This window comes from Pimephales promelas, chromosome 13, assembly GCF_988280905.1.
Source record: "Pimephales promelas chromosome 13, fPimPro1.hap1.1, whole genome shotgun sequence".
NCBI classification, from domain to species: domain Eukaryota; kingdom Metazoa; phylum Chordata; class Actinopteri; order Cypriniformes; family Leuciscidae; genus Pimephales; species Pimephales promelas.
This window is the reverse complement of record NC_142781.1, coordinates 13,694,120-13,805,139: the sequence shown is the minus strand read 5'-3', so window position 1 is coordinate 13,805,139 and position 111,020 is coordinate 13,694,120. Positions and strand designations below refer to the sequence as shown.

Here is a 111,020-nt window from a genome sequence, read left to right as displayed (position 1 = left end):
AAATATGGAAACTAGAGAGTGTAAGCTTTCAAATGATATATAGTTTGTCAATATTATTTAAGGTATTTACTAATATATTATTGTTTTAAAAATGTAGTGGCAAACGTCCCACCTGTGGGACGGTGACAGTTAAGTCAATAAGCTCGCAGAATAGTTTTGTGTTGCGCAACAACTCGTCTAGACGCGCAGAGTTATTTTAGACGGTTGCGATACCACCAATGCATTGGTTTTACGTGAATGTGTGCACACAAATTACCATGGCCATTCATAATATCAGCGCTGTTTACCACATACCTCAATCGAGCGTTGGTCGGCTTGATGAATGATGTCCCTTTGTAAAGATGCTGATAATCCGGTGACCAAGCTCGCTCCGGTACAGCTCCTTTCAGCAGTCGGCAACTCCAAACATTTGCCCTCCTTACATCCGAGGATGTTTTTCCAAACGAACACAGTAAAATCCACTTTATGGCTGGTCCGGCCGCGTCCCGTTTACGAACGTTTATCCAAACTGAAGCAGTTTTCAACCAAAAGATTGTACTGACTATGTCCTAAACAAAGTCTAGTAAGTTACTGGTTGCTGATTTCGTGGATTTAAGTTTAGACATGTGCGTGTGATCTTACACGTAAAATAAAGACGTTCAGTATTGTTACTATTATCTAGCAATTTATAACTTAACAATTTATAACTATTAACTGCAATATCTTAACTCATAATGTAACAAAACCCAAACCGTATTATTTACCCCAAGCGCAAGACCCTGGGCACAGTCGAAAACTGTTTGCTTCCTAAATAAGCAACACCTGTGTCTCAGTTTCCTCCAAATTAAAAGACTTGTCTGAAGAAGTTCAAAGAAGGTACTGAAAATCTGGAATGCAAGATCTAATTTATTCTGTCATTCCAAATCTGTATGATTTTCTTTCTTCCGTGGAGTACAAAAGAAGATTATTGAAAAACAAAATATTGAAAAACGTTTGTGTTGTTTTTTTGTGTGGTTTTACGTTTTTTTTTTTTTTTTTTTTTTTTTGCTTTGTTATTTTTTGTTATGTGGCATCGTAGGTAGGGTATCATCAAAGTGTGAGTTGGTTCACAAATCGAGTCCAGGCAGAGATCAAGTCACTGGTTTCTTTTAATAGATCAACTCAAAACATTATTTTCCATAACCAAAAACTCTTCCAGCATCTCAAACAAAACAACAGCTTTTTTCTCCATCACTCACAACAGCGGTGTCCCCACCCCCGAGGAACCTGGTAACTGTAGTCCGTGACGAGGCAGCCATCTTGGTTTGTAGTCCCCATTTGCTGTAACCACCTAGATGCCATGCCTCTATGACATTCCCTCTCACGATGCCACAGTTATTTGTTTATTTATTTTTTGTGCAAAAGGATGTTTTGAGAAATGTATCCATGTTTTTTTTTTTTTTTTTTTTTTGCAAGAAGATATTTTGAGAAATGTCTCAATGTTTTTGTTTTGTTTTTTTTGCGAGATATTTTGAGAAATGTCTCAATGTTTTTTTTGTTTTTTTCAAGATATTTTGAGAAATGTCTTAATGTTTTTTTGTTTGTTTTTTGCGAGATATTTTGAGAAAGGTCTTAATGTTTTTTTGTCTGTTTTTTGCGAGATATTTTGAGAAATGTCTCGATGTTTTTGTTTTGTTTTTTGCAAAATATTTTGAGAAATGTCTTAATGTTTTTGTTTTGTTTTTTCCAAGATTTTTTGAGAAATATCTTGTTTTTGTTTAGTTTTTTTTACGAGATATTTTGAGAAATGTCTTAATGTTTTTGTTTTGTTGCAAGATATTTTGAGAAATTTCTCAATGTTTTTGTTTTGTTTTGTTTTGCAAGATATTTTGAGAAATGTCTTAATGTTTTTTTGTTTTTTTACGAGATATTTTGAGAAATGTCTTAATGTTTTTGTTTTGTTTTGTTTTTTGCAAGATATTTTGAGAAATGTCTCAATGTGTTTGTTTTGTTTTTGTTTTTTTGCAAGATATTTTGAGAAATGTCTCAATGTTTTTTGTTTTGTTATGGGTTTTTTTTCTTGTTGCAAGAAGTTATTTGATACAGGCGTTGGAGGAAAATTTTTGTACATCACTCAATCATCATTGTATTGCATTACAGTATAGGTTTTACTGCCACAATAAAATTACAGAGCTTTGATCATAAAACCCAAGAATGTACTGTAAATATTATCTTACTGAGACATTATTTAGCGGTAGGCTATAGAGTAGTCTACTACACTGTTATTCGATTTCATTGATTTACAAGATATCAGAATTGAATTAGAATTTTTGTCCATATAAATATCAGCATCTGCATAAAATTATACACATGTTGGGCCTCTAAATAAAATTGAGGTGTTTTTTCCCCTCCTTGAGTATATGCGCACCATACGAGCAATACAAACCTGATGTGTTTGGAAAAAAACATGCAATGCTTTTTTTTATAATTTGTCTTAAGGCACTTCTAATATATATATATATATATATATATATATATATATATATATATATATATATATATATATATTTGTTTTACAATTATTTCATATCTTAGCCCTATAGCAACCACCCACAACACCATAAAGGAATCCTTTGGGGTATTACATTATATTATCATAATTCAACTCATTTCATTATGGTAATATAAAAGAAACATCTACAATCTTTTATCCTGAAAACAACTCCCTTACAAAGATCCATGTTTTTCTATCCATCCAATCAATTGTTCCCCCAAATGCTCCAGGTTCTCATGTCTGTGTTTTAATGAAGAGGAAACAGATTGTGACTTGTGCGAATCGACTGCTTTCTTTTAATGAGAGATGCATCAGAATTCAGCTCCAGCGGGGCCTGATTTTTGCACACAGACCATCTGATGCAGATCATGTTCACTGCCATCTCTCTTGTGAACACATCCTCCTTTCATTTGGATTTACTGCTACAGGCTTTCTCACATTGAGTCTCAGTACAAATATTGGCAAGCAGTCTCTATTGTCGGTCCTATTTTCTGCTCCAACAGATATAGTCTATACAAGCTGTTCAGTTACTGTAATACTGCTCTAATCTATTGTGACGTATATGCTTGTGTCAGCAATGAAAAATAAAAAAAAGATAATGGGGACTTTTTATCTCAAAATTGTGATTTTTTTATCTTACAGAATTGGGTGATAGTTATAAAGTCATAATTGTGTGTTATAAAGTGCAGAATTGTATGATATAAAGTCACTACAAATAGGAAAAAGAGGCAACAATTTGCAAGAGCTCACCAAAAGTGGACAGTTGAAGACTGGAAAAATGTTGCTGGTCTGATTAGTCTTGATTTCTGTTGAGACATTCAAATGGTAGAGTCAGAATTTGGCGTAAACAGAATGAGAACATGAATCCATCATGCCTTGTTACCAATTGGGCATTGTAAAAAGTCACAATTATCTTTTAAAATGTTTTATTCTGGTGGAAACAAGCTTCCATATGTGAGTGAAACAGCTTCTTGAACAAGAAAAAAATATTGGGTTGGACTTGATTTTGTCCATTAGCAATTAATTAGATGGTTGTAGTTTGCTATTGGTTGATCTCATGTGCGTGACAGGTTGCCCGCCCTCACGCCAGTAAACACCTCATCAGAGAAAAGATGAGCTGCAGGAGAGAGGGGAAGTTGTTCTGATTAAAGATGTGCATGGATAAATAATAAAGAAAAAAACTGAAGTTTCGAATGAGAAAAATTGTCCATTTTTGTTCCTGTTGAAGCTATAAGTTAGTATGAAATCAACCTTGTTTTAAGAAAAAAACATGTTTTATTCGTGATCTTAAAAAAAAAAAAAACACTACCCACAATTCTAAGCGTAGCAGCAACGTCTGCTGATTGGTCCAACTCGCTGTTACCATAGAAACTCGCAGCTGTTGTTGTAGTGTACCGGGTTGCTCTCCATCAGGACGTAGACAGCCATACTTCAGCTTTCACGCTTTCCCACTTGAGAGTTTTCATTTACCATCCGAACCACTTCGTCATATGTGACTTCAGGCAGGTTACGGAGAGATTTGGTCCAGCGGTATCTATCGGATTCCGCCATTGTAAAAAGCCAACTGGAAGAGCAGTATCCCTGCTAAAAGATGTACTTTCGGTCTTCAATTTTTTCGTGACATAGGTCTATTGTGATGTGTGAAGTGCTGTTTGTGTCTTAACCTTAGAGGCTTAATGACAGAGTGTCCCGCTGAAAAACAGACCACAGCAAGAGAAGAAGAGCAGGGACTAATGGCCCTGTTCGGTCCTGTCCAGGCCTGTAATCACAGCACTCATTGATCTTCAGACAGAAGGAAGTCAAGTCAAGTCATTTTATTTGTATAGCACATTTAACCAAACAACAGTTGACCCAAAGTGCTTCACAGGTTAAAACAGGAAAGGCAGAAACAATATGCCTTAACAAATTCATAAAATGAGTACAGGGCTCCTTAAATACACTTAAATAAATAAATAAATAAAGCCAGAGGGGGGGGGGGGGGGGGGGATAAAAGAGAATTAAAAGCAAGAGAGTAAAAGTGTGTTTTCAAATTTGTCTTAAAACTGACAATTGTATTGCAGGACTTATTATGAAGTGGGAGGGAGTTCCAGAGTTTAGGAGCTATTACAGAAAAAGCTCTGTCCCCTCTGGTTTTAAGACATGTCTTGGGGATAGCAAGTAGCTGTTGGGTTGTAGACCTGAGTGGTCTGACAGCAGAGTAAGTAGACAGAAGCTCAGAGATATACAAGGGGGGTTGACCTTGTAGAGCTTTAAAAACAAAAAGTAAGATTTTAAAATCAATTCTGAATTCAGCCTTTCAGGAAGGTCAGACTTTCACTGTGGGAGAAATGGGAGAAAGATTTCTCTTGCCTGTAGGACCCTTTCTTAGAAGCTTTGCTATATATAAATGCACTACTGATGGTCAGTAAACAACCATGGCATAAAAAACGTAATATATTCTGTACTTATGAGTCATAATGTCTATTCAACACACAGTCACATATACTGTATATCAATCATTCAAACGTTTTGGGGTCAGTAAGATTTTTTTTTTTTAAAGAAACATACTTTTAATTTAGCAGGGATATATTACATTGATCAAAAGTGACAGTAATGACTAATACGTTAAAAAAAATCTTATTTGAAATAAATACTGTTCTTTTGCATTTCTATTCATCAAAGAATCCCTGAAGAAAAAAAAAAACTATTATTTTTTTCCACAAAAATATTAGGCTGTTTTAGCATTGATAGTAGCCTAATTAGAAAATGTTCTTGAGCACAAACCATCATAGAATGATTTCTGAAGAAATCATTATTTGGGACTTTATTTGATTAATAAATCAGCATACAATGGTTTTATGAATTAACAGACCTAATTTTAAGAATCTTTAGCCTCATGCAGTTTCACTTCATCCACCCATCCATTATTCATGATTTTATTGAACTGTTTACCCAAAGCATAGCTTTTATTTAAATTTATTTAAAAAAGTGACCTGATCAAAATCTGTCTCTCTGGGTTACAAGCTAAATAAGGCATCAAACTTTTTGGAAAGACTAATCAGGCAACACGGTCATCCACTTCAGCCTCGACCTACATGCATGTCAATTCATTTTGAATGTCCGAAATTAAGCCTATCAATCATATCATAGCATGCTATCTTAAGCATATCAACAGTAGAGTAAAAATACATGTGACAAGCAGAAATGTACTCTTTGTAAATGTTAGTTATGGCTTTAAAAAAAAAAACATTTACCATTTTCAAAAAAGGTTTCATTTAATAACATGTGAACCATCAAGTAAACACTAATATCATATTTTCCTTACAACTTGAATACATGTGAGTGACCATGTCTTAATCATTATTTTTTTAAATGTGTTTAAAAACAAATTTTCCAAGGTAAACCTCATTATATAGGCTATATATATATATATATATATATATATATATATATATATATATAAAAGTTGCTTGCCTCGTCATAAAAAGATTAAACCTGAATTTCGTCATTTAATAAAGCTTTTATCTTCATAGTGATATAAGGACATTTGCACCACCATGACATTTTTGACTTCATACACTCAGAAAATATCATAATATATTTTAGTTCATAAATTAATCATTGAAGATTGTATTCAAGTCATTTTGCATTTTTGAATAAAATGATATTGCTTACAAACAAACTGAATGTTTTCCCAATGTTCCTTAAGTTAAGTTAACGTTCAAAACGTCCAGTTTTACCTTCTTTTTTTGGCTACGTGAACATTAAGGACAAATTAGAGGAATGTTACTTTGAATGTGAATGTTCTAAAACAAGTAGCAACATTTAAACTTTAGACGAAGCATCCAACTTAAATGTTTCAGAAAAAAGTCTCATAAACGATGTATAAATATTGTTTTTGTGCTTCATTTTGAGAACATTATTAAAGACCAGATAACTTTGAAAGAACATTCTAATAATGTCACTGCTCATAATATTGAGAGGACCTTCACAGAACATTAGCCGAAGAACGTTCCCTGCTAGGTGACTAATTAGTGTTAAGTAGCTATTAAAAAACCATAGCAAAAGTCCGTTCATCATTCCAGTGAGGTGGTTTCCACTGTGGGCTGCATATCTTCCCTTCATTTTGATCTAAAATCTATTCACTCCCTCTCTGTTCCAGTGGAGTGGCTAAACTTCAAAGCTTTGAAGGGAACGGACTGATGTTCCTCTCTCTGTGGATAAAAGGTGCTTTGGTTTGTTCTGCACAGTGACATTGGCTACAGAGTTTCAACTGTGTGCATATGAAACTATTTAATCATTATTTTCACCTTCATTCAAGAGACGCTTGCCATTAACAGTTTCCTGGTTTGGGACTAATGATTAGGGAACAGGTGTGAACATTTGAGGAAGTCACATTACAGCAAAAGAGAAGTGACCTCATTTAAAATATCATTATCAATGTGGTTGCAACTTGCAATTCTAATGGTTTTTACTCAGTGTTGGTGTTTTTACACCCCTCCTCTTCCTCCATGCAGTTGTTTTGATGTCTGTCCCACCAATCGCCCTCCGGGGAGTTTTGAGGTCCCCCTGACATCAGATGGAATTGTACAGTGCTGCTGCCCAGAGGACAGAGCTGCACACAAATGTTGAATCTGAACTTGGAATTTCAAGTAAGAATGTGATGCGTCACATAGACCTTTATGAAAATGGTAATCCGGTGTCCGAAATCAAATATACTTCCCAACGATATAGTATTCAAAAACAGTCCGCCAAAAGAGTAGGTTGTCCGAACAGTATGTCGAAAGTCCCCAGATGACCTACTACTTCCGGCGGGAGTATGAATGAAGTGTGCAGTTGATGGACACTTTACTTTCCATTGAGGCCACAAGAGGGTATTTATGAATGGAAGTAAAGCGACGCAACAGACGCCTGTAGGTCACATGATATGGCAGATGTAGTATGTACGGATATGGGAATACCACCCATATTCATAGTTTAACAGTCGAGAAGTAAAATCAAATTCAAATGTAGTGCCCATTCTCAGGCAGTACGCGATTGCGGACAGTATTACAGCAGTCAATCCAAAAAAAAAACCTTTCCTGAAATTTTTCTAAAGATCTCTGCAACTCTATTGAAGCCAAAATAACATTTATTTTTCCTTTTTGGGCCATAAGCAGGTACATTAACAAAAGTAAAGATTATATATTGAGATTATACACTCACCTGAAGGATTATTAGGAACACCTGTTCAATTTCTGAGCAATGCAGTTATCTAATCAACCAATCACATGGCAGTTGCTTCAATGCATTTAGGGGTGTGGTTCTGGTCAAGACAATCTCCTGAACTCCAAACTGAATGTCAGAATGGGAAAGAAAGATGATTTAAGCAATTTTGAGCATGGCATGGTTGTTGGTGCCAGACGGGCCGGTCTGAGTATTTCACAATCTGCTCAGTAACTGGGATCTTCACGTACAACCATTTCTAGGGTTTACAAAGAATGGTGTGAAAAGGGAAAAACATCCAGTATGCGGCAGTCCTGTGGGCGAAAATGCCTTGTTGATGCTAGAGGTCAGAGAAGAATGGACCGACTGATTCAAGCTGATTGAAGAGTAACTTCTCAAATAACCACTCGTTACAACCGAGGTATGCAGCAAAGCATTTGTGAAGTCACAACATGCAGAACCTTGAGCGGATGGGCTACAAAAGCAGAAGACCCCACCGGGTACCACTCATCTCCACTACAAATAGGAAAAAGAGGCAACAATTTGCAAGAGCTCACCAAAATTGGGCAGTTGAAGACTGGAAAAATGTTGCCTGGTCTGATGAGTCTCGATTTCTGTTGAGACATTTAGGTGTAGAGTCAGAATTTGACGTAAACAGAATGAGAACATGGATCCATCATGCCTTGTTACCACTGTGCAGGCTGGTGGTGGTGGTGTTATGATGTGGGGGATGTTTTCTTGGCACACTTTAGGCCCCTTAGTGCCAATCGGGCATCGTTTAAATGCCACGGCCTACCTGAGCTTTGTTTCTGACCATGTCCATCCCTTTATGGCCACCATGTCCCCATCCTCTGATGGCTACTTCCAGCAGGATAATGCACCATGTCACACAGCTTGAATCATTTCAAATTGGTTTCTTGAACATGACAATGAGTTCACTGTACTAAAATGGCCCCCACAGTCACCAGATCTCAACCCAATAGAGCATCTTTGGGATGTGGTGGAACTGGAGCTTTGTGCCCTGGATGTGCATCCCACAAATCTCCATCAACTGTAAGATGCTATCCTATCAATATGGGCCAACATTTCTAAAGAATGCTTTCAGCACCTTGTTGAATCAATGCCACAAAGAATTAAGGCAGTTCTGAAGGTGAAAGGGGGTCAAACAGTCTTAGTATGGTGTTCCTAATAATCCTTTAGGTGAGTGAATCTGGAGCATTGCTGTCTAAGGCCCTGTTTTCACCTGCAATTAAGATGCATTTACTGTAGGTAGATCGGATAACAAGTGGATGAATGAACTAAATGCAGGTATAAACGGTGTCACAGACTGACTGTGACTCAAGACTTTTATTTTGAAAGGATTGAGACTGGGTATGCGCACTCAACAAACTGTTTCACCATTACACATACACGCAAACTAAATACAGGCTCTATAAATGCAGGCTCAAAAACGGTTTGAGCTTGTCAACTTTCGAACAGTTCCACAGAAGATCTAAAACATTTTTGACCGGATTGCTTTCATTGTGTAATGTGGTCTAAAAGCCACAAGAGACTGCCTACTCTCTGCCTACTGATCTAATGCATAAACATATGGGAAGCGCTAGTAAGACAGGATTTAAACTTGTTGGCTGAAGACTCTTTGGTTTGAAGATGAAAAACGTACCAAGCACGATGTTCTCTTGCCGTTCCTGATTTCTAACACACATTCACAGCATTCGGCGTGGTCTCGCGGCTATCAGAACAGAAACTAAAGCTGATGCTCTCCACATCCCAGACAGCAACAGTGCCGGCTCAAATCCGGCCCACATTTACTAAACATGGAATTCACATGTACCAGATGTGGCACGGATTTGGGCCGACACTGTTGCTGTCTGGTAAGTTTTTGGGTCATATCCGGGTGCATTCATATGTAAATTACGCTTATTTTGGCCATTAGATCGAAAGATCTGAAAAGGTTCTTACATTTATCCACCCGTAGACCCTCCCTTTGAAGAAATCAGGACAGAAGTGGTTGAAAGTGGAAAAAAGTGTAAACGGGAATGTGTCTCCATCCCATCATCATAGAGCTCGTAATTAAAACTTGTAAACTAGGAATTTTTTGAGAGCTCCTAGTTGTACCACCTGACCACTGTAGATTCGTTTAGGCGTTGATAATGTTGACATTGAAACTCAAAAGTAATGTGTTTTCATCTCGAAATTACGGTAATCACGACATGGCATGAAAGGGGAGGGGTGGGGGTAAAGGTCTTCACATTTCTAACAATTGGAAATACTCAACTCACTCTTCTCTATGCAATAACAATTCTTTTGAATACCATGCTATTACTCTTACAACTCATTGCGGTTATTTATTGCCCTCCATGTCAAATAGGGACCTTTGTTGAGGAACTGGATGTGCTGCTGTCTTCATTCCCTGAGGACTACACCCCATGATGAGCCATTTGATGAGCCATTTGAGATCGAATGAGGCTAGGAGAGAGATGAAGTCGGTTGCGTAAGGCTTTTCTAGATTAATGTTGAAATCGCCAAATACTAGTATTTCAACATTAATCTAATCGTAAGGCTTTTCTAGATTAATGTTGAAATACTAGTATTTGGCGATTTCAACATTAATCTAGAAAAGCCTTACCCAACCGACTTCATCTCTCTCCTAGCCTCATTCGATCTCAAATGGCTCATCACCACTCACATGGCTCATCAGGTACTCACAAATAAGGCAACCAACTTGACCTTATTTACATATGCAACTGCATTGCAGACAATATTTTGTTGAAACCTCTGCACATTTCTAATCATTCCTTCATTACTTTTAATCTTCAACTTGCTACTTGTGCACCACCAACCCTTCTACCAGTTACTTTCTGACGAAACCTGCGCTTACTGTCTCCCCATCTTTCATCTGCTGTGTCATCTTCTCTTACCTCACCCTCACACTTCTCCTCTCGGGATGTGAATACAGCAACGGATACTTTAAAATCCACTTTAACTTCTACTCTAGACAACATTTGCCCTCTCTTCTCCAGGCCAGCATGTGCTACTCCCTCTGACCCCTGGTTATCTGATGTTCTTTGTGAACATAAGATCAACAGCACTTCTAACAAACAAACACTTTTCAAAACATTCAACTCTCTCATCTGTCCCCGTCCACCACCACCACCTGCCTCCTCTTTAACTGCTGATGATTTTGCTAATTTCTTCACTGAAAAAACAGCAACCATCAGCAGTCAGTACACACACACAAACCCAGACCAACCACACCCTCAGCCAGAAATCTTCTCTCTTCCTTCGCTCCACTAACAGAGGCAGAAGCGTCTAAACTTCTCCTCTCTAGTCATCCTACCACCTACCATCCTGACCCCATTCCCTCACACCTTCTACAAGCCATCTCTCCCACTTACCAGCACTCACACACATTATCAACTCTTCTCTCCATTCTAGAATTTTCCCTACTGCATTCAAGCAGGCTCGGGGAACCCCACTGCTTAAAAAACACATTAAACACATCAATTGTACAGAGTTACAGACCTATATCTCTCCTATTCATAGCGAAAACACTTGAATGAGTTGCTTTCAACCAAGTATCATCTATCCTCTCTCAGAATAACCAGCTGGACACTGAAGCCCTGCGGATTGTAAAAGCTGCTTCCAAATTTTCAGTTCTCATACTCCTGGATCTGTCTGCTGCCTTCGACATCAGATCATTCTTTCCACCGTCTCATCACTGGGCATCACAGGAACTCCACTCCCTTGGTTTCACTCCCAGTCCTATCTCACAAGTATGTCTTTCAGGGTTGCCTGGAGAGTGGAGGCATCCAAAGTACATCAACTGATCACAGGCGTTCCCCAGGGTTCAGTGCTTGGACCCCTCCCCTACTTTTACTCACTCCTACGAGTCTGCATCCCAGAAGCCTATACAATCGGTCAATGAGTGACGGCTCGTGGTACCAACGCAGAGAGGCACAAAGTCACTCTCCAGAACATTCTCAGACATTCACGGTTCCTTGCTGGTGGAATGATCTGCGCTCATCCGGAATGCAGAATCCCTTACAACATTCAAAAGACTGCTGAAAACTCATCTTAGACTTATTAGACAACTCTGCACAAGCAATGTCTGAAATTTTGTATTTTAAGCACCTCTTCATGATGACTCGCTTGCTGTATTCCTCATTTGCAAGTCGCTTTGGATAAAGGCGTCTGCTAAATGACTAAATGTAAAGTAGTATTATATTTTTTTCTATCCTCAATCTATAGGCCAATTCACACTTCTGTGTGTTAACATGACTTTGACAGTTTGACATTAAAATCCTATTATTTGATAAAAAAAATAACTGTACGATGACAATAAAGGGTGGCTGTCAGGCTGAACTCCTTATTGGGTGAACCAGTCCCCCCCCTGTCGCCCCTGTGGAGCCAGGCCAGATTTGAACGTAATCCTAATCACCAAGGTCCTGAAAAATTTCTAAGGACAAGTGCATTTTTTGAGCTCTAAAAATAACGCAATGCATCAGACTTCAAAGCTCTTTGCAATGTCTAAACTAATCGATCGGACAGTTTAGGGCCGAATCTATAAATACATTGTGTCTGTCTGTCTTAAATGCATAATGGATTTTCGTTTCCCTGTCCGAGCTGTGACATTTACAGAAGTTGCCTCTGGACGTCCCAGAGTAAATGCTGAAAATTTCCCAACCAGATTCAAAAGGTCATACACTATTGATCACAGTGAAGTATTCCCACCGCACAGTCTAATCTCATAACGTGCATAATGTTACATGACTACAAGACTTTTGTGCATGTCAATGATGTGATGTTCATTCTTTTATCTGTGTTAAGTTATTCAAAAACACACGGAAAGTTTCAATATTACTTCCGTAATACACTACAGTTCTTCTTGTATGATATATCAGGTTGCCGTTACAAAATGACAAATTAATTTGGAAACTTTTCACAAGTTTTCAACATTGACAATAATAAGAAATGTTTCTTGAGCAGCAAATCATCATTTTAGAATACATTTCTGAAGGATTGTCATGATTTCTGCCTTGTGTTCCCCTGGTCTAATGTGCACTTTCCTGATTTGCACCATGTTTTGTAGTCCTTTGTAGTTTTGCTTGTTGATTTGTTCCTGATTGTTCTTGTTTTTTCTCATGTTCTTTTTCTGGTGTTGTCCTTCTTGTTGTCATTTTATTATGTTTGTTTGAATAATTGCTTTCTGCATCTGGATCCTACTTTTGTTCTTCTGAAACAGCCACCATTACAAGGATCATGTGACAATGAAGACTGGAGTAATGTAATACATAATGTATTATGTATTAATATCTGAAAAACTTTTGTCATCCATATCCATATCATGTGGTTTGGCTGACAAGCAGAAAGCAATTTTGTTATTATGTTACCATAAATCAAAAATAGACCTCATGACCTCATGTTTAAATTTCATTGAGTTAAAATTTCATATATATATATATATATATATATATATATATATATATATATATATATATATATACTGTATATCATGATACATTTTTAAGAAAAGGCACATTTGATTTGAGTCAAATGGAGTAGCCCTAAAAATGTGATATTAATAACCCTAAAAAGTCTCCCTGAAAGGTATGTCTGATTAATTAAGATTATGTGATTGATAAAAGTAAAAAAAAAAATTGGTTCTACCATTTTTTCATAGTCATTAAACAGGCTATTTGTATAGATTTTTTTTTATCAAAATGAAACCAACATGAATGATGTTTTCAATAACTTTTTTAAATGAGATGTTTAAAAAGATTTCTCATTTTGTCATATCGGGCACCTTAATAGTCATGAACCCAACCGTGTGTGTGTGTGTGTGTGACCTCGTCTGACGCAACTGAGCGGATCCACGCGCGCTCTTGGAGAGGTTGGGGTCACACAGTCCATCACTGCGCTGGAGACAGAGCGCATCATGCTGGCAGATCGGTTCCGTCAGAAACTGGACATCTCGAGCAGTAGAACGCTTGAAGATCCCTGAAACATTTGAACGCAGACCTCTGAACAGAGAAAAAAAAAATGCATGATCCACGAGACCTCTGAACAGAGAAAAAAAAATGCATGATCCACGATGAACTGGGATGTGGTGGTTCATCTGTTCCAATAATATTGCTATAAAATAATGGCTTGCCGGGCTGGATGCTGCTGCAACAGCATTGGTACCCTAAACGAAGACAATGCGAGATTTCTAATGCTGGCTTTGTTAATCATCATCTACCTGTTATGTGGGGCAGCGGTGTTTTCATCCCTGGAGCATCCGAAGGAGAAGCTCGCCAAGGAGAAATGGGCTCAGAGGATCGAGCAGTTCACACACAAGTACAACCTGAGTCAAGACGACCTGAAGAACTTCCTGAGGAACTATGAGGAGGCCAATGTTGCGGGAATCCGTGTGGACTCGACCAGACCGCGATGGGATTTTGCGGGAGCTTTTTATTTCGTCGGAACTGTGGTTTCAACTATCGGTGAGCTGTCAAGACAACCTTAAACTGCATGGCAGTTAGACAAAAATGTCAGACTACAAGATTACAAAGTATGTTTTAATCTATTTTTGTGGTTTTATCCAGCACAAGTAGCTACATTAAAGTAAGATGCAACAGGTAATTTTACCATTTGGTGCGCATTCAGACGGCGAAACGATATCATTTTTTCTTTCTTTTGGCACTAGGCTATAGGCTAAAATATTAATGTTTAAGACTAGATGGATTTTCTTAGTGGTTTAATTAACAATTTGAATCAGATTGAATGGTTTTTAAAACATCTCATTTTTGAGACATGCACTGTAAAGATTCATTTATTTATTTATTTTTCTTTTGTCAAATCCAATTTCGATGATTGTCGTGCTGCAGACAAAATATTTTGTACTTCATGGCAGTAATTTCAATGGACTTAAAATTCTTAGGCAACCACTTAATTTTTTAAGTTAAACCAACAATAATTGCCATTTGTTTTTACAAAAGCTATTTGCACTTTGGAAATAGAATATATATTTCACATGCAGCTATACTACTACATTCTTTCTTCGCCAGATTCGCCACCTTTAGATATTTGTAAAATTAATAGGCTATTCAATTCAGACTTCTTCCCAAAGATCCTCTTTATAGATGTATTTCATCTGTTAACAGTTAAACATCACACCCGTGAGTCTTATGTAGCCTATATAATCAGAATTATGAAAAAAAGTATAGATATAAAATATTTTTCATAATTCTGATGATCTCATGTTAACTAAATCACACAAATTAAACATTGTTTGCAATTTTTAGATAATTTTTTTCTCAGTTTCAGCAGGCGATATTACTAGCTAAAGCACAAGAAAAAGGAAACATGCATTTAATACATGTGTGCTATGCGAGAAAAAAAAAAAAAAAAAAAAAAAAAAAACATCTGTTATTCTTTCAAGACATTTGCCAAAGATTTTCTGTCTGACTCTTAACAATTCAATAGATGGAGCTGTTTGAATCCTTCATCTTGTTCATTCATTGAAGTGAATGCTATTGTCAACACGTCTAACACGTCTAACACACACTTGACTTGACACATCTGAAAAACACACATTTCTGTGAAGAAGCAAGACATTTAACCTATTTGAAAATCTTTGAACGTGATAAAAAGATTAACCACAAAAACAGATTTCCAGATTGGTACATAAACTTCCTTCAGTTTTGTATCCTGCTTTCCTATAAGTGCAACATCAATGAAAACTTTTCAGTTCAGGAGAACTTTAAATTAAGCATCTCCGTAAACCAAGTTCAAGTCATTCTCAGCATGTCAGAATTGTCTTTTCAAAAGGGCAACAGAGAATATTAAAGATCAGATCTTTTTTTATGCAGTCACATCTGACATTTCATATGCAAAAAATTAGACGGCAGAGCAGAGGAAGTTTATTTTAGCCTCATTAATACTGATGCTTGTATAGACAATTTATATCATGGATATGGAGAGTGGATAGTTATCCAGGGCATTTAGTCTTATTCATCATTAGTTAATTCATGCACCTAATTTCAGGTTATCAATAGACACACAGTAGGAATCGGTAAGATGACCAATGCAAGAAAAAGAAAAAAAGAAAAAAACTAGAGAGGTAAGACTGCCGTCACCAATGGCAACCTATTTCTAGTGAGAAGGCAAAGTGGGGTTGTCTAGATGCTGGAGTTGATTGGAGCTCAGGGTTCACGTGGGATTCGGAGCACATGCTGCTCATTAAAGGACAATTACAGCTCAGTTTCTAATTAGCCCACAGCAGTTGCATGTGCTAATCCATTGTAGTTCTGCAGTGGCTGGAGGGTTTTTATTATTACAGCTTCTCTGTATGTTTTGATGTCTTTAGACTTTGGCGAAACACAACATACTTTTTCACACTGTATGCAGAATCCTCGACCATGTGTCTAAATCACATTTGACGCAGACAAAGGCATAAAAACAACATGTTGCAACACCTGATACAGGGTTATTTTTAATTTAATTTACATTTATTTGTATAGCACTTTCCCCAATACATATCGTTTCAAAGCAGCTTTAAATTCATGTTTCTACACTCATTCAATCTATACAATTGACATTATCAGAGATGACTGAAATCATACAATTAGCCAACATGTATAATTTTAGATTTAGATTTTAGATTTTAAGTTGTAATCAAAATATACAAACACTTTTGTGTATGTTGATTGAGAGTTGGCATTATTTTATTTACTTTACATAAAATAAACATTAAATCAAATATATATATAAATATTTTTAAACTACTTTCTGCATTTTCATAGCTTAACCTGGTGTACTAAAACAACTAAAACTAAAATAAAAATGACAAAACACTCAACAAAATAGCCAAAAATCTAAAGCTTAACATGAATTCAAAATATTAGTAAAAACTATAATAGTACTTCAATCATAAAAAAAATTCTGACCTGATGAAACAACTTGTAACAATAAAAAAAAAATAATAATAATAATAATAATAGAATAGGTGGATTTCAAGATGTTGTTGTTGTTTTTTACTGTTAAAAAGACTTAAAAAGAAACTAAACTAAACAAATGGAAGGTAGGTTAAGGAACCAGAACAAAATGTAACAAGCACATTATATATATATATTACATAAAAAAAGATAGTATATTGAGTGGCACTATAAATAACTTTTTTCTTGTAGCCTGTATTATACATTGCGCATGCTGTGATTGGATTATAACGGGTATAAACCTATGATCCTGATTTTATTTCTGTGTGTGGCACAGGATTTGGGATGACGACACCCGTCACTATTGCCGGAAAGATCTTCCTGATCTTTTATGGTCTTATTGGCTGCGCTGCCACCATTTTGTTCTTCAACCTCTTCCTGGAACGTGTCATCACCGTGATCGCATTTGTTCTGAAGTTCTGCCACAAGCGCAGAGAACGCCGCAAAGCCGGTCCGGCCCAAAACTGCCACCGCCCCTCCGCCGGCAACAGAGAGCGGCACGCGGACAGCTTGGCCAGCTGGAAACCCTCGGTGTACTGCGTGATGCTCATCTTAGGAGTCGCCGCCATCTTGGTTTCCTGCTGCGCGTCCGCCATGTATTCTGCGGCCGAGGGTTGGGACTACCTGGACGCCCTCTATTTCTGTTTCGTGGCTTTCAGCACCATTGGTTTTGGGGATATGGTGAGCAACCAGCGTGAGATGTACAAGGCTCAGGCGGCCTACAGGGTGGGCAACTTCCTTTTCATTCTAACCGGAGTGTGTTGCATCTACTCGCTGTTCAACGTCATTTCCATCGTGATCAAGCAAGTTCTCAACTGGCTTCTGCGGAGGCTGGAGACTCCCTGCCGCTGCCCAGGCCGAGGGAACCACCACACACGGAGGAACGTGGTCGTCCCGGGCCACATGAGAACCCGGCGGGAAAACTCCATCGAGACTGACGCGGTCAATGACAGCGAGGCGGATGGGCGGCGGATGTCTGGAGAGATGATCTCCATGAAAGACTTTCTGGCCGCTAATAAAGTTAATCTGGCCATCATGCAGAAGCAGCTGTCAGAGATGGCTAACGGACATCCTCGCCAGTTAGGGAGCAGCTTGCGTCACAATGAGTTCTCCGGAGGGGTCGGAGCGCTGGGAATCATGAACAACCGCTTGGCAGAGACAAGTGTAGATAGATAAATCCACCATTTAGAAATGTGAAGCAACCGGACCACACAGCAAAGCGTGAACACTTTTTTTTTTCGCTCTGTCTTGAAAGAAGCCTAGCAAATAAGGTGCACATTACTGAAATGTTGTGGGCAATTGAACTCCATGGAATATTTACATTCCACACAAGGTTCTTCATAGTGAAAAAAGGTCAGATAGATTATTAAAAATGTTCTTCACACTAAGAAAAATGGTTCTTTTATAAACTGTTCACTCAAAGGTGGCATTGCTGCAGAAACCCCCTCTTGGAAATAGCATAGAGATGTATGAAGCGCAGCTCTCTGTGGGTCAACATGGTGAATTCACATGACCAACTGAACGTAATACGAAATCTGTGTGGTGAAAATCTTTTTTTGTGTGTGGATTCCTGTTAAAATGAGTAGATTTAGCCCATGAAAATTCACTGAACAACAGTTAATGTGAACACACCTCAACTCTTATCAATTGGGTCTCATTCACTAATAATAGGGTACAAATGTTCTTTGGTACAATGTTCTCATGTTAAATTTATGGTGGATTCACAAGACTAAATGTCTTCAAACAGTCTTAAAACAGTACACAGTCTTAAAAAGGCCATATTATGTCGTTTTACAAAGTCTTGGTTTTGTTTTTGGGGTCTACTAAAAAAGGTTCAGACATTATTTTAGTACCTCTCTTCCCAGTCCAGTAACACTTGAAAAGCCTAAGTAGATCGTAGAATCATTGCCATTGCCGCCAACTTATTTCACTGTGCTTTTGAGAAACCATAGACATATACACTAGGTGTCACCTTGGGGTTCTTCTAAGCATGTGTCAACACCGCCGCCATCTTGGAACAGGGGTCTTGTCATAGGAAGTAGCTAGGTAACACTGCTATCTCTGCCTTTACTTTGAATTAATGGATGGCGAAGGACTTTTGTGCTGCGTATGATGTTCACAAATGAAATCTGAACTAGGAAGCAATGATAAATACATTTTTCTGGAATCAATGATAAATACTTGTCTGACCGTTGGAACGAACCCAAAAAATTAGAAAATCGCATTCATGATGATTTATGGTGATTTTATTTCCGTTAGACCTTTGTCTACATTGGCGCTGATGCATTAAAGTGGAGGGGCTCCCCTGTTCCAAGATGGCGGCTCTATTGATGCATTCGTTCTAATGAACTGCCGCAGCCAAGGCGACATCTAGTCTAGTGTATTACCTATGTTGAGAAACAATGCCAGTCTCATTGAAGCCCCTCCTCCCAAAAAGTGCAATGTGCTTTGATTGGTCGGCTGGAAAAGTGTGTTATGAGTGGTCATCCACTTTGAGTGTTTCAGAAATGAGTTTGAACTCACTACTTTATAACTTTGCAGACTTTTTTCATGGTCAAACAGCGACATTACACAATAAAGAAAGTTGATAATGAAAAAAGGATAATAGGTCCTATTTATGTTGACGTATATGGATAAATCGAAATTAGGGAGCACGGGTAGGTACCAAGTTAGTGATTCGGTAATACACGCTCAAACATTTCCATATAAGGGCGCATGACATCATCTGTATAGCCATTCCTCACACCCAGCAATTGCCCTTAAATAATGTTTCTTTGAGTAAAGCAAAGATTAAAGAATCTCAAAACCAGTTGAAAACAATAAAAACCTTGGGTCTTTAGACAGCACAGGTATCTTTATGTAGAACCTTTCACAGTTTGTGCTACAATCATATTTTTACACTGCACTATTTTAAAAATGCATTTTTTTTTACATTTACTATTCACATTCTTATAATGATTCTGAGCTGAGGCAACCAGGAGGAAGTCTGTTTTTTGCATACGTGTGCTGAAATCCCAAACTTTTTGATCAATAATGACTTTTGAGTGAATATGATTGTTAGCGAATGAGACCCTTTGTGAACAAAATAATGTATTGCTGCTGATTTTGGACTTGAAGTAATTTGAGCCGCTGTGCTGTTCATCATCTTTCACACAAACTTCACTGATTGTAAACTTGTAGAGTGCATTCATTGGAAAACAAACCAGTGTACGATAGTTTTCCGGCATATTTCAGCACCGTCACAGTATGCTAATATATTCATTATGTCTATAACTTTAAAGGAGAATTGTGACATTTATGCATTGGTAGATCGATGGAGTGTGTGGGAAGTGAATCATTTGCTCTCATTGCATTAGTTGTACTTAGAGTCTGTTTCTATGGGAACTTTTCTACGAATAGAATAGAAAGTCTATGAAATCTGCATGAATAATGTCTTAATTCATTCTTGAACTTTGTGTCTTCCCCATCACACTATCGCAAGTAGAAGCAAAGTCATATCATACTTGCTGTCATATTCGCTTCACAGACTAATGCGAAAGACTAATAACTCCAATCAAAAACGGTTTGTCACGTTAACCAAATAAATAAATGAATATTGTCCTCGGTGATGCCTTTGTTATTGTTTGTGAGTGTGTATGTGTCCGAAATACTCATATAGCTCATGGTTTTTATCATTTAGAGTAGCAGCACTCAGACATAAAGATGGACCGAAATGTGTTTAGATCACATTGCTGAAGCTACAATATGTTATGATGTTAGGAGGTTGCCATGGAAACTCTAACCCTTTATGTGCAAGAAGGATACCTCATATCCACCAGACTTGGATGATAAACATAGCAGGGGTCCTGTTGTTCCATTGGGTGAGATGTTTTGCCCAGTGTTGCTCTGAACAGAGGAGCTTTACAGTAGCTCTGTGTGGAGGCTGTAAGTAGTCACGACTGCCTTTGTTTCTGGCTCTCCGTCGCTGGATCCAAGAGGACCCCCTGCAAACCTGCCAAAACATGACAGGGAAGCAATCAGAGGAAACAGTGTGGAATGGAAAATGATGGTGGTGAAAATAGACCATGACCTACATTTAGTAAATAAAACAGGGTTGCCAACTCTCACGCATCTGGCGTGACGCTCACGCATTCAGCCTCAATCTCACGGTTTCACGCTCAACAAAGAAATCTCACGCTAAATTAGAAATTCTTCTGTGCTGTATTTTTTTTAATTTTTTTTTTTTACTATAAGCAAGTTCGAGCTTTTAACTTCTGATTGGACCACTGCATTTTCTCACGCAGAGAAAAATCGCGGAATAGGATGATAGCAAACCTGTCAGAAGGGATGCTCACTCCTCCTCAACTGTGGCTGTGTGGTTGCCTGTAAGGGCAACTGTAAGTGCCACCGAGCTGGACTTTGCTGTACCTTATTGAGCAGGTGTGAGGGAGGCTGTACTAATAATGATGCAAAAAAAAAAAACTTTTTTTATTTTTATAAATACATGATGTTTAAGCATGTATTGTTTTTTGATGTTATTTGACTAAAATGCAGTATTGATCCTTAACAATATAACTTTTCACTGTGGCATAGTTCTGAAGTTGTGTTCATTTAAAGCAGGGGTTCTCAACTCCAGTCCTCGCGACCCACTGCTCTGCATATTGTGCATGTCTCCCTTATTTAACACACCTGATTCAGATGAGCTGAGGATCTGAATCAGGTGTGTTAAATAAGGGAGACATGCACAATATGCAGAGCAGTGGGTCACGAGGACTGGAGTTGAGAACCCTTGATTTAAAGCCTCAACAATGGTCCCTTTGGTCACAACATGTGATTTTTGACACTATAGTGATAGTGACCTGTCCTATCAACAAAGAAAAGCATACCTTGGAGGTAAAAATATGGGAGGGCCCTGAGTAATATTTCAGTGTGACTTTTTCAGAGAAATTGACAGTTTATTTGAGCTAAATATGACTATGATAACAGATTTAACATGTAAATTGACTTAAAATAAGAAGAATATATCAGAATTGGATTCCTTGTATCAAACAAAGTAGAAAAAATTACATTATACAACAATTTAAGACTAAAGGAAGCTGAGATATAACCTTCTCTCTTTTCGCCGGGGGCCAATTTGGATTTTATGGATAACTGCCACTAGGGGGACGACCCCAACTTGTATCCATGGATTTTTGAAAACCTTAGGCCTATACCCAACACCCTGCCAAAAATCAAAAACTTTTCCAGAAGTGCCCAATTTTCATGAATTGCATCCTAGCTATGACACAGACTAGACAGAGAAGTTTACTCTTGATATGGAACGTTTTGGCGCTTTTAAATGTGACCGATCGCAGTAGCGCGTCAGTTCAAACGTCGGCATGTGATACGGTTGCCTAGGCTACAACACCCACTGGGCACGAGCAAAATACTGTATCTGGTAATCTCCCGCTTTATATTAAACAAACTGTCAACACGGGCTTTTGCGATGCACAGAGAGACGCTGCGCTATGACTTAAACTGAGTTGAGAGCGTACTTTGCACTACGTGCCTGTCTTTTAGGCTAAAAAGATGCCCTTCACTGAATATCTACAGTGTGGTAGGGCGAGGGCTTTAGGTGCTTGAAAGAAGCTTTTGACGTGTTTGACTATAGACTGTAAAAAGGATTGACCCGAGTTCGAATTCCGCCTTTTGCCGAACTCTCTCTTCTCCCTTTTCCCAACACCGAAACTATGATATGACATTGTGCCTTTATAAAACAGCACAAGACTGTAATTAAGTAGCCTATATAGCCATTGTGTTTGTGCTGCGTGATTTAAAGAAAAGTGTGCACTTTGCACACGAAGTCAGCATGGTGATCTGGTGTTTTCTCCAAAATAAAAGCTCAAGGGTTTATTTCTTGCAAGTGAAGAAATTAGGACAAAACTATTTTAATCTTCCTAGTGTAAGTAAAATATACTTTTGAAATATTCATTTTCATTTATACAGTACATAGGCTAGGCTTATATGGTTTTTACGTAATAGGAATATATATATATATAAATCATTATTACATTATTATAATAATCGTTTGGCATCCTAAAACAGAAGATTATATCATAACTAAAAAGATGTTTGATTCCTCTTTAATGTCCAGGTACAAGTCGAGGCTTTTCCTTTGTTCAATGTCACAATTCATGGGTTGAAGCCGGTTAAAGCTCTTAAATTTGAGCTCTCAAAGTGCACCAGATTGATGCATTTAACCTTAAAATGTACAAAAAAATTTGCGGGGGAGCCCCCGAACCCACCTAGAGGGACAGAGGTCTCAACATAGTTTTACAAAATCATATGGGAAAGAACAATAATTTATGAACTCTACTCCCAAAACAAATTTTATTTAAATCAGTAAAACTGTTATGCCAAATTAAAATTGGACAAACTATACAAGACATTGTGCCCAACATTGAAACTCCAAACAGATGCGTGAGAGTTGGCAACCCTGACGTAGTTCCTTTGCACAGCTGCGCAGTGCATGCAATCCGAGAATCAAAAGTAAAGGAAATGGACACAGCGACCCCGTTGATTTCAACGGAGAGAGTTGAAGCTCAACATGGGCACTCACTTCCTGATAGCCAAGCGTTCCGCGCAGCCTCAAACTGAGTTTGACGATGTACATGTCACGTGAGCAAACTGACTGACTGACAGTTGTAAATCTTTTAGTAGCTGTGCCAAGACAAATCTTAATCGTGCACAGTGCCGGCGAAGCGTGACCTGGAGCAACTTTTGGTAAGTATTCTGATTAATTATTTTGTCATTTTGCTTCTATTTATGCCATGGGGTGACTTTAGACAGTAAAAGATTGCCTGCGAGGCTGTGCGAGCTTCTCCTCCTGTCTATACAGTAACTTCTCTACTGTGCGACGGAGAGTCGAATGGTTATGACGCAATTTTTAGCCTATTTTTACAAGAACTTATGGCTTCTACGGGGCCATAACGTAATGGAGCCTTTTATACATTTTCGTGTTTCTTTAGAAATAAATAATGAACAAATGGAGTCTTTGGACACCTCAGATGTAAAGTTATTTGCTGTCAAAGTGACGCCAAAATGAATGGGAGTCAATGGGATGCTAATAGCAGGTGATAGCCTATATATATACTGTATCTGACAATTAACTTCATATATATATATGAATTTCTTAGAATTTTTTTTAATTGGATTTCTGCTTCCTTTGATCCTCAATTACCCTTTTTTCCCTCAAATTGTAATTCTAGATCTTGTTTTTGACATCAATTCAAATTCAAGAATTGAATTGAAATTCAGGAATTGATTCTCAATTCAATTCTGAATTGTGCACACATTTATTGATAATCAATCCTGCTGCTCAAGTTTCATGAATTAGGACCATTATTTCCCTAAAAAAGCAACTGAAAATCACGTGATTAATCATGATTACTAATTTTTAACAGCACTGATATTTTAAGACTCTATTGCCTATTTACCACTTTTAAATCCAGTGTCTCTCTATGACCATGTGGAGGCAGTACAATCTTACAGTTGTTTATTCTGTCCCTGTGTCTCTGCATGTGGAGCATCTACTGTCGCACCACAGCTGGTGTCTCTTCAAAGTCCCTCATCCTCATTCACCTTCATTTCATCTGTGAAAACATTTAAAAAAAAAAAATTAATTTATTTTTTTGTTATCTGTGGCTGGTGAAATGTCCTTGTAATATTTCTCGACTGATGTTTAATCGCTTTTAAAGCCTGCACATTCTCTTCAGTCAGCAGGTGACTACTCATAATGAATTGTTTATAAGTCAAAAGAACCTGACACTCTTTCACGAAGGCCAGAGGACTAATGAGTTTGAGCAAAACACAAAGAACACATATGAAACGGTAGTTCTGAACTCATCCAACCACCTACTGATGTGGTCAAAAAATTAAATAATTAAAAACACTACAGCAGCATAGTGTCCATAGCCAAGAGCAAAACCAACTTCCTGCAAACACAACAAAAAATCATTAAAGCTGAAGTGTGCGTTTTCTGCTCCACTAGCATAACCAAACTGCTAACGGGTTTCCTAGATCACTCGACCGACCAGTGTTTTATTGGTCGGAAAAACAGGTAGCCACGCCCTCAAATGAACGCCATTGGTTGAGTGAATGTTTCCATACTGAGGCAAAGTGTTGCACAAACCTATGGTTTCAGTCTCTGTACATTAAGTAACTTCAAATAATAATAATAATGATGTAATTGAAATATCAACTCACTCAACTCAAGTTTAAACTCTGGGAGAAAAGGGTTCTAAAAAGATTAACAGCACTTGGAAGAAATGTGTCAGCATTACTGAACATTGCCTAATATAATAATTAGGCAGTGTTCCAAACCAATATGACAAAAACTTTGGCAGACACTTGAGGTTTGTTGTCAAGTTTCCCCACACAAATGAGGCAGGCATTTTCTCAGCGAGTTGACTGAGGTATGTAAAGCGACACCTGTCCTCGTACCTGATATTCATCAGACTCAAAGCAGGCCAGGGACGTGGAGGTGTCGCTGCTGTCATGCCGTTTAGAGAAATTGATATGGAAATTATATTGAAATCATCAACGGCCAACCTGTTGTAGAGCTCCTCAAAAGTGTAGGTTGCTCTAGGCACCTTTCTTTGGTTTTATCAGGAACGTGTTTGAAAGAGGAAATTATGTCACATAATACTAAAAGTCATTTGTTCCAATGCTGCAGGAAAAGATTCATTTGTTCAGACTTCTGGCTTGTCCACTCAAAAAATTTGCTGTCCTTAAAAACTTAAACTCTAAGTACAATCAACTTGGATGTTTAAATCATTTCAACAAATTACATTAGACAGACTTGAAATTAGTTGAATCTTGTATAACATTGCTTGTAAAAACATATGTTGTCATAACTTATTGATCATATCATTTTTTAGTGTACTTGACCCAGACTGACCATTTTTAATTTGTGTTCCAACCGTAAGAGAAAAAAGATGTATAACTAATGGGACCTCGGGTGGTTTGACTTTGAAAAGTGACTGAGCCACTGTTTTGTGAGATCAAGCACTTGCATGTCCCTGAAAATGTCATTGATTATTTGCCAATTTTCCGCCATTATTGTCCAGTGAATGCAGATATATATTTGTTCATTCATTCTAATTGCTAATACTGCCAGCCTGACCTCAGTGAGATCATTTGTGTCTGTTCCAGCTTCATTTAAACACATCACATCTTCAAGGGCAAATGCAAAGCAAGCAATCCAGGAGGGAAATGTACACCGGATGAGAATCTTTATGAGAAATTTTAACCAGACTTAAACTAAAGATGACAATCTGCACTGGAGTCACATCCTCATTGACAAATGTGAAAAAAATGCAGAGAGGGCGTGTGTGTGTGTGTTTTAAATGGACATACTATCTGAAAAGGTTCATTGTAAAGTCAGACTATTCAGCTTTCCTTCCTGAAGTTCCACTCTTACCTGAACCTGCTAGTCAAGGTCTTCAAGTCACAAGCAGTTACAGGAAAGTGTTTTGGAACCTAATGCCAAGAATGTAGATCTCAAAGATACGTTACATTCGACCATAAAGGCCCTGAAATACTGGACTTTTTAAAATTCCATCTTAAGTTAGATTCCAGAGAATGCAATCTGAAGGGAGCGAACATGTTGCAGATTGTTCCAACTGAACGCATTTTGTCTTCAACTTACATCACGTGCTCGGAGCGTAGGTAGGGACCCTGTCAGTCGTAACACAGCTCGAGATTGAACACCCCAAGTTTAGGAAATGGTACCTTATATTAAAAACAATGCATGTTAGGAGTTCCCACTAGGTTATGGATGTATTAAAGGGGGGGGGGGGGGGGGGGGGGGGTTGACAGCTTTTTTTCTTTGCTATGATTGTATTTATGGGGTGCAATATAACATGTATTCGTGTTTTTTCTTTTTTTAAAAGTCGTATTTTTCATAAACTTCAGCTTTATTGTCAGCCGCGCTCTCATCTGTCCTTGAACGAGCGGTTGACTTCCTTATTCTATGAAACCACTCCCTCAGAAACAGGCAGTGGGCTCAGATTGGTTAGTTTGGCCCGGTGTGTTGTGATTGGCTAAACTGTCGCTCACGTTGTCTGGAAGATTAACGCCCATTACCTTTACGGGCGAAACATTCATGTCATGAGCTTCGGTCCAGATGTAAATATGTGTCGAACTGCAGTATCAGTTTGAGGCAGAATCAGACCAAGTAAGCCGCAATGAAGAGAGTCAAACAGAACCTCACCACACACGGCTCTTAGTAAACGTTTCTGAATGATAATTTGCTACATTTTTTTTTTTAACGTTATACACGTTTGTTTTTACACAATAGCAACTGACTGGCTACTAATGTTATACTCAAACAGCTTTGGCAAGTTTACGTTCTTGATCAAATCGGAAATAACGTCATAAAGAATATATACATGAAAAATACATTTACAACATTAGTACTTATACAAAATTCAGGTCCATAATGTTTGTACGCATTTGTCGTAGACACAAAATAGCATAACTAGTAGCTTAGTGTCAATAAAGCCAGTGCTGGCATTTGAAAAAAATAAAACACAAGGCTACTTCTGGAATTATACATGCAAATACATTTAAAATGATGAAGTCTTAGCCTACTTAACGGTTGTGGCCCAACAACTGCTGCCTCTGGTTTTAAAGTTGGAACTGCTTCATGTTTTAGTAACAGTTTCTTGTTGAATCCGGTGTTGAATTCGTGGAGATTCTGGAAGCTGTCTTCCGTAAAATGCGCAGCACAGAGAGCTAAATTACGATCATCATTTTCAGGAACATAATCAAACATAAATTGTATCCATTGTTGACGAAGTACAGCGTCCGCGGGAAGCCCCAACACAGAAGACCTGACAGCTGGGTGAACACAACACACTCGACGTGCCGCAGAAATATGTGCAAGCCCTTTTTTGCATTTTCCGGAAGGAGGGGTTGATGCAAATGTGTGGGTTAGTGACGTCTAAAACCCAGCTGTAGTCCCAATCGAGTCATTTTTGTAGGCAATATACTTCCTGATTTTTAAAAGACGATATCTCTGCTTACACTGAACTTTCAGCGCTGAACTTTCAGTTGTGTATTCCCTTTAAATCCCTTTAATCAGTTGTGTAATCCCTTTAAATTGTGTATGTCTGAAAAAACCTGTCAGTCAAACGGTTAGCATTTTCCTATCCTGCTGGGTTCAATGGCAAAAAAAGACTGAAAGTTCAAGATGATTTCAGACATTCCCGCTTTGCCCTTCCTGAAACACAGCACATTGAATATTCATAAACTGCCTTGTCTGTTCCAAAAGGCTTGGGATACCAAAATAGAGAGTTGATTAACATTTAATCTCCAGTTCAACCCTGGGTCAAACAGACAGGCCGGATAAGCTGAGCCATGGCCCGTGAACAATATAAAACTTGTTGAAACCGTATCTTGCCGGAGGGAAGGCACAGTACACCCCACGGCGCTTGGACAGTCCCCCAGTCTGCTGATAAAGATATTCTGCTGACAAACATTTTGGAACGGAGAGCAAACCAGGGAAGTAAACACACACACACACACACACACACACACAAAATGTACCCAAAGTACTTACCATATTATCCGTAAAGCCAAACACACAGCCCTTCAAAGTATACTTTGTTTGATAGTGTGCGCAAACACAAGCAAGTGCACTTGAAAAATGTATCCTTTTTCAGTGTCTGCACTTCTTTCCAGAAATTGTGTGATATAATATGTTTTTGTACTGATTTAAGTTAGAGTTCCAAGTAAACTCTATCTAAGCTATACGTTAGTATCTCTCAAGGTGCGATCACATTCACGAAATATAGCCAAAATTGTATGGGCTAAAAGGTTCCTTTTCTATGGCTAATAATGCAGATGTATAAAGCAATGATCAAACAGAAGTCACTTCCATAACCAAGCAAACTTCTGTTGGTCGGCACAGCTAACTCTTCTTCGCCCTCACGCGAAATTCCCGATCACACAGTTTCCTATTGAAATGGCTGGAATTCGCACGCATGATGTAGTCGGCTGGATCCGGGACATATCCAGACCAGATGTGAAACAACTGGCCCTATGTTACAGTGTATGTACTTACTGAATTAATATATTATATAGTAAATTATGCATAATTACATGCAACTAACCGTGAACCAATCACTGACCCTATAGTAAGTACATGTTGTAATTTCTCAGTACTTAAATTTATATTCATACTGTACCAACTACACCTTAAAATAAAGTGTTATTAAGTAGATTTTCTCTACTTTAATACGTTTTATTAGCGACCTAGAATTAGTGCAGAATCTTAAATATTTATTATTCACTTTATGTCATTACATTTTTGGTTGATCCTAAAAGATTCTGTTTATATGTAGGTTAACTTTTGATTATATATCCCAAATATTCAGCATGACTTCTGGACCCCTCTGTATGTGTCCAACATTTTTTAAATATATTTTTTTCTCTGCCTTATCTTTACTGTTGATCTCTACAGAAAAGAAAAAAAACCTGGGGGTTTAACTGTTTCTACTGTTCCAGCACCCACCCCCATCCCATACAGCCCACTGAAGCCTCCGGCAGCATCAGCACATTCCTGCGTGTGTCTCAGACTCTTACGTAACCCTGACAGAAGAGAAGCAAGAAATAAAGAAAACTCATCCCTCGCTAACTCCTTCTTCACCTGGTTGTTTTAGTGTTGGCTGGCCTCCGGGGCAGGAGCAAGCCCATAGTCTGCCGCCGAGAAGCACACGCTCAAAGACAGGCTGGATCAGAGCTTTGTGTTTACTCAAACCCGCTGTTGAATAGAGGAAGAACTCCACATCCCTTTTTTGAATGGGAAATGCTTAGAGAGAGTGAAAGTGGTGTGAAAGCAGAAATGCGGACGGATGTCATTTTTAGGCCGTGTTAGGCTCACAGGAAAACACATATTGTCATGTAAAACCATAACGCCAGATTGAATGGAATAAAAGATCTCTATATACCAGGAACATGCCTTATAGTTTGTAAAGGCTATTTATGGGCTCTAATATGACTTAAGCATGCATTTTCTGTTATTTATTTTGAGCTGGTTTATATAGAAGTAGTTTAGGATTTTGACTATTACTACAAGAATTTGAGGTGTTCGGACCAAGACGAGGCCGAGTCAAGAACAAGACCAGTGTGAGTTGAGAGCAAGACTTTGAGGTGTTGAGAGACCATGATTACAGTTTGTTTTGAGACCAAGATTTTGAGCGTTGAGACCAAGACAAGAAGAAGACTTTGAGGTGTTGAGACCAAGCCAAGAAGAAGACTTTGAGGTGTTTAGAGACCATTATTACAGTGTGTGTTGAGACCAAAACTTTGAGGGTTGAGACCAAGACAAGAACAAGACTTTGAGATGTTGAGAGACCATGATTATAGTGTGTGTTGAGACCAAGACTTTGAGAGTTGAGACAAAGACAAGAACAAAACTTTGAGGTGTTGAGAGACCATGATTACAGTATGTTTTGAGACCAAGTCTTTGAGGGTTGAGACCAAGACAATAACAAGTCTTTGAGGTGTTGAGAGATCATGATTACAGTTTGTTTTGAGACCAAGACTTTGAGGGTTGAGACCAAGACAATAACAAGACTTTGAGGTGTTTAGAGGCCATTATTACAGTGTGTGTTGAGACCAAAACTTTGAGGGTTGAGACCAAGACAAGAACAAGAATTTGAGATGTTGAGAGACCATGATTATAGTGTGTGTTGAGACCAAGACTTTGAGAGTTGAGACAAAGACAAGAACAAAACTTTGAGGTGTTGAGAGACCATGATTACAGTTTGTTTTGAGACCAAGTCTTTGAGGGTTGAGACCAAGACAATAACAAGACTTTGAGGTGTTGAGAGATCATGATTACAGTTTGTTTTGAGACCAAGACTTTGAGGGTTGAGACCAAGACAAGAACAAGACTTTGAAGTGTTGAGAGACCATGATTACAGTTTGTTTTGAGACCAAGACTTTTGAGGGGTTAAGACCAAAACAAGATAAGAACTTTAAGGTTTTGAGACCAAGACAAGACCAAGGCAGAGCGAGACTGAGTCAAGACTGAAACCAGTGTTTATACAGACCAGGAGAAGGACCAGTGTACCAAGACCAAGACTTTGGGAGGTTGAAACAAGGGCAAGACCAAAGTTGGGCGAGACCAAGTAAAGACCAACACCAGACCAGCATCATTTAGCATGCATACTCCCTTTAAAAAATAAAAAAATAAAAAAAGCATTATTACAGTAACAGTAGCTATAATTTTTTTGTAAAATACAATTTAAAATGCTTATGTTTGAAAACACTTATCCTCAAAATCAATCAGAAACATGCCCAAAAAATCATGTGGTACAACCCCCCTAAACATCATGATATTTATGAATTAAGGATAGAAAATTCATTGCGAGAGAAAAAGCACCCTTACATGTATTCAAAGTGTAAGGAAAGTATGTAATTCTTTTTTGATGGTTACAGCACAAAACCATTTCTTGAAAATGCCATAAAAAAATGTTCAAAACTCTCAGGTACGTTATAAAAAGGCCCTTAAAACGGCCAGGGCTGAGCACCTCAGCAAACTAATAGAAAACAACTGTAATAATCCAATGTTTTTATTTAACACCGTGGCTAGACTAACAAATAAACAGACGACACCTGAACAAAATATCCCGTTACAGTTTAGTAGTAATGATTTCATGAACTTCTTCACCGAGAAAATTGAAAGCAACAGAATCACAATCATAAACTCTCAATCTTTGCCCGCGCCTTATAATTCAGCCACAATTATCACCCCGCAAGAACAATTACAATGCTTTAAAACCATAGAACAAAAAGAGTTAAATAAACTTATCACTTCATCTAAAACAACAACATGTTTATTAGATCCTATACCAACTAAACTATTGAAAGAAGTATTACCTATAGTGGAAGAGCCGCTTCTTAATATTATTAACTCGTCTTTATCTTTAGGTCATGTTCCAAGAACGTTCAAGTTGCCAGTTATAAAACCTCTTATTAAGAAACCACAATTAGATCCAAATAACCTAGCAAATTACAGACCCATCTCAAATCTTCCATTTATGTCAAAAATATTAGAAAAAGTTGTCCGCTCAACTCGGCTCTTTCTTGCAAGAAAACGACATCTATGAAAAGTCTGGATTCAGGCCACATCGTAGCACTGAAACTGCGCTTGTTAGAATCACAAATGATTTACTTCTAGCTTCGGACCGAGGCTGTATCTCAATACTAGTTTTACTTGATCTTAGCGCTACGTTCGATACTATAGATCACACAATACTATTAGATTTAGACTACACAATTACATTGGCGTTCAAGGACGAGCAATAAGCTGGTTCAGGTCATACTTATCTGACCGCTACCATTTCGTCTACTTAAATGGAGAAAAATCGATCATAACTTCGGCAAACTACGGAGTGCTGCAGGGATCTGTGTTAGGCCCTTTATTATTCTCAATATGCTGCCACTAGGTAATATTATAAGGAAACATGGAATTAGTTTCCATTGTTATGCTGATGACACTCAAATATATATTTCATCACGGCCAGATGAATACGCCAAATTATTCAAATTGACAGATTGTGTTAAAGATATAAAAGATTGGATGACACGTAACTTTCTTTTATTAAATCCAGACAAGACAGAGGTAATACTTATCGGTTCTAAAAACCGTCCACAAAACATTTCGCAGCACGACTTTAACATATCAGGATGCCCTGTTACTTTATCTGCTGCAGTAAAAGACCTGGGTGTTACATAAGACTGCAACCTGTCTTTTGAAAACCATATTTCATATGTTACAAAAAATGCCTTTTTCGACCATAGAAATATCGCTAAGCTACGTAACATGCTATCTATTTCTGATGCAGAAAAATTAGTTCACGCATTTATGACCTCGAGACTAGATTACTGTAACGCTTTGTTAGCCGGTTGTCCTGCATACTCAATAAACAAGCTACGGTTAGTCCAAAATGCAGCCGCTAGAGTTCTTACTAGATCAAGAAAATATGATCATATAACACCGATTCTATCATCACTTCATTGGTTACCTATAAAGTTCCGTATTAATTACAAGGTTTTGACTTATAAAGCTCTAAATGGTTTAGCTCCAGTCTATTTAACGGATCTTCTATCGCCCTACAACCCATCGGGATCTTTAAGATCACTAAATTCAAGGCTTCTGGTCATTCCTAGGATATATCCAGATCCACCAAAGGAGGGAGAGCATTTTCACATTTAGCTCCGAAGCTCTGGAATAGCCTTCCTGATATTGTTCGTTGCTCAGACTCGCTCTCCCAGTTTAAATCTAGACTAAAGACGCATTTATTTAGCCAGGCATTCATATAAACTTTTTATCTTACAGTTACTGTAAATTTGGCCTCTAGTTCATAACGCCCCCAACTGAGCCTGGGTTCTCCCAAGGTTTTTTTTTTTCCTCCATTGGGTCATCTGATTGAGTTTTAGGACGCCGTCGGGCCACTTGATGGAGTTTTTCGGTTCCTTGCCACTGTTACCTTTGGCTTGCTCAGTTGGGGATATTCAAATTAAATGCATCATTGATCAGCTCTACCAAACTTGATTGTCTTTTTTTCCATGGATAAACAAACACTGTTAAGTTGTCTTGATTGATATTGTGAAGCAGCTTTGATACAATCTGTATTGTGAAAAGCACTATATAAATATATTTGACTTGACTTGTTGATATGAAATATGACTTGCCAACACAGTCTCATGAAGATGCGTATCTATACCACGAGTGTCATTTCTCGTGGCATTTATACGCCAAAAGTGTTTTTTTCGTGTATATGGTACGCACTAAAAAACCCTGGGTTAGGTTTAGGGGGGAGGGGGGTGGGAGGTTCGTGCGTATTATACGCAAAAAAGTGCGTATCATATGTACGCGAAAATCGCGTGCCAAATACACGCAAAAACTGTTTTTGGCGTATAAATGCCACGAGAAATGACATTCGTGCCATAGACACGAACTTTCATGAGATCGGGCTGGACTTGCACATATTCATTATTCAGTTTGAGCACCAAATGCAGAGACTCACGTTGAAAACACAAGCTCGGCCACTGCTCTATAAATGACACATTGCTAGACGCAATTGAACCTATTCATTTTTAGCTTCTCCATTTCCATACTAAACATGCAGCCTCCAGATCAAGTGAATGTTACACGGAGAGTCAAAGAGCAGCAGATGAGTCACTCATTTCCATCTCAGTGGTCTCAGGTGGGATACAGCGTACACTCACTGTAAATATAGCTCTTCAAATTTACATGTCTGTAGCTTAAAGGTCCGAATTCTGCATTATTGAGTAGATTGCATCAACCGGCAACCCATTAACTTATCTTTTAGGATCCAATGACTCATTAGTTGATGAGGCCATTCAGTTATTAGCCCCAATTCTAGTACGGAACAGTGTCACTTATCTATTTGTTGCTCGTAAACTTTGAAAGACGAATGGCTAAAGGAAATCTGACTAGCGCACTATAGCAGAAATATTAGACTGTGGTGTACGTTACAGTCTGCTAGCTCGGGTTTTCCCTCAGTTGCTTGCCCCACCGCTACATCGGCTTCTTTTATTTATAAGCCGGAGACCATGTTCAGGTGCTTTCGAGAACAGAGGGGTTTCAAAAGCTACTGAAATGAGGAGCTGAGCACGAAAACAAAGGTCTAGAACAAAAAGGGTTGCTTTACATTTCCATTCCACTTTGTCTGGAAGTCAAATAGCTTTGCTACTACTTTGCAAGTTATCAGGGTGCTGGAGAGATTTAGTAGCAACACTTTGGCTTTGAATCACACCGTATTTGTGATGTTAGAGAATATAAATGCTGTAGAATGTAGTAATGGAAAGTCAAATTCTCGGAAAGAGAAATTAAAGCGTATCGCAATGGAGGGTTTTGTTTATCCAAGGCATGTTTGGTTCAAATTTCAGTCAATTTATAGTGAAGAAACAATCCATTTTAATGCTCGTTTAGATTTCGCTGCTCACTTATGTGGGTATTATAAAGAGTCTATTCATACTGAACTACACTTAATAGAGTTAATATATTAAAATTATATCAATAAATATAAACTTGAGACATACGTCATCCGTGATGCATGCAAGCACAGCACATGACCTTCTGTCACCCACGTCTAGAAAACACACACTCGACCTCTGTAATAAACACAGAGATGTTGGTCCTGTCCGAATCTGTACATGAAATCACAGACGTCGAGTGATAAACTTTAGAAAACCAGTCCCGTCCGAACAGGCCTTAAATTGTCTAATAACTTGCCAGTTTTCTGCAAGGCTTTCTTTAATATAATCCTCCAACTTAGTTTTAGTTTCCACTATTTTATGTGGAAATTAAGCCATTAAATCATTACATTTGCCTTAGCCATGCAGAAGAATTTGCCTTTCAAAGTTTGTGTGTCCTCATTGTTTCCACAATGGAATGTAATGTCAAAGGTATTTTCCATGAATAGGTCACAAAATAGGGCATTTAGAAGAGATTTAGAAAATTATATATTTTTTTTGCTTTTCTTTGTTACAACCCTGCCACTAAAATTTGGGGTGAGGCTAAATAGACTAAAAGGCTGATATATGGTTTATAAAATATATTATATAAACATCAAATTAAATAGAGAAAATTATGTCCACTTTGGCATTGTTGAAAAAAAATAATAATTAAACGAATATATGGGGGCATTAAGACCATTGAGAACTAATGTTTTAGGACACATGTTGTTACGGGTAGGTGGCTGTAATGAAGCAACCAACAAAGGAGATACTCAAACAAACTTTTAATCCAATACTAAACACATTACACTGGAGAAACTCCTAACTAAGGACAAGGAACTGTACGAGAAAATCCTCGTTTCCACCAAAAAAGAACTGGTTCGGAACTGGTGCTGATTCAAAGTTGGTTCAACTTGCGAACCCTCTCAGAACCTGTTTGTTTTTCCACTGACTGAACTGAGGACTCTAATTAATATGCAACCATGGAGACAAACAGGCAGGGAGAGAACAGAACCAATTAACAAACTAGAGGCAAAAGACAAAATAGAACAGACCAGGGAAACTGAACAAAACAGAACAAATTCGAGACATATGTGAATGCTGTTTACAGTTTTTTTTTATGTACACACAGGGTGCACAGGGTTAATAAATAAAATGACTTTACTGCAGTTAATCCAATTCTACAATGAATTAAAGGGGCGATGAACTGAGAAATCAAATTTTCCTAAAGCTTTTGACATCTTAGAGGTCATCATATTATAAGAATATCCTGTTTTTTTTTAAAAGTGGGAAACTATGACGACAAAGAGGATAAAACACCTGGTTGTGCCTGGTTGTGGAATAAGACAGTGGCTGCATAAGCTTCCTCTGGATTCCAATAGGACTGCATGGTTAAACTATTTTTAATGACGTTCCAGCTAATGAGGTTAAAACATCGTCCGTTTGTTCGCTTCATTTCACTGAGGATTGTTTAGTAAACAAGACACAGGTCAAAACTGGATTTGCAGACCGATTAAGATTAAAGAACGGTGCTGTGCCGTCTACATTGGATCTGACAGGAATGGTGCAACACACGGACTTTGGGTCGAACATGTATGGGCGAATCATTCCAGTTGCCATTTTACAACATTGGACATTTTTAGAACAATTTCCCCCAAGTGCACCGACGAGTGAGTTGAAACTCATTATAATATGCAAAACTGCTATCTACTCACAGCAGTGGTTGTTTACTTCCAGTCTTTAGTGCGAGACGCCCATAAAAACCCAGCGTTTTTCAGCTAGGCTCAAAACTAGGGTAGAAAATAGCTTATTACTTATTCATTTTGATGTTTTTGAATGTGACCTCAGACAACAATATAAAAGCCAGTTCATGACCCCGGTAAAAAAAAAAACGGTAAAAGTTACTTTAGATGCTAGGTTAAGTAATAGTTTATCTGACACATCTAAGGCTGCATTTACTCTGCAGGTCTTGATGCCCAAATCCGATTTTCTGACTATATCTGATTTTTTTGACGACCTGCTTACATCATCTTTTAAAAGTGACCCATACCCGATTTTTGCATTTACACTATACACTGCTGAAACTACCAAATGTAGACGTTCTGACCCGGGAAATTAAGTAAAACAGCACAAAATGCAATGGATACAGATGTGAATAAAATTATCCAGTGTTTTTCTTTGCACAATATTTTGAAAAGTCATCAAAACATTGGTCTCGTACGGCGGAGAAAAAAGAGGGGAGGAGAGGCACTGTAGCCACGAGCGCTTAAAGGGGTGATGAACTGAGAAATCAAATTTTCCTTGAGCTTTTGACATCTAAGAGGTCATCATATTATAAGAATATCCTGTAAGTTTCAGAACTGAAAACGTCATTGTTAGTCCAATAAAAGCTTTTATTGACACAGCCTCTAAAAACGACTCGTTTTTAAAAGTGGGGAACTATGACGACAAAGAGGATAAAACACCACCCCCACAGAAGAAGATCAACGCCTACTTCAACACGGCCGGTTTAGCCCCGCCCACCGATTTGCGCATTACACACAAGTATCATACATGTGCATGCTTACCTCGTGATGACAAACTGGATCGCTACCGAGCAATACAGAATATTGTGCAGTGCCTGGTTGTGCAAGACAGTCGCTGCATAAGCTTCCTGTGGATTCCAATAGGACTGCATGGATAACATTTATTTTTAATGACGTTCCTGCTGATGAGGTAAAACATCGTCGTCTGTTCGCTTCATTTCACTGAGGATTGTTTTGTCAACAAGACTGGATTTGCAGACCGATTAAGAGTAAAGAACGGTGCTGTGCCGTCTATATTGGATCTGACAGGAATATTGTGCAACACTCGGACTCTGGGTTGAACATGTATGGGCGAATCCGGTTGCCATTTGACAACATAGGACGTTTTCCCCCACGTACACCGACGGGTGAGTGAAACTCATTATAATATGCAAAACTGTATCCACTCACAGCAGTGGGCGTTTATTTCCAAGTCTTCAGTGCGAGACGCCCATAAAAACCGACTGTTTTTTAGGTAGGCTCACAACCAGGGTACAAAATAGCCTATCACTTGTTCATTTTGATGTTTTTGAATGCAAAAACCAAGCGAACGTTATAAGTTAACCTCAGACAACAATATAATAACATTTAAAAAGCCAGTTCATGACCCCTTTAAAACGATGCCTCATATCTCATGAAATGTCTTCAAATACAGATTTATTTCTGTAACAACCCTGCATTTTAGCCTGCACTCTTCGCCCCAAACACTCAAAAGACATGAAACCTCCGCATTGCTCCACTGTGTGTATCCTTTCTTCCATCGCGCCTGTAATCGCGCACTTTTTAATGACGGACGACTCGCATTTACTGGGGAATATCCGATTTTGTCTGCTTACATGGCACACATAATGCACGTATCCGATTTATATCCGATTTATTACCACATATGAATGAGGCCTGAATCCGATATGAGAAAATCAGAATCCATGCGTTTTTTTCCTGCTTACACGTTCACCGGTCATATCCGATCTGTGCCACATGAGAGGAAAAAATCGGATTTGGGTCACTTGAACCATGCAGTGTAAACGAGGCCTAATAGTTCCTACAACAACATTGGAATTTAAACCACAAATGCTTAAAAAGTCATGTGACACAATTGCAGGGTCTGAGCTTAAACAATTAACGTAATTTCTCAACAGTAAACATTAGAACATTCAGCATTGTTTACTCGTTGTCTAAACATCCCCTTCAGCCATGAAGACACGAGACCTTCTCCTCCCTTTCACACTGCAGAAAATGCGTCAGGTCGTCTCTCCATCAAAAGGCAGCGTCAGCTCCGTATGCCTCAGTGCTCCAGAGATCTGCAGACGCCATCAATACCAGAGAAACTGGCAGGAAAATGGGACAATCTCTTGTGAAGCCTATGAAAGAGCTCTTGGAAAGACTCACACAGTCCGCTCAGTTTAATTATACTGCAGGACGTGAACATAAATTGATATACTTCATTTCCCTCGGGTTTGATTGCGTTACCGAAGGTTTATAACCATGCATGTAGGAAATTGCATCTGGCCATCTCCCCCGTCATAAACAGCAATCTCTTGCTGCTCCATTTCACTCACAATGTCACGTGAGCGCTGCTCAACATTAGCATTTTATCGCCACCGCAAAGCATTCACCGCTCTGGCCGTCACTCCCACTAATAGCCGAATGCTCATTCTGCAGTCATACAGGCCGCAGCTTTGTGTTCCAGCATTCCCCGGCTCAGGTGGCATAAATCCAAGATTACAGTGCGGGACGGGGGGGATGTACATCAGAGTGAGGAAATCCCTGGCAGGAGGATCCCAGCTCAGCACTTTTTTACTTGAGCGTGCTGACACTGCTGCAATCCCTCATTCTCACCTCCACAGTGGTCACTGCACCATGACTTGCGAGTTAAACCTATGGTGTTCTCCGTCCACAGCGTCAGCAATGTCTCTTTTCTGTCCACTGTACTTTTTTTGCCTTGTCTCAACAGGAGGCGTAACTGTCATCTCACTCAGACTTCCTCTTTGAGCCGTGACAGCCATGTTACATTAGCAACCTCACACTGCATAAACCATAACAGTGAAATATCAAGTTCTGTCATGAAATGGGGCAGGCTGGTCAACATTAACTACATGGCACAAGCTAATTGGTTCTTGTTGTGTCTGCAGCCAATGAGCTTGCTGCTCAGCATTCAAACACATGGTCAGTGTTTGCTGTTTCAGCTTGTGGCGAGCTTTCAAAGTTCCTCCTTCCCCAGCTGCACCTATGTCTTACAATGGATGCCAACAATGGACAGAACAAGAGGAGTGGGAGGGAAAAGAAGAAGAAGAAGATGAAGAAGAATAGGAGGACGAGGGCCATCTCTGATGGGATTAGGTCAGCACTTGTTCATCATGTGATCAACCCCTGGACTGAGAGTCCAGCCCAACTTGAGTCGATTTACAGTGGGGTCCATACTTTGAATCTTCAGAAATGAGCAACTATCTGACTATTTTAGCATTACAGTAATGTACTGTAAAATACGCATGACTGCATAGTATTGCATAAACATTTGTAACTCTAAGCCATCATTCACTGCACTGCGTTGAATGAATGAGGTTGGTTATCATGCTGTACCTTTTTTTTTTGTACATCGTTTACAGTTCCTATGCTGAGCACATACTGTGTTTGAATTCTGTCCAGAGTGTAAAGGCAAAGACATCATGGAGGACGAGGACGCTTGTTTAAAGAGCTACAAGAGACTGCAATTATAAATATGGTTTTGGCCAACAATGCAATTAGGATTCGAGAGATAAGAGAGCATATCTTGAATAATGCCAGCATATCTAACAACATCAATGCTGTAAGCCTGTCGACCATACAGCACATCCTCCAACGGCACCAAGTGACGATGAAACAACTTTAGATGCAATTTGAGAGAAACTCGACAGAGTCAAGAGTATTGGAGATGGATGCTCAATGTCATTCGTCATGAATTTATTATTCATGTTATTATTTATAAACCAGGCACCGCAGAAGAAATGTAATAGGACAGAGTGCAATTACCAATGTCCCTGGACTATGTGTGCTGCCATCACTCAAAACGGTGGCTCAAATCACAATCCCACACTGGGTCAGTACCAAACCGGCCATATGCTCACTTTTCTGGATGCCTGTAATATTTGTGGTTATATGGGACAGTAGCTGCGTTTAAATGGACCCTTTTAATCGGATTGAAGGCTAAAAAACCTTCATGTAAACACCTTAATCGATCCGATTGAGCTCGATCCGACTAGAATTTCGATCGGATTGAAAGGGGTGGTTTACTCCTTTTGTAATCCGAGCGAGGGAACATGTAAACACTTGATCGGATTGAAATCCGAAACTAAAAGGACCGCGCATGTGCAATGACGTTGAAATAGCGTAATGACGTATGACGCACGGAACGAGCTGTTCTTCCTGTTGAATAAAGTGTCATATAAATGACTGTTAAGTTATTAAAAAAAATTCTCATTTCACTCCATGTCTGTGAAGTGAAGCAGGACAACGTCCCACCAGTGCTTGTTTTACATTCTCATGCACAAACGACTTTTATTTACTGCGTGATAAATACAATCAGCACGGCAAAACGGTTCATGCTCATCGTATCCAAATCATGACCAGAGATGGAATAAAATGAAAAAGACGGATAAAAACGTCTGTTGTTTAAAACAAATACAGAACCAATAGGGGAGAATAGTTATGCTTATGCGTGAACAGTGGCATATAAAAAAAAAATCAATTCCGATTTGAATCTTGTGACATATAAACGCACACATCCACCCGATCACTTTATTTATCATTCATGTAAACATCTTGATCGGATTCATCAATCGTATTGATTTCAATCCGATTGTGTCCATGTAAACGTAGCTAATGTTAGTTTTCGCCAGGCTTTTCGGATCCAACTGGTTTGCCACCCATCCACAATTTGTAGTTTTCACTGTAAAAAATTAACTTGTAAAAAAAGCGGTAAACTACTACTACAGCTGTGGTTATACGGTTTGTTACCGTTTTTGAAATGAACAGCTAAATACCGTATTGTCAGCTACAGTATAAAACTTTAATTTAACAGCTATATGCTCTAACACAAAACAGTATAGTTCATAGCTGTCAACCCTCCCGTTTTTTCCGGGTTTCTCACGTATTTTATCTCTGTTCCCGCTGTCTTCCCGTTTTATTATTTTCCCGTAAAATATCCCGTATTTTTACGCTCTGATTGTGTGAGACGTACCAGCTCGGACATATTTCGCTTGAAGTCGTTCATACTCGGATGCAGCGCCGCGCGCGCTGGCCGGAGACACACTGGCTGCGTGCATCTCAGCTGCGTGGCGTGACCGTTTTTATTTTACTGTCTATGGTTTTTATTTCGGCTCCCATGTTAACAGATTAGAGCTTGCAAACGCGTGCATGCTAGAAATAGAACCAGAGATGCCTATTTTTCACGCGACACGCAAGCGTGTTGGAAGCGTTTCCAGGCAAAAAACAAACAAAAAAAACCCCGATGTTTATATGTCAAAACATTTTTTTGCCTATATATATTTTCATGTCATTTTTATAAACAATCGAGTCCTGGTGTCCACTACAGAGGTCATAGCATAACATAGGAATAAAATATCTTTTTTTTTTTTTTTCATTTGTTTCTTATGCTCTTATAATGTAAAAAAAAATCCCTTATTTTGGCGATGGATTCCGGGAAATCTCCCTTATTTTCAATGTTCAATGTTGACAGCTATGGTATAGTTACGGTATGATGCTGGCAAGCACAGCTGCCAGTAGTTTACCGTTTTTTTTTTTACAGGATTATTTTTTACAGTGCCCCATTCACCTTTTCTAAAGCCTAAAGAGGAATTCTTCTCAGCCTGATGCTGGAAAGCATTTGATCGCCAACCCCATACCCGCATGGCACTTCTCCAGGCAATGGAGGACGCATGTGGGGACAAAGAGGTTGCCTCTGTCCAAGGTTGGAAACGCCATGCTGAGATACTTCCCTTGATTTTTGGCAAGAGAAAAACATATCTTGTGATGTGGACAAAGTATTGTGGCCAGACCCGGCCTGGAGAAGAGATGAAGCCTAACATAGAACTAGTGACTGTGCATTTTGAACGCAGTTTTTAGATTTTTGAAAAAAAGGAGACATGGGAAACATGTGTAAGCAGTTGGAAAAAACTGTAAGCATTAAATCACCATATGATTTCTGACGGAGAATGTGACACTAAAAACTGGAGTAGTGATGCTGAAAATTCAGCTTTGACATCACAGGAATAAATTTTTTTATTTTAAAAATATATTATAATCAAAAGCAAGTATTTTAAAATGCAGTCTTGATGAGCATAAAGGACTTACCAACCCCAACACTTGAACATTCTTCTTTCATTATTTGAGTTTTTTATGCCTTTAATATTTCTGAAATCTGTCAAAAAGGATCTCTTTGAAGACACTAGATTAGATTGCTCCGCGGTGTACATTTCTGTTTGAGAAAAAGGAAGAGAGACAGGGATACAGTAAAAGGAAGAAAGAATGAAAGATGAGCCTGAGGGTTTCCTCCTGATGTGGAAAAGCCCTGGGATCCCTCTGCAAACTGCTCTCGTCTTTTATTTTCTTCCCTCTTTGTTAGGCTGACAGTCACCCTCCCCACCTGCAGTTTTCCCGGGGAAGCTTTCCTGAACTTAGGCTCTGTGTCAGAAATGATAGGAAAGGATGTTCTTCCTTACTGAGCCTCACACACACACACACATTGAAGCACTGCAGAGGATTCATGCAGCAAAACACAAGCTGGGATACCCCAGTTCTTTTTATGTTCTGCTGTCTTCAGCTTCTTTTTTCATAAATGAATGAATTATTAATAGAATATCTGATCTAAAGCGCTTGAGGGACGTTTTAACGGCTTCTGTAATTTAAAGGTCTGTTTGTCACACCAATGAAATGTAGGTCAGAGAGCTGATGCTGCAGTCATCTTCACACTTTAACACATTCAGTGTTTCCTCAGACTTTTGCGTCAGGATGCTTAAATATGCTTGTTGACGGTGACAACAACCTGGGGTGGGGGGGGGGGGGTGTTCTTAAAACATATATAAATGCAATGTCTGAAATGTGAAGACATTAAGTGAAGTGTGTTAACATTTTCCTAACACCTATAAGGTTGTTACCAGATGAAGATGAGGATAAAGTACTTAAGACAGGATCAAAATAGTTTAAATAAAAACGAAAGGGTAAACAGTTGTAACAGTGTGTAGCTAAACACATGCTTACACAAACATCGAAAGACAACAGAGGAACTAAATACACAGAGAAAACTAACTAAATGATGAGCAGCTGCTGTTGTGGAGGATTAGTGTCCATGGTGACGGGTGAGTGGCGGGAATATAGAACAAAGGAAACATGTGACCGAGGACAAACAAACTAAAAGTCCATGAAGGTTACACTGACTGAACATGAACATGACAATGGTGATACATATCTAAATCATTATTTAAAAAAATAAATAATAATTGAATATATTTTCATATATTAACATGTTTAATTTATTATGGGCTGAGTCACACCATGACTGATTTTAAGAATAAAAGTTTTTCAAATATTAATGAGCAATTTTGGTTTAAGAAGTAGTTGTGTTATAGCATGTCCTATAAAAAAATAATAAACATTATATCTACATTATTATACACTCATAAAAAATAAAGGTTCCATAAGACCATATACTACATGCCTTAATCCTTGAATCCTAAACTTAAAAACTGCCTTAACTATTAATAAGCAGTAATTAGGAATTTATTGAGGCAAAAGTCATAGTTAATAGTGAGAATTGGACCACAGTCTAAAGTGTGACCATTATATATATATATATATATATATATATATATATATATATATGAAGAGTTCAGATGCAAAAGCCTCTAAGTGCCATTTGAAATTTTCTTCTAGAATGATCATTTTTATCAAGCTTGTATATTTAAGTTCAGTGATTTCACTTAAATGGCAATGATAATTACCTATTAATTGTTATTTAAGTGAAATTACTGAACTTAAATATACAAGTTTGATAAAAATCATCATTAAAGAAGAAAATTTCAAATGACATTTAGAGGCTTTTGCATCTGAACTCTTCATATATATATATATATATATATATAGAGAGAGAGAGAGAGAGAGAGAGAGAGAGAGAGAGAGAGAGAGAGAGAGAGAGAGAGAGAGAGAGAGAGAGAGAGAGAGAGAGAGAGAGAGAGAGAGAGAATCAATAATCACAGAACAGTGTTTTTCCGGCATAGCAGAGTGAAGCAGGGCTACAGTCTGAGTCCGACTCTATTTAACATCTACATCAATAATCTCTCTACTGTCTACGCTCTACTGTCCCCGGCCTCAATCTACACAGAGGTCAGATGTACGCGGATGTGTGTCCTGACATTCAATCTTTTGGACAAAACCAAAGTCATAGTGTTCCAATTCTTATTCTTTGGGGATCAGTATTAATTTTTTTTAAAAATGTGATAAAACATCAGTAGAAAAACAATTAGAAATTGTTTTAAAATCATTTTAGGGGTCCACAGAAGCAGAGGGGTCTAATGACACCTTGCAGGGCTGAATTAGGCCTCTACCCGCTGAACATTGAGGTCCAGAAGAGATGTGTTCAGTTCTGGCATCACCTCCATCAGTCTGATCCTGATTCAGACCAATATAAAGACCTCCTCGGCCTCGCCAATGAAACCTCAGCAGAATCTCATCCTCTAAACACACTCAATCTTCAACATAATACTCAAGTCCTGGCTGACACCAACTCCAAAACAATTATTGAAATATCTAAAAGACGCACAATGAATCACGAACAGATTTTGACCTCAAAAAAAAAAAAAAAAAAAAAAAAAACTCCAATGTTACTCCACCCTAGAACCACTAAATTGGCCAATTTTCTATTAATGAAACAATTTAAAGAAAAATAAATTGTTTTATAAAGTAACTCTGTGGTGAAAATCAAGCTTTTAATGTTGTTTATATGGTGTTATTAATATGCTTTAGGACAAACCATGTGCAAATTCATGTCAACACCATTGCTGAATGCTGTCAGAGTGGATCTCTGAGCTGGTGTGAGTGAGTGGAGGCGGGGCTAATTTGGTGGGAAGACGCATGAAGAAACGTTTTTATGAAGCAATTTATTACAAAATCTGTCTGAAAGGGGGTTTTATGCATTATGTGTTTCAGGCCTTTGTGTGTGACTTTTCATGGCGGGTTCACTGTGTTGCACTGCCATACTGTACTCCAATACACACAGAGACATGCACACACACACACACACACACACACACACACACACACACACACACACACACACACACAAAGAAACTGCTGTCAGCAGTGTTATGTAACAAACTGTCTTCAGGCTTCGTAATCCTGTATGTTGATGTTAGTCTCAGTGTGTCTGTGCGGTTTCTCTCTTCTTGACAGTTTCTGCAGTTTCCTGCTCAGAGCCACAGATTCAATAATACATGAATAAAAGATGAAGATACACTGTAAAAGATTTTATGATCAAAAAGTTATAACATATGTTTTACATTGCTTTAACTCATCAAAATAACTTAAGCAATTTTCACCTTTTATACTAGTTTTTTTTATTTATTAGTAATTCACTTAATAATTTAAGTTGAAGTGACTTAACTTCGAAGTAGATTTTACTTGGTTTACTCTTAGTTTGATGTTTGGATCAATTTGAATGAAATTCATAAGAGTGACTTTAAGTGTAAGTTTGCTGATTTTCAACCTGCATGCTTTGTATTGTTACACTGTAAATGAACAGTCCAGGTCTGAGAAATTCCAATTTAATTAACAGTTATTGCACATTAGGTTTCTCACTGGTAATTAGACTCTACTCTTTAAATAGCATTATGGTAATAGCAGCCTGCTTTATGGCCCTACTAAACGTTTACTCTTTGAATTCTTTCAGCCGGAAACAAAACAAGTCGATACCATTTAAAATAAAAGTTTGCTGGCAACATGCCCAGTGCATTATGGGTGTTGACGTTTTCCTATTTGGCAAAATGGAAGACAACAGCCCTTTTTCTCAAGTCAGGTAGCATCAACTAACTCTCATTATATATAGAGTTAGTTGATGCTACCTGTTATACTATATATATATATATATATATATATATATATATATATATATATATATATAGTACTCCACAGTTGACCTGTAGTTGCAAAGTTACTTATAGTTATGGAGGATTGGGATTACACATCTTTTTTGGACGCTAAGCTAGCAGGCTCTTGTTCTGTGGAGAAAGCTGAGTTGTAGGGGCAGTGTTGGGGAGTAGTTAACTACAAGTAGCGACACTACTAACTTAACTACATTTTTCAGTAGCTTGGCAGTAGCCCAGTTGCTTTATAAACAGTGTAACTTAGCCAGTAGCTAACTACTTTTTGCAGCAAGTAGTGGTGTAGCGCGAGCAAAAGCTACATTGCGTTTGTCGAGCCAACGATGCAAGGATAAGGACAAGGATATTCTTCTTGTTAGATTACAAACTCATTTTTTGGCATTACCACCACCTGTTGTTTAATCACGCATCTTGCGGCTAACGGTTCACTGACATACAGAAGAGGGTTGGCACACCCATATTATGATTATCCATGATGGAGCAAGACGTGACGGCAGAGTTGGAGGATGGAGAAACAACTAATGTTAATTACCCATTGCCTTATTTGTCCAAGTTCAAATGGTATTTTTGATAAAATGTTCTACATGCAATTTACGCTGGATGTATTTTGTTCTTGCAATGTTGTAGGCTATTTGTTCCAATTTTGCACTTTTGACAAACAGTCTTCGGAGATATGAGTGTTGTGTGTAATAAAACAATACTCTTTGAAATCATAATTGTATTGCATTGTTATAAAAACTTAATATTTTACTTAAAACATTCCTCAAACACTTATTCAGTTATTTATAATATACGTTGTTCAAAAAGCAAAAGTAGTTTCAATGTAGCTACTTTTTGATAGTAACTTGTAGTGTAGCTTACTTTTCCAAAAGGGTATTGTAGTTTAACTACTTTAACTTACGAGTAGCTTGTAGCACGTCCTCTTTTTCCTGGACATGCGGCCATCGATGTCCGGGATTCATCTTTTAATTTCTGCAGTCGCGATGAATTGTTTACATGTAAGTAACAGCTTTTGTGAATCTGAATAGCGTTTACATGGACGCCAAACAAGTGGTGATAAGCAATTTAACATTGCTAAGAAAATTCCTGCTCCTCCATGAGAGATACGAGACCGGTAACTTACGTCCCAGGTGCCGCTCATCGGTAATCACGCCACCGCCCTCGCGTCGTTCTCCACACAGCTCTCACGCCCGTTTCACACATACTCCGTGTGCAGTGCGTTTGCGGTGAGTGTTGCGGTGCGTATCCGGTAAAGGAGCAGCACGCGCTAAAGTGCTTTTATATACTGCGTTTGCAGTGCGTGAGCTGTACCACAAACACTCACTATTTTTATTTCAAAATCAGAAGTTATGCGGCAAAAGGGTGAGCAATGACCAACAGTCCTGTTATCCAAGGACATGTGCTGTTTTCACGCCCTGTCCTGGCCGTTTTTTTTATAAAGCTGTCCTGGTTTAACAAAAAAAAAAACGCTGTGAAAGATAGGTTACAGCAAAATAGGCCTATAAGATGGGCAAACAAGGAGGATGAGGAAGAAAAACAGGATAAAGGGGAAGAAAACGTACTAGTTTTTGTAAGTTTGAGAGGTATTTTTGTTCAATTTGAAGGTATTTCTTTTAGTTAATTAATAGGCTATTTATATATTTATATTTCTAATACAGATGAGACATTATTTTTTTAATCATTATTTCATTCATTATTTTTTAAACCTGTCATAAAACATGTTGAGTATCCTCTGTGAAGCCTATCTCAATTTGTGTCTACAATTTTCTATCCACAGAGGGGGCATAGCCTATTTTAATTGTATTGAAATTAATAAGGCATCTTTGAGGAGTATCATTTGTTTGCTGGGCCATGTGTCCTGGTTTTTGGTAATCAAAATGTTCACCATATGCAGCAACTTTTGTTAAAATAAAAGTTTTGCCAGGTTTGCGATTCTCTTTGTACACTTTTACAAATTTGAATGGACGCATAATGCACGTTTAAACACAATTTAAACAACGAATGCATACAATTCCACCATGCATTACTTTTATATAAATAATATAAAAGTAATGTCTTAAAGTAAAAATATAAAACAATTAAATACGTTTTATGGAGAGATTACAACATTTTATTGAATTAAATGCATTTATGGTGAAACTACTACATTTCGAGGTCAATCTGAGTTCATTTTGACCACGAACCGAGCGCTGTCACTTTATTTCTGCGTTTGCAGCACAGCAGAAATAGACTCGGTGCGGAAACGATCTCTGCACTGCTGTATACGCACCGCAACTGGAACGGACCGACGGACTGCATCCGCGTGCAGTGTGAAAGCTCTAATTACCTGTTAACATGGGTACGGAAAAAATACGGACCGCATATATACGCACTGGAAACGGAGTATGTGTGAAACGGTCGTCACTCGTCCCCGCTCGCCACAGTAAACATGACTCGCGTCATTCTCCACAAATCCCTCACTCGTCCCGCTCGCAACAGTAAACATGATGAATGGCGACTGTAGAACGCAAAAGCCGAATCCCGGACATTTTGGGCAATCTTGATACACATTTTCGGACAGACTTATCCGGACTTATCACGGAGAATCACTAGTAGACTTGTTGTTTACCTACTGCAAGGTTAGCGGTAGGCGTGGCCTCCTAGGGCAGCGAAGCAAATGCATTCTGGGTGTTGTTGTCTTTCATCCACATAAGCCAAAAATACATTTTCTGTCTTTTCTCAGTCTAGAAAGCTCCAAATTAAAAAAAAAAAAAAAAAAAAAAAAAAATCACATTTCTTCTACATAAATTACCAATTTTAAATACACAATCATCTTTCCAGAGGTGGAATGACACTTTAAACTTTGAATTAGTTAATTTCTTAACATAAACAATTTAATGTAACTGATTGCCTAAATGTTTAAAGAGTTTTGCCAACTTATTCAGGTTTACAGTTTATATGAGAACTCACATGTCAAATTGGTGTCATAATACAGGAAAAAAGGGGCCAGTTTTGCAATAGAAACCTTCAGAAATACAGGAGGAAGCCATAGCAAAAAACAGCTGATAAAGGTTACAGTGATATTTCATCAAGTGATGTTGCACATAGTTTGCACAAACAAGTGTTGCAAAGTGTTGTCTGATCTGGACACACCGCTGCAGGAAACAGGCTTGTGGTGTCTCATATAAGAACAAATGTTATGAATCAAAAAAGGACATTTATTTCAGTTAAATGGGAGCAGATAAAGCAGTGTGCGTTTTTTTTATTTTTTAAATTATAAATATTTTGACCCGCCCAATTTAGAACGTACACACTACTTCGAATTTAAAAATGTAGTTAAGCAAATAAAATACAATTCATTCGAAATGCTTTTTTTTTTTCATTTAACTTGACAGTTGTCCTGTAAAATTGTAATTAATTTTTTATTTGTAGCATGCAGGAGACGGTCTCTCCGTTGTGTTGTGTAATATGAGTCTGTGTTGTTGATGGTTGAGAGGAGGTGTGGAGGGGGGGGGGGGGGAGGGTGGTAAATCCTGCTCTCTTCTTACTGGTACGGCAACATCCTGCCTCATTTTCACGTGAAATATTGATACTCCTAATTTAACCCCAGGGCAGCTCAGATGTCAAAATGTGTGGGTTTGGCGAGTGAGACTGTCTCCTGCTTCTTGGGTGGGCGGCAGTAAAGCTTTGCATTAAGCAGGTCAATTCTCAAGAGAATTGTGTCTATATTTGCATACATATGTGAAGTTGAGAAAACTGAGGTGTAAAATGACACTTGAGGAAAGGAGAAAACTGGAAGGGAAGCTAGATGATCGGGTTATTAAATGTTTGATGGCTTCGTCTCAACAGGAAGCTGTAATTTAGCTGGAACACAGGTGGTATGGTGCGGTCACTGATCTACTTGAGCTCAAATGGGATGGATGTCAGAGAAAACCTGGAGCTTACTTCGCTCAACGGACACAGGACGCTTTCATAAGGAGCAGAGCGGGAGTCGTAAAGTACATGGTCACTTTATTCGAAGAAAATATTAAAACAGTAGCATGTACAACTTGGAATGAATGCAAACTGAAGAGTGGAGTGCGAACTCCCGCAGCAGAAGAGATGCAGGGGAGAATTCACCGTTCAGGAGTTAAGAAACAGGACAGAAAAGTGAAGGATCAGACAGTCCTCCATCCATGTCGAACATTCCTCCATCATCTCCATCATGGTGAGACACCACAGAGACGGCCGTCCAGTGAAAGAAAGTCATTGAAACAAAAACAAATGTGATTGAAAAAAAAAAAAAAAAAACTAAAAATAAAATCATGCCAAAACTTTTCGAAATGGTTTTTTTTTTTTCCTTTTTAGTTTTTTGATTTTAGCTGTTTATCCTCAGCAATACCTTAAAGCCCCATTCCACTCGGAACTTGAATTTACAAGCTTTCTCCCTACTTCTGGTTCCTCTTAAATTACAAAAGAAAAAAAAAAACACACAATACAACACTTCAGTGGACTCAGCACGCTCTGATTGGCTGGAGAACGAGCTCCGGGCTCAAGCTGCATGCATGAAGAACAGAAGAAAAAACAAAAAAAAACTAGAGAACAAAAGGAGGATGGCCAGCCCAAACATTATCAAGAGCAGATGGAACTTAAGGAGTTCACCAAATGCTGTTTCTCTTCAGTTTGAAGTTGGTTACAGGATATTTTTCTCTTGAATAACTGATGCTAGACTGATCTTTGGGGACATGATCACTAACCATTTCATGCAGATATTTGACTTTTTTCCATTATTTTCTGTGTGGACAGAAGGATACTTTATTTTAACATTCAATTATTATTATCTTTAAACAGAAACATTATGAATAAATAAACATTTTTTTTTTTCCCAAGAGGTAAGTAAAACATTTGACTGATTTTTTTTTCTCTTCTAAGAGGGCACGGCAGAAGGAGGCGGCTTCACTTTGCGGTCATCATCTGTACAAATTCTGAGAGGAGAAATGGAGAGAAAATGAGATTAGGCAGTTGCTTTTGGTCGAATGCCACGCTGCGCGCCCAGCTGCCAAATTGTTCGATGGCTTATTAATTTTTTAATCAAGAGGTGAAGGTAGAATTCACACGGTGATTAGCGTCCCATTTCCAAATAGCTTTCATACGAGTCTAATCAAGAGGCTAAGATTTCAGCAAGCCCTTTCACATGTGCTCTGTACGATTGTGGTGCATTCTGGGAAATATGAGCCATTTTCGACGCAGATAACTTAAAGATATTGTGATCATTCCAACATGGAGATGAATAAAGTAAACACCACAGATGAGATTTTAAATGAATTTCAAGTTCTCTGATTGAATCATTAAGAAATCATGAGGTAATGAGATCACAGTTGAGCGTAGACTAATTTACAACGGTTTCAAAAGTGGCTCAACCAATTGGAATCAAGGACTGGGACTATTTGTTTATTTACTCATTTTTAACAGTCAAACAAACATATGACTAAAAAAAAGGAATGTTGTAGGAAACAGTAAGCGTTGAGAGGCAAGCAACATACCTTCATAGTTCACCTGACCATCACCATCTATGTCGGCTTCTCTGATCATCTCATCCACCTCTTCATCTGTCAGCTTCTCGCCGAGGTTTGTCATGACATGACGCAACTCTGCAGCACTGATGTAGCCATTACCGTCCTGGAAAAAAATAAGACAATAGAAGTCACAAAAAGGGCGGGAAAACTCTGGCCTCACTGCCGTGACTCTGAAATTCAAGTTGATTTTGTCAGTAATAAACGAACTAAAGCCAAATAAAGTAGTTACAGCTCAAACATACCTTGTCAAATACCCGAAACGCCTCGCGAATCTCTTCCTCGCTGTCTGTGTCCTTCATTTTTCTGGCCATCATCGTCAAGAACTCTGGGAAATCTATGGTTCCATTTCCTAAGAAAAAGGGAAGTGAAATTCGAGTGAAAACAGAAGTATTGACAGGAACGTTAACCTCAAATACTCTGAGGCGGAAGTGATTTATTATTATATCTCTTAGAGTCAAGGCCCATTCACACCAAGAACAAGAACTAGAGATGTTCCGATACCCTTTTTCTCTTCCCGATACCTGGACTCAGGGTATCGGCCGATACCGAGTACCGATCCGATACCTGGGTGTGTACAGTATCTATTCAGCTTCAAACTTAAATTAAATAAAATTAAATTATCTATAAATTAAATTGGCGGAATACCATAGCAATAAGTTGGGAGCACTTCGACTCGGCGCATATATCACTCTAGAGAGGGAGAGGACTTTTCACGAGTGATGATATTACTGCGCCGAGTCGAAGCGCTCCCAAGCACTTGCTATGGTATTCCGCCATACAATCTAGTTATCCATTTTACACGTTTAGAAAAGCACAACGTTTTATTTTGTGTCGCCATTGGTCGAGTTACAATACTCAAGTAACTGTATTTAAATGGGGAAAACGTGGAGGTGTTTGGTCGCTTCTCTGCTTGGCCCATATTGAATGAACTGGGCTAGTTAAGTGCTATCAAAGTTTCTCGCGCCCCAGAGCGATTGAGCGCACGCACTTAGACGAGAGAGGTATGCATCAACTCGTCTTAGTTAAGGGAATAACAGTTTAATATTAAAAAACGGTGGATAAGGTCATTCTGACTTTACATCTCACAAATGCGACTTTAAAAACAACTCTGAATGAACTTGTTTCTCATAAACTTGACCATTTTTCTTTTACTCATAATTACAACAACAACTTTATTCCTTATTTTAAAATTCATCTCACAAATACCTCTCAGGCAAAAAAAGGCTTCCATATAGAAGTGTCACAACAGTTAAAGCCTAGTAAAATTGCAGTTAAAAGATCTTGATTTTGGGTGATGACGCCTCAACCCCATCTTAGGGTCATTCGCTTGGGAAGCTCTTGGAAGTGCAAACCGTAGCCGTGTCGCTTAGCGGTCACTCACAGTTTACAAGCAAGCCATCAAAGAGATGAGAGTACTGGGAGGTGGGGATTCGCTAAGAGAGATCAAAAACCATGTGACTCACTCTGGATTAGTGGGAGATGATAGTCCTCGAGGGGCTGTGGTGAATAATAAAAGCCGAGAGGGTTACTGTGATATAAGAGACGAGGCTAGATCCCTACAGCTGGCACGGACTAGCCCCAGCTTGACCGTAAAAGAGTTAAACCATGTCTAACGTTCATCGAGGTCTGAAATAGGTCAAGTGTGCGGTAATAAAGACCAGGCTGGATTACTGACTGGATGTGTGAAACCACTGGTCTAGTATTAGCCATCCTACAAGAGACATTGAACTTTGACTCTGGTTTGAAACCTATGGTCCTGTTGGTTGCAGCAGATGGCGATTTAATGGTGTGTGGCGTATTATAGCACGAGTGAAACTCGTGTTCAATGAAAACGTGTGCAACAAGCCACATTCTTAGCATGGCAGATAAAAATGGAAGACCTTTGATTGCCACAGGATGTTGAGTCATATTAGCACAGACTTTCAAAGGCACCGGAGGGGGACGCAATTCATTACTAGAAGAACCACTCAGCAACACACGATTGTGCTGAAATCAGCCGTTTCCAGGTCACTTTCATTGTCGATTCTCAAAATAAGTTCTTCCACGGTTTCCCGGCAACTGAGTTGCATGAGTGTGTGGGAACGAGATGACGAACGCAAAGAGTGGATTATGCAATTACTTTTATTTTCCACTACTCGCATTATTGCCGTCTGACCTAGATCATGTCACGGCAGGAGAAAGGCACGCTGCATCCCACAGGCCCATCGATTCGCTGATCGAAAAGGACTCGCGAATCTGACTGGCTTTAGAAGTCTTGCAGCCTCCTGATCCTCCCACACCATCTCGTCTGCCTGTCTGTCTGAGAGGTCTGTGACAGGAGGCTGATAGAAGAGTTTTCTGGTGTCACTCCTTGCTGAGTGAGTCACAACGACGAGTAGATGATTAAATGGCACTACTAACTCCAATAACAAAAAAAGTCCTTTAAACGGTGGCTTTACATTAAAGATGAAGGGTGTTGTAGGGTGCTATGCCAGTTTAATAATGCAAAGACAACTGGGTAAATGACGAATAAGAATGTCTATGATAAAGAAAAAAGTAAAAGGGATTGCAACCAACAGATTGAAGCTCAAAAATGTGCATCCATCCATCGTAAACTAACTCCAAATGGCTACGGGGGGTTAATAAAGGGCTTCAGAAGCAAAACCATGAGTTTGGATAAGAAATATATTCACATAGCTTCCGACCGAAGGGTCATACACAGTCTCTACTTGCCCTTAATGCGCAACTTATGATATTTATGATGTCAGAAGTCGTGTATTGCGTCATGGCGTAGCGTAAATATCAGCAGTATGTCGCATTACTCACATAAGTTGTGCTTTTTGCTTCAGAAGGCCTTTATTAACCCACAGGAGCCGTTTGGAGTTTGTTTACGATGCGCGTTCGTGACTCTCCTATTCGAACTCGTTCATCAAAATGGACGAATCTTTTCCAGAGTCAACTCGTGCGTTGAATGAACCAAATGACACGAAAAAAGATTAGTTCATTTTGATAATCAAGTTTGAAAAGGAGAGTCACGAACGCGCATCCCAAAACAGAGCAAGGCGAACATTTGAGCTTATAAAACTTAAACTTTGTTTGTTTTTTAAATGAGCGATCATTTCGCTTGATCAGACCCTTATTCATCGTTTAAAGCCCTTTGAACAGTTTGCAGTTTGCACTGAAACTCTCATTTGGACCTTGAACCGTTTGGTTACCAGTAAAGTCCATTTTATGGAGAAAAATCCTGGAATGTTTTCATCAAAAACCTTAATTTCTTTTCGACTGAAGAAAGAAAGACATGGACATCTTGGATTACATGGGGGTGAGTAAATTATCAGCAAAAGGTTTTTTTTTTTTTAAAGTGAACTACTCCTTTAATATAACTCTGATTGTATTCGTCTTAAAGAAGAAAGTCATATGGCTAGGATGGTTTGAGGGTGGGTAAATCATGGGCTACTTTTCATTTGAAAGTGAACTATTCCCTTAAAGGGGTCATCGGATGCAAAATTCTCTTTTAGATAGTGTTTACATATAAATGTGTTTGCAATGTGTGGACACAACCACCATATAATGAAAAAAAAAATCCATTAACTCCTTTTTTTAATTCTGAAAAAGTCTAAACACTCTTAATAATAAAGCCATTTGGATTTTCTGAGCAATATGATGTCATACTGCTCATGCTCTGCCCACGACCGAAGACGGACTGTCCCGTATTAGCATATTTCCACCCTCAGCCGTTATACTATACTGTCCGCCAAGGCATCACTTTACGTGTCTTGTGTCAACACGCCCCATTAAAGAGAGGGGTGGGGTCAGCAGTGGCTCATTATCATTTAAAGAGACATGCACCGAAACGGGTCGCTGTGAACAGAGCTGGTTTTGAGGAGGTAAATTGTGTTGTTTTACACAACCATTGAGGAGTTTTAACCAAAGTATGTTACAAACTTTACATGAAGACCCTAAAGAATCATACCAACTTGTGGAAAATGGGCATCCGATGATCCCTTTAAATACATGAATAGGTTTTGTAGAGCTTTTGTGACATTCCAATTGGTTTACAGAGAGCTTCATTATTCTGCAGGTTGGTAAAACCAAATGACTTATTGGGCAGATAATTTTGTTTTTTATAATAAGCTGTTTTATTGATACATTTCATTTCTAAGAAATAATAATACAATATCTCGCCTAACTATTTAATAAGGTTAAACTTTGACACTTTTTCTGTCATTATGATATTAGGACAGTCGCATCACATTTTGACTTGATGCAACTTTATAAATTGTATTTATAATGTAATCTCTTTAAATAAATTAAAAGAAAAGGATTAAAAAAAAAAGAGTGTTGAGTCACTGACCCAATTATAAGTGAACCATTTGAAATCTGAAGGATGACTTCCTGGACAATCATGCTCTGCTTGACTGAGCAGTCAGACACAACAACATTATGAGTTTGGGGGGAGTGTCCTTCAAAGGGTTAGTTCACCCAAAAATTCACCCTCGAGATGTCCCAAACCTGTATGGATTCCTTCTCCTGATGAACACAGAAGATATTTTGAAAAATGTGGGTAACCAAACAGTTGACTTGCACAGTATGGATAAAACACAATGGAAGTCAATGGCTATCGTCAAAGGTTTAGTTACCCACATTCTTCAAAATATCTTCTTCTGTGTTCATCAGAAGAAAGAACGTCATACAAGTTTGGAACATCTCGAGGGTGAGTAGATAATAACATAATTTGTGGGTGAGATATTAAGAAACAGTTGATCAATTGCATTCAATGTTGATTCATAGTTTACTTTTAAAATCCACTCACCGTCAGCGTCCACCTCATTGATCATGTCCTGCAGCTCTGCCTCCGTGGGGTTCTGGCCCAACGACCGCATGACTGTGCCCAGCTCTTTGGTCGTGATGGTGCCGTCACCATCCTTGTCGAATAAGGAGAAAGCCTCCTTGAACTCTGAGATAAGACAACAGTGGTTGTATTTAGTGTATGCTTCGAAACACGCATATCAAAGTGATCCGATTATGAGCATGAACTCTCACCTGCGATCTGCTCCTCTGTTAACTGGTCAGCCTACAAATTAAAGAGAAAAGAGATACTGGTTACCAAGTAGAAACAGAAAGAAAACACATTTCTGGTTTAAATGCATATTTAATACACCAAGAAGAGTCCTATTATTTTGCCATTATACAAAAACTGAACTGATAATGTGACACTTGCAGCATGAAAAGGTTGCAAATGCATTTTTAGATTTTAGATGTGACATCCACACAAAAACACTTTATAGAGTAGCATCAGATTACAGGACATTGACCAACAGTCCAGGCATGGTTAACAGTGAGAAGGGAAAAGCTTACTGTACGAGTCTCAAGAGCTTGCTAAAGTGGATGAGAGCTGCTAGGAAAACAAATAACCCACATTATGAAGGGGTGGAGTGGGGCTAATGGACCAAAGAAAGAGGAACACGCAGCCATCCCTTCAATCACACTAATTATTCCACTTCCTTGATGCATTAAGCAGCCATCCTCTCACATGATATGACATATAACTAACATGCACTGAGCCACACACGAGTCACTGGCAGATACATTGAGACGGAGTGCGGGAGTCTTTCTGCTGCCAGCTGTATGGCTCATTTCATTCCTCATGCCCCATGTGCCCAGTACACCTCCATCAGCCTCCTCCTGGGGGACGGGGGCCGTAGAGGAAGAGACGCAGCTGCTCCGGGACTCTGAAGACTGTCTGTCCTGCAGTCTGAAACGTTTCTCTTTTATAATGGGCAATAAATGGAAAGTAGTGGTTCTAGGTCGATAAAGACATCGCAAACATTCATATTTAAGCAGGTGCTCTAGGACCCGACAATCCCCAAACGTCCAACGACATGGTAGTCGTGTATCAGACACAGCTAATAGACAGTTAAGAGTCGAATTGATAGTACACTCTAAAAAAAATGCTGAAATATGGACAAACTCAAACATTGGGTTAAAACTGTCATTTAAAAATGTAACCCAATAGCTGGGTTTGTCCATATTTCACCCAAAATTGGGTTAAAACAACCCAGCATATTTTAGAGTGTACTTTTAGTTGCTATTATGATCTTTGGCAGAAACTACTGAACTGTTTGTCACAAACTAATATTTGGATCAGGTCAATGATCGACCAATTTTTGTCCATATGAGTCACCAACAGTTGTGCCATAGCTGTGCGATTAATAGAACCAGTAGTTCCCTTTTCAACACCTAACTTATTTGATTTATCATAGGGATGGGCAATGGGAATCGTGATTAATCGCATCCAAAATAAAAGTTTGTGTTTACATAATATATGTGTGTGTGGTGTGTATAATTAATTTGTATATATAAATACACACACATGCATGTATATATTTAAGAAATATTTGCATGTATATACTTTATATATATTTATACAAAATTAATATTATATATAAATATAAATATTTGATATATTAATAACATATTTTTCTTAAATATATACATGAATGTGTGTATATTTATATATACAAATTAATTATACACACCACACACACATATATTATGTAAACACAAACTTTTATTTTGGATGCGATTAATCGTGATTAATCGTTGCCCATCCCAAATTTATCATATATATTTTTTTTTTATATTTTCAAGTTTGTCAAAATTGTTCTCTGTAATTTTAGTAAAAGAATGAGGTTGGCTTTTTGAAAAATACGTTTTTTTTTTTTGCAATAGGATCAGTATCAAAATTTCACTTCTCAGTTTTAGCCTACATTTTCCTAATAATTGCACCTAATAGCCATGCCTTCACAGAAAATGTCACCACAAAACCAAGATGCAAATCAAAGCCTGTTAAATTTGACCCGTTTCTCCTCTATCACACACCTCTCTACTACAACTACATCTCTAGAACTCCACAGGGTAGAGAAACCGCACGGATGAATCCCGCCGGCTGTACTTACTGTGCTTGACACTACTGTCACCCATCTGCGCTGAGATGTGTTTGTCTAAAACACTGCTCTATCGCTTATTAAAAATGTTCAGGCAAATGAATGTAGGTCAGTATACACAGCATAATCCTCAAGAGTCCCAACACATAGGCTAAAGCATGAGTTTCAGGGAACATTACATCATATCTTCACCCAGGACAGCTGTCTCCAACCAGATGCTGTTCCTCTTTATTAGAACACACACAAAACCAATACAGAGAGATCAAACCACCTACAATAAACCAAACCAGTTCAGAAACACTGGAAGGGATAGCCTGCCTAGTTCACCCAAAAAAGAAAATGATGTCATCCTCAAGTTGTTCCAAACCGGTATGAATTTCTTTCTTTCAGCTGAACAGAAGAAGATATTTTTCTTCTGAACACACCCATTGACTCACTTCCATTTTTGTCTCTACTATGGAAGTCAATGGCTACGTCAACTGTTTGGTTACAATTATTCTTAAAATATCTTTTGTTCAGCAGAAGAAAGAAACTCAAACAGGTTTGGAACAACTAAAAATTTTAATTTTTGTCTGAACTATCCCTTTAAGCCTTAGCTACAAACAAAACCCATGGGGGGGGGGACATCATTGCTCGAGTTTGATCTGTCACAGCTTACTAAAGACTTAAAGAAATGCTCTCAGTTAAGGTTCTGCTAAAGAAGAAATAAAAATGAACAAAACTTACACAATTGTTGACATACAGTACGAGTATAAAATAAATGCAGACAGCATAGTTTAGATTAAACAAAAATCGGTTATTAGGTTCAATTTGGCTAACATTGGTTAGCAATGAAAATACGTTTAAAGCATTTATTAGGCATCTTAAAGTTAATTTCAACATTTACTAATATATTACCACTATAACACAACTTTTTTTATTAGAATTTTCTAAAGGGAAATAAATAAATTAATTAATTAAAAATAGGTTGTGGTTACTAGGATGCACCACAAAATTTACATCACACGTGGACTAATATCAAACAATACTTCTCAGATTCAATAAACAAACAAACAAAAAGGCTACAGGACAGACATTTCACAACGACACACCTTTTATTTGCATAAGCTACAGTGGAAAAAAATACAGGAAACTGGGCGCCAATAACCATAAGTCTACACCCTTTTAGTCCACGCAACACTGGGGTTTGGTTAAAATACAACTGCCTGTCATTAGTGAGGCCTTTAAATGTCAGTAAAGTGGTTTTAGATGGGAAATACTGAGCAGGCTGTTGTAATTCAGTCTTTAGAGGGGGTATACAGGGAGATAGATGATGCAACGTCCTACACATCCTCATCTGAGACACATCTACAATCGTCTTCATCATGTCCCATCCATCATATTTCACATAAACATAAGCAGATGAGCATAAACATCCTCATCAACCCAACCTACTGACCCTCGACCCCTAAAACACTGACCAGCAGTCTGTCTAATAAATATCACAACTACATGTTTCAATGTGCTGTCGTGTTGATCTAAATCATCTTATTTTAGGATATAATACAACAATTATAATACATGGCATGCATTTTGATGTGTATAGCCCGTATGTAAGATAAAGGATGTAAGAATTGCGCAGTTGTTTCAGGCTTCACTGACCGATCCATCACTAAACTGATATAACAACGCGCAAATGCTTAAAATGAGCTCGTCGTAATAGTAAATTATCTCGGAAAGTTGCATAGGCTACAAACTAATGCTTTAATTAAAAGCTTGTTTTGAGGTTAGTTAGGTGCGGACAGACAATTAGAGATACTGCATCAAATATAGTATGGTATTAAAGATCACGTACCATGTTTGTAGGGAATTGGTGATGATGATAATCTCCAGACTAAACTAAACGCAGCAGGTCTCTCTCACTATCAATCTCTCTATATCTCTCGCTCTCTCTCCGGGATGCGCGTGCACTGCTGCGGCTCCGGCTGCTGTGTGGACTCACTCGGCGAGAAGAAGCGCACATGTATTCATCCGCCACTCACTTCCTGACTCAGTGCACGCGGAGCGGCCCTGCCTTTCCCGCTCAGCCAATGACACGCGCCGTTACAGCGCAGGCGGACCGACCGAAGCACGCCGGTGATGCAGCGAACAGAACAGCGTTTTCTTTCTGTCCTGCTGAAATATATTATTCATTGAAGCCTGTGGAGACTATTTACAAGTCCAGCTCCTTATTTTAAAGAATGCGAGTAAATGAATAACTGTTGAAGAATTCACACTCAATCATACTCATTGACAAAAACTTGCTCATAGATTAATGAATTGTCCAGTTTGAGGCAGTAATAATTAATGTAGGTCTCCTGATTTTACATTTGTCACCAAAAGAAAAGCGTTTGCTGTATTTAAAGGGGTTTTGGGCATTTCAGCTGGCTTGAGTTGACTGGAAGACTGGTTTGAGATGGGGCTTTTTTTTACCCTCCAGGACACATGACTCAAATATGAACTTAAATGAGTTATTATGATTAAAAAAAAAAGTATTTTAGCAAAACAATGCTGCATAGTAAAGCAATAACGCTCCTTGTTTAAATTGTTAAAGGATGTTCGTAACTGTTGAAACCTTTTCTACTGACTACAATTGTAGCATCGGAGTTAATTAATGCTTATGTGTATGTAATAGAAGAGACGATTCTGTTGTTTTGGAGAATCTTATTAAAGTGAATGCCATTATTAGATAATAAACGCTAATCTTGCTGCATTTATGAAGTACAGAATCAAATCATGTGTGGTACTAGTTTCTCCATGCGGAAGGACAGCGTGGATTTCCCTCCGCTCGAGTATTTACGGTGTCAGTTTGTGACGGAGCACCTGATTGGTTGACGCGGACCTGCAATATTATACACAATGTTAAGGGGGGCATTATTGGCCGCCCTGGATCTGCAATGCACCAGGCAACGGTGTATAATAGAAATCCCATCCAAAACTTCTTAGAATTTTGCTTATTAGTAGTATTGAAGGAGATTTTTTGGCTACGTTTGCTTGTACTGCACCACATTGGAGTACATTCTCTTTAAAAAAGAGGAAGAAAAGGAGGAAGTGCATCAGGTTTTACTTAACTGTTCAACACTTTCTATTAGCTAATGCACAAACCATGAGTAAATCACATGTAGAACTCCAATCAACAGTTTTGTGAAATGTAGAATTTTTCTTGTAGTAGACAACTACTTATCATAGATAAGTAAAATAAAATGTTTTTTTTTTCCAGCAAGAACGCAATGCATTTAACAAAAGCGACAGTTTAATTTACAACGTTAGAACATTTCAATAAATGTTGTTCTTTTTAAATTTTAATTTATCAAACAATCTTAAAGAAAGTTTCACAGTTTTCACTAATATTTAGCAACAAAAAGCGCACACACTGTTTTATAGGTATGCCGTCTATACAACAAAGTAACCACATCCTAATGTGGTTAAAAACAACATAGTATTAATTTTCTAAATACCTCACATCATTTGGCAAATATCACACCTACACAAAATCATATTTTCCCACCTCAGGCATTAAATAACTTTTAATTTCCTGTTGTCCTAAACATGTCAGGTGGTAAACAGCAAGAAATGCCGGTAACACTTTACAATAATGTTCATTAGTTAACATTAGTTAATGTATTAACTAACATGAACTAACCATGAGCAATACATTTGTTACTGTATTTGTTCATCTTTGTTAACATTAGTTAATAAAAATACAGCTGTTCATTGTTTGTTCATGTTAGTTCACGGTGCATTAACTAATGTTAACAAGATTTAAATAAAATATTAGTAAATGTTGAAATTAACATTAACAAAGATCAAGAAATGCTGTATATGTGCAGTTACACATTAACATAAAATATTCTATTTATAACAAAATCATGAGTTGTCATGATTTTGGTAAGTATTTATTTACTGAAACAATGACTATTTTATTTTATTGACGTATTGAATTTTTTGACCGAAAGCTTGGTGATTAAATTTGCGTAAAGGATTTAAGTGTGCGGACAGTTTATTTATTTTTTTGAGATCTTTAGTGTTATTTATTGCACTTTGATGATCGTGAGTGCGGTGTAACTCCTTCAAATCATTGACATATTTTATTAAAAGTTCACAACCCCAAAACAATAAGAAATGCATTATTCGTAAAAAGATATTCGCTCAAAATGACCACTGCTCCTTGTGTAGTTGAGGAGGGTAGACCATATATGGCAGCAATAAAACAAGTACATAGGATTTAAATTAAAAAAATAAAATGAAAATAATTTTCCATCTTAATTTTATGTGATGGGGTTGAGTTGTTAACCTTGACACTACCTTCCCTGACTATAATACACATCAAAAATATGTATGAAAAAGTATGGTACCATTTAATAGACTAATATTTGAGTAGGGTTGAGTTCAGACTAATATTTTTTTTTTATAAAATATTTTGCATTTTTTTTTTTTTTTGAGAAAAATGTATTTTACAAGAAGGTATCATATAAATAGGCCTAGGCCACACACACGCACACACACACACATATATATATATATATATATATATATATATATATATATGTGTGTGTGTGTGTGTGTGTGGCTTTGTGTTACCTCTTGCCAAGAAGAGTGTGTTCTATTAAAATGGGCAAATGCGACACCTAGTGTCCTCAGGGTGGAGGATCTCTAATGAACCGGGTTCCTGAACTGTACGTGAGCTAGTCTCCAATGATTTAAGGAGAATGCAGCACTGATCCCGTGAAGGGCCGCAGACTGACCGCTTTCTGCTGACTGGACATTTTCATTAGTCGCTCCTTTACATCAAGCGAAGCATTTTCATCACACTCTTCAATACGAATGACGTCTTCAAGACAGGACTGAAAAGAGGAAAACCTTCCTAGTGGATTTAAAGCATTTTATAAATACTGTAGCAATCCTAATAAGGTGAACGTCTGCCGTGATATTAAATATTTCTGTATTTAGAGATAACGTGCACAAATAAGAGCTGCAGCACACCCAGTGAGTGATTGGGGAACGGAGAACTGAGATTGAGACGAGAACAATCTAAAAACGCTGCATTAATTATGGCAGTCTCTGCAGAGTCAAGCTGGAGAAAAGACGCTGGTCCTTTCGTCTAATAATTAGCAGAACCTCTGCGGAAGGGAAATTAATCGCTCCTCTCTCTGAGGATATGCTTTCTCTGCAGGCTCTTACTATGACTTTCTGATTAAGATAATGAAGTTCATGAGAATCAGATTTTCAGTAAAATTCCTTGAAATCGAAACCCAAGAACATTCAAATGAATGAAAAACTAGGACGTTACAGGCAACAGATTGATAGTTTCTTTCCAAAGCCATAATGGTTATTAAACTGTACAAACTGTCTAATCTATCCCCTTACACTAACCCCACCCATCACGGAAAACTTTCTGCATTTGTACATTTTCTCTCAGAGTGATTTATAAGCCGTTTTCCTTAAGAGGACCAAAAAAAATGTTCCCACAAGGACAAGGATTTCAGATATTGCCATCTTTGTGGGGACATTTTGTGCCCATGACATAACCTGATACTTAAAAAAGTTGTAAATTTACAATAACTGTTTTAATACACATTTTAAAATGTAACTTATTCCTGTGAGCAAAGCTGCATGTTCAGCATCATTACTCCAGTCTTCAGTGTCACATGATCCTTCAGAAATCAGTCTAATATTATGATTTGATGCACAAGAAACATTTCTGATTATTATCAATATTGAAAACAGTTGTACTGATTCATATTTTTGTAGAAACCGTGATACAATACCATTCAAAATTTGGGGTAAGAAAGATAAAAAAAAAATCAATTTATTCAACATGGATGCAATAAATTGATGCAATAAATTGCTTACAATATTATTATTAACAATAATAATACCTATTATTAATAATTGAGAAAAAATAATAATTGATCATATTTGAGCATCGAATCATCATATTAGACTGATTTCTGAAGGATCATGTGACACTGAAGACTGGAGTAATGATGCTGAAAATACACATGAATAAACTTCATTTAACGATATATTCACATATAAAACCGTTAACAACTCTCTCATCCAGCTCTAGCATTTATTTTCTGATCACATGAACGAATAACAAATCGTCAGTCAAAAACATGCGCATGTTATAGCCAAATGTGTCACACTCACATATTCACATAGAAATAAAAACTGGAGGAAGATTAGAGATAGAGGCCTTCGGGGGTGCCCTCCTGCTTCTTATACAACACGTTTTCTTTCGACTTCTTGAAGTCCTCGTTGGTGACCTTCATCCTGCGCTCTCTGAGGGCCATGAGCCCTGCTTCTGTACAGATGGCCTGAAGAGACAGGAAATCAAGAGATGAGATCTAATGAACAAGTCATCTGCGTCCTGAAAATATGAAAACACAACACAAGAGGGCAGCAGAGCTTTCTGCAACACTTTAAAATGAACTAAACCCCTGACAAACACATCACCATACTTTAATATCGGCTCCTGAAAGGTCGTCTTTGGCCAGGATGAGGTCGTCCAGATTCACATCGGTGGCCACAGTCATTCTGCTGGTGTGAATCTGGAAAATCCTTCTTTTGGTTTTCTCATCTGGTAACGGGAACTCGATCTTACGGTCGATACGACCTGGAGAGGAAGACGGACAAGAGTTTTTTACTTGAGTAGCGTATTTAAAAGTACAATAACACTTTAGTTTGAAGTCCACTTCTCACTATTAGCTAGTTTCTTAATTGCATGCATATTACGAGTATATTAATTAGCTGTTTATTATTACCTATAAAGTACATAATAATGCCTTATTATGCATGACTTAACATATACTTTACTAACTATTAATAAACGGTAATTAGGAGTTTATTGAGGCAAAAGTTATAGTTAGTAGTTAGTTAATAGTGAGAATTGAACCCTAAACTAAAGTGTGACTAAAACTACTCATGAGTAGCGAGTCCTGAGCTGTGGACTCTACCCGTAATAAACACTGTACACAGTAATTTAAAAATGTAGAAAACAGTGAGTGTACATCTGTCATACTGAGTGGACATCACATTATCTTTTACTGGTTGCAAGGAAGAATGAGGAACATCTATCATCCTACAGTTTAAATTTTGACTGCCAACTCAAAATGTTGTCATTTTAAGTACACTTCACCATTTAAATTGAGCAAGCAATTGTTGCACATCAAATATCAATGTTCAGAACAGTGCAGAGAATGCAAAAACCATAGGAAACTTCATCATCCCCTACCTTTTACAAGCTACATTTACTCAAATAGTTGTGTAGATAATACATGTTAGTTTAACCCCTTAACTGTCACTTGCTCGTATACAGGCAACCTAAATTTATTTCAATATATTACTATTAAATCCTAACCTAGTCATAACAACCTATGTCATTGGAAAGGTCTAAGACTCCTAAATAAATATTTTAGCACTGTTTTTTTTTTCTTACAGATTATGAATGAACAGTAATATGTGAATTTATGACAAGAGTGCGCCTCAAAAAATAAAAAAAAAATAAAAAATCGACGTCATTACAGGAGTTTCTGACCTTTGTCACAAAAAGTCGACGCACACACTTTTAATAATTGAAACCGGTTTTTAGTGCTAAAAGTTCATAGTAAAACATAATTAGTATTTGTCAATAAAAAAAGGTAAAATTATATTTTAAAAAGTAAGGTAAGAAGTCCTCTAAAAAGTATAATATATATATATATATATATATATAGAAATATATATATTTTTTATTATTATTATATCACATATTTTAGTAGTTATCATAAATTAGGTATCATTTGAAAGCTTACGAATTTAGAATTCATCCTGTGAAAACCGTTTTGAAATTGGACGTTGCGTTACAACGGTATTTTTTTTATTAGGCCCCTCCCCTTTTGGGCATCATCTTTCACAATTTATTATCAAAACCTTTTCTGATCTTGACAAAACACATATTGTCAGAAAGGTCTGAGTCTCAAGGTTCCATATTTAGTGACAGAAGTGATATTTGGATAGAAGTTATTAATTTGTTATGGCAGAATGTATACAATTAAATTCAATGTAATTCAATGGCACCCGGTGGCTATTTTTGGTATAAAACTGTTGACTGGAAAAACTGTTTAGCTTGAAAAAGAAAAAAAAAAAAACTAGCGAAATGAATATGAAATATAAATATGAAACGGATAAAACAAATGTTTTTGTTTTTTTATTAATAAGCTGTCGTTTTATCACATCACGTGCTGACAGGATGCAGTATAACGCCATGGGTCATTTGTAATCCCTTACTTCACACCTCTGCTCGAAGGTGCATCTAAAGTACACTTATAGAATACCATAGTATCAGTTTGCAGTAGCATCTTACCCGGTCTGATAAGAGCAGGGTCAAGGGTTTCTATTCTGTTGGTAGCCATAATGACCTTCACATCTCCACGCGAATCAAAGCCATCCAGCTGGTTGAGCAGTTCCAACATGGTTCTCTGAATTTCACGTTCACCTCCTGAGTTTGAGTCGTATCTGCAAAGAGTTATTCAGGGTACATATAGCTGTTTGTACATGTAAAAGGTCTGCAAAGTTTCAAAGATCAAAGCGCATTATAAATTGACTTATTGTCTCCAGGCTGAAATGCTTTGTCAGTGATTCGTCTTACACCAATCACAACAGACTGGGCCATCTGACCAATCAGAGCAGAGTAGACCAATCACAACAGGCTGGGCCATCTGACCAATCATTTGCCATTGCAAAGGATATGAGCATATTTGGATTATTTCATAATATTGCTCTACCTCTTAGTTCCAATGGCGTCAATCTCATCGATGAAGACAATGGAGGGTGCGTGTTCCTCGGCCACCCTGAAGAGCTCGCGCACTAATTTAGGGCCGTCGCCGAGGTACTTTTGAATCAGCTCTGAACCAACAACACGCAGAAACGTTGCAGACGTCTGATTGGCCACCGCTTTGGCAAGGAGGGTTTTACCTGACAGAGGAATTATATGACAGATCAAGATTTGTGACGTCACCACATGCCCATGATAATGTATCTCTTTCTGTGAATTCTGTAAACTAACATTGGTGTTGGACTCACCAGTTCCAGGGGCGCCGTAGAGAATGACCCCTTTGGGAGGCTTTATCCCCATTTCCTCATAATACTCTGGATGGGTCAGCGGCAGCTCCACGGACTCCTGCAGGACAAAAGCAGCATAGAATCATCTTTATCTGATTAAATATCACCAAATACCTGCAGTTTCTTTTTGAACTATTATATATTTCCATCTCTAAAGACACTCAAAAATACTAAGCACTAGATTTAAGAAATCCGTTGTTTTTTTAAAATTACAGAATCAAATAGTCAGCTTCGATTTTCGATTCCGTCACAATCCCTAGCGAGAGAAGAAATTCAGAAATTGCATTTTTATTACTAATTTTATTGAACAGATAAATTGCCAAAAACCAGAATTCATTGTAAAGCATTATCTATTGTGAAGGGTCATATTCATCAGAAGTCACGCAGAACAGACGCACAAACAAAACAATGTTCTTCTGCAAAATGCATGCGGTTTTTAACCACTAGAGGGCCAAAAGTTACATAGTGTCCCTTTAATAGAATTTTGTATGTTGATTTCATACTGGTAAACACATCTGGTCTTTCAATCCAAAAAAAGATGTCTTCATCTTGCCTTAATTTCTTGTATCTGGGCGTCCAGTCCACCGATGTCGGCGTATGTCTCTTGCGGAGCCTTCTCCACCTTCATGACTGTCACAAGAGGGTCAGTGTCGTCCATTAGCACCCCGATGACAGCATGGACCTATAAACATCATCACATTTATTAGGGTAATCTACCAATGTTAGGCATCCAGAATTAGATACAGGAAAGCATACAAACAGTATGATTAGATTTTTATTAGAAGCCACACACAATAATATATGAAATGTTTTCTTAGACTGTAGCTTGAATATAAAGATATTTTGTCTTACTGCACTGGATGATTTTTTCATGTTTGTAAAAATGAAAAAAAAAAAAAAGTAAGACAAAATGTACTCTTATTAAAGACACATTCTCTAAAAACAAGTCTTTAAAGGGATACTCCACTTTTTTTTTTTGGAAATAGGCTCATTTTACAACTCCCCCAGAGTTAAATAGTTGGGTTTTACCATTTTCAAATCCATTTAGCCGATTTTCAGATATTTAGAAGAATATCAGTAACCAGACAGTTTCTGGTCTCATTGACTTCCATAGTACGAAAAAATATATATACTATGGAAGTCAATGAGACCAGAAACTGTCTGGTTACTGATATTCTTCTAAAAATCAAAAAATTGGCTGAATGGATTCGAAAACGGTAAAACTCAACTGTTTAACTCTGGGGGAGTTGTAAAATGAGCCTACATCCAAAAAAAGTGGAGTATCCATTTAATATCATAAGAAGTGTTGCTTCTCAAGAAAATGTATCTAGTTTCAGGTCTTAACCGATTTTTAAATGACAATTAGAGTTGTTTTCCAGTTTAAACTACACAACTTCGGAATAGTTGTTGATTATAATTGTCAATAATAAAGTTTGAAAGATTCATCCTATTTAATTCTATTCAATCCCGACGATTGATCTGGTGGATACTTCACCTTGTGGTTGAGTAAGACGGAACAGCCGGGCTCCAGCAGATCTTTGTCCACAAACGAGAGGATGCTGACATAATGCTCCGAGCCCACAGACGTGGAGACAATGGCATGATTGTCATCGATGATCTCCTCCAGGGTCCCCACAGACATAGGGGTCCCCCTGAGGTCATCGACCTTTGACCTCTCCTCCTAAGAAGAGAGCAAACAGAAACATCATCATCAGTACAGATCGACAAAAGTGAAAGAGGAAAAGGATGGATGGTGCACCTCCTGTTTCTCCTCTAGAGGTTTCATCTGCTCCTGGTTTCTGATGAACTCCTCTTCCATCAGCAGGTAATCTTTAATTCTCTCCTGCTTCAGGAGCTTCAGTCTGCACTGTGTGTGTGGGGTGACTATACGGAGAGACAACCGGACATTAGCCGAAAATCAACCGCAGGATAGTCCTGAGTTCAACAGCAAAGGTCACGTCTGTACCTAAAGGCAGTTTGCTGGCAGCATCAGGGCCCTTGGACTTCCTCTTCCTTTTGCCCACTCTAGATGGAATGGGCGGCTCATATTTCTTCTTCTTGTCCTGTTATGATGATAGATAAAGTCATTTACTAAGGATAAACATGCGTTTTAAAATATTCGTGTTATTCTTGTCACCTTATCATCTTTCTTTCCACCTCCTGGTCCGTGTCCTCCGCTTTGACTCTGGCCCTGTGTTGAGAAACATTCATGTCTAGAGTTCATATAGTACACTACCGCTTAGGATGTTTTTGAAAGAAGACTGAATGTATGTGATCACAAATCAGTGATATTGTGAAATATTATTACAATTTAAAATAACTGCTTTTTATTATAAAGTGTGATTTATTTATGTGATCAAAGCTGAATTATTTTTTTTTTATTTTTTTTTTGCATCATTGCTTCAGTCGTTTGTGTCACATGATCCTTGCTTTAGAAATCAAATTAATGCAGCCTGTGGTGTGCATAAGAGACATCTTTTCAAAAAATATCATCAAATAAAGATTCTTGGCTATACACTCACAACTAAATTTATTAAAAATATAATTATTATCAGAAACTGGGAATGTCACTGTCAATATAAGTCAATTATTAAAATAACTTAGATTCAAGAAAAATCAAGAACTGTATGTTTTATAATATGATTTCTGTATGTATTTTATTTTGCTTAAGTTAGATTGATTGATTTATTGTATTATTAATAATAAAAAAAAAATATTGTGTAAACTTGAGAGGTCTGACTATACGTCCAATAAAATTGACTTGAGAATCAGCAGTTTTATTGTATTTAATGCAGTGACATTCATATGTTGCAATACCTGTATTTTAAAAGGAATAGGTCGAAACAGAACATATAAAACTGAATGAAAAAGTTAAACAGACATCTTTAAGATGTTTTCTTTACATGTGAAATAAAGAAAACAGTTACAACCCGAAACAGGAAGTGTTTCTGGACCAGTGTTGTTTACATCTTGCAAAATGGTCTGGTGAACTTATTCTTTTCGAACAGACTGCAGGAATGAATACGCAAAAATACACAATAAATAATAGGAATATCGAGAAACTTTAAATTGCATTAAGGTTTTGACAGGTTTTAGGTTGTAAGCAGGTTAGTAGAGTGACTGAAACGCTTTTAATAGCAATGTTTCTTCAGAGGATGATTGTTGTGTTAATCCATCGATGTATAAAGAGGTTTTTAGCAGAGAGTTACGACGAGATTACTTTACCATTCACGCGCCCGTATACACAGCTTTCACACACTGTATTTGCACACAACAGACTTATTGCGGGGAGAAGGAAACGATTTTATGATTCGCTAAATAAACTGCTGGCTCACTCACCATTTTCACCACCGTTTGACGCTCACAATAAACGTCACTACGGATAGACTGATAGGACAAAAAATGTGAAAGACCAAAACGCGTTTGTTCATTCCCGACCATAGACTGTAAAATAATAATAATAATTTTTAAAAAAGTGAACTACTCCTTTAAAAAGTAACCCGATTGCGAGTTGGTGTCAACGAATGGTCAGCTGTTTTTATAGGACTACAAGCTACAAAAATAACTAAGAAATGTTGGTATTTGGGAAACATAACGACTTTTGACATTCGGATACAGCACAGGATAAATACAAAAACAACACAATACCATACCATGCAAAAGCAGCTTTATATGACATTACATTTCCACTGTAAACTTCTGAACACAAACTCAGTGTAGAGTACAGCAATATGATTACTAGTTTGTTCATTTAGTCACAGACCTGTCAGAGCTGCTTCTGATCATCTTTATCTGCTACAAAACAAATCATGTTTATATGGGTCACATAACACTCAGATATTCACCAATATGAGATTTATTTCAAAGCTGTAAATTTCATTAAGGATGTGTTGGACCTCTGTGACTTCAGGAAGACATGGTTATTTTGGTAGGGTCGGTGTAGTGTTTGGTATTGCATCAATTAAAGCATTTTATATAAAAGCACTCATACAATTTCAAATTATGCAACTCTACACAATTACAAACCACTCAAGTGCTTAAACAGTTTCACATTACCATATAATCAAATATGCTAACTATATGTTAGTGTGAAAGTATATGTAACCCCCCTGGTCCCCCCAACAGAGGTGCATCTCTTATCCTATTAATTGAGCTCCTCCCAAACTTTGCTAATGTAACAACATAAAACGGATGTGTGAACATGTGATAAATACAACAAGCAGCATTCAGTACAACTGCATGAACTGTAATAATTTCATAGTAGCTGATGATTGGGCTCTAAAAATCCGATATGTAACAGAAATAGTTGTTTATATAGCCAGACACGAATCACACATTTGATCAAAATCTCAGAATATGCTACATTCAGTTGGCTTCGTTGAAAACATTAACGGTTACAAAACAAGAATATGACTCGCACAAGGCCTGTTACATTAATACACCTTTTATAACCTTGAAGAGTGACAAGATATTGAGTATTATGTTTTGAACACGTACAAAAATAACACTAGCCCAGCGGAGCTTAGTGAACCGTTCTGTTGTTTCAAACATTATGCATCTCACAGGCACAGAACAGGATACATGTCACTAACTTGTTCCAGAACAAAGACATGCTCCATAAATCTACAAATAAAAATACTGACTCTGTATTTAATAAAAAGCATGGAAACTGTCATGTGTTCAGTCTCAGCAACACCAATAAGTTGAGCTTCATTGCTCTTCTGCTTTGAACAAGGCTTTACTGGTTTATCCTAGTCATCAAGGCAGGCACACACACACACACACACACACACACACACACACACACACAGTTTCCTTGGCAACCAGGTGTTTGTTTAGCAGCTCTAACTTAGGAAGTGCAAACATGTGGTACATGCATGTAAGACCCGAGTCCCTCCAGCATGAACGAGCAGTCAAGGTGACAAACGGAGAACAGAGTTGAACCAGCGAAGGTTTGGTTTCCACACTGGAAACGGGGAGCAGGGGGAAGATAAGAACATTACTTATGAGTGTTTCATGGTGTATTTGCCTTTCTGGAGCTGAGAGATGTAAAGCTTTGATTTGCTGCCATCCAGACGTTTGTACCAAACCTCGTCTTGATTAACATTGATTATTGTGGCACTGGAGGGGGAAAAAATTCAAGCATTTAGACATGAAAGACTTAAGTAAAAGTAAGTTAGTGTAATGGTGCAGACCTATTTGATCTTCAAGCGGTCATTGTGCTTCCCTGTGACCAAATATTCACTTCTTCTGATTAACTTGATTAATGTGTTCATTTTCTAACACTTGACTTGATCTACTGATAATTTGTTATTTTTAACGCTTTATAGTGTTTTTGTTACACCTAACCCTTACTTTACGAATATCAAGAAATGTGTAATTACAAGTAGCTCGAAAAAAAGGTAACACTTTTTTAGTGTCCTTCTATAGTAATTACTATAATTATGCACAATTGCATGCAATTAACCCTAATCAAAATTATTTATATAATTAATTAGCAACATACCACTGTAAAGTGGTAAAGTGAATTGAAAATATATATTTTTAAATAAAAATAAAAAATGTGCATAGTGGAAAATCCTAAAAAGACAGTCTTGCTTAATTTAAATTAACTTGTTAAATTGAGCAATCTTAAAAAAAATAAAATAATTAGAGGCAATAAAAAGTATTAGGCTAATAAAATAGAATTAATTATAATATATCATTAATATAATAATAATATATAAGATTTTAGTTAGTCTAATCACGAAGGCTATTTGATGTGAAATACAGTAATATTGTGAACTATTATTACAATTTTAAATAGCTGTTTTCTATTTTTTTATATATTTTAAAGTGTAATTTATTCCTGTGATCAAAGCTGTATTTTCAGCATCATTACTCCAGTCTTCAGTGTCACATGATCCTTCAAAAATCATTCTAATATGATGATTTATGATGCTTATAGCTTTTGTAGAAACCTTAATACATTTTTCCCCAGAATTCTTTGATGAATGGACATTTTTTTAATTTATTTTTAATAGAATTTGCAACATTTAAAAAATCTTTACGGTCACTTGTGATACATTTTAAGGCGTCCTTGAAAAACAAAAACAAAATCTAATTTCTTTCTTTAAAAAAAGAAGCAATTTTAAAAGTTAAAACACCCTCAGGGACAGAAACATATGAGTAAACACACACACCTGATAGGATATTCGTCCTTCCTGTTGATGCATATGGCCTGACCCCGGCTGTACCATTTGTTGTCATAAAACAGACGTCCATCTTCCGATCGGGCAACATGATGGTGTCTTTCTGGTTTCAGAGGGGCTGATAAACACACACAGTTAAATCACCTCAGAGACTTGAAAAGCTTGTCCACGAATCACTTATAAGAGTCTTTACAGCTGATCCACGCCGATATAGAGAGAGAGTCAACTTTCTGTGCGATGCTTCACATGCAAAAACATGCTCAAAATCCTCCTTACCATCTACTTTTACCCTATGAGGACCCATTGAAGCCATAGCCTACAGAAAACAATGTAGTTGATCAATGCTAGAGATCTTCCAATAACTCACTTGCAAAAAAAAAATTAAATAAAACTGATTAAGGCGAAAAATAAAACCTTTCTTATTGCAGTCCAGTCTTCAAGTATATCCAGGTCTTGCAACATGTAAACAATGTATGGTCGTGGGACGGATCAGGAAACTAATGTCTTCTTTTGCATTATAGAATATAATATATATATATATATATATATATACATAATATATAATATTATAATATATAATAAGGCTGCTGCCATAAACAAATACTATAAAAAGACGCACACACGACTACTTTACAAAGGATATCTGACACAGCGACAGGTTTTTTCTTCTTTCCGGGACTGAGAGGATCTTTCTTTTTATTCTTCTTAGACTGCAGACCATCATTCCACAGTTCTGGAGCAAGAACACATCAATGCAGGGAAAAGGTAAAACGTCACATTGAAATTCACAGGTTACACAGTACCAGTTACAATCTGTACTTTACCTGAAGTTATATCTATACTGTGTCTGTCCTCCTCCAATCGCCTGATCTTCTCTTCCAGTTCGCTCTGAACCGTGTCAAAAAGCAGGAGCTTCTCACTCTGAGGAAAAACATCATGAACGTTGGTAAATTATCTCAGTAACAAATTCAACATAAAAGCCCCAATATACTCATGGCGAAGTCCTTTTCAATTCTTTGCTTTGAGGTAAAAAGAAGCGATTTACTGTTAGCGAACATCCCAATGTCTTCCACACAGATGAAAGTAGATGAATATATAAATATATGTTGCTTGCTTTCCTTTCATTAATAAAAAAAAGTGTCAGCAGTGAGAAAACAAAAGTTAAAACAAAAGTCAATTCAGCGCTCGAGTAAAGTCAGTCAAATTTATTTTTATATACACCACTTTATACTAAAGATTGTTTAAAATCAAGCAGCTTTACATTATTAAACATGAAAAACAGTGTTAGTGTCTGTAATTAGAATTGCAACTTTATTTTCTGCTTCAAAACAGCTCTCCAGTGTGTTCATGCTTTTACTCGTGGATGTCTGACCTCGACGGACTCAACTGAAGATGATTTCCATGTCAAAGAAGGCGGAGCCTCAGAGCCACACCTACCTATGACATCATCACCATGGACCAATGGAAGTTCGAAGAAGTTTACCAGCAGGAGCGAATCTTTCCAGAACTCCCAAAACGAACTTAATTTTGCCTGATTTTGTTTGAATGACATCACACTAGTACGTTCTTCGACCTCTCATGAAGGATATCGGGGTCTTTAGGCTGCGAGTATATTAGTAGCAGGGCTGTCTTCAAAAAGAAGATAACTGGGAATGTTGTAGTGGTGTAGCCTACTCTTTGGACCCGTTTAAACTTGGTATTTTGCGTTTTCATATCAGATCACAAGTGGATGACATTAAACAGGTGTAAACAGGCTCTGAAATGTTTGGATTTGGGTTGCTTGTAGACACTCATAGGGTCGAATGCGTTTGAATGACACAAAAGAAGCGCACAAGCCCGACGAGCAACGTACCAAGCACAATGTTCTCTCACCATTCCTGATTTCTAACACACACTCACAGATTGGGGTGTTCTTGTGGCTATTCTCGAAAGCTGCGGTTCTAAGTATGTTTTTCCGTTATCTCCGGTTGTGTTCTTATGTAAATTTAGTGAGTTTACTTTTGTCCATTAGATCGAAAGATCAGAAAGAAAAAAACATACATTTACCCTCCCCTTGAAGAAATCAGGACAGAAGGGGTTGAAAGTGGACAAGAGTGACAGATTGAAACACCAGGTGTAAATGGTAATGTGTCTCCTTCATCCACTCGTGATCTTATCGACCAAAACACATCGTAATACCAGTAATACATCGTATAATATTACCAGGAAGAGTGGGGGAACCACAAATTTGATGTATTTAAGCCCATTCCCATGCCTGTGTGTTACCTCCCAGTGCTGGCTGGCTGCTTGCATCTCACAGTCATATTTGTTTCTGACAGATTCCAAGCAGAGCTCACGATAGATACCTGCAAAAATACATATGAGCAAAAGGTGACTAAGGCTATTATAATATAAGCATCAGTAAATCAGACCACAGACTGGTAATTATAGGAAGAGGAAGTAATCGAATTCATAATATAAGCTTGCTTAAATGCACTACTGTGTTTTGGACCTGAAACAAAGCTCTGGATTGTAGGCTATTAACATCACTTCTCTGGCACTTTTGCGTAAACATTGTTAGTGTCCCTTGCCATGCTCAATTTTTTTTTAAACTTTGCACACACGTCAGAACCGTCGGCTATCAGGGGGGTTGTGTGTGTGTGTGTGTGGGGGGGGGGGGGGGGGGGTCTGCTGCGGACCCTTTTATGTGGTCATTTTTAGGGCCACTGTAGCGCTCCGCTTTTCACATACATCAACAAAATTTCAAACACTTCCAGCCCAACAGGAAGTTGGCTATTCTGGGTTTTTTTTTTTTTTTTTTTTGAAAAACGCATGCTCTGAAATTTGATAGACTTGAATCTAAGCAATTAATTCAATCGCCACCAAACTCGGTCAGCATGGAGCCAAGACATTATGGATGCTAAATTGCAGACGGATTTTTGATGCATCGAACGGTTAGGCCATGGTGACACAACACATTTATCAGCTGTATGTTCATTGTAAGAGGCCGATCACATAGATGTGACAATGTTATAGCACCACCAAGTTGCAGCTGTAAGTGTTTGAAATCACCATCTTATTTTCACCCTATTTGCGAGGCCTTGTCTTTTTCTAAGTTTGACTGAAAAAATAAAGGCAAGAACGGGTTTATTTGTATTTCACTGACAACAACATGTATATATATATAAAACTTAAATACTTATGGACTTTTTGAAATTTTGAGCTGCAAATGATAATTTCTCACTCATTTAAAAAGTGACCTATAACATCCTGACATTATATTCATCTAAATTGAAATGATCTCTCATGGATGCGGCTGTTGTGGTTCATGGTTATAGTGGCCCCAGCTGCTGCAGTAAATGTGGTGTCTTCAAACGATTTTGATGCAGTTCTTTTACCTTTACCTCCTTCAAACGCACATTGCTTGCAGTGGTGAGGCTTGGGCCCATTATCGCTGCTTGCAGCTATATTCTGTTTTTGAATTTTGTCAAATTAAAAAAAAAAAAAAAAAACAGTACCGTTCAAAGGTTTAGGAACAGGAATAGAATTAATAATTTACTAAATTAATAAAATGTGTAATATTAATAAATTATTAATAAAAGATATTATTAATGTATTAATATAAATATCTTTATAAATTATAAAGATATTTATTACGTAACAATGGTGTTCTTTTTAAATTCTCATCATCAGAAAATCCAGAAAAAAAAGTTATCACCATTTCCACAAAATTTCTTATGATACCCACCTGTTTTCAACATTGATAATAATCTGAAAGGTTTCTTGAGCATCAAATCATCATATTAGTTCAGAACATCAGAATATATTCAAATAGAAAACTGTTATTTTATATTGTAATAATATTTCACAATATTACCGTTTTACAATCAAATAAATGCTGCCTTAGTGAGCATAAGAGATTTCTTTTTTTTTTATTATCCTATCGACCCCAAACTTGTGTTTTGAACGATGAAGTAGATGGAAAATGTAGATGGAAAATACGTAATCCTTTATTTTTTCAAATGACTTTAAAATGATGGTAATTATAGGCCAGGCTTTAAATGCAGTCCTGAAATAGGTTAAAGACCTTTGCTTTACAGTAAAATTTATCAAGCATTGGTGTGATCATTGTAATTCCTGTAAACTACATTAGCTGTATCATGTGTGTATATATTAGGGTGACCAACAGTCCTCTTTTCCCAGGACATGTCCTGTTTTCACGTCCTGTCCTGGCTGTTTTTTATAAAGTGATGAAAATGTCCGGTTTATTTAAAAAAAAATATTCTGGTAAAGATCAGCTCTACAGCAAAATATAGATGGGTGAACAAGGAGGATGAGGAAGAAAAACATGATAAAGAGGAAGAAAACTGAAGATGTACATATATTTTGTTAGTTCGTTTTGTAAGTTTGTGAGAGCTATTTTTGGTATTTCTTTTAGTTATTTATAGATTTTTTTTCTAATACAGAAGAGACATTATGTCTATCATTATGTCATTCATTATTTTTGAAACCTGTCATAATAAAACATGTTGAGTAACCTCAGAGGAATTTGTGTTTTGTAATATTACCATTTTCTATCCATACAGAGGAGGCATAGCCTACATTAAACGTATTGAAATTAATAAGGCATCTTTGAGTAAACTTCGAGTATCATTTGAGTAGGTCTATCTCTTTGCTGGGCCGAGTGTTCTGGTTTTTGGTAATCAAAATATGGCCACCCAGAAGAATGTATATAACCCTAGTATAAACTGACCAGCGACTTTGGTTCGGATCTGCATGTTCTCCTGCAGGGTGGCCAAGGGTTCGAGGTATTCTCCAGCATTGCCAGCCATCACTTCTTGCAATTTAATATCCATCTGACCGAGCCTCTCCTTATACAACCTACAGAGAGTTCAGAACACAACGGCAGGAGTCTTCACCTGGACATATTTATGCGTTAGGCTTATATGATGTGCTGCTCATCATCACTTACTGATCCTTTAGGTCTGTGAACTGCTTCTCGAGAGTTGTCATCTCATCTAAACACTCCATTCGCCTTCTTTCACAGTCTTCATCATCCATGTCTGCAAGAAATTAACCATTCCCTTTATCTGTAGCATGTCTCTTTCTCGCGCATGAAATGATTCTGGTGTTTGTCATGAAGTCTCTGTCTGTGGCGTTACCTGAAGTGTCCCCATCCTCAGAGACGGACGAGCTCACGGACTCCTCTTCGTCGGAGGTGCTGGCCTCTTGTTCTGGATAGTCCACGTCCATTTCTTCGTGGTTATTCTCTTTTCTATCACGTGGATGCACTGGCATCCTATATTAAATGTTTAATACAGTAAACAACCCACTAAGACGAAGAAGACAACACCACCGGGCCAGCGAACAAAATCCACGTTTCAAACATGGATTCGTGGACGACCAATCAGCAAGCTGCTAGACACGTGATCTCACAGAATCTGCGAATTCATTGGACAGATTTTGTTTACGCATGACCCGGTGGATGGTGGGATCTGTAGTACTCCATTATGTTTTCATTTTATGTACTTTATTGGAATGATTGCCATTAGTAAACACACACATATAATTTAGTAGAGATGGCAGATATCCATTTTCCTTCAGGTGACAATGATGTATATATTTAAACATGTTTAATAATATAATAACAATAAACTTTATTTTATATAGCGCCTTTAAAAAGTATCTCAAAGCACTTCACAAGAATAGAAACACAATAAAACATACATTTAAACATACAAACAATTCATTACTGACAGAAAAATTTAATAAAATACAAAATAAAAACATGAAATATAGGATTAATAAGACAATTTTAAACAATTATGTAAAAACTACCCCAAACACAGTTTTGGAATAGTTAAAAAGTTTTCCACAGTTAATGGGACCAGCTTCCAAAGAAGATCAGTTAGATAATGAGGTGTCAGACAGTCCATGCAAGGCCTTATCAACACGGAATCTGACAGGGAGCCAGTGTAAAGATTCCAGTACTGGAGTAATATGATCCCTTGTCCTATTTCCAGACAGAATTTGAGCGGCATTTTGTACCAACACTCGTTTATAGAGGCTAGCTTTTGAAACCCCAGCCAACAAAGCATTACAGTAATCGATACATGGGAAAAAAAATGTTAATTAGCGTTTCAGCCACTGGGAGTGACAACATGGAGGCAATCTGGCTATGTTTTTTGAGATGAAAAATCAAGTCCTGACAGTGCTCTGAACATGAGGAACAAATGTCAACTTGTTAACAAATATCACCCCCAGATTTTTTTTTAGTCTGAAATTGAGAAGTACAACCTTCTACACTAAAAGTGGGAGAACCAGCCTTCTGTAGCTGGTGAGGTGAACCAATGAGCATTACTTCCGTCTTGTCACTGTTCAGACATAAAAAAAAAAAATCTAGACGTCCATTCTTTTTATTTGTCTCAGAAATACAAAAGGAAAGATGAGACACAGCCACTTACATCAGGTTTTGAATGTATATAAACCTGGGTGTCATCTGTATAAAAGTGAAAACTGAGTCCAAGTGATCTTAAAAGTTGGCCAAGAGTATAAACGTATGTTAAAAAGTATAGGGCCCAGGATGGAACCTTGAGGGACACCAGAATGCACTACACCAATAGCAGACCTGAAACCACCCATAGCAACAAACTGCTTTCTATCAAAAAGATAGGACCTAAACCAGTTTAGTGCGGTATCAGAAACGCCAAAAACAAATTCTAACCGAGCAAGTAAAAGATTATGATCAACAGTGTCGAAAGCGGCATTAAGTTCAAGAAGAATCAAAATAAAGAGACTGCCAGAATCAGTGCTGTGTAGTTTACAGAATCCCCAATTGAAGAGGCTCATTGAGATTATTTGCAGCTACAGTAGATGGGAGTGCAATTGAATAGCAACAATTTGCTTGGTACAGGAGTCAAAGCATCCGTTGCTGGCACCACACCAGTGCATAGAGAGTCATTTATAATATTCAATACAATAGGACATAAAATAGCAAAACATGATTGGAACAGAAAAGTTGGTACAGGATCAACTAGTGGCAGCTTTCATTTTTGAAATCTCATTACAAAGAGAATGAAGGTCCAATATGGAAAAATTTGATAGAGGGGTACCAGAAAATTCAGGAGTGATAGTGTGAGAAAAAGATGAAACAGTAGAAGTGATACATTTACGGAGGTTATCAATCTTTGAGCTAAAAAAATCAAGAAACCTATTGCAGAGGTGAGTCGAAGCTAGAGTTGAATCTAACTGTTACAATTGTCTTGGGTGGTTCTGGTTGTTATCAATTATCTGTACAAAAGAAGCAGATCTGGCTGATGCAATTTAGGTCTTATATTCAAGTAAAGTCGACAGTCAAGCCAGACATCCGCCACCTACGCTCCATTGTACGACAGGATGTCTTCATAGCACGCAGGTTATCATTGTACCAAGGAGAGGGTCAACCAAAGGAAACCAGACGTGATTTCAAAGGCGCAAATAAGTCCAGGTCAGACGAGAGAACAGAATTTAACATGAGAACAATAGCAACAATAGAACAAAAGAGTTTAAAACAATAACACAGCAAGCATCCTGATGTGAATGTGGCTTAAAGTCGGCATGAAATGAAGTTGCAATAGCGTTTTATTTCCTATTGGGACCCATGTGTGTATGGTGCCACCAGCAGTTTTGGACCCTATGAAATATGAGGTTGTGCCCCCCACCACACTCATTCTATTAATGAAATCGATCTATGGGGCCCCAAAGGTGCATGGGCCCTTAGAATCGTCCTAACTTATATTATAACTAATATTGATTTGTTCAATGAATTGATTGGATGATTGTGGTTTTCTATGGACTACGAACTGAGCTTTGAAACTAACTTCCATTTTGAAAAAGAACATCTCACTTACTTATCTCCAGTTATAGCCTTTTCAATGTAGGCTACTTTATTTAGTTGATTCAACGACGTCCCTTGGTTGATCTCACATGAGTGACAGGTTGTCCCGCCCTGAAGCCAATCAACGCATCATCAAAGAAGATATGTCGTTGCAACAAGCGGAATAGGAAGTTGGTTTAGGATCATTAGGGAACATGAATTCAAAAATAAATAAAAATAATAGCAGCAATAATAGGCTAATGTATACATTTTAATGTCCAGAATGTATAATAAATAGTGTAAAATTCGAAAAAAATAAGATTTGTTGTCAATTTTGATATCATGGTGGTTTTCAGCACACCCTGGAGGAAGAAACGTGTGTCTGGAAGAAACTTGACTCTCAACCAACGGAGGGCGCTGTCTGCAAACATATTATATTCACGTTTATTGACATTCCTTACATTGAAACAAACGAGAGGGTATATTGCAGTCACCATTAATAGTGCACTGCAGAGTAGACATCATAAACGGGCATTTTAAAGATCCAATGAAATCACTCATTCATTCAGAATATAGCATGAAGCCCTCTTTCTTTTCTATTTCCTGTTGTGAGTTGTTTTTTTGTCTCAGAGAAGCCCAACATAATTAAACATTCATTTTGAATAAAAGTTCAAGAAGATGCTACAGTTAGTTGGCCTCCACAATCCCTGAAACATTTTGAGCAATCAAGTTTTATTTGTTAGATCAGTAGCCTATATTTTCAATTGATGAAATGAATCCTGAAAGTGCATCTTTTAAAAGCTATCGAATAGATGCATTTTTGCATCATTTAAAAAAAAAAAATCTCAAAAGATTGTTAGTTTGAAGATTTCCACATCCATCCAACTATACTATTTGGGATAAAATGTCTTCCCAAAGTGCTTCATCTTCAGGTAAGAAAAATTAAATTAAAGATAGAGGCCTGAAGTCGATAGAGCACAAATTAAAAATATTTGTTTCATTATATAACACTTGATTTGAATACATGTTAAGAGCCATTTTGACTCCAAAGCCTACCAGTGTACAACACAATTAGCTTATACAAAGGCAGGCGGCTATGAAATTTCTTGTTTTTTTTTTTGATATATTATATTATATTAATTGGCTCCATGGATGAGAAGCACTGATCTAATGTTAAATGTTCCCAGTAGTTGTCACTGGCGTCCCGCTTTACTCTGTAGTAAACTCTAGGCAATATCACCTGTCCAGCCATCAGACTGATTCGAGGGCTTCATGCTCACCTTGCATGTTTATGATGAAGGACTCCTCTTATGTGTATGCCATCTCAGGAAAGACATAAGAACTCTACAGCATTCAGTTACTGTCCTGCAGTCCCTTCATACATCATGCTGTACATGCATGATTGTTTATTGTTGTTTTCCTCAGGCGGATGCTGCTCTCTTCAGCCTATGGATCAAACTGTGCCCGTACTGGAGAGTGAGTCGATGTGAGCACAAATGCATCAAGCAGCCTATAATGTTGTACTTTTGTGTGTTTGGTGAAGACAAACTCTTTTGCTCTTGAAACTTGATGAACAGATGTTAATATCATGTCAATGCATCTTCAGCCGCTCAGAGGAGAGTGTTCTCAGCAGAGGCATCTTCAGTTGCTGCAAACCCCAAAGAAACAGAGAGTAGGGCGGACAAACAGCCTGAGATGTGTTTCAGTGAAATTCACTTGGATATATCTGTACATAAATATATTAAAAGTCGAAATTGAACACGTTTTACCTTGCCGACTGCAGATGATAACGTGTGATAAGAGTGATAACACACATTAAATAATATTTACTTAAGGCACCTGCATAGGTGTCATGGAGGGAAATATAAAATATAATTAAAATATCTAAAATGATATTTTATAAAATAAATGTTAACTGAAATCAAATCAAATATAATTTGCCAAGGCAACATTTCTAATTTTCATTTAGTTTAACTTGATGAACTTGAAATAACTAAAACAAAAATGAATAAAAGCCTCCCATGTTGAAAATCAAGCTTTTAATGTTGTTCATATGTCTATGTGGTGTTTTTAATATGCTTTAAGACAAATCATGTGTAAATTCATGAGTCAAACTCATTGCTGACTATATTTCTTCTTAAATCTGCAGAGAACAAAAGACAAAAACACGGTTTGAAATCGCTGGTGTTTCTGACGTCACAAATCTTGTAACCAATCAGGTCACCATGTGATCGTTAACGAGTTCAGCTAGTGTGATTGAGTTGAGGAGGGGCTAATTTGCATATTCATTGATCCGTGTATATTAAATGAGGCAAGGGTGTAGCGTTACATTCAAGTTATATCAAGGCATGACGAACTCTTTTCATGGAAAAAAAAACAACAAAAAAACGTTTAAATATGTAATTTCTGTAATCAAAAATGAGTTTTAAGGGTTAAAATTATACTGGGGGACTTAAAGGGTTAGTTCACCCTAAAATGAAAATGAAGTCATTATTACTCACCCCATGCTGTTCCAACCCCGTAAGACCTTCGTTCATCTTCGGAACACAAATAAAGATATTTTTGATTGAATTTGAGAGCTGTATCAGTCCTACATAGACTGCCTAAGGGACTGGCTCTTGACGGCCCATAAAGTCATTAAAGAAAAGGTTTAAATATTCCATGTGCCTACAGCGGCTCAATTATAAGTTTATCAAACGACGAGACTACTTTTTGTGCGAAAAAAACATAAATAACGACTTTATTCGACTATTCCATTACTTCCTTATGGGCGCATGCGCGAGAACTGAGACGAGGACGTTCTCATTCGACCACTTCTTGTTACCGGCTGCTCACCGCTTAGGAGTTTTACCGCCCCCTACCTCTAAAATTAGAGCATTAGCTAATTCATTTATACTAGTTTACTTATTTTATTACACATGCACTATCTAAAACTAATTTCAGTCCCCAAACAGGCTGTAACATTATGCACACACAATTCTTTTTATTGTATTTGTACTGTATATAGTTTTATGTCAATTGTAGAATTACTATAGTAAACATTCATTTTTTTATTATGTTGCATGGAACAAATGTTGTCAAAGGGATTTCTGATTCTCAGTTCTACGTGTAGAGTAGAGTGAGACCCTGGGAATGGAAACCCACTTCGTGATCTTTCCACAATACATCATTTACTGTATAATCATAACAGTTGACATATGTGAAGCCTTTTGTATCATATAGTAGGTTAATCATAAGATCTGTTCTTGCTGACTCAAATGTAGACGTACGGCAGGCGTAAAGAGTGGAAAAGGCCACTGGGTTTTGTTGTGTAATGTGATGCTGAGAATACTCAGTACTCAAAAACAGTGAGTAGATCAGAACTTGTGATGTCATGAATGGTAGTTTAGTCAATTTTGCATCATCAGACTATTTACAGGAAACCTTTATGAAAAAATGACGAATTGCCTTGACCTGTTAACTGCATAGAAAAATAATACAGTGTCCAAAAATATAAATTGAACAAATAAACAGAAAGCTTTAGGATTTTAAAACATTTTAAACAAAGAAAAGTCAACATAAAAGTTGAATGAAAATTAAATTGATTTACATTTTCAAATTCAAATTCTAACTCATTTTGCATAATAATAATAATAGCCTAACAGTTACACTTTATTCTAAAATGTTTATAATAAATAATATTATGTACTCAACTAGTAGGTACTAGCGTTAGGGTTTGGGGTTGCACTTTATTTTACATTATGTGCACTTAACATGTACTTACCTATGGGTAATAAAAGGTAACTACATGGGTTAAAGGCAGGGTAGGCGTTAGAGCCCTGAGCAGGACTGTTTTCTTCATTCCGCTCCCGCCCGCCTAATTTCTGACCATTACCGCCCGCTCCCGCAACGTATATGTTACACTCCAGCCTGATCCCGCAATATGTATGTCCACTCCTGCTCGCACCCGGAAAACTTAAATTTAATCCCGAATTTAATCCCGCACAATTATAGAGATGCATTGATTTTGTGTCTTCTCCCATCCCGCAGAAAAAAAAAGTATTTGTATTGCTATTATTAGTAGCCTGGCTAGGCTATCGGGGACATCTAAAACGCTTAGGCTACAATGCGTTTCCTTAAACTTCAAGTACTTTGATTTTAGCTATTGAAGTAAACGTAAAGTAAAAGACAAAACACACATATGCCAGACTTGCCTTGCTTAGGTTTTGTGCCATTCTTTTACACATCATTTATTGACATGTCCATCATGTCGCTATAGGCTACTTCCTGATTTCGGAGTTGTTGTTGTTTTTGCCGCCCATTCCCGCCCCCAGCAAAGTTCAAACCACCCGCTCCTGCGAGATTTGCATTGACTCAATCCAAATGCAGCCCTCTAGTAGGCGATTGGTTCCAGAAACATTTTTTGTCACATCCTGATAGCAATCTCCATGCAAGTTAAGTGGTCTAAATGTATTCATATTTATGTAAAAATGTTCTTCCAATCATTGCATTAGGTCGGAATGCAATGGTACGATGTCCTGTCTGTCCGCCAACATATTGGTTTAATGCAACGCAGAACTAGTCAGATTGGTACACGTTAGAGCTCTTTATGTTCATTGTTATTGTAATGAGATATGAGGTAGTTTAACGGCGTCTCTCGTGACACTTTTCTTTGGTCACTGTTGTACATGCGTTTATGTGTTTTGAAGGTGTGGCTTTGAGGACGCTCTGAAGGGAGGGTGGGATCTTATGCTTTCAAAGCTAACTTGCTATTGCTAGCCTCTCAGAAAATGACCTACCCTAACTTAAAGGTTTAGGATCAGGGACGTGCACAGGAATTTTGAGGGGCAGTTGCTCTGACCTGAAAAAAGGGCACCCTCCCCCCCTCCTCCCCACTCACGGGCTATATGAAGGAATATATTCAGTTGAATTTGTCCCCTTCCAAATTGCCTTATCTGGCCGTGTTTATGTTCAAACGCATTGCCTCATCTTATGGTCTTATAATTATTTATAAAGATTGCAAAATGTCAGAGATGAGACAAATGAGCAAAAGAGTTCTTCATATTGTTGTTTATTGTTTTTATTATTATTATTTATTTATTTGAAAAGAAATAATCTGGATTGAGTGGAAAAAACTCGAAAAAATAAAAAAAACGCTTAGATTTCGGGAAAAAATACAATTCTTTTTTTTGCCAATCCTGACCTCCCCCTGGGGCCCTAAGCAAAATTCTGCTAAGGGGCCCTCTACCTGATCTGTGATGCCGTGAGCCATGTAAACCATTTGCCATTGCCACTCAATACCGCCCAATACAATCCTCCCTCCTTTAAACAAAACAGTCAAAGAATAAGTACAACAATATAGAACAGAATGAGGTTCAAACAAACAATATTTACTGAATAAAGCATTTTTATAGAATGTTAAGATAACAAGTGAATATTAACGTAAACATAAACAAGAAGAAAATATTAAAGTACAACCCTGAACTTTGGCTTTTGGGATTAACTTTGGTTCTCTCTACAGCCAGGGTATTTTCGGAATCAGTAGCCTATGATTTTTATTTATTTATTTATTTTTTTTTATGCATGTTAAAGCAAATCTTGATTTATGGTTATTTACAATGGTTATTTGAGGGATTTGCATTCATATTGACCAGAATGTCCATCTAATCATCATTTTAAATTCAATATAGCCTATGAATCAATAGTCAATCAATGTCAAATTGCCAATACATTGGTTTATATATTGCATAATTAGTGCAGTTGTTTAGAGTTTTTAACTACACTGAGACTAGATAATCAGTGTCTTTATAATGTGTACTTTGAGTGGCAGTGCCATCATTCAAATTGTACAGTATTTCTCTGGTCTCCACATTTCTGCTTGAAAAATGCGAGTTTCATTTCGTGCACGCGCATATGAACGCAACACACGCGACGCAGTTATGTTTTTCGAGCTGCAGTAAACAAACACTGTTGTTGCACTTTGTCATTTATCAAAAACAAAACGTAATAAATAATGGTATTTTACTCTCACTTTTGTCAGGCAAAAAGTGATGCAAGAGATGCATTGCCTGCCCAGACAAACAACGCATTCTCACCCCAAGGCGTCACCTTTGACCATGCTTCAATATTTGACGTTTTAGGCGCCCTTTAGCGTCACTTACATGACGCGATACTAATGCGTCCTCTAACTGACGCTAAAGGAAAGCGTCTGTTAGAGGACGCGGTTAGGTTTAGGTGTGGGGTGGGGGTAGGGTACACGCGATCCTAGGGCGTCATTTAACTGACGCTAAAGGGCGCCTAAAGCGTCAGATATTGAAGCATGTCCAAATGCTTCCCAAGGCGTCAGTTAGGTGACGCCTTGGGAGTGAGAATGGGCTGAGACAAACCATCAAACTTTGCTGACACTAGAGAGGACAGAACACAAGTTTACCTGACTGCAGTTCCCGCAATTCACTCTCATGTTTTTCTTCTTCCTCTTTTCGTGACGAGAAGGATAGTTTCGCTTCATTTTGTCATGGACTTCGTACACATTAATTGGCTTTATGCCCAGCTGCACTACTTCCTGAATTTCAGCCAGCTCCTTGTTTCCTGTCTGCCATTTTTGGCCAAATTGATTAATTCAGGTGTACCTGACCTCAGTAGTCATGGCAACAATAATCAGACACACCTGAATTAATCAATTTGGCCAATAATGGCAGACAGGAAACAAGGAGCTGGCTGAAGTTCAGGAAGTATTGCAGCTGGGCATAAAGCCAATTAGCGCGCAACACGAGATGGAGGCGCAGCCTGAGTAATTTGCGGTGCTTTACCATACGGTCGCGTGCAGTCTATGGTCTCGTGGAAACAGTTTGACTTTCACATTTTTTTTTTTTTGGAAGTGAATGAGGCTTTGCGAATTTTATATTACTTTTTGTCTAGGCCTACGTGAAATTCTACATCCATTGAACGATTTTTTTTTCCTCAGAAGGGCAACCTGAGTCGAGAAGGGCATATGGGCAGTTGCCCGGGCAACCTGAGCAACCCCCCTGTGCACGTCCCTGTTTAGGATTAAAGGGATAGTTCTGAAACGAGAGTTCAAGAGATTTCCACGACGCATGCGCGAGAACTGAGAAGAGGATGCTCTTCTATTTCTTCTTGTTCATGCGTCGTGGAAATCTCTTGAACTCTCGTCTCAGGCCCAGAAGGAAGAAAAGGAATAATCGGATGAAGTCGTTATTTTTGTTTTATTTTCGCCCCAAAATTATTCTCGTCGCTTGATAAACTTATCAAGTTGAGCCACTGTTGTCACATGGAATATTTAAACATTTTCTTCAATAACTTTCTGGGCCGTCAAGTTTCAATCCCCTATGTAGCAGTGATCCACCTCTCAAATTTATTCCAAAATATCTTCATTTGTGTTTCAAAGACGAACGAAGGTCTTACGGGGTTGGTACAGCATGAGGGTGAGTAATTAAAGACTTAATTTTCATTTTTGGGTGAACTAACCCTTTAAGTTCAGGGTTAGTACCTAGTAATTACTATAATAAGAACATACATGGGGAACAGGATTTATTGTTAGTACTATGTATGTAAGATATGTAACAAGGACACTAAAATTAAAATGTTACCATAATTTTTTCACCAACAAACATAAAGTCTCCCTTCCCCTTGTGGGAAGAAATAGGTGTGATTTCCACTTAACCCACACTGAAATTTTCATTTTAAAAACTTGCTAAAAAAGCAAAAGAAAAAAGAAAAGAAAAAAGGTGTCAGCTGACAGTGTGAAAGAGCAACATAAAAGTACCTTAACATTCTACATTAGATAATGTGACATAATTAGTTATTATTAGCAACACAACATTGTTGGTTGTTAGGAGAAGGCAAACTTGAAACGCAGCAGGATCTTGCAAATCAGGTTGTGGAACAAGTGATTTAAGGGTTTTTCTGGTTTGCGTATTCATAAACATTTGAACGATTATTGCTCTTTTGTTTATTCGTGGACTTGCGTAATTTGGAGAGTCTCGGAGACACCCCAAATACCACCATGAACAGAAGCCGGATCATGACTCACTGCTCAGGCTAAGAACAGGTCTACCCCAGATTAACACACGCAGCCCACGCTCTGCTCTTTAAAGTCTCGTCAGACTAAGAATATAGTGGGTCAAACTGTCGTCCCACACAGGGTTACAAATTAGAACCCGGACCTCCCAAAACTCCCTCCATTCAGAATGGAACTAAATCCTCTGCGGCATCAAAAAAAAGGTTGAAGCAGTAAATAATTCATTCAGTATAGAAGCTACTGGCAGATATAAAGAGGAATTTAGCCCAAATTTCCTCTTGGAACATTGTGTGCATTCAAGTTCAAACCTGCATGCGCAACAATTCAGGGAATGTTCTAGTACTTTCTATGAATGTCCTTTCCCTGAACTCGGACTGCATAATTTCAATGATGCATTTCAATAACCTTGTGACACAGCAGGTGAGACAAGGCGTGATCCTGACATCCATCTTGACGCATGTCACGGTATCGCCACGGTGACATAAGCGCTGTTGGTAGAAACGGTTGCTATGTTATGGCTCCTCCCCCTTTATGCAAACAGAGCTTCAGTAGTTTCCAGTGCAAATGTCAGGTGAAGAAAGGTGCTGCAGACATTATCACATAAGCTTTATTTACCTGGAGTTTCTATTTGTTTTGTCCACCTGTCTTGCTCTGTTTGAAGAGATGGAAATTGAAACCAGACAGATACTGTTCATGCAAAAGACAAATGCAAGTTTTTAATTATGCAATTGAGGATACATTATGAGATTTATTACATTATATTTCACTATAAAAAAAAGTTGCTGCCTTCAATTTTTAAGTACAACCAACTTGGATGTCTTAAGTAATTTCAACTTAAATTAAGCCTATTAAATGGACTTAAAAAAAATAATAAAAGTTGAAAAGTGCTTAACTTATTTTGATGGGTTAAATCAATGGAAAAATACGTTATCATAACCTAGTGATCTTTTTTTACAGTGTTCTTTTGGGGACACTACATTAATGTTGTCATGGAAAATACTAAAAAGTCATGAAATAAGATGGTTGCCGCTAAAAAATTTGAAGGGGGAGCCCCGGAAAAAAGTGCAGGGGAATATCGTGGACCCCCCAAATCTGAATCATGTGGAACATTGAGGGGCCTTCCATGTGGGATGTTTCACTTCAGTTACCTTAAACTGACTAAGCTCTTCTCACCCTCTTCACATTATTAATTCTGAAAAGTTTTTTAGCATTTAATGGAACGAGTTGCACTATTGAGAACTTTACATTCTGCAAGCAAACAACTGATGTCAAAGTTTTTCACGGAATTTAAATTCACAATTTTCTAAGTACATTTGAGGAACCAAGCCTTGATCTGAATTCTAGACACCGTACATCTGAAAAAACAAAAATTCCAACGTTTCTCAGATAAAGAATTTGTGTCGAGGTGATTTTTAATGGATTTAATAGTCAGTTCTCCTTGTAAGTTCCCATATGTGCTTGTGTACACACACACACACACACACACACATACATACATATATATATATATATATATATATATATATATATATATATATATATAATATACTACATATTTATATATATATATATATATATGTAGTATAATAAAAATGTAGAAAATTTCAAATGGTATAGAGGCTTTTGCATCTGAACTCTTCCTATATATATATATATATATATATATATATATATATATATATGCGCTTTATGTGAAATTACTGAACTTAAATATACAAGCTTGATAAAAATGATCATTTTAGAAGAAAATTTCATATACATACATTATGTAACACATTATATGGTTATATAATGTGGTACATAATCATTTTGTGGTCACTAAAGGCCAACTTATAGCCTACAAAAAATAAAGCAACAACAATAATGTGGATATCAAGTGCTATTTCCAGCTGCATAGCCTATATATTTCCTGCATTATTAATAGTCCCCTTCTTCCACATGCCTTTCATTCATGTTCTCTTGTCATTCATTTTACCCGAGCGTTTGGCTTACTGCGAATCCACCAGGTACATGTGTAATAGGAAAATACAGATTTTCATTCTTACTTCGCGGAGTCATCTTGAGGGAAATTCTCTAAATAAAAGCCCGCCACGAGTTCCCCTTTTCAGAGTAGAGTAAAGATAAGTTGCGGATGGAAATCCCCTGTTAGCGGAGGCGCGGCTATAAAAGCGAGGCACGCCGCCCTTTCGGCACACTTCATCACTGCTGACTGACTAGTGCGAGCTATAGCGAGCGTCGCGATGGATTTTAACAGAGCTGCCAGAATCAACTATATGGATTGTGATCTTGATGAAATGGATACGAAAAACAGGAAAATGCAACACTGCGAGGATCGCGTCGACAGCGGCGTCGATTCGCTAAAGGAGGACGAGTATAGGAAAATTGTGGAGGAAATGGAGAACTTGTCTTTGCCAAACGCAAGTGCAAATCCAAAGGGGATGTGTGAACCTTGGACAGAAGAAGTCACAGAGGACGGAGACACGTAAGTTTAACTTAAAATATTAATAATGCAGTGCGAGCTATTCTAGCGATTAAAGAGCGTGCATAAATTAACCCATTATATGCAACGACAAGTTTGGAGGGTAAAAATATATTAAATAAAACAAAGATCAATTAAAAACAAAATGCATTTATTATTAAATTATCATTGCTTTATTAAAAACAAAAATATAGCCTTGGCTATATTTTTTATGTAGAGAACAAAAAAAAACAAAAAACAAAAAAAAATTTTCCTGACGGGACCAACTATGCAATTTTGATTCTGCAGTTACAACTGTAAGCAGGCGACAAAAAGTTCTAGATAACTTTGAAATTTGTTTAAAGAAGTTATGCAAATAGTTCAATTTGCAGATATTGCTAAAGTGCGGAAGTAAACAAATACCACTTTTTGGAGCAGCGCCCAAAGTGGGCGGAGCTTGAGAAACAAAGTGCGCAGGCAGGAAAGTCCCTGGCGCGCGGCCAAGCGCATAGAATGCATCAGATGTGTAGAGCCACACTGGTTGGAAATAACCTTAAAAACTCCATTCTTGCGAAACGACCGCCTGCTTTTACTGTGTCTTTCTAAACCACATCCTCTCAGCGTGTTCTTAAAATATTTTCTAAAAACAAAACCCTCCTACATTATTTTCCAGGTATCTTCACCTTGCCATCATTCACGAGGCGGAAGATTATGCCATCCAGATCATCAAACAGTGTCAGAATGACCCGTTCCTGAACAGACAGAACAACCAAAGACAGGTAATTGAACCTCCCTGAAGAAATACTCAAACAATTAGCAAAACAAAACAAAACAAAAACGTAATTAACTTCCAATTACCATCCGCAGACTGCACTCCATCTCGCCGTCATCACGGAACAGCCACACATGGTGGACCGACTGCTGAAGGCCGGCTGTGATCCACGACTGGTCGATCAAAGTGGAAACACGGCCCTCCACATCGCCTGCAAAAGAGGGTCTCTGTCTTGCTTCTCAGTACTCACTCAGATTCAGACTCAGCATCTGCGCTCCATTCTCACCTTCCCAAACTACAGCGGTAAGTCAAAGACCCCCCCTGACCATTTGAGCTTGTGCCTTTTTTGAAGTACAGTTTTTAAAGTATCATCCTTTTTTATCACAGGACATACATGTATCCACATAGCAGCCGTTCAAAATTACCTCTCAATGGTGGAAAGCCTGGTCCAGCTCGGGGCCGACGTAAACGCAAAGGTACGTTACTTGCCATTCCTACACCTATTTTTCTTTTTTCAATACGTCCCAGCGACATAAATGACTCGCTCGAATGCTTGAAAAGAGAACTGACCGTGGTTTTTCTCCCGTTCAGGAGCAGTGCAGTGGCCGCACGTCGCTTCATTTGGCCGTGGACACGCAGAACCTGGAACTGGTGCACACGCTCATTGCTTTGGGAGCTGATGTCAACAGTCTCACCTATGGCGGATACACGCCGTACCACCTGACATTCGGGCGACACAACAGCGAGATCCAGAGGCAGCTTTACAGCCGGACGGCCCAAGAGCTCAGGCCGATGCCGGAGAGCGAGTCGGAGGACAGCGAAGAGGAGCTTTCGTCTGACGATGACTGTGTAAGTTTTCTCCCAAAACGCCATTCCTTGTTGTTATTCATGTGGGATATTACTTCATAAACTTATATACATGCCTCTTTTTTTTATAGATGTATGACGACATCCAGTTCTGTGGGAGATAGTCTGACCATCAGGACATTTCCCATAATGCAAAGCAGCTAAGGCTGTAGGTGCTGTCTCAAGGTCTGTGCCGGGGTGTGCAGTATCCCAGGACGCCAGTCCCTTAGTGGGACATGGAAAAAGCTGCTCCCCCTGCCCGCGAGGACGTGATCGCGGTGGTGGAAAGAACCCCAGATACAGCTGGACTACAACATATACCGATGTTTTTGAAGCCAAAGAGTTGGGAAAACATGTATATTTTCTGAACATATATATATAGAGAGAGAGATATATTTTTATATTTGTTAATAAGTCAAATGAAACATTTGTAAATAACGTTTATAGTCTATCTATTACACTGTGAAAATATCTTTTACATTAAAAACGAAAGAAATGAATTCCGAGTTTGGGTGTTTCTTGTGTCGAATGTCCAGAAAGCCTGGAAATTTTCTCGAGTTGTGAAACTTGTGAAAGAACATCACATTCCAGGACATAGTGGTAATTGAGAAAAAAAGCCCTCGATGTTGTACTGTAACTGCTGTCGTTTCCTTTCTGGAACACATGAGTCACGTTAGATGCGTCACTGTAGTTTGAATAAAATTCCTTGGGTCTGCTGAAATGGAGTCATATCTAACTGACTCATGCTTAGTGTGAAGTTCCCCACAAGAAAGAGAAATGAACACCTGACCGCTAAAGGTGCCAGGCGCAGAATCATTACGTATTCCACACCTTGGATTTTATTACGGGACTGTACGAACAGATCATCCATAAAACAAACAATTGGTCAGTGTGTTTTATGGATTACTCAGACTAAGGCATTACTTATTAAGGCATTAATCATGTTTCTGGAGACGGATAAGCCAGGGAAATTCCATTTGAGTCTCACAGGAGCTATTAAAATAATTTGGAAAGATTTCAATATGACAATCATCCACAACACTGTCACATGGCTGCAGTTGTTTAGTTAAATACAGTACTTAGAAATATTACTGTCATTTTAAACTGTAGTTAATTCCTTTAATTGCAACGCTGGATCTGGATTTTCAGCAGCCATTACTTCAGTGTCACATGACCCATATGTATGTGTGTGTGTGTGTATACATATATAGTTTCATGAACAATGCACAACAATTCATAGGTTAATGCTAATTTATACATATATTTATTGTTCATTGTTAATTCCTGTTTGTTAATACATCGACTATTTCTATTTATAATTTTTGACTTCAAATGTTACAAATATTTTAGCACATGTAAAAATTAAAGGAGTAGTTCACTTAAAAAAAAAACATTTGCTGATAATTTACTCACCCCCATGTGATCCAAGTTGTCCACGTCTTTCTTTCTTCAGTCGAAAAGAAATTAAGGTTTTTGATGAAAACATTCCAGCATTTTTCTTCATATAATGGACTTCAATGGGAACCAAAGGGTTCAAATGAGTTTCAGTGCAGCTTCAAAGGGCTTTAAACGACACCAGACGACGAATAAGGGTCTTATCTAGCGAAACAATCGCTCATTTAAAAAAAATAAATAAAAACGTTTAAGTTTTATAAGCACAAATGCTCGCCTTGCTCTGTTCTGTGATGCACGTTTGTGACTCATCCAAACGAACGAATCTTTTTTCGAGTCATGACTCGAAGGGTCCTAGATAAGACCCTTATTCATCGTCTGGTGTCGTTTAAAGCCCTTTGAAGCTGCACTGAATCTCTCATTTGGGCCTTGAACCATTTGGTTCCCAATGAAGTCCATTATATGGAGAAAATCCTGGAATGTTTTCATCAAAAACCTTAATTTCTTTTCAACCGAAGAAAGACGTGGACATCTTGGATGACAAGGGGGTGAGTAAATTATCAGCAAAAGTTTTTTAAAAAAGTGAACTACTCCTTTAATGCTAATTTATACAAGTATTTATTGTCCATTGTTAATTCCTGTTTGTTAATAATACATCAACTATTGTTTATTTCTATTTATAATCTATGACTACAAATATTTTAGCACATAACCATTGCTAATAATGAATGCTGTAAAAGCTTCATGATACCTTGAACAGATTTTCTAATCTGCATGTATTTGTGGACCAGATTTATTGTGGGAATTCTACGGAAAATTACCAAAAAAAAAAAAAAAAAATTTGTTCAAACTTCCAGTCACGCTACAAAGTTGAAGCGAGTCAAATGATCAGGAGTGTGAATAAACTCTAAAGCATGGGTTTGACTTTCCTTGCGTGATCTTCTCTAGTGAGCCCTAAGCAACTTTTAATACACTTAAGACGCTCAAAGTTCACAAATAACTCCACGAAGCGAGAAGCACGCCTCTAAACGATTTCCCCATTGTCAAATCAGCTTGGGAAAACACTGGATGCAGCGAAAATGAAACATATGCATGTCAGGGATTCCCCTAGCCAAACGCTCACTCGTTCACATACACCAGAAGAAAAAGAGAAAGGAAGAGCGCTGGAATCTTACAAATATTTTTCTCAAAATGTATTTAATGGAACGGGGAATTTACATAAGAACAAAAGATCTGAATGGGATCCTACGCATCGTGAACACCGTGAGCAGCGGCCTGGAGATCTCAGTCCCTCTCAGACAGACAGACCAAATGAGTGTCCAATTCTGACTCGGACAGAATCCTGAAACAGAGCAACTCCTTTTAGGTGCCACGACCACGAAAAATATACTCAGAGGTAGAACATGCATCAGACATATACTAGGCTTGTTGCATCACTTGACGAAAATCAGTACTGAAGCGAACAACTGCTTTTCTAGAATTGATTTCCTGTAGAACAGAGACTCTCAAGTGTAAAAGAACGCGGTTCTTCTTGCACCCACCTGAATCTCGGATCCTCTGCTGTGACGACGCCTACCTCCAACTCAGAAGGCTTGAAATCGATTGCCAGCACAGTTGATAAACATGTGACTGCCGTCTGTGGATGGAAATGTGTGATTTATATACAATACCAGTCAGTTTTGCATCATAAGATTTTTAATGTTTTTAAAAGAAGTCTTTTCTGCTCACCAAGGCTGGATTTATTTGATTAAAAATACCAAAAACAGTAACAATTTAAGATAACTGTTTCTTTAAGCATCAAATCATCATATTAGACTGATTTCTGAAGGATCATGTGACAATGAAGAATGGATTAATTATGCTGAAAATGCAGCTTTGATCACAGGAATAAATGACACTTTACTACCATTTTTAAATTGTAATAATATTTGACAATATTACTTTTTTTTGGTGCATTTTGAATCAAGTAAATGCAGCCTCGATGAGCAGAAGAGACTTATTTTAAAAACAGTAAATATCTTACTGATCCAAAACTAGTATTTGACTTGTACTGCACTTATTAAATAATACGTTTTTGGCTTTAGGATGTACACAGGATATATAACAGTACAGCACACTTTATTTAAATATATATTTTAAATTATTGATATAACCTTTCCTTTTTTCATACATTTCAAAGTACAAAAAATTACCATTATTCTCCTAATTGTGTAATATATACGAAAGCTAGCATATATATAACCAAACCTTTTGGTAATATCTTTAACTACATTATTGAGCAAACAAAGCAAGTTTAGAGGAAGTTGACATTTCCATTCCAAAGAAATTGTGCTATAGTGACAAAAGACCCAGATCTGCTAAAAACCACAGTGGAACCAGATGGTTAAATGTAATTACAAAAAAAGTGAAAAAGTTATCTTTTAGCCTCATTGGTTTGCAAATACTACTTGTTTTGTCATCTAATGCACTGACATTAATAGCTAAAATAATGTTTTTTTTACTTATGTACATAACTTGATTGTTTCGAGGCTTCCGGCCTCACCCACTTCCAGTTATTTTAGCTGAAAAAACCCAGTCTGTTATGGTGATTGATATTGCAAAACTTGTGCAATATTTACTTGTTATTTTAATTTAGTATTGAAATAATTTTTTTAAAAGTTTTTAGCGCAAATTATTACACCATTTACTGCATTTTGTTGCTTTTTCCGTTATTTCCCTATAGGCACATTCACAGAAAATAGCTTATTCCCTATTGAAAAATAAGGTTCAAATTTGCTGACACCTGAAAGCACAAAAATAACATTTTTACCTGCGGCATACTGCTAAAATTAAATGATAAGCTGGTGTGGGCAATGTTAGCCGCTGAAATCAATTCTGCTAAAGCTGTATAGAAATGTCTTCTTGAATTGTAGCCTGTTGTGATGTACCTCAACTGTCTGCGCGAAGGTCCAATCGAGTTTCTTCTTGACTTTTTTCTCCAGGAAGCTTGTAGCCTCTGTCTGCTTGACTCCTGCTGCTGTGGCCTTGAACCCACAGTAATAACCTGCTGGGTCACACTTGTACACCTGTGGCCCCAGCTCTTCATCCAGACCAATAACAATCATGCCTGGAACAGAAACAATACACAAACCTTAAAGGAACTTTGCAGGGAACACATATGAGCATAAAACAACCAACATGCAAAGTTAAAGTCATCATGAAATCAAAAACGACCTTTCTTGTTTTTTAATGAAATATTAGGGTATTTGTTATTTCGATTCTTGAGGTGAATCAAATTTCGATTTTGATTGTAGTTTACTGTTTTGTGTTACTTTTCTTATTTGACTGCGCTAGACAGTTTAATAGATCTAGAAGGAAAAAAATCCCTCTGAATTAAACGTAAACCTTGATTTTTTTAGTAAAGCCAATATTATAAAACAAATGCCTTTTTCAGGTAGAGAAGCATAGGTTTATTAAACATGTAGTTAGAAATACTACCAAAATTGAATAATCAAATGTAAAAATTAGTCTTCACTGTATGAGTTAAATATAACATGATTCATAACAAGGATTAAAAAAAGTGTTTCTTTGTAAAGCCTAGAAATGGTTGTGCGTGAAAATTCCAGTAACTGAGCAGATTGTGAAATACTCAGACCGCGTCTGGCACCAACAACCATGCCACGCTCAAAATTGCTTAAATCACCTTTCTTTCCTATTCTGACGTTCAGTTTGGAGTTCAGGGGATTGTATTGACCAGGACCACACCCCTAAATGCATTGAAGCAACTGCCATGTGATTGGTTGATTAGATAATTGCATTAATGAGAAAACAGGTGCTCCTAATAATCCTTTCAAGTGTTTTTCTTTGCATAAATCTAAACCTATAATAGGAGACCTCCAAAACAACAATAGAATATTTAAAAACACACAATAATAGGGGTAATTTTAACTACTTTATAAGTGCGTGTAAATAACTGAGGAAAAAGTGTTTACTTACAGCAGCCGAGCGGCCTCATCTCTGCGTTTTGTGTATAAACCTGAGAGATATCAGCGATCCTTTTACAAAGCATGTCTACTGGAATCTCATAGCCATACTTGTACTTCCAGTTCGCCGCCTCATAGCGAGCTCGCTGCACCTGAGACCTGCTGTCAGCTGAACACAAACACAAGGCAATGAGGAGTGCATCACTTCCAGCAGACATCGTGAACACTACCATGTGGATGAGATCTGTACCTGTCATTCCTGACATCACGCAGCCAATGCTCTCTGTGATTCTGAATAAGTGAGTGACAGTGGAAGAGTCCAGCAGCTTGTCCTGGAAAATAGAGAATAGCATCATAAGAACATGAATTAAACGTCCCCTTTACCACCAAACGTCCTGCATGTTTACACCACAGAAAAGGTATTACGGGTCAAAACAAACTGAATTCAAGGCAAATCAAATTAATGTTTGAATGTGTTTATTTGTGGGGTGGTTATAACAACCCCCGCCAAGCCATTTTGGTGGAAAAACGGTACATGAAAGCAGACTTACTGGGACTTTTTTCTGTGTGACGACTACAGCACAGTCTTTCCCCCGAACAGCAACTGATGTCAGACCGCCCTGGTTTATGGCCTTGAACGCATATTCTGTAAGAATGAAATGAAGTTATATAGAAAGTTGTATATGTGATGCATGCAATTCACTAGCAAAAGTGAATGAGTAATTTGGTGCATTACGACAAAGTGATATAAAATAAATAAGCACAAAATAAGCTTCATAAATTTGAAAGAGTCCATCCATCATGCTTTGACAGTTAAAAAAATAAATGTAGTAAGTACAGTATTTTGAGGTTTATGGTATTTCACAATGAGCCTCTTTTTTATACAAAAGCTCTTAACGTGCTGAGAAGTACAAATGCAATACAACTTTTGGTATTAACAGAAGAATATGATTTACAAGAAAATACCTAGAAATTTATTTTATTTGTTATTTAATTATTTTTCTTTGTAATGCACGTGATCCTACTGTATATATAATGCATATATAAGTTGTTTGTACGAATTGTTCAATTTTACACAACACTTTTTTGGCGGAAACTGCGGTTGCCATGGTAAATATTTATAAAATGAGCCATGAACTACACCTTAACCGGCAGATATGTCAAGGCACATCACTGATGCATTAGAGCAGTTAACATATATTTATAAGACAGTCACATTGTTGTTAAATTGATATCTGTAAATGTGTTCAATTAAATTATTACATTTATTTTAAAAACATAACTGAGCCGATTCTCCTACATTCACTCCCTGCTCGTGCTAACGGTCTAGTTAGTTGACTAAATAATAGGATTTTATATATATTAAAAAAACACACATTCAGTTAAAATAAGTTTTAGATGACAGAATAATAATAATAGCATTTCACAATAAGCAGCTGCTGTAAGAGTGAGTGATTGAGCTGAACATGACTGTGCACTTACTAGCTGTTTTTTCAAGTCAAATAAAGTCTTCCGTACTCACCTACTTGGTAAAGTCTTCCTTCCGGAGAAAAGATAGTGATGTGACGGTCAAACCCCGCGCTAGAACCCCGGGACATGTTTGTAAGAAGTTTATTTAACGTAAAATTGCAAAAGCGATGCAGGCTACACAGAATAGCAACATGCAGAACGAAAGACCCGGAAGCAGTGTGCAGAGATTGTTTTTCCGGGTCAGAATCGAACGCAAAAGTGCATTTTGTTATTATTATTGATAATTTTACAGTTTTTAGCACAAACGAATGTTCCTCTGTTTAGCTTTCTCTGTTTTATAATCCATTTTACACTGACCCAAATACAAATTAAAAGAAAAGAAATAAAACAGTATTTTTTAAAAACATAAATTATGTATACTGACATTAGACTCCAGTCATACCAGTCTTTAAAAAAAATCTGTATTGTTTTATAGTGGGTCCTCCCCTGTCAAAAGTCAACAAGTACTCTTAAAGTTATCTAGTTTACCCAAAAATGAATGTAAAATGAAATGAAAAGTATGTCATTAATGACTCCGTTCATCTTCAGAACACAGTATTTTAGATTAAGTCCGAGAGATTTCTGATCTCCCTTGAAAATGTACGGTAGGTTATACTGTCCTTGTCCAGAAAGGAAATAAAGACATCATCAAAGTAGTACATGTGACATCAGTGGGTTAGTTCAAAATTTTTTTAAGTATCGAAAATACATTTTGGTCCAAAAAAAAAAAAAAAAAAAAAAACTATGACTTTATTCAGCATTGTATTCTCTTCCGGTTCTGTTTTCAATCTGTTTTCACGCTATCCGGACACGGAGCATATATAAACATTTAAATAATAACAACTTTTTCATTATAATTACCAAACTGTTGATTTCTACATGGCAGTTCAATTAATATTGTATTTTTAGACCATTGGTATTGACTGGTTTTAGTTTTTTTATTGGTATAAGAGCTAGAGAGATATTTGGAGGAAACGCATACAGATGCAAAAAGGCATATGTCAATTCCATCAGACATACCACCAATCAATCCACCAGAATACCAAATAGAGGTCTGTGCACCTAAGTGGAAAGAGGTAAAGTCAAGCGCTTCATCATCTCCAGGGCCTAATGGAGCCATTGGGTTAATTTTTTTAATAAAATTTTTAACCCAACGTTTGGGTTTGTTCATATCTGACCCAAAGTTGGGTAAAAACAACCCAGCATTTTTAGAGTGAAGGGATAGTCCACCATTTTTCATATTAAACTATGTTATTCCCTCAACTAAGTTGAGTTGATACGTACCTCTGTCGTCTCAGTGAGTGCACTTAATCGCTCAGGTGCGCGAGACACTTTGATAGCACTTAACTAACCCAGTTCATTCAATATGGGCCAATCACCTCCACGTTTTCCCCATTTAAATACAGTTACTCAAGCAGTGTAACTCGACCTAGGACGGTGACACATAATAAAACGTTGCGTTTTTTTAAGTGTGTAGATAACCATATTGTATACAGAGATTCCCATCACCATATGGAAGAAAGAAGCATAAATGGATGGAGAAGCATTATTGTAAAGCTACGTCTTAGTTTGTGCTTATCATGGCGAAAGCTGAGAACAAATCAGCATGAAGTTTTTTTTTTGTTTTTTGTTTTTTAATATTTAGTTACTTAAAGTGATAGTTGACCCAAAAATACAAAAAGAAGACATTTTTAAGTATGTCAAACCAAATAGTTGATGGTAGCCATTATTTTCCAGTACCCCCCCCCCCCCCCTTAGTCAATGGGGTCCATCTACTTTTTGTTTTGATATTCTTAAAATATCTTCTTTTGTGTTCAGTAGAAAGAAAGAAAGATTTTTTTTCAAAGGTTTGCTAAATTGTTCACCTGACCAGCTGTGTCTTGCAATTCACCTTATTAATAATAACCACAAAATATGTTTTACCAGCACTCCAAAGGTTTTACAAAAACATAAAAAGCCCCTCTGTTAAACTTTTAACCTCTAACCCTAACCCTAAACCCAACTTCCTTTAGACACTGGTTGCCATATAATTTGTGGTTGTTTTTCACATAAACTTTCTCAGATGCAGCCAAACATTTTAAAAGGAAAGCTTATACCTCAATGTTAATGAAAACAAACTATCACATCTTAAATGCATGTTTAAAATCTAGGTATCTCAGCCCATCCTTTCAAATGTTAAAATGTATGAAATTTAGGGCAATTCTTTGTTCTTGACCCCAAACCTCTGAGTTACGTGTTTGGCTGTTCTGACTTGGAGTTTCAGATGTTACTGACCACACGGTTGTGAATGCTCTCTATCTCATCTCTTAGAATGTCCTGTTTCCGAGAAAATGGTTTAAACTTATCTCAACTCACTTCCTTTAGGCTTTGGTATTTGATTCGTAGAAGCATAGATATAGCCTAGTTCGCGCAGAGAAATCACATGCTTTAAGGTAAGGAGATGAGGCAAAAGATGCGCACAATACATTTTACTGTTTGTCTTTTCATATATTTATTCATTTCAGTCCAGTTGTAGAGTGGTTGTATTGTTAAACATCACAGAGAGGTAAAATGAGGGAAGAAAACAAACCATTTGCAATAGCAAAAGTACCTGAAGTGCAAAAAGTGGTGAGAAACGGCCATTTCTATAACACCCACCACACTGAAATCCCTTTGTGGTCCAATTCATCTCTGGAGTGTTTAACTGTGAGCGCGTGTCGGATCTGTTTCCTGCTCTCTCACAGGTACCACCGCAGATAGAGTTGTGTGATGTGTGAATCTGGAGGCTGGTAAAAACCAGAACACGCATAACAGACATTGGCCAAAATAAAGCAACTATAAATGGAAAAGTACTATAAATATATATTGTGGGTGAAAATATATTCATTGAAGGTCAGTGACATTTTTAACAATCAAACATGACATCTAAAAGAAAAGTCCCTGTGGACACTTCCTATTTTAATACCCTGTGTAATGAAAAGAGTGAATGAACTTCCAAACAGATGGAAATGGACAAATATTCCTTAATGTTTCGATCCAGTTTGTCTTAATGCTGCCCGAATCACACACTGTTCCTTCGTTGGCCAGAGGAGAACTGGCCCCAGACTGAGTCTGGTTTCTCCCAAAGTTTTTATCTCCATTTCCTAGTACATTTACATAAAACATACTAATGGTGGATGAATCGTGTGTGTGTGTGTAAACAAACAGTTGCGTCCTCATTGACTTCCATAGAATGAAAAAAAATAAAAAATACCATGGAAGTCAATGGGGCCCAGAAACCATCTGGTTAGGCTACCAACATTCTTCAAAATATCTTCTTTTGTGTTCAACAGAAGAAAGAAACCCATTCGGGTTTGGAACAACTTGAGAAAAATGTCAGAACATTTTTGGGTCAATATCCCTTTAAAAATAAAGGTGGTCTGCCAGCTTTCTTCAAACACAAAATAATATGTTCGGTGAACTTCAAATTAATGTTTTTCTTGTACATGTAGATCCACATTGAATCAGCTTGTATTTTAGGCTAATACCAACATTGAAGTTACATAGGCTAATATGTACTTTCTAAGCTTGTGTATTAATTGAAAATGTTCTATACACCAAATGAAGTGGTGAACACAGCACATGGACAAATGATGTCTGGATGGATGTCTGATTCAATCATCAAAATATGAGGGAAATTTTTTAGATTTTTAAATACTTTAAAGATGAGGGAGGAGCAAAACATCAAACTATTTTTTGAGGGGAACAAAAAGGCAAAATAGAGGTTTACTATACAAAAAATGCATAAAAACAAAAGCTCACATGAAAAATCATGCATTGACTACTACATGCATAATCAGTTATCAATATTTCACTCTGTCTTGAAAAGACAGAACCAATGAACTCACCAGTGAACTAATGAACTCACTTTCATTGGTTTTATCACTTTTGCATGTGTTCAAAATTTCATTGTATGTCAGCCCGTCCAAAAATGTCAACAATTGACTCATCTGAAAAAAGGGTAAAGATGTCAATTTTCCTAATCTATTTTCGCCACTGCTATGTGCTGGGATGGGAAGAAATCAAAATCATGAATCATAACATAAACATCAATTTTACAGCAAAAAATAATCAAAAATCAAAATAAACAGATCATTGACCCATTAGAACATTGACCCACATTAATGGAACACTGTTAAATCGATATCTGTAAATGTTCAATTAAATTATTACATCATTAAGGATGGATTCTCCATCATTCACTTCCTTGTGAATGTAAGTTCTTGCTGTTGAACATTTATAAGTTGCTACTAAATGGCCCAAAAATGTACTTTAGATTAAGAACTTTAAATTCACTAGTTCAATCAACCTTTAAAATAGAGTTTGTCTGACAAAACCAAAGTTATATATATATATATATATATATATATATATATATATATATATATATATATATATATATATAAATAGGCTTGAAATCTGAACCTCCTCTTTGATTCTCTTTGTTTCTGTCAGGCCCCAGAAACACAGTTACTGTTTCTGCTCTATTACGTGATCTTGAATTTCAACTATGAAATACGACAAAATATGTCATGCTTCGGTGGAGTATAAAAAAAAAAAAAAAAAAACTTACTGAGTGGACATGGGTCTTGACATGTACTGGATTTGGATGAAGCTGCGAGTGAATCATGGATATCTCAAAATTCCCCTCACACAGCCAACATGAAGTCATTATTTTGTACATGGATTGAGCCAAAACTAAATATGAGGTCATCATCACTCCACACTTCTCAATATCACACTACCACCTATCCTGCAAAAAACGAAATAAAATCATGGTGTACAAACCCTTATCAGCAAGGTGTATTTAGTAAGTCTGTGAATGTGTAGTGAGCAGTCCCTTAAATAGTTACAGTTCCTCTTCTCTAAAATCCCCTGAACTTTCCCTGTCACAAATGTGTGATAATGCGTATCCCAGAAAAGCATGCAAGGCTGCTGAGGCGCTTCACCAAAACAATAACATTGCAGAAACAGGACTTTTGATTTGAATCAAGAGTTTAACTGTCATTGGTGAAAGGAAGCACAAAGCTGCCAGCTGCTTCCCAGAGGATATTGTGCAGAGGACATGGAGTGGGGATTTACACATCCGTAATTGATCAGGCACTCGGGGAATTCCCTCGTGCATGTATCTATTTGCTTTTTATAACCGAGGCGTATTATATACTTGAACCAAACCTCAGCGGGCTAACGCTTTTCTTATGGTGTCAACATCTGCTACTACTGTTACACCTTCACATTTTTTTTTTTTTGTCGTGGGCCAACTTCAAAACACGCACGCCTTCGAAAAAAAAAAATCCAAAGCTTACAACATGCTCTGCTACAGTATGTGTGAAAATGGGTATTTGAGTTATGGGAACGGGGCTTTTAGTTGATGCAGTGCACAATATAGCAAGAGCATTTACCACAGATCTTTTGATGTGGGTATGTATATTTTCCCCCAAGACATGAAACAAGACTCATCTCTTTGTGTTCTACATGTGACACTATGTAAAATGAACCATGCCTCTCTAGGGGCTCTTTTTAAGGGTATTCATCCAGTGGTAACAGATGGAAATGTCCCCAGTGAGCAGTTGTATAGAGGAGTATGTAAGGGGAGTTCCTTTCTTTCCTTTTTTTTAATGGTAGCTGATTCTTTTAAATAACTTTCCCATAAAAAATAGAACAGTAAATTCTCTGAATTAAATCACTTTTTTTCTGGTGCAGATGCAGAACACAGTTGAGAGATGCACAGACTAATGTAATTCACACTTAATTTCTCTCTCTCTCTCTCTAACTGCATTAATAACCACATTAATTATGAACAAATGACCACCAATATGTTTAAAAGAAAAAAAAAAGTAGTTTTTTTTTAGGGAGAATCAATATAAATACCTATAATGTTTATAAAATAATTATTTCAAACATAGGAATTATTCACAACTACCCTTTTACAAACATGGTGTTTAAAAAAGGTTTTAGTTGGTAATTTGTTGGTAAAAAGAACATCACATAGTCTGTTGGTCACATACAAGACACAAAAGTTCACTTCAACACATTACTTTCCATTCTTGAGAGTAGAAATGATGCGCGTCATGACTCTGACCACACTTGTCAACATGCAAAACATGCAAATGAACGAGCCTGGACAAGACAAAGAGTCGTAAAATTCCCTCGAAAGGGGCATTTTCCTAGAGGCTCGCACAACTCCTGAGGGTGTGAAATCTTCATGCTTTAAAATCACTGATCATCAAGATCAGCTCTCTCTTCTTCCTCTCTTCCGCGCTTCATCATATGAATAGGCGCTGATACCGCTTGAGCACCCACGGAAAATACCGAGCACCCACGTGTGCCAGACTGCCAGTGGGCTACATTCATTTAAAACGAAACATTGCAGTTGGTGCTATGTGAAACATCTGTCACTGTGATTGTTGTGTCAATGTCAGTCAGTGTTTCTCGGATGAAAATGCATCTGATCGTGGTTACGTTACGTGCCAGTTAAACTATTGATCTCCAATCCTGTCTATATTTGTGAGAAGTGGCGCTGTCCTGAGTTGCCTACTTTATGGCTTTATTATCAAGTAAATAGGTGTGTGTGTTCGTGTCGCACATCGGATGAGAAGCGTGGGGCCATGTCTTTAAAATTCGAACACATTATACTCTATGAGTGTACACACTGGCGTCGCCATTCGGGGTGTATCCGCGGGGCCTAGAAACGCGGGGCCTCAAAATCATGCCGTGCCACCGAGCGCAGTTTACACATTTTATATTAAATTTACATTTATTTGCCTCAAGTTGTCGTTAATGTATACTCACCCTGTGCTGCAATATACATTTAGTTTTACATTCATTTACAGAAATCAGCTGGTTGAATGAAAATTACTGATGTTTTCAGGTGATATTCTCAATTCATTCAGTTAAAGGACACACTGCACTGTACTTCTCGTCCGGTGCGACCAGCGCATCCTAATTATATTGTCTATGTATTTGCTTCTTTTTTATTAATCCAAGCAATTTGTTGATGAAACATATTAAAATGAAGATACAATTTATACAAAACGAAATTCACTTTAAAGAAAGGTTTTCAGCAGTAGAACTGATAAGAGGAAGGTTCTGAAATGCAAAGATTTTTTGACTAGGCCTACTTACGGAGTAAAACGTAAATCGGCGCCTATGATCATATGACTCCTTCGTGTTTTTCCTTTCTACTTTATCCATTTCTCCAGACGAGTAAATGAACTTAGTCTGAATTGTTTCTTACGTCCGAGACCTTTAACCCTTGTTTGAAAGCTCGTTTATCGAGCTTTCAGAGCATTAAAGGGTTAATTCACCCAAAAATGATTAGTTAGTTTAGGTTAGTTCACCCTATACACAAAGGAAGATATTTGGAAGAATGTTTTAATCAAACAGATCTCATTCCCCATTGACTACAATGGGGAGTGAGATCTGTTTGATTAAAACATTCTTCCAAATATCTTCCTTTGTGTATAGCAGAACAAATAAATACATAGAGGTTTGGAACAACATGAGGGTGAGTAAATACTGACGGAATTTTCATTTTTGGGTGAACTAACCCTTTAAGATTGTGTTTTTTTTTCCGTGTTGTCTCTCCAAAGGTTTAACTGTCCAGGTGAATTTTTGAGCTAATAGAAATATCCCAGGTTCCCTACATAGCTCATGGTCATCATGCGTTTGGTTGGAAACCAAAGTGAAAGTCTGAAAACATATAAGGGATGAACATTTTATTACAGTCCAGTTTAATTGAAGTGAGAATTTGTGGTTTTGGGTTGGGGTATAAATGGAAATGGCTGTACTACAACCTCCCTTATTAACAAATAGGCTAATCTGAAAGTTAATAGGCTAATGTAAGTTTGCAAAGTCTCAGTAATTCCTCTATTTATAGCTGACTACTGGTGTGCATGATATAAACTAGCCTACCTAAAACAGGCAGAACCTGATTTCGCAAAGTACAACATGTCCCTGTATGATTATTGTTGATCCTGAAACAACATTCCAATCAACAAATCAGATTTGTTGTTGGACAAGTTTATGTCAAGTTTAGGCTTACAACCAGAGTTAGGTGCTTCCTTCTGATAGGTTGTGATAGATTACAACCTGTCTTTTCCCTCTGATATCAAGGATAATTTATGGGTAGGACTGCATTTTTGGGCAGGAATGTTGTTCCGCAGGATCAAATATGTTATGTGTCTAACTCTGCAAAATCTGGATGTGACTCATCAAGCCTTGATCCAATTAGCTGAAATTAAAGTGTTTAATTTCTGCATGAGTATAGCAAAACTTAACAGATTTACAAAAATAATGACTCTGTTTGCCATTGGCCATATACACTTAGCCCCCAAACTCACATTGGTTGAGTAAATGTAGCTGTCTTGGGCTGGTCAGGATGTTCAAACAAACACAATACAAATTCTTCCTGTACTCATAATGCTTGCATGCTGCGCTGGCCTGTCGAAAGCAAAGGCTTATACAGGAAGAGGAAATGGTTGAACTATGCTTAGTACTGGACAAAATGTCCCTAAATTTCCCCAACTGAAAGTCCTCTATGAGTGAGCTCATTTACGTCTGGAGTGACCACACCAGCCCTAACCACAACTTAGTAAATAGAGAGTTTATGCATTAAATCCTCATGAAGAACAAGCATACACCCAGATAAAAACTGATTACACCCTCATTTATTTATTTTTGTATCAAAACCCATTTAGGAGTGTATGGTGAAGACTATGACTCATTTACACATGCAATGATATGAATCCCTGTGCAATAAGACTTAAAATTATGAATCAGGTCGTTATATAACCAAAAGTGCCTTTATGAGGGCTTTATATGTTAAACTATGTTGTGTGCTGGCATGCACGTTTGCACTTGATGTCTAAACCACAAACAAAAATACAAGATCGAACATGGTTAGCCAAACTGAAAAATACCAAAAATCTCCCCAATATGTGTTCACTATCAAAGGGAAAACTGGTTCCATTTTTTTTTTTTTTTTTGGCATGTCTACTCACTCAGGCTGTGTGGTTTACAGTGAGGGTAGACCTGACCTCTTGTCTTTGCAGAAGTTTTCGGTCTGCGCTCGTGGAGCAGGCTGGTGGGGACTTTCCACAGCTGAGGGTGTAACAGCGTTTTATATTCAGTATGTCTTCGCACAGCACGATATAACAAGTAGCCTATCACTCACATTCTCGTTTGTTGGTTTTGATACTCTTTCTTGCGAAACTGTTGATAGATAGATAGATAGATAGATAGATAGATAGATAGATAGATAGATAGATAGATAGATAGATAGATAGATAGATAGATAGATAGTTTGAAAACATTGCCTTGATTCTTCATGTTGTTGTACAAGTTGAATGTAAAAATCGCTGTGCATGTTTGTCAATGTAGAACTTTGAAACAGTCTAGCAATGCAGAAAAGTCGTAATGATGAAACGGTAGAATTTTACTTGTTCAGGTTCCAACAACATTGCAGTTTTCAGCCTATACGATTGGGAAAATTCTGCGGCTCTAGTGTGCTGAAAATCCGGGTTTTGGGGTAAAGCAACAGGAAAGAGGATGGGTGTTGGAAATCCCCGTCACAGTGTATCTGTGCAGGACAGTCGTGCTGCATTAGGAATGCATTTTTGGGCGTGAAGTCATCTTTTTTTGTGGTTTCTCCTGTTTGGAATTTGGCAGATTAATTTTCAGTTGCTTACAAAATGTCATCATTTGCCCACATTGCATTGTAAGTCCTTACGTTTCATGTGCAACAAAGTAAATCCCATTTTAGGCACTTACCATTTTATATGACATTCAATTGGTTAACAATTAATACACTATGTAACCTGAACTAGCAATAGCTAAGTTAACATTCATCAAAATAACCCTTTAGCAGTCAAATTGAAGGCCTTCATGAAAACATGCATGATCTGAATGACATTTGGTCAGATTGTAGACTTGAAATAATCTATTCAATAGAATGGATGTAAATACTCTAATCCCAGACTGATCTCATGAAGTAGCGTGTATGACACGCCAATTCGTATTTCCATTTTTGGCGTGCTATCAACACGCATAATCGCTT

The 111,020-nt window shown here is 37.6% G+C and overlaps 6 protein-coding genes across 7 annotated transcripts; 2 read left to right on the top strand and 4 right to left on the bottom strand.

The window, feature by feature from the left end:
* The first annotated feature begins 13,775 nt into the window (after positions 1-13,775).
* On the top strand, positions 13,776-20,112 carry kcnk13b (potassium channel, subfamily K, member 13b). The gene is made up of 2 exons (XM_039693523.2): positions 13,776-14,181; positions 16,952-20,112. The coding sequence occupies exons 1-2, from the start codon at positions 13,842-13,844 to the stop codon at positions 17,848-17,850; spliced, it is 1,239 nt and encodes a 412-aa protein (XP_039549457.2). The 5' UTR covers positions 13,776-13,841; the 3' UTR covers positions 17,851-20,112.
* A 30,755-nt stretch (positions 20,113-50,867) lies between these two features.
* Positions 50,868-60,857, bottom strand: calm1b (calmodulin 1b). Its single transcript, XM_039692734.2, has 6 exons — positions 60,676-60,857; positions 56,938-56,968; positions 56,708-56,851; positions 52,158-52,264; positions 51,883-52,018; positions 50,868-51,324 (listed from the first exon to the last, which is right to left on the bottom strand). The coding sequence occupies exons 1-6, from the start codon at positions 60,676-60,678 to the stop codon at positions 51,296-51,298; spliced, it is 450 nt and encodes a 149-aa protein (XP_039548668.1). The 5' UTR covers positions 60,679-60,857; the 3' UTR covers positions 50,868-51,295.
* Positions 60,858-64,915: 4,058 nt separating this feature from the next.
* On the bottom strand, positions 64,916-71,420 carry psmc1b (proteasome 26S subunit, ATPase 1b). Of its 2 annotated transcripts, none has more exons than XM_039693356.2 (11): positions 71,304-71,420; positions 70,102-70,155; positions 69,931-70,027; positions 69,724-69,848; positions 69,460-69,645; positions 68,518-68,646; positions 67,926-68,022; positions 67,628-67,817; positions 67,207-67,358; positions 65,324-65,478; positions 64,916-65,179 (listed from the first exon to the last, which is right to left on the bottom strand). In XM_039693356.2, exons 1-11 carry the CDS (start codon positions 71,403-71,405, stop codon positions 65,045-65,047), a joined length of 1,422 nt encoding a protein of 473 aa, XP_039549290.2. In that variant the 5' UTR covers positions 71,406-71,420; the 3' UTR covers positions 64,916-65,044. The 2 variants fall into 2 exon arrangements, with proteins under 2 accessions (XP_039549290.2, XP_039549291.1); XM_039693357.2 differs by lacking the exon at positions 71,304-71,420 and adding an exon at positions 71,190-71,300.
* Positions 71,421-72,819: 1,399 nt separating this feature from the next.
* brms1lb (BRMS1 like transcriptional repressor b) lies at positions 72,820-79,567 on the bottom strand. Its single transcript, XM_039693405.2, has 10 exons — positions 79,297-79,567; positions 79,107-79,197; positions 78,888-79,015; positions 76,421-76,500; positions 74,980-75,076; positions 74,799-74,888; positions 74,570-74,634; positions 74,432-74,471; positions 74,147-74,273; positions 72,820-73,085 (listed from the first exon to the last, which is right to left on the bottom strand). Exons 1-10 carry the CDS (start codon positions 79,430-79,432, stop codon positions 72,968-72,970), a joined length of 972 nt encoding a protein of 323 aa, XP_039549339.1. The 5' UTR covers positions 79,433-79,567; the 3' UTR covers positions 72,820-72,967.
* A 12,618-nt stretch (positions 79,568-92,185) lies between these two features.
* Positions 92,186-94,582, top strand: nfkbiaa (nuclear factor of kappa light polypeptide gene enhancer in B-cells inhibitor, alpha a). The gene is made up of 6 exons (XM_039693241.2): positions 92,186-92,488; positions 93,138-93,243; positions 93,332-93,539; positions 93,624-93,712; positions 93,828-94,085; positions 94,175-94,582. The coding sequence occupies exons 1-6, from the start codon at positions 92,247-92,249 to the stop codon at positions 94,205-94,207; spliced, it is 936 nt and encodes a 311-aa protein (XP_039549175.1). The 5' UTR covers positions 92,186-92,246; the 3' UTR covers positions 94,208-94,582.
* Positions 94,583-96,652: 2,070 nt separating this feature from the next.
* Positions 96,653-101,136, bottom strand: psma6b (proteasome 20S subunit alpha 6b). Its single transcript, XM_039693501.2, has 7 exons — positions 100,959-101,136; positions 99,988-100,082; positions 99,687-99,768; positions 99,450-99,605; positions 98,402-98,580; positions 97,016-97,110; positions 96,653-96,816 (listed from the first exon to the last, which is right to left on the bottom strand). The coding sequence occupies exons 1-7, from the start codon at positions 101,032-101,034 to the stop codon at positions 96,759-96,761; spliced, it is 741 nt and encodes a 246-aa protein (XP_039549435.1). The 5' UTR covers positions 101,035-101,136; the 3' UTR covers positions 96,653-96,758.
* Between the last annotated feature and the right edge of the window lie 9,884 nt (positions 101,137-111,020).

Excerpts from the sequence above, each read along its gene's own strand:
- kcnk13b (XM_039693523.2), top strand. The coding sequence starts at position 13,842 with ATGGCTTGCCGGGCTGGATGCTGCTGCAACAGCATTGGTACCCTAAAC. Across the intron at positions 14,182-16,951 it reads AACTGTGGTTTCAACTATCG|GATTTGGGATGACGACACCC; the intron begins GTGAGCTGTCAA and ends TGTGTGGCACAG.
- calm1b (XM_039692734.2), bottom strand. Across the intron at positions 52,019-52,157 it reads CGTTTCGGGTATTTGACAAG|GACGGTAATGGCTACATCAG; the intron begins GTATGTTTGAGC and ends ATTTTTTTCCAG. Across the intron at positions 51,325-51,882 it reads TGGTCAGGTGAACTATGAAG|AATTTGTACAGATGATGACC; the intron begins GTATGTTGCTTG and ends TTCTCCTCTCAG.
- psmc1b (XM_039693356.2), bottom strand. The coding sequence starts at position 71,405 with ATGGTCGGGAATGAACAAACGCGTTTTGGTCTTTCACATTTTTTGTCC. Across the intron at positions 68,647-69,459 it reads CCGTCTTACTCAACCACAAG|GTCCATGCTGTCATCGGGGT; the intron begins GTGAAGTATCCA and ends TGATGTTTATAG. Across the intron at positions 68,023-68,517 it reads CCCAGATACAAGAAATTAAG|GAGTCCGTGGAGCTGCCGCT; the intron begins GCAAGATGAAGA and ends TTTGTCCTGCAG.
- brms1lb (XM_039693405.2), bottom strand. The coding sequence starts at position 79,432 with ATGCCAGTGCATCCACGTGATAGAAAAGAGAATAACCACGAAGAAATG. Across the intron at positions 79,198-79,296 it reads TGAGGATGGGGACACTTCAG|ACATGGATGATGAAGACTGT; the intron begins GTAACGCCACAG and ends AATTTCTTGCAG. Across the intron at positions 76,501-78,887 it reads GATCCGAACCAAAGTCGCTG|GTATCTATCGTGAGCTCTGC; the intron begins GTCAGTTTATAC and ends GTATTTTTGCAG.
- nfkbiaa (XM_039693241.2), top strand. The coding sequence starts at position 92,247 with ATGGATTTTAACAGAGCTGCCAGAATCAACTATATGGATTGTGATCTT. Across the intron at positions 92,489-93,137 it reads GTCACAGAGGACGGAGACAC|GTATCTTCACCTTGCCATCA; the intron begins GTAAGTTTAACT and ends ATTATTTTCCAG. Across the intron at positions 93,713-93,827 it reads GGGCCGACGTAAACGCAAAG|GAGCAGTGCAGTGGCCGCAC; the intron begins GTACGTTACTTG and ends TCTCCCGTTCAG.
- psma6b (XM_039693501.2), bottom strand. The coding sequence starts at position 101,034 with ATGTCCCGGGGTTCTAGCGCGGGGTTTGACCGTCACATCACTATCTTT. Across the intron at positions 100,083-100,958 it reads AGGAAGACTTTACCAAGTAG|AATATGCGTTCAAGGCCATA; the intron begins GTGAGTACGGAA and ends TCATTCTTACAG. Across the intron at positions 96,817-97,015 it reads GCAGAGGATCCGAGATTCAG|GATTCTGTCCGAGTCAGAAT; the intron begins GTGGGTGCAAGA and ends GCTCTGTTTCAG.